This window comes from Meriones unguiculatus, chromosome 17 (genome assembly GCF_030254825.1).
Source record: "Meriones unguiculatus strain TT.TT164.6M chromosome 17, Bangor_MerUng_6.1, whole genome shotgun sequence".
Taxonomy (NCBI): domain Eukaryota; kingdom Metazoa; phylum Chordata; class Mammalia; order Rodentia; family Muridae; genus Meriones; species Meriones unguiculatus.
Window position 1 is genome coordinate 50,691,396 of NC_083364.1, and position 144,179 is coordinate 50,835,574.

General features: G+C 41.8%; 2 protein-coding genes and 1 long non-coding RNA gene across 4 annotated transcripts; all 3 read left to right on the plus strand.

Moving 5' to 3' along the window:
* The first annotated feature begins 46,311 nt into the window (after positions 1-46,311).
* Dppa4 (developmental pluripotency associated 4) lies at positions 46,312-53,200 on the plus strand. The gene is made up of 7 exons (XM_060370111.1): positions 46,312-46,466; positions 47,673-47,793; positions 48,564-48,721; positions 48,837-48,887; positions 49,538-49,826; positions 51,234-51,429; positions 53,167-53,200. Exons 1-7 carry the CDS (start codon positions 46,461-46,463, stop codon positions 53,198-53,200), a joined length of 855 nt encoding a protein of 284 aa, XP_060226094.1. The 5' UTR covers positions 46,312-46,460.
* A 14,501-nt stretch (positions 53,201-67,701) lies between these two features.
* On the plus strand, positions 67,702-79,610 carry Dppa2 (developmental pluripotency associated 2). Its single transcript, XM_060370112.1, has 7 exons — positions 67,702-67,734; positions 68,857-69,031; positions 70,571-70,710; positions 70,801-70,854; positions 72,540-72,801; positions 75,670-75,865; positions 76,558-79,610. The coding sequence occupies exons 1-7, from the start codon at positions 67,702-67,704 to the stop codon at positions 76,640-76,642; spliced, it is 945 nt and encodes a 314-aa protein (XP_060226095.1). The 3' UTR covers positions 76,643-79,610.
* A 2,146-nt stretch (positions 79,611-81,756) lies between these two features.
* Positions 81,757-106,773, plus strand: LOC132648731 (uncharacterized). 2 transcript variants are annotated; one of them, XR_009587113.1, is made up of 3 exons: positions 81,757-81,926; positions 86,305-86,463; positions 106,656-106,773. It is a non-coding gene; the product is annotated as an uncharacterized LOC132648731 (long non-coding RNA). The 2 variants fall into 2 exon arrangements; XR_009587112.1 differs by having other exon boundaries at positions 86,305-86,372; positions 106,656-106,767.
* The last annotated feature ends 37,406 nt before the right edge of the window (positions 106,774-144,179 follow it).

A 144,179-nucleotide genomic window follows, 5' to 3' on the forward strand; every position in this document is an offset into this window, starting at 1 on the left:
CAGAGTGTACTATGCTGACTATAGTTAATAATATTATATTACTAACAACGTTTAATAAGAAAAACTGTTTGCAAAAATCATGTTATATCTTGAATATGTAATTATTTATTTTCTAATATAAAATTGGGATTAGTTGTCTTGAACAATCCATTTAGTATCAGTTTGTTTAGCTTGATAGATATATGGATGGTTTATAATAGAGCTATTTATAAATATGTATATGCAAAGGCTATATACATGTTTAACTATGTAAACATAGTCTTTTATTTATGCACACTTACATACATTTAAATATAGATAATTTTTATATGTTTGTGCTTTATCAGATGGGAAGGTCTAAGTAACAATATCCCCATAGCAACAAGAACACATGGAGACTCAGATCCTGATTTCTAACACCTAGCTGTAATATAAGGAATCAACCCTCCTTGGAAATAAAGCCCTTTCAAAGTCTGGAGTAGAAAACACACAAGATGAGCCTGGAGTATGTTGTAGTATCAAAACATAAGGAAGAGCGAAAGAAAGAGAGAGAGAAGGAAAGAAAGAAACAAAGAAATAAGGAAAGAAAGAAAGGAAAGAAAGAAGGAAGGAAGGAAGGAAGGAAGGAAGGAAGGAAGGAAGGCCCACCTTGAGTTGAGACAGAGAAGTCACGAAAGAGATCCCAAAATCCAAAGCAGAGACAATTCAAGCAAAAAGACGAAATTGCACTGGATTATAACACAACATATAAAACAAATATCTGAAATCACACGAACCTAGTTGAAAAAATTAATAAATATGAGAGGATATTTCCCACTATAAAATAAATCCAGAGTCTTTTGCTTCAACCTAATTTTAAGATCATTTTCACTTTTCTGTAAATGAATCTGGATCCTCTGAAGGAACAAAAAGTGCTTTTAACTCCGCAAGTGTGTGTTACACATACATGCCCACCCATGCAATAAACAAAATGTAACAATTATCAGAAAATAACATTCAACAGACATTGGTATAATAAGTTGTTTAATAAATAAGAAAAACTAAAAAAACGCTAGTGATAGAAAAGCAAAGAGGTATCACAACTAAGTCCTGGACCACAAGTGAAAGAGAGGGAAAGGGTGAGCTGAATAGACGATTCTGATGTCCTGTGAGAGACGTTACTGAACAGTTGTTGAGACCTGAGAGGGGTTTGTAGATTAAAGTATCACACCAATGATAATCCATCTGTTTGAGGATGATATTGAAGTTTTGTGGAAAAGCAACCCCACTTTCTAAGATATTCACAGAAGCATTCCAGGTAATTTGACAAGAGGCCTGTGACATGTAATCCCAAAAGTTTCAAAGAAGAAATATTAACAGAAGAGAAATTACAATACAAAGCAGCTCTAGAGAATCTGAGAGAAACATGTATGCCATTGCATGACTAATGGCCCCCATGAGCCATGTTTGAAGACTTGTCTGCAGTTGGTGGAACTGTTTGGAAAAGATTAGGAGGTGTGGAGTTGGAGGAGCTGTGTCCCTAGAGATGGGCTTTGAGGCTTCAAAACTCTCTGCCACCCCCAGTTGTCTGCCTCCTGCTTGCGGTTCCAACTGGGAGCTCTCAGCTATTCCTGCCCCCATGACTTTGTTCAGCCAAAATAGACTCGAACCCTCTGGAACTGTGTACCCAGTTAAACACTTACTTTTTTATAAATTGCCTTATTCATGGTGTTTTATCACTGCATAATTAGGCCAGCCCCGTACTATCAAACTGCAAAGGAGTCGTGCCAATGCAGGCTCCAGAATCCATCAGTGTCACAAATGTCTGGACAGCTCCAGGCACTCCTGAACATTTCTTTGAGAGTGCTTCTCTAGAAAGAAATTCATCATCATCTAATTTCATGTTGTTTAAAGTCTAAAAGCCAAAACTATCATGAATGGAAAAATATAGTAAAGACATTATCAACAAACTTATTCTCTGTAGTTGACTGTTTGTGTTCTAAAATTCAAGTGTTGATGTTTTGGTGACTATTCGGATTTTTGTCTATTTATGATATGGACCTACTATGTGGTCCAGGCTAGCCTCAATTTTCTAATCATCCTGACTTTGCCTCCTGGGTGCTGGAATTACAAGTGTATGCCATCACTTTTGGCCTCATATGTTAAAATTCTTAGTCTCTCAGCATGATGCTGTTTGGTAATGGGAACTTTGGGCACTAATTTGGCTAGATTAAGTCATAAAGGTAAGTGGGTATGGCCTCATGGTGGTATTTGAGGCCTAGAAGAGGAGGGAGAATAGGAGACAAAGAAGAGGAGTGGGGAGAAAGAGAGAGGACTTTCTGATCTCAGACTTGCATAGTGCAGACCTGAGAAAGACCACATTTCTGTTATTCCAACTGCTCAGACTATGGCATTTTGTTATGACAGTGCATGACAATTAAGACATCCCCTGTCGCTCTTTACCGTTCCGACTCTGACCTGGGATCAAGTATTTCTTTGCCTCTTTTAGAATAATGTCTCTGTCAGCATGGTCAACACATAAGTAAACTAGGTGGAAGAAGATACAAGAGATGATGCCTTAGTTTAATTTCTCTTGTCCTGATAAAAGCAGCTCAGGAGAGAAAGGGTTCCATGTGGCTCACAGGTCCAGATACACTCTAGGACAGCAGAGACGTCATGGCGGCAGGAGCCTGAAGCACCTCGCTGCACTGTCTGCTGTCAGAAGAAAAACAATGACAGCAAACTGCTGCTCAGTTCCTTCCCCCACCCCATTTACATTTCCACATGGTGCCCTGCCTCGGGAATGGTGCCACCCACAATTAACATGGGTCTTCCCACCTCAACTAATGAACTCAAGATAATTCACAACAGGCATACCCAGAGGCCCGTATCTCAGGGGATCCCAGAGTCTGTCAAGTTGACAGTTATCACTAATTTATCACTAAAACGAGATTCTTTTTTTCCTTCCCAATTATAAATATATATATTTGAGACAAGGTTTCTCTGTGTAGCCTTGGCTGTCCTGGACTCACTTTGTAGACCAGACTGGCCTTGAACTCCCAGAAATCTGCCTGCCTCTGCCTCACCAAATGCTGGCATTACAGGTGTGCTCCACTGTGCCCGGCTTAAAATAATAATTATAGCAGCCAAGCAGCCAAGCGTGTAAGGCTTCCCAAGGCTTATCTAACCACATCTTCCCAGCACTGTAGAGCGGCTTCTACTTCCATTTCCACTCCTGCTGCTTGTTAACAACTTAGAAGAGTGAAGTTTCTTTCTCAAAGTCACAGCAGTATTTAAACAGTGAGGCTAAGGAGACCCCTTTAGACAGATTTTTCTCAAATGTACATACCAATCACCGAGAGGCCTTGTTAAAATGCAGATCCAGATCCAGCATGTCTGGGAGAAACTGGGGATTCTGAATTGCTAATAAGCTTTTAGGTGAGGCTGAGCCCTCCTAACTACACCTTGAGAAGCCAGACGCCAGAGGTTCACAGCAGCTCTGGAGAGGAAGCGCTCCTACTTGTCTCGTGAATTATATATAACAAAGATTAAAAGATCTGTTGCCGACCTTGTTGGTAATCAGCAAGTCCTGATCATTATGCCTCTCCTCCGCACGGAAGCTGTGAAGGTAAATCATCAGCAGGAGAGCTGGAAGATTTCCTGGTACGGAAAGTGACCCCATTGCTTAGTACAACATAACCGCCCCAAACTAATGGGAGGTCCTCACGTTGCGAGGACCGCGCAGCATTTTAGTTGCTGCAGGTTCAGCAGGGATGTTTCCCCTTGTCCGTTCTCTTTCCTTTGACCTGGAGCTCTAAATCTAATATCTTGCTGTCTCGACATCTTATCAGGCTGTAGAGGCTCAACTACAGAAGAATAAGACTCACTGCAAATGAAGTTGAAGACACAGGTTATTTATCAACAGGCTGTGGAGGTGTACACGCATTTACTCCCTCCCAGCACTTAGGCAGAGGCAGGAAAATCTCTGTATCTCTGCCTCTGTGTCTCGAGTTTGAGGTTAGCCTGGGCTACACAGCAAGTTCCAGGACAGCCAGGGCTACATTGAGAGAGCTTGTCTCAAAAAAAAAAAATAATAATTCTGTGGATTGGGATGGAGATGTGGTTTAGATAGCAGAATGCCTGCTTGGCATGCACAATGCCCTGGGGTCAATCCCAGCACCACATAAATCAGGCCTGTTATACACCTATAATCTCAAGACTTGGGAATTAAAAGCTGCAGGATCATAAGTAAAGATTGGAGGCTAGCTGGACTACATGGACCTCTGTCTCAGAAAACACAAACAAAAATCTGTGAGGAGAAAAACATGATGTCAAAGCAAGTCATTGATACAGAGATCACACCTCAGGATTTTAGAGCACAAATTAAATACAAGTACAGGTTAGCATGTAACAGCTTCCCGAAGAGACCCATCCAAGAGCTTGAACTCCTGTCAATGATCACAACTTTAAAAAAAAAAAATGTAATTGGCTTGTTTTAAAGGAAACAATTTCATAAGTTTTGACAAATACGTACCTTCATGAAACCAAATTCAGAACTCAAGATAATGTACAATTTCATCCCAAGAAGGATTCTGTATAACCTTGGGAACCTAGTTCACTGCCGTCTCTAGGCAACTGCTCAGTATCTCTCCATCACTGTAGATGAATTTCTTTCCTATTTTCTTCTGTTTTTTTTTTTTTTTTCCTTTTTTCTCTCAACACAATTATTTTGAGGTTTGGTTAATGTTACTGCATGCATCTGTCTCCAGGCCACACCTTTATTACTGAGCAGTACTTCATTATATGAATATGTCGATCTACCTACAGTATTCTTGTTTGTGGGCATGTGGATGGCTTCACATTTCTGGTCATTGAAATCAAATCGGGGCTTGGCAGCTGGTCCTGTGCATAAAGTGTTTGCTTTGTGAGCATAAGGACCTGGGTTCAGAACTCCAGAACCTACATAAAATCCAGTCACGGCAATGCACCTATAACCCTACCCCTCAAGGGTGGGGACAGGTGGATTGTGGGCTGTTCTTTCACCCAACCATCTGAAACACTGAGCTCCGGGTTCAATGAAACCCTGTCTCAAAAAATAAGCTTGCAAGTATAAAGACAGACATCTGGCACCAATCTCTGGCTCCGCATGCTCACACAGACCCATAGCACAAACATACACCCACAAATGAAAATCAGTTGAATATTATTATGATGTTATCATTTCTATCAGTGAAATATCACTTTGAGTTTTTATAAAACTGTGTTTTGGAAGGATATGAGATGTTCACTGGCAGGAGAGGGATATGATAAAAGTGCATGATATATGTATGAAAGTATGAAACAATAAATTGCTTTTTAAACGCTACCTTTGCTAAATTGTGATGGCTCACTCCTTTACTCTCAACACTCAGAAAGCAGAGACAAGAGGACTGTGAGTTGAGGATAGCCTGTGCTACAAGGGACAATCCTGCCTCCTCGACCCCCTAAAAGAAAAGAAAACTGTGGTACTTATGCCTTTCTTGGAGTTTTTCACCACATGCAAGGTAGTAACAGCTGCTTTACCATCCTTTTTCTGCTCCAGAAGAAAGCAGTTTTGTTATCAGCTTTGTTTTTTTTTTCCTCCAGGTCCACTGATAGATTTTTCTCATCATTCATCATTTTATTTTTTATCTCCTTCTTGGATACAGTTAAACTATTTGAAAAAATGATGGCTCCTTTTTGGTATTGGTTTTATTTTTATTCTTATTTATTAATTTATTAGAAATTATGAGAGCCATGATTAGTCTAGGATTAATTTTTCCCCATTGCCAAAACAAAGTCCTTCTTAGTATTGTCCCTAATGTCCCATGAGCCTTGGTCTGGCTGTTAAGATAGTCTTCCTCTGGCCCTTGCATATGTCCCATACATCTCCCTCTGATCCTTTAGGAGACATCTCTCCAGCCTGGCATCACTTGTCTCAAGTCTATGCTGACCAGTGTTTACCTGAACATTCTAGGGAAACCCTGTCCACACCTCAGGAACTCCCTCAGGTGGCTCCCTCCATTCCAGGATCCTGTCACAGAATCATTAGCTTCCACAACCTCCTATCCACTTCTTGATTTTTGTCTCAGCAACATGATACGTTCTCCTCTCCTGGCCACAGACTCCCAGTTCCTCCATGGGGTCAGCTGAATGTTTCAACTCATTTGTTTTCTCTAGTTTTGATTGTACTGTTTTTTGCTGTTGAGGTCTCCAAGACTGGCTTCCTCTGGTTCTGTGTGCTTGCTTCCTTCTCCTTTTCTCTTTGTTTGGGTTGGAGGGGAGTTAAAGAAGAGAATGTATGTACTATACCCTACTCTACTTTAAAAACCACAGACATCCATATTTACATTTTAAATCATGCTGTGTGCTTGTGTGTGTGAAGGTATATGTGTGCACAAGTGTTTTAAGCCAGAAGGCCATCTCAGGGGTTGTTCATCAGGGATTGTCCACCTTTGATTATTTTTCTGAGACAGGGGTCTCTCAGTGGCCTAGAATTCACCAAGCAGTTGTGGCCTGACCAGCAAACCTCAGGAATTCTACCATCTCCACCTTCCTAGTGCTGGGACTACAAGTGTCTACCACTACATCTGGCTTTTTTTTTTTTTAATGTGAGTTTGGGGGCTCAAACTCAGATCTGCACGTCTGCAAGTAGTTTATAACTTGGCTTTCTCCCTAAGCTTTGTGGTTTAGGTTTGTGCACTCAGGGATACAAACACTAATACAAATTCCAATTTTTCTCTTACGTGTAAGTCTTAGCTCTGCAAAGCCCTTCCTCTAAATGTTTAATCATTGATAATTTCTAATTCCAACCCCCTTTGTTTATCCTACTTTAGAAGTGTGTTATGGGCTAGGTGACACTCATAAAAAATTCACATGTTGAAGTTCTAATACTCAGCACCTGACAGTGTGGCTATATCTGAAAATGGAGTCTTTAAGAGTTAAATAGGTTAAAATTATTATTATTATTATTATTATTATTATTATTATTAGCCATTATCCGATGTGACTGCTTTCTTTTCAGGGTAGAGTTTTCCTTTGGGGTGGAGTTTTTATGTAGCCTAGGCCGGTTTCAAGTTCACTATGTAGACAAGAATGACTTCTGTTGCTGACTCTTCTCAAGTGGGGTTACAAGCATATGATTATGATGACTAAAGAAACTCCATTTTATGCTAAACATCCATCTTGGTATCCGTTAGACATTTATCTCTGACTTTAGGCCCTGGAAGGAAAAGTTCTCATAATCCTGACTCAGTGACCCCCAACCAGAAATGTACAACTGTGACCATCTTCTTTGTTATGGTATGACTAATTGTTTTTTGTTTTGTTTTGTTTTATTTTTTGTTTCTGTTTTTGCTTCTGTAACCCACTTATGCAGACATTCACATACTATGTTGAGGTCACCTTCACTACCCAATCTTGGCAGAGCAGAACAACTCTTAGTGGTACAGACCTTTAATCCCCACATTCCAGGAGGCAGTGGCAGGCAGACTCTGAGTTCAAGGCCAACCTGGTTTCAAACTGGTCTACAAAGCAAGTTCAGGACAATGAAGACAATGAAGGCTACACAGAGAAACCCTGTCTCCAAAAAAAAAAAGGAAAAAGAAAAGAAGAAAGAAAGAAAGAAAGAAGGAAGGAAGGAAGGAAGGAAGGAAGGAAGGAAGGAAGGAAGGAAGGGAGAAAGAAAATAGTAATGATCAAGGTACTCTTAAGGGACCAGTGAGATTGCTAAATGGATTAAGGCACTTGATGCCACAATTGACAACCTGAGTTTGAACTCTTGGACCCACATAGTGGAAGGACAGAACTGACTCTTACAAGTTGTCCTCTGACCTCCACAAGTGTGTTGTGGCACATGCACACACACACACACACACACACACACACACACACACACACAAAATAATAAAGAAGTGTAATTCCAAAAGATACTATTACAACTATAAAGTGACAAATAAAGGAGGAGGGGAGCATCTTTCCTAAACCTCAAGATGGCCTAATCTCCGAGGGCATTCAAGATCCTGTTAAAGTGAGCTACAGTGGGATAAGCATCAACAACTTAGGTGCAAGCCTCTGTTTTCATTATAATTTAGTATTGTATTCTTAGCAGAGTCCTTGTGCTTAAATAAATCTATGGATTTGTGAACTGCTACTGCTATAAAAAGAAAAAAAAAAGTCTTTCAGTTGAAAAAGTTTTGTAAGAAAACCAATAGTTTCAGCTCCATGAAAAATGAGTCCTGATTGAAATGCTTGGACGGTTTAAAGCTGGCGGTTTTCAGCTATCCAGATGAGGAGAGGAAAAAAAAATCACCTGTGTTGGGCTTAGGAATTGAAAATCTCCCCCACCCCCTTCATATAAATAAATAGAGGGACATTCTGACTCTTCTTCTTCGTTCATTAAGAATTAAAAAAAAAAAAAGTGCACCAGAACATTAGAAGTCCTCCCCAAAATCCCTTTTATTTCAAAGGAACAAGGGAAGCCAGGCTGACGTATAGCATTCATCTCAGTTGTTGACTAATTGGATTAAGAAACAGCTACAGGGCTAGTAAGCTACTCTTCCCGGTATATCTGTGAAGATGTTTCCAGAGATCGTTAGATCATGAGGGCTCTGACCTGGCCAACGGAGCAATCTCCCAAAGGATTTGTAATATGATGACATCATTAAGAGATGCTGGATAGCTGGAAGAAGTAGGTCTCTGCAGGCAGATGCGAAGGCTATGTTTTTCTCTGGTCTCTTCCTGAGTTCCCCAGTCTGTTTCCTGAACATCAAATAAAGTACTTGTTTTACCATTTATTTCTGCTAGCATGATGTTCTGCCCCCCCCAAAAAAAAAAGAAAGAAAGAAGACAACTGAAAAATGAGACATGAAAGAGAAGAAAGCCAGAACCCCAACCCTTGGGAAGTGAAAGCTAGAGGCTCAGAAGTTCAAGGTTACCCTTAGCTATATAAGAATTTTGAGGCCAACCTGGGCTAAATGACACCCCAAGAATGTTGAATGTTTTTGTGCTTTTTTTTCTTTGAGACTTGCCTCTTTAATTCATTAGCCCAGTAGTGTGTGTGTGTGTGTGTGTGTGTGTGTGTGTGTGTGTGTGTGTGGTTTGGGTTCTCTATAGATTCCATGTATCATTTCCATTGCATAACAGACAAGACTTTTTTTTTTCGTCATTACTTAGGTTGTCTCTTCACTCTTCACTTTCCTTTTCTGTACAAAACCTTTTCCATTTCATTCAATCTTCTTTGTCAATACTTGGGTTATTTTTCTATGCTACTGGAGTTTTGGTTTCTGTTTTCGAAAATTTCTTGCCTATGCTCCTATCTTAGTTACACTTAGGTCACTCTGAAGAACCACTGTGAGGAAGGAAACTTACAGAAGCAGTTTAATGGAATTACAGTTTAAGGAGTGAGACCATGGCTATCCTGGTAGGACAAAGAGCATAGCAGCAGCCAAGCAGACACTGCCAAAGCAGTAGCTGAGAGCTTATGTCTGATCTATGGCCATGAGGCAGAGAGAGACTAGGAATGGTGGGTTTGGGGAGAGGGGCAGCTCCTCCAATGAGACCACACCTCCTAATCCTTCCCAAACAGTTCCATTAACCAGGGACCAAGCATTCAAATATATGAGCCCATGGGGTTCATTCTCATTCAAACTACAGCAAATCCCTTTCCCAAATTATATTTTACAAAATGAAGTTTATTTTTGTACTTTGGGGGGAAAAAAAGTACAAAAAAGTACAAGTTATATGCCTATAACTTGAAATGTTTTGCATGTTTTCCTCTAGCTTGTTTTGAGTTTGAGGCCTTACATTGAAGCATTTGATCCATGAGGTCTTCTTCTGACCTCATGGATACCAGGCACACATGTAGTACATATAAGTGCATGCAGGCAAAGCACTCATACACATAAAATAAGAAAAAGAAAAATAAGTAAAAATAAAAAATTATAAAAAGGAAACAAAATTAGTAAATTTTAAAAAATGGTTAAGACTTTGGTATACTTAAGTTTGAGACTAGAAGTTTTCGCTTAAAAGGTAGAATACTATTATTTGTCCCTCACTTGACAATTAAAGTAAAATTAAAATAATAAAGCAGAAAAGATTTAGTTGAATTGATTAATCTAATAAAAAATTGTGAACTGATGGTGACATGTTCCTTTAATGCCAATAGATGGTATGCTGAGGCAAAAGCATCACTGTGAGTTTGAAGCCAGCTTGAGCTACATAGTAAGTTTCCAGGCAAGCCTGGACTACATATTAAGACCTTGTCAATAGTGTCTCTTACCATTCCAAACAAAGAGAGGCAGCTAAGAGTGCTTAAGTGCCAACACTACACTAAGCCCTTGGAAGGGATTCTTCTTGCTTCATTCACTCAGCACCTTCAGAAGATGAAGATTTTTGAATAAGAAACATCACTCAATGATTCTGTGTTAAGGACTGTGTTGCAACTTTTTGGGAAAGCCCCTGGGGACTTTGACATTACCAATGGATTAATTCTGTGATGGTTTTAATGAGAATGGCCCCCATAAGCTCACATATTTGAATGCTTGATCCCTAGTTGATGGAACTGTTTGGGAAGGATTGAGAGAATATGGCTCTGAGGGTGAGCTTAAGGTTTCAAAATCCTACACTATTCTCAGTTAGCACTTAGCGCTCTCTCACATGCTCGCTCTCTCTCTCTCTCTCTCTCTCTCTCTCTCTCTCTCTCTCTCTCTTCCTGATAGTTGTGTCTCAAGGTATGAATTTCCAGCTACTGCTCCAGCACCATGCCTGCCTGCCTGCTGCCATGCTCTCCTCCATGATGGACATAGACTCTAAGTTCGTGAAACTGTAAGCTCCAAATAAACTCTTTCTTCTACAAGTCGTGTTGGTCACAGTGTCTTCATGGATTTATGAGACTATGGCACTATTTTTACGAAAACAATGGTTTTAATAAATTGATTAAAAAAACAGTAATTTAGGGAAAACAATGAAAATCCTCTGGAGGACATGAGCAATTTATATATACACTAACAAAATAAAACACTCCACACACTAAATAAATGTCTCTCAAACTTTTAAGTCCACCAGTATTGTTTCTGAACCTGTTATGACACTGGATCTCAACATTTGGGCTTATAATCAGTTTTTTGCTGTGTTGTACTGGTTCAGAATGACATTTAAGAACCATTGTGCTTTGCTCATGTGGATAGCACATCTGCTAAAATTGTAATGAAGGCCAAGAGATGGCTTAGTGTTTAAAAGTGGGAAGTGCTGTTGCAGAAAAATGCAAGTTCAGTTCCCAGCACCCAAGTCAGGCAGCTTACTATCACTTCTAACTCCTGCTCCAGGATATCCCATGCCTCCTGCTTCCAAGGACGCCTGCACTCACACCCAACATAGGTCCTGGGGAATCAAGCTTGGATCTTCTTTAAAAGGAGTATGCACACTTAACTGCTGAGCCAAAGATGATGGCACTCTTAACACATGGTAGAAACCAGGAAAAACCAGGTCATTAGTGATGCGCCTCTGAAAAAATGCATCCTAGTCCTGTCCCCCTTCCTGACCCTGTTTGCCAGGAGATGAGCATATCTGCTCTACCTGTCCTTCACCATGCTCCCTAATCACAGGCCCTGAGACAGACAGCCATGTGATTATGATGTAAACTCTGACACCATAAGCCAATGAGTCCTCCCTTCTTTACGTTTTTATTTATGTGTAGTTTGCGGGGGGTGCCTGTAAGTATGTGTGTGTGTGTGTACATACATGTTTGGGGTGCTCTAGGAGGCCAGAAGAAAGTGTCGGAGCTCCTGGGGTTAGATTTACAGGTGGTGGCTGTCTAATATGAGTTCTGGGAGCCAAACTCCAGTCCTCTAGAAGATCAGCAAGCACTCTTAGGCAATGAGCCACCCCTTCAGCCCCATTTCTCCTTTTTGGATGGTTTCTCTCAGGTAATTGCCACCTTGACAAAAAGCGCAACAGTGGCTTTGAAGATCATGAAGTCAATGGCAAGAAGGTTGAGGGCTGAGCCTTGCCTGCGTCACCTTTTCTGTCTGTGCCCTTTACCTTCAGGTACGCAGACAGAGGATTCGTGTACCAAGCATTGTTATTTCTGCCTCCATACCATCTTGGATTTCTGGGCTATTATGCAACAGAGTGGCAGGGATCTTTTCTAACCATATAGAATTTAACCTGTAACACTTTCAAACCGTTTGCGGATTCCAAGATTTATTTTTAATTGTGTGTAGGTATACATGTAGGCCTGCATGTGGGTATGTCCAAGCAGCCTCAGATGTCGGAGGCATCAGATGCCCTGGAAGAAGTTGTAGTTACAGATGGTGGCGAGTCAGCTGAAATGGGTGCTGAAGATCAAACTGTAGTGCTTCGGAAGAGCAGCAAGTGCACTTAGCCATTGCTCCAACCCCCCAAATCCTCTGTATTTGATCAAGAGATCTATGAGAGACATAAGAACCAATTGTGAAGGAGGCAGAGATTTCATTTTATTTGCCGAGTAACACGTTTAACCGTCCCTATAAGGCGGTTTTGCTCTTTGGCTATCAGATAAACTTTACCGATTCTAATAACATCCTCTCCTTGACCCAGTTGGCAACATTTCAATGCTCTCCGTCTTCTTTGTGCGAACCTCTCTGCAACCCTTCCCCACACACCCCACGCTGGGGAATTTAGCATTGAATAAACCTGAAAGAGGATACATGGTTTCTGTCCCTAAGTTTACAGCCTTGGGTCCCAGGGCTTTAAATCCCGTTTTAATGGTAGAGAGATTAAGCAGATTTCCACAGCCCCTCTCACAGTTTCAAGACATCCTGCAAACCCTATTAAGCATGTTTTAACTACAAAACCTTCAGCACAATGAACCCCTAATTCATTTCTAAATGGGATTTTTTTTTCCTTCTTCTTTCCAAAGTCCTTCTCATTCAATGTATTGAGACAGCAGCAGGATATCTCTTCGGCTTCCCACACACTCTATTTATAGCTCCAAATGTTGCCAGGTATCAGGCCCAAAATTAAAGAGGGACCGTTAGAGTCTCTCCAAGCTGCTACTGTTGCTCTGGGTGCCTCTGATATTTTACTTTAGCAAGTTCCTGTAAAACTCGTTTATTTAAATATTCTGGCCATTTCAAAGATATATAAGCTATTGCCTTCTAAGCCTCAAACAAAGCCCCTTTCTGTACTGTGTACATATAAGCTGCTAATGCCTTATGCACTGGGCCTGAGGAAACTGGGAATCAGGCTGAAACCCTTCAGCAAAGCTGTGTGTGCTGGCTGAACTATGGTCGGCCTCGCATTGTGATGACAGAGACAAGCAGCTATGCTTTACACCAGAGAGAGAGATCAACTGCTTAAGGTGGTAATTCCCATGACTTTAAAAGCAGACGTACACATTCATACACTGGATGAACTCATAAGAAAACGGGAATAGTTTTCAGGGCTATGCACTCCACTGCCCTCCCCTAATTAGCTTTATCACAAATGACGCAGCCTTCTGAGCTTCACAACCATGGGGATGGCATAGAAGAGGACAGGTGTCAGAACGTGAGTGATCTCCTCTGTTTCTCAATGGAACCTGCACGTGACCAGGGCACCAGAGGTAGGTGACCAGTTACTACCATTAGCCTGTATTCCTAGCTGGCCCCAAACCTGTATGCTAGCAGAGGATGACTTTGAACTTCTCATCCTTCCTGCTTCTGCCTCTGTGTGTCAGGGTTTCAGCAAGGAGACATCACCCCAGGCGTGGTGCACACTCTGAAAGTACTTCATCAGCCATGCCATATTCCCAGAGACATTTCCCATGCTTTCTAGCCATGCCTGTCGCTTACCTTCCAACTCCAGTTCAATGGCCAAGTCTATCCGCCATAGCTCCACTGAGGAGTGACTGAAGCAGGTGCTGAAGAGATGGCTCAGCAGTTGAGAGCACGGGCTGCTCTTCCGGAAGATTCTGGTTCAAATCACACATGGTGACTCACATCATATGTGGCTCCAGTCCCAAGAGATTTGAGACCCTCTTCGGGGCTCCTCTGGCACCAGGCATGCATGTGGCACACAGGCAAGCATGCCTACAAAACATCCATGTACGTAAGATAATAAATAATTTTTTTCAAAGAATGGCTGATGGTCATCTTTAATTGTAACACTTGGGATGCGGTAGATTACTATGAGTCTAGCCTAGTCTACGTGTCAAGTTTCAAGCCAACCAGGGATACATACAACCTACCTCAAAAAAAGAAAAACAAACAAACAAAAAACAGAGAGAAAGTGGGGGAGGGGAGAAAAAGGAAGGAGAAACCACAGAGACTGAGGGCAGCCGGAAAGGGTTTTTTCCCAATATTGTGACACTGAACATAAGAAAAGATGTTAAACTGGGGGCTGAAGAGATGGCAGGTAAGAGTGAGTGTTGCTTTCCCAGAGGGCACTAGTTCATTTTCCAGTACCCATGTCTGGCACAGCTCACAACCATCTATAACTTCAGTTCCCAGATCAAATGCTCTCTTGTGACCTCTTTGAGTACACACACACACACACACACACACACAATTTAAAATAAAAATAAACCTTTGTGTAAAATTCCAATCCATCTAGTGTGTAATGGTTTGCTGTTTCTGTCTCTCTCTGTCTGTCTCTGTCTCTGTCTCTTTCTTTCTCGGTAGAAAAGATAAACCCAGGGCCTGGCTCATGGGAGAAACACATTCAACCACTGAGCTATGTCTCCAGCCTCTTATGACATTTCAATTGTCGCAGCACTAATTAGCCTGAGCTTTACTCTGTTTTCTTTTCAGTGGTAATGACAGAGGCCATGTGTGCACTTAGGAACAGAGAATATTTACAAATGTTGCTTTGAATTTAAAAATTGACGCAATTTCTGAGGCTTGATTTTCTTGAATAAAGAGTAAAGGAGCGTGGTGGTGCATGCCTTTAATCCCAGCACTGGCGCGGCAGACGCAAATGGGGCGCAAGTGGATCTTTATGACTTGAAGGCCAGCCTGGTCTATACAGGAAGTCCCAGGAGAGCCAGAGCCACAAAGAGAGACTCTCAAAGGAGGAGGAGAAGAAGGAAGAGAAGAGCAAGAAGAGGAAGATGAGGAAGAGAAAGAGGAAGAGGAAGGGGAAGAGGAGGTAAAGGACGAGAAAATCTAGCACTTGAATCTCACAGAGAAATGTTTCTATATTTGGATTTTCTCATCTCCTTTACAACCAAATTCAGCACAAATACAATGGAGATGTGTTGAGACTGACTCCTCAGGAGCTTAGAGAATAGGAGGCCTATTTGCAGATATTTCTTATTGATCTCCCTGCTGCTTTTTAAGATTGATTTGCTTGAAATAAAAGTTTTTGTACTAACACCAGCAAAAATTCCCAAACCTCGGTCAAGAGCTAAAAGAAATAGAAACTACATAGAAAGCATCATAACAAGTAAATATTTATTTTACTCTGTAAGGTGTTCCAAAAATATTTCTAAATTGTGGGAATGAAATTCATGAGTGTGAAAATAAAATAAATAAATAAAATAAAGAGTGATCAAATAAGAAAAGCAAAAGTAGTTTTGAGGCTAACTGTACCAAGTCAGTTAGCTTGTGTTTTGGCAAAAGTTTAGAGCGAGAAAGAGAAAACCTTAGGGAACAAATGAGAAATTCATGTGTGCCCTGACTATAGGCGCTGAGCGTGGAGAAGCTACAGCAAGACAGACTCAGAGCAAAGCATCCTATGTAACGATAAGGGGTACATATTTGGCTTTCTCTGGGTGATCCCAAAATGGAACTACAAAGTTAATGTATCTGCCTGTTGCTAGGTTCTAGCCATTCTGAAGCTTAGATGAGAGATATTGTTTGGTTTCCTGGACTATTACTAGAGACAGCAGTCTGGCTTGTGGCCAGGTCTAACTTTCCTATAAGAGAAAAACATGTTCTATGTGGTCCTCTGTGAAGTACCTAGAGACTGCAAGTTAAATTAACAAAAGTCAGATTAATGGGGTGGGGGTGGAATACTTCCAAGCAAATTTAGTGTCCTACACCTATAATCCCAGAACTTTGAAAATGAGGCAGGAGCTCGGCAGTGGGAGTGTGCACCTTTAATCCTAGCACTCAGGATGCAGAGGCAGGTGGATCTCTATGAGTTCTAGGCCAGCCTAGTCTACAGAGCGAGTTCCAGGACAGCCAGGAATACACACACACACACACACACACACACACACACACACAAAATCCTGTCTCAAAAAAAGCCAAAAGAGAAAGAAAGAAAGAAAGAAAGAAAGAAAGAAAGAGAAAGAGAGAAAGAAAGAAAGAAAGAAAGAAAGAAAGAAAGAAAGAAAGAAAGAAAGAAAGAAAGAAAGAAAAGAGGCAGAGAAACTTCTCAGCAACATAAGGCATTCAATGCCAACCTGGGCTACATGAGATCTTTTCTCTAAAAAAGAAAACAAAAAGGAAAAGAAAGAAAAGAAACATTTTATTTCTACATAAAAAGGAAGTGGCAGGTTCAATAACTGCTTAGAGTTGTGGATGCCTCACAGGTAGGCGGGAGACTGATGGAGAAAGGCTTTTACAGGGCAAACAAATGAGCTTCTTCAGGAAAAATGAATGGGTTTCTGGCCAACTAGGGGGCTATAAGAATGTGTGAGATAATGTCTGTTTATGCAGGTGTATGCAGTCTTTCCTTCTTGGCCAGAAACTCCCCTGAAGAGATTTATAGTAGCCACAGTTCCCAGAAGTTCCTGCTTCTGTCAGATAAGCCAGGCCTTAAGATTTTTCCTCCTGTATCTACTGTATCTTTAATATCTTCCATTTAAAATAATCTTCATATTAACTCCAGAGCTCCAAAGGAGTCTCCACAGTGAAAATCATGGTGACTTCTGGGCTGTTTGTTACAGATAAAGCATTTGGATTCCTGGGCAGAGAGCCTCAGGCTGTTGCTGTTTGCTGCTGTTACTTGGATTTGTGGAGGGGTTTCTTGCTTGTTTGTTTGTATACTGTACATTGAACCAACAGTCTCCTGCCAGCTAGGTAAGACTTCCAACATTAACCTATATCCATAGGCCAGATTATCTCTTGCATTATAATTTCTTTTTTGTTTGTTGGCTGGTTGGTTTTGTTTTGAGATAAGCTTGTGCAGTTCGGGCTGATCTTAAATCACTGATCCTTCTGCCTGTGCCTTCCTATAGCTGAGATTACCGGCACATGCTGGAGACTCACTTTACAATCCCCATTTATAGTTGAAGATACCAGAGAGAGAGAAGAAAATATCAAAACTCCTTGAGTTTAAAAGGGCTTATTGGTCACATCTAGCAATTCTAAGAAATTAGTAGAAATTCTGTTGAAAATATGTAAGCTTCACTGAATATTTGGAAACATTTGTACTTGAAAATATTAAGTTCAGTGTGATAGTGTGTATCTATGGCTGAGCATTCATCAAACAGATGTAGAAGAATAGAGAGAGCTCCACAATGACATTGTGTCTCAAAAAAAAATTTGTTGTTGCTTTGGGAAATAAGCCTAGGGCCTTGCACATGCTGAGTAAACACTTTACCACTAAACTACAATTCTACACCCCAAATTCTGTTTTCATATGTAGCCCAAGCATTGTTCACTTTTATATCCATGTTCTCATTATCCTATAGGGTACCATTTGGAGAAAAAGAAAGGACAGACTTTTTTTTTAATCTTCATTTTCTTAATATGTTCATATTGTTCTGAATATGAGCGCTATTACTTGTAATTTAAAAGAATGTAGAATACTTCCCACACAACTGCCTTTTCCCTTTTGTTTCCATTTTAATTGTACTGCACTTAAGAGTCTATAATGGGGGAAGAAGTGCATCCCTCAGCCAAATCATATGCAGTGGAGATGAGCACCTGAGTGAAACCTGAAAGCACATGGAAACATAAAGCAAGCCTGCTGTGCTCTTGGTTGTTTGGTTTTAACCAAAAGGGCCAAAAGAGGAATCATTGGTGAGATATTGAAAAGGGTGATAGAGAGAATTGAAGGAACAAAGAGCACACACACACACACACACACACACACACACACACAATCAAACACACAAAGGAAAAGATTGAAGCTTACAAACAATCCACAAAGCCCGGCATGGTGGTGCACGGCTTTAATCACAACACTTAGGGAGTCAGAGGCAGGTGGATTGCTCTGAGTTCGAGCCTGGTCTACAAAGTGAGTCCAGGCCAGCCAAGGCTACACAGAAAATCCCTGCCTCAATAAAACAAACAAACAAAAAAAAAATCCAAAGAGGCAAAGTAATAAGGAGGGCTCAAGGGGAGATGTATACTGGAAGAGGGGGCATTTTAGGGCTATTAGGAAACCCACCGGAACCTACAAGGGTACTCCTAGTGAAGGTTCCTAGTAAAGGGGGAAAAGAGCGAAGTGGGACTGGGATATCAACGAAGCCACAAAACCTTCAGCCTACAATCTGTCCTGCCTGTAATATTTGCTGGGGCTAATGGTGGTGTAAAATGTGTGGAAGCAGCCAACTGATGACTGGTCCAACCTGAGGGCCATGCCACAAGAGGTACACCATGCCTGTCACTGCCTCGATGTAGCCCAGAAACACAAAATAGAACCAAACACAACTGGAAAAAAAAAAAAAAAAACACTCAATGAAATGATTCCTAATGATACTCAGTTATACTCACAGATAGATAGGTGCCTAGCCCAACTGTTATTAAAGAAGCATCATCCAGCAACTGCTGGGAACAAATGTAGAGACCCACAGACACTAGGCAGAGCCAGGGGAACCTCAAAGAAGAGGGACAGGAAGGATGGTAGGAGCCAGAAGGGTCAAGGACACCATGAGAACACAAAGCCACAGAACCAAAAGAGCTCATAGGGGCTCACAGAGACTGAAGTGCCAATCAGGAAACCTATTTGAATCTGAGCTAGGTCCTCTGCATGTACATTATGGTTGTGTAGCTTGGTGTTCTTGTGGGATTCCAAACAGTGGGAGTGGAGGGGTGGGGACAGAGTTGACTCTGACTCTCTTGCCTGCTCTTGGGACTCCTTTCTTCCTACTGGGTTGCCTCATTCTGTCTTTATATGACAGTTTGTGCCTAGTCTCATTGTAACTTGTTATGCTATAGTCACTCATATCCTCTTGATATCCCTGGGAAGCCTGCTTTTTTTATTTTATTTTATTTTTTAAGAGAAACAGAAGAAGAGTGAATCTGTAAAAAAAAAAAAAAAAAAAAAGGGAGGAGGACCTGAAAGGAGTGAAGGGAGGGGAAACTTTGGTTGGGATGTAATGTATGGGATAAATTTTTTAAAATAATTTTAATTACCATATAACTCCTTACCCTTAAAACAAACAAACAAACCACAACAATCCTAGAACCCCTGCTCGGATGTAGCCCATGGTAGGTCAGTATCCAAATAGGTTTCCCTAGTAAGCAGAACAGGAACTATTTCTGACATGAACTCAGTGACTGGTTCCTTTACCTCCCCCCCCCCCCGGGAGGAGCAGCCTTGCTAGGTCACAGAGAAGGACATTGCAGCTTGTCCTGAAGATATCTGATAAGCTAGGGTCAGATGGAAGGGGAGAAGAAACTCCCCTAACAGTGGACTTAGAGAGGGGCAGGGAGGAGATGAGGGAGGGAGGGTGGGATTGGGAGGGAATGATAGAGGGGGCTAAGGCTGGGATACAAAGTAAATAACCTGTGAGTAATAAAAAAAAATAATTAAAAAAATGGCAAAACCCTTGCATCTGCACAAGCTAGCATCTTACTCTTTCATTCTTTTTATCAACTCTAAACTGGCCTATTTTTCTATGAATTTAAGATTAACCACCAGGCCTTATCCCCATTTAAAGAGAGACTACTAAGACTTACCGGACAAAATCAGTTGACCACAGCAATTTATCACATGTTGCAAGAGAAATAAAAGGCAGAAATGCTGTGCGATTAATGCTATCTAAGGAAATAAGGACTACACTGAAAATTGTAACAGAGCCCCAGACCTCAGCAGGTCTTCAGACCTTAACACAACTGACTCCATGATGGAAATACCATTGAGGTCATAAAACTCAGCATGCAGACAGTACTGCCTGCTAAAATGAAAACAAAAACCTAATCCATCAAAGTCCATAGTTCTGGAAAGTCTCTAAGTGGACTAACCTTGATTTTTTTGGCTTCTGTAGTTCTGCTTCTGGCCGAGTGTTCTTGTTAATTGAAGTATGCCAAGCCAGAACATGGTTTTTGTGCTTAAAAGCTCACCCTGAGAAAGTCTCAGGGTGACACTGGGATCCCAAACACCCAGTGTACTCTGAACAATTAATAAAGACTTTCCATTGGCTTAAACTCATATCCAGGCAGTCTTCTCTGGTGACTACCCCACAAAAAAGAACCTTTGTTTTGCTTTAAAGGTTTATTTATTTTTATTTTGTGTGTTTTATTTTACGTCTATGTTTTGCCTGTATGTAGATATGTGCACCAGACATGTGCCTGGTGTCCTCTGAGAATAGAAGAGGCTATCACATTCCTTGGAATTGCAGCTACAGAAAGCCATAAGCTATTATGTAGGAGCTGGGAACTGCACCTAGGTTCTCTGCTAGAGCAGTAGGAGCTCTTAACCACTGAGCAATCTCTCAAGCCCCTGTTTTCTGTTTTGTTTTGTTGTGTTTTAACATTGATTTATTTATCTATTTATGTATACAGTATTCTGCCTGCATGTATGCTTGCACACCAGAAGAGGGCAGCAGATATCATTATGGATGGTTATGAACCACCATGTGGTTTCTGGGAATTGAACTCAGGACCTTTGAAAGAACAACCAGTGTTCATAACCTCTAAGCCATCTCTCCAGCCCCCTTTTTGCTGTTTTTAATATGACATACTTCACAACTCAATATGACTAAACAGATCACAAAATTTCAAAGCACTGTAACATGTTTAACACACACTTTCTCTTTTGTTATTGTTGTTAGTATTGCTTTGTGTTGTCATTTTGTTTTCGTTTTTGTTTGGAAAGAGTTTGTTTCATTTTGTTTTGCTTTGTCTATCTGTTTGTGATTTTTGAGAGGGCTTATTTATGTAATCCCAGCTGTACTAGACCAACCTATTAAAACAGATTGGCCCTGACATTACAGTGATCCACCTGCCTCTGACTCCCACTATACCTGGCTAAACATGCACCTTCTGTACCAAGAAAGAAGAAGGAAGTTGAGACTTGGTAAGAAAACGGTAAAATGTGCTTTGGCTAGGAAAAGCTAACTGGCATCTAGCTTCAAGTTCTTAGGAACTGAGCCCACACTGCCAGGCCCTTAGCTTTTACTTAAAAACGCTGAGAGACAGAACATACACACTTGAAAAGGGCAAAAGTTCTGTTCCTTTTTAATGAGAAGTTGTGATGGTCTTGTAAATTACAAACAGTTCAACTTTGCTTGGGGTCCCAGAAGAGCTGGATTTTTTTCTTCCTGTTACCACTGCAACAAAACAAGGCCAAGCGTGGGAGAATGCTCAGTGCAGCTCTGGGAACTGCTGTTTCATCAGACCCGATGACTCTTCCACGAACAGAAGAATACAAATGATGGAATGATGTCAGACTTGGAAAAAACATTTCAATTCTGTGACGCAGGATTTTCTCATCACAAAAAGATTGTAGCATAGCATTTGTAGGCCTTCACAATCCCTCTATCCAAAGTATTTGAGAGCTTAACAGCTCAGTTTTGCCAGAGACATTTAATAGAATAGCCCATTTATTTCTTCTCGCTTTTGTGTTGACTTCCCTGTTTGCATGTCAGAGCAGGATTAAACTCTAAAAGGTATCTTTGGATGTAACCCCTTCATCATGTCTCTCAGTCGCTTCCCTTGCCATGTTTTTCTGTAGTATACTATAGTTTATACCATACCAGGCTAACTTGTTTTTCTTCTTTCAGCCTCTTTGCACTAGGATACAATTTCAATTACAAGGCTATCTGTTCATTGTGACATCACCTTCATTTTTTTCTGCCTGATTAATCATGATAGTGTTTAATAAACACTTGATGAAAAAAAGAAACAAATCAGACCAAATGAAACAATGGAGACAAGCAAAATGAGTGCTGAGGGGACAAAGGAAGACATCCTTATTGTCACAAGTCTCTTACCATGATAAATCCAAGAAATGGTCACGTAGGACTCCTTGCCCTTGAGCTGGAAACCACTTGATAGCATTTAAATCTCTTCCTGCATTGGTCCTGCTCTTTGCTCTGCTTGAACAGCTAACACCACTGCTAACAGCTAATACCATTGCTAAGGCAGTATGGCAAGTTCGCCCTGTAGTGATGCACTGCCCAACAAGTCTGGGAAACCCACATGAACTGGGTCATTTATTTTTATTTTATGTGCATTGGTGTTTAGCCTGCATGTATGTCTGTGTGAGGGTGTCAACTCTTAGAAATTCAGACAGTTGTGAGCTGCCATGAGGGTGCTGGAAATTGAACCCCAGGTTCCTCTGGAAGAGCCGTCAGTACTCTTAACTGCTGAGCCATCTCTCCAACCCCATGGACCCATTTCTTATGGCGCAAAAGCAGCATTCTGGCTAGAAGTGTACTAGGGGAAGAGGGTGATGAGCACATATGAGGCTCTGGATTTTCTAATCACCTCCTCCCCATTGGGGGGAGGGGAGGGGAGGGGGGTGGTGAGTCAGGACAGATTTCCAGCACATTTTCACATGTGAAAGATCAAACTCCAAACAAGTTTTTTTCTGGGGAAAAAGAGAAGGCAGCAGAAGTGCTGTACCCATGGTTTGTGTCAAGGGTGTTTCCAGAATGGAGTAGTTATCACTTTGGCCTAATTAAGGTTTGTGAGATCCATTCTAGAACTCACAACGCCCACTACTAAGAAAAGTGTACATTTTTCTCTACTTTAACAACATAAAGTTTCTTGGTTGTCTTCCGTCTTAACAAAATAAATAAAATAAATAAAAATAAAAAACTTTTATTGTCCTTCCAGCCGTCCTAGTCTCTTGCTTTTCTCTCAAAGTTTACAATCACACTTGGTAAAATTGCCTCAGTCCTGTCTCCCCTGTCTTACACAAATACCGTTGCTTCAACTGGTTTCCATCCAGTCTTCATCAGTGCAGTTTCACTGTTACTCAGCTCTCTGAGAAGGACTAACCCTTCAATTTTTCCTCACACCCTTTTCTTCACACCCCATTTGTGGACAATGTTGTCCACTTCCTGAACCTATGACTGAAGCTCAAATCTCTCTGCACATGGTCATCTACACCTACATCACCCCTACATGAACCAAAATTAAATGTGAACAATAAACAAAAGATCTGAACAGGTTCAGGGCACGATGGTACACACCTGTAATTCCAGCACTCAGAGAAGCAGAGGCAGGTGGATCGCTGTGAGTTTGAGTCCAGCCTGGTCTACAAAGTGAGTCCAGGATAGCCAAGGCTACACAGAGAAACACTGTCTTGAAAAATAAATAAATAAATAAATAAATAAATAAATAAATTATCTTAACAGGCATTTCTCAAATAGAGACATAGAAATGACCAGCAAATGGATAAAAAATGCCCAATATCCTTACTCAAAACCACATGAACTACCACCGCATGTGGGAATCAGAATACCCAATACACATATATCAGGTTTGTTTGTTTATCTGTTTGGTTTTTTCTTTGAGACAGGGTCTCTCACAGTAGCCCTGGCAGGTCTGAAACTTACCAGATTGTCCTCAAACTCACAAAGATCCACCTGCCTCTGCCTCCCAGAGTGCTGGGATTAAAGGCATGCCTGAGAGAGTTCATATTCTTTTTTTTTTTATATTTTTATCATTTATTACTACTTATTCATATTGTGTCCTGGCTGTGTCCCCCTCCCTCATCTTCTCCCAATCCCACCCTCCCTCTCTTTTCTCTCCCTATGCTCTTCTCCTAGTCCCCTGATAGAGGAGGTCTTCCTCCCCTTCTATTTGACCCTAGCCTATCAGGTCTCATCAGGACTGGTTGCATTGTCTTCTTCTGTGGACTGGCAGGGCTGCACCCCACAGGGAAAGGTGATCAGAGAGCCAGACACTCAGTTTATGCTGGAGAAAGTTCCTGCTTCCCTTACTAGGGTACCCACTTGGAGACTGAGTCTATGGGCTACAGCTGAGCAGAGATTTTAGGTCCTCTCCATGCACTATCTTTGGTTGGGGTATTATTCTCTTCAGGGCCCCTAGGGCTCAGTTTTTACAGCTCTGTTGGTCTCCTTTTGGAGCTCCTGTCCCCACCAACTCTTTCTATCTCCCCCTTCTTTCATAAGATTCCCTGCACACTGCCCAAAGTTTGGTATGAGTCTTAGCTGATTAGAAACCTTGGTGGGTAGAGTCTTTCAGAGGCTGTCTATGGTGGTCTCCTGTCCTGTTCCCTGTCATCTCCTGCTTCCAGTGTCTATCGTATTTGTCATTCTGAATGAATGAGGTACAGAGATAAACAGAATTCTCAATAGAGGAACATCGAATAGCAGAGAAACACTTAAAGAAATGTTCAACGTCCTTAGTCATCAGAGAAATGCAAATCAAAATGACCCTGAGGTTTCACCTAACACCCATCAGAATGGCTAAGGTAAAAAACTCAAGTGACAACACATGCTGAAGAGGATGTGGAGAAAGGGGAACCCTCCTCCATTGCTTGTGGGAGTGAAAACTTGTACAACCACTTTGGAAGTCAATCTGGCGCTTTCTCAGAGTTAATATTCTTAATGAAAAACTTCTTACTGTTTATCTTACTACTCAAAGTGCTCCATATATCTCTGTTCACATTTCAACCTGAACACCCTCCTTAATGCAAATTATTCATTCTTGTCACCCTACTTGAACTCATAACACTAGAATTTAGTGCTTCTGTCTAACCAGAAAGTTGTAATTACTGACCAGTCTCTCACCATTCCTTTTTCTTCACTGTTTAAGATCAGTTTGTGTGTGTGTGTGTGTGTGTGTGTGTGTGTGTGTGCAGGAGCATGTTGTTGTGTTTATGGCTAATTGAGAGTCTTTTCAGTCTGTCATAGTGTTGAGTATTGTGCTAGGACCTCACATTTGCTCACTGTTCATTCACTGTCTCACCCAAAGCAAACCTCAGCCCCGAAAACTCCTTTTTGACAGACTGCTAAGTGCCCTGTATAAAGACACTTGTTTGGGGAGAGGGGTTGTTTGGCTTGCTGTGGTTTTAGTTTTTTGTTGTTGTTATTGGTGTTGTTTTGTTTTGTTTTTGTCTTTTTCTTTTTCTATAGTCTGTTTTTTTTTTTTATTTTTGTAGTTTTTATAACCCAGAAAGGCCTCAAACTCACTCAAAATAATCCTCCTGCATGAACCTCCCAAGAGCTGGGATTTCAGATGTAAGCCACCATAACTGACTATTACAAGTGTGTATGCCCCCTGCCTTTATTTTTCTGCAAATGTTTGTAGATTTATTTTTTCTCTATTTTTTAAAAGCTGTTTGTTCAAAGCTAAACTACAAACAAGCACACATCAGCCAAGGCCCTCACAGAGTCAGAATAATCGATATCACTGTCCACATCTTGCCCTGCTGGAGGGGCCCCAAGGGCATAAACACACTTGAAGTTGTCATCCCCATAATAACAATGTTTTCCTGAATACCTCCTAAAAGACCTGCCTGAGGCTGACTTGTCGTCAACTCGCTTCTTTTGTAAGTAAAAGGAGTACATCATAAAATAACAGTAAAAAGTATGGATAATGCAGTAAATGCATAGGTAGTAACTTGGTGACATTATAAAACACTCTTTACCATCTGGAACTGCATGTGCCACACTTTGATACGACCGGAAGCACAGGAGCTCACTCACACTGTCCCCACAAACACGATTAGGGCATAGCACTACGCTGTAGGGTTACTACACTTTGATTACAAGTGAACAATTTATTATTAACTCCATCACAACAACATGGTACCAACACCTTAAATGTGGCTTGTGGTAGATCCAAACATTATCAAAGAAGTCATGTGTGATGTCTCATGCCTATAATCCCAGGACTTAGTGGTGGGAAGATCAGAAGTTCAAAACCACCCTTGACTACATAGCAAAACAAAGGTTAGCCTGAGCTACATGAAATCCTCAAAAAAAAAAAAAAAAAGAAAGAGAGAAAGAAAGAAAGAAAGAAAGAAAGAAAGAAAGAAAGAAAGAAAGAAAGAGAAACAAAAATATGCTTTCTTCCATGGCACCTCCTAAGCTGTGTCAAGATGGAGTTGTATTGTATATCTCTTTTCCAGCCACAGGCTGTGAGAAACTCGTCAAAATGGCCGATGACCACAGAAGTAGCCCTTGATGCTCTGAGTGAGTAAGAGTCCCTTTGTCCCAGCCAGTGGTGGTAATGGAAATGAAGCAAGGTGTCTTGTTTGACCTGTGCCAGAGTACACTGATGTCGAACAAGGTACATTCTTCTTACAGAACAAGGAAAACTGCAGAGAAAAGGCACAAGACAGTTTGGGGATGCATTTTGCCTGCCAAACTGGATGCATGTTCTCCACTTGCAGCAAAAGAAACCAGGAGAGAAGAGTCCTGGACTGACTGAGAGATACTTCTGTGTCTCAGCAGGTGGGGCCTAAGAGAGTGAACAGAATCTGCCAAGTTTCCAGTCTCTCTAAAGATGATGCCCACTGATACTGCTGACTGCACCACATTTCTGCTCTTGCCTCCTTGTCCACTAGAGCTTTAGGGCCATCTGTACATGCCACATGTGTGCATACACTTACACACATATACAAGTAGTTTAAAATAAATAAATAAAACTAATTGTCTTTATTTGAGGGGTTGGGTTTGTGGTTGTTTGGTTTTGTTTTTTTTTGTTTTGTTTTGTTTTGGTTTTTGGCTTTGTTTGTTTGGTTGGTTGGTTTAGTTTGGTTTGGGGTTTTTTTGGTTTTTGGTTTTTTTTGTTTGTTTTTTTTTGGGGTTGTGTGTGTGTGGTGGGTAAAGGGCTCTGTTTTCAGTGCTATATGTTCAGCAGTGGCCTAAAGAAAGAATAATATAATTGTGAAAAGAAGCAATACTTTTCTACATTTCTCTCTTTTTTAAAAAAAACATTTGTTTATTTATTATGTATAGTGTTCTGCCTGAACGCCTACAGGCCAGAAGGGAGCACCAGATCTCATTACAGATGGTTGTGAGCCACCAGATGGTTGCTGGGTATTGAACTTCGGACCTCTGGAAGAGCAGCCAGTGCTCTTGACTTCTGAGCCATCTCTCCAGTCCGTGATAATTTTCATAAGCTGCCTTCTCATGATTCAGTTGCTTCACTTCCCACTGAATGTTCCCTGTCTGTTAAAAGGAAGGTTTGTCTTTGTCTTTATTTTGATTTGTTCTGTTTTTTAAGATTTCACTCATTTTTATGTATATGAGTGCCTGGGTATGTGTTTGTGCATCTCCATACATGCAGTACTCACAGTGGTCTGAAGAGGGCGCCCAATCCCCTAGGACTGCCGCCAAGGTTGGTTATAAGCCTGCAATGTAAGTACTGGTGAACGAAAACAGGTCCTCAGGAACAGCAACCAATGCTCTTAACCACTGAACCGTCTCTCCTACCGGGAAAGATACTGATTTCTAAACAGTGTCTCTTTTTTTTTTTTTCCTTGTAGACCATGACTCATTTCTGGCTGTTACATTTACATTCCCACTCCTTGCAGCAAAACACAAGTATCTGCTGATAGGTAGGTGAACTTTTGCTTAGCTGGTTAGACATCTGGGCTGACTTGAAGGCACCAGATGTTGCCTAGTTGACAATGCAGTGTTTTCTTACCCATCTGTGTGCTGAGCTCGCCATTTAATTCTCCAGCTGTATCGTTCTCTGCCACCTCATATAAAAAACATTATTGAACACCACCCCCCTTCCCGGGGGTGGGGGGGAAGAGGGGTGAAGTGCTAGTTCTTCACTTTTTCCTGTTTGTCCACAAGGATCACTCTAGATGTCATTTGTAAGTGCCGCTCAGGACCTCTTCATTCGGTTCACAACTATTGAAAGCATCTCAGTTACAGCAGTGAGCTCCGCCTTTAAGGAAGGATGAGGCCATTCTGAAGCCGACTGAGCAAATGCGATTGGAGCTTCTAAATCCAGCTGGGTACCACCAAGAGCTTTAGCACAGGCCTTTCTGTCTCTTACAGAATGTTCATGCAAGACAGAAGAGACAAAGAGCATCAGTGAAGGATGATAAACAACTCGTTTGTTTTGGTTTGGTTTGGTTTGGTGACAGGGTCTCACCCAGCCCATGCTTGAAGCTCACTCTGTAACCTAGGCTGGCCTTGAACCCCAGATCCTCCTGCCTCTGCCTCCCGCATGTCAGGATTTACAGGCATGCACCGGTAGCCTATTCTATGAACCACATGTTTTTAACTTTATTTTCCTGGGTTGGAGCATTAGCTCCGTTGGTTAAAAACACTTACTGCTCTTGCAGAGAACCCAGGTCTCAATCCCAGAGCTCATGGCTAGTAGATAACACTTGTCTTTAACTCTAGCTCCTAGGGACCTCTGGCCTCTGAGGCCAGCTACACACAGGTAGTGCACAAAAACTCATGCATGCACACAGACAGGCAGGCAGGCAGACAGACAAATACATGATAGAGTCTAAGCACCCAAACCTATCAAATGTGTTTGATTTCATTAGCAGATATCGTTTAGTTAATTTTTGTGGGTTTAAATGAATTATTAGAGTTCATCCCTTTCAAAAGAATTAGACAGGATCATTAATTATGACTAATTAATATCTCTGTTAGAAATGTTGAAGCTGAGCTGACATGGGCATACTCCTGAAATCCCAACACTTGGAAAGTGGCTAGACATTAAGTTAGAAGGCATCCTGGGATACATGAGCCCCATTTAGATAAGGAAAACAAACAAACAATAAACAGGATGTTCAAACTGAGGAGGAAATAGAACCTTTGATTCGACTGTCTCTGACATGAACTCAATGGTAGGCTCTTTGACCTCCCCACCCCCAAGGGAGGAGCAGCCTTGCTAGGTCACAGAGGAGGACACTGCAGCCAGTCCTGATGAGACCTGATAAGCTAGGATCAGAGGAAAGGGGAGGAGGACTTCCCCTATCAGTGGACTTAGAGAGGGGCAGGGAGGAGAGGAGGGAAGGTGGGATTGGGAGAGAATGAGGGAGGGGGTTACAGCTGAGATACAAAGTAAATATAAACTGTAATTAATATAAAAAAATTAAAAACAATAATTAAAAAAAGAACCCTTGATTATCTGGAAGAATAAGATACCAAAAACACGTTTTCATAATAATAAAGTTATAAACTAATAGACTGGCACTGTGTATCGCTTTCTTCACAGACGACTTCATTTTCTTGTCATATGGACCCTGTGGTAGATGGTACCATTACTTCCATTTAACAGAAGTCTCTCCACTGCTTTGCCTAGTGAGCTAGTGATGCAGCCTCAGGAGTTTGAGGTTGGCCTAGACAACTTAGTGAACCCCTTGGAAACAAAGTTGGACGGGTAATACGGTCACAGTTCACAGCGATTGTTCTTCCGGAGGACCCGAGCTCAGTTCCTAAAGCCCACTTTGGTCTGCTCACAGCCACCTTTAACCCCAGCTACAGGGAATTAAACACTCTCATCTAATCTCATTGCAAAGATATATACATAAACATAAATCTGTTTAAAAAATAATTTTATGTTAACCAATCATTTTACTTACATTGTTCATTCTCCTCGTCCCTGCCTTACAAGGAAAAAAAAAAACAAACAACTTTTTGTTTTGGTGTGTTTATTTATTTACTTGCTTACTTACTTATGTTGGGACCCGTAAGTAGGCATCTTTACGGCCAGCCCCAAGGGACCTGGTGAACCAGATGTCAGGCATCTGTGAAGCCACCCATGGACCACCTGGAACCACCTGCGCATGCTCTGGGTCACCTTAGAAGAGAACCCGAAGCTCCTCCTCTCTCTTTTTCTCTCCTGCCCTGCCCAGAAAAGGTCTTATTGGTTTTTCAAGAGGGAGGTTCTCTGTGTGGCCCTGGCTATTCTAGAGCCCAAACTGTATTTATTTACTTATTTATTGGGCATGTTCTGGGGTTAAAGGTAGTGTCCCACATAAGCCTAGGCAAGAGTCCTACTGAAACATATCCCCAGCCACTTCTGACCCTGGTGCCGTAGGTCTCCTGAATAATTCTGATTACAAACATGTAGCACCAGCACAAGCCTTTTCCTCTTCTTTTTCTTGGGATGCTGCTGCTGTTTTGAAGACAGGCCAGCTTCAAAATTCCTGTGTAGCTGAGGATGACCTTGAACTCCTCCCTTCCTCTTATTTATCTCAGTGTTTGTTGTCAAGGAGATTGTTAGAGTAGATCCTTGCATTCAGGAAAAACAGCTCCTTATCAACAGTTGTTTCCAGGAGTGGTGGCACACACGTATAGCCCCGCAGTTTGGGTAGTGAGTTTGAAAACAACCAACACTAAATGAGGCCTTCCCTCAAAGACAACGCAAGTGAAACCAACCCGGTTATTAAGTGCTGAGACCACACAGGTCGTGGGTGCACCCTCCTCTCAGCATCTGTTTAACTGAAATGTGACATCACTAACCCTCCCTCGTAACCAAAGTTTAACCCCTCTCCAGCAACCATGTTCACTTCCCCAAATCTAGTAAGTTGTTCTCCTGGGTTTTTACATTTTCCATGTCTCATCCTTTTCAGGCCCACCAAAATGCCCCTGATTCTGGGCTTCGTGATCTCCAGCACAAGAGCCCTAAAACGGGCCCTTTTCAGAGTGAAATTCCTAAAGTGTAACTCCCATCATGCACCTCTCTGTAACACAATGTGCTCATCATTAAATTCCCATCAGTGCTAGCCCATAGCAGTCAATGCACGTCCATTGGAATTGACCCTTAGCCTCTGCTAATGAACTGGCCAACACAAGCAGAAGGTCCGTTTCGCAGTAGTAGTGAGAGAGCATGTTTGCACACACTTTGCTGACATTCCGTTCTCCTTTGGATTAGGATAAATAAAATCAAACACTGACCTATTTTTCTTCACCAAATGCTTTAGTTTATAACAGAGCATGACCACATTTCTTCTCTTCATTTCTGCCTTTTCTTGTGAATCTATTACCTATTTATTTTAATTGGCAAATAAAAACTCTGCATTTATGCTGTAAAAAAAATAGTGTAGAATGATGGCACTGCCTGTAATATCAGCTGTTCCATAGACTGAGACAGAAGGGTCACAAATTCAAAGACATGCCTGAACCACAGAGTGAGTTCAAGGCTGGCCTGTGAAGTTAATGAGACATTGTCTCAAAATAAAATTAAAAAGTTAATTGAAGACACAGCTTACAGGTAAAACACCAGCTAGGCTCAATCCTTAGCCCTGTAAAAAACTTACCAATGGACTGAGTGTCCTCAAGATGTATATCCTTGGTATATGTTAAGTCCTGAGTTTACCCTCTAGCAACAAACGCTAAAAACTACCATCTGGGACATTTTGTGGTATGGACACAAACTGATATATTCAAATATTCTCATTCTCTCATCCCTTCTTATAAAACTAACCTCTGCCCTGGACAAAGTCGCAAGCTTTCTGGACATTGTCTCTTACAAAAGACCAAACCTCAAACCTACTCTACTATTTTTGTTTGTTTGTTTGTTTGGTTGTTTGGTTGGTTTGGGTTTTTGGTTTTTTGAGACACAGTTTCTCTGTGTAGCCTTGGCTGTCTGGGACTCACTTTGTAAACCAGGCTGGCCTCTAACTCACAGAGATCTCGCTGCCTCTGCTTCCCAGAGTGCTGGGATTACAGGTGTGTGCCTCTGTGCTGGACTGCTACTGCACTCTTGTTATCTGCAGTCTCTGGACCAAATGTGTCCAGATTCTTGGCATTTATTCAAAGAAATGAAACCCCCAAAACAGAGTAGCAAAGGATTTATGCCGAAACAAAATAAAAGTACAGAGTACCTCCTCTGAAAAAAGGCAGGAAGGCAGGGAGGCAGGGAGACAGCTCTGTGTGTTGGCACACATTTTAATTCCAGCACTCTAGAGGCAGAGGCAGGAGGATCTCTGAGGCCAGCCTGGTCTACAAAGAGAGTTCCAGGACAACCAGGGCTACACAGAAAAGCCTTGTCTTGAAAACAACAAACAAACAAATAGGAAGGCAGCATGCCCTTAGTGAAATTTACTGAAGAGCCCATGGTTACTGCCTGGGGTTTCCTTTTTTGGATCCATCCCAAATTCTGAAATTCCAATACCCCACCAAAGACTCCAACTCTGACTCCTCTTTCTCCTCTCTCTCCTCCTCTTCCTCGTCCTCCTTCTTTATTGTCTAGCTCTGGCTATTCTGGAACTTGCTCTGTAGACCAGGCTGGCCTCAAACTCACAGAGGTCCATTTCACTTTGCCTCCCAAGTGCTGGAACTAAAGGCATGAGCCACCATACCCGTCTGTGCCAAGGATGTTTGTTTGTTTGGCTGGTTGGTTGGTTGGTTGGTTGGTTGGTTGGTTGGGGTTTGGTTTGGTTTGGTTTGGTTTGGTTTGGTTTGAGACAGGCTTTCTCTATGTAACTAGCCCTGATTGTCCTAGAACTTGCTCTGAAGACGAGGCTAGCCTCAAAACTTAGAGATCCACCTGCCTCTGTCTCCCAAGTGCTGGGATTAAAGGCATGCACCACCTCCTCCAGAATACCAAGGACTTTTTAAAGACACCTTTTGGGGCTAGAAAGTGAACTCAACACAATTAAGAGCACTTGCTGCTCTTCCAGCATATCTGAGTTAGGTACCCAGCACCCACACAGGGTAGCTCTTAATTGCCTGTAACTCCAGCTCCAGAGGATCTTAGCCCTCTTCTGACCTCTGGGCAGGCACCCATACACTTGTGCATATACACACATAAATATAAATAAAAAGAATGACTTTCTATAGGCTGGGGAGATGGCTTACTATAGATCCCAAGCTGGGCTGGAGCTAACTTTGTGACACAGAAAAGCCTGAACATTTCCTGTTTTTGTTTGTTTGTTTTGGTTTGGTTTTTTGTTTTTCTTCTAATGTTTTATTTTATTTTTCTTGTATGTTTGCCTGTGTGTATGTACGTGAACCATGTGTGTGTGTTTGTGTGTCTGTGTGGGTGTGTATGTGTGTAGCAGATCCTTTCACCTGGAGTTAGATACTGTGAATCACCATGTGGATGCTGGGAACAGTACCTAGGTCCCTCTGGGAAGAACCAGCATGTGTTTTTAGCCACAGAGCCTTCTACCTCAGACCCCTAAGAAGCAGGGATTACAATCATCTGCCACTGTGCCAGCTTGTACCCATTTTTTTTGGGGGGGGGGTGTTGGAGACAGGGTTTCTCTGTGTAACAGAGCACTGGCTGTCCTAGACTCACTTTGAAGACCTGGCTGGCCTCTAACTCATAGAGATTCACTTGCCTCTGCCTCCAGAGTTCCGGAACAGCCAAGGCTACACACAGAGAAACCCTGACTCAAAAAACAAGCAACAACAACAACACACACACAAAACAGGTAAACACTTCTTTAATTTTTCTCCTTAATTCCATGAACACATACACACATACACACACACACACACACACACAGCTGTACATGCAGCTAAGTGATCAAGAGTTCTCTGTTATTTTCTGATGTCCTAGACTCCATCCTTGGCCCAAAGAGTGGAGAGGAAGAGTGTATAAAGGAGGGAGAGAAGGACTGAGACAGAGAAAGGGTTATGTCAATGGTATGGGTTTTATTGTCAGGGGTAAAGGTTTTCAGAGTCAGGCATGATGGCACGTAGTTGTAATTTCAGCACTTGAAAGGCTGATGCAGGAGAATTGGCTAGTGTACAATCAAGGCTGGCATGAGATACACACTCTCAGCTAGGGCTATATAGCAAAACCTCGCCTCAACATTCTCCATACAATCCCAACAAAGAGTAAACATTTTCTGTAATTAAACAAAACATTGTACAATGAATAAACAGATAATATTGTCACATGTGTATATTTTTCTCTTTCCTTTCTTTTTCTTTTGAAACAGTGTCTCACTCTGTAGCTCAGGATGGCCTTGGATTCAGTGTATAGCCCAGGCTTCCCCTGAACATTTCTCCTGCCTTAGCCTCTGAGGTTTCGGGATTACAACTATAAGCCACTGTAACCTGCTGCATTTTGTTGTTAGTTTTTGTAGTGCTGCAGATTAAAGCCAAAACCTCAGAAATGCTAGACAAGTGCTCTACCAGTGAGATGCAATCTCTATGCTTTTTGTTCTTTGGTTTTATTGTTGTTGGTTTTGTTTTGTTTGTTTGTTTTTTTGTTTACTCTTTATACTATAACTCAGACCATATGTATGGAGAGCCTCATTTGGAGACAATTTTAATTTTTATTAATTTTGTCACAGCTGTGGTCAAATCTATGCCTTAGCATGTTTAAAGCAAATACTTTGCCACTGACCTATTTCCCAATTCTTAGACAACTATTTTATTTGTTTATTTAATTATTTATGTGCTTATTTATTATTCCATGAGACAACAATTTTAAATTATAAAACAAACAAAAAACAAAAACAACTACTACAACAACAAACCCCACAAGATCATGCCAGGCCTGATTAAAAGGCACAGCCTTTTAATCCTAGCACTCAAGAGGCAGACACAGGTGTATCTCTGAGTTCAAGGCCATCCCAGTCTCCAGAGTGAGTTTCAGGGCAGCCAGGGCTACAGAGAGAAACCTTGTCTTGAAAGCACATCAATAAGGGGCTGGAGAGATGGCTCAGAGGTTAAGATAACTGGCTGCCCTTCCAAAGGTCCTGAGTTCAATTCCCAGCAACCACATGGTGGCTCACAACCATCTATAAGAAGATCTGGTGCCCTCTTCTGATATGAAGGCATATATGCAGATATTGTATACATAATAAATAAATAAACTTTTAAAAAAGAAAGTACAACAACAAACAAAAAAACCTACAAGGTCACAATGTTACTAGAGAAAACATGTAAAGAGGGGGAGAAGCTGAAGAAAAGGCTCACCAGTAGGCCGTGAAACCTACCAACTTGAGTTCCACCCCAGAAACCCACATAAAGGTAGAAGCAGGAAGCAAACTCCATAAAGCCATCCTCTGACCTTCACATATATCCTATGGTATAGATATCCACCCCACCCCTCCACACACACACCATAGGAATAATAAATAATTTTTTTTAAAAAGAGGGCCTAACTAGGTATGGTAGCTCATGACTTTAATTGCAGCACTTGGCAGGCAAAGACAAGCAGAAGCCTCTAAGTTTGAGGCCACCTTGGTCCTCAAAGTAAGTTTCAGACCAGCCAGGGCTACATAGTGAGACCCAAAAGAAAGGAAGGAAGGAAGGAAGGAAGGAAGGAAGGAAGGAAGGAAGGAAGGAAGGAAGGAGGGAGGGAGGAAGGGAGAAGGAAGGAAGGAAGGAAGGAAAGAAGGAAGGAAGGAAGGAAGGAAGGAAGGAAGGAAGGAAGGAAGGAAGGAAGGATTTTTCAAGATGTCTGGACTTCTGTGTACAGGACAGCCATCATCTTATAATCCAGAGCTCTAGCAGAAATTATTTCCATGCACACCATTGCACATTCTGCAAAGCCATGCTTCAGAAGCAGAGCCAGGCCAGTTCTCTGATGCTTTCCCAAAATATATGTCTTTGCACTGTGATTAAGTAACTTTAGGAATGCAGAGAACACTCACTGTCCACCGCCATCTCAACGTGTTGCCACCCCAAACTCAGAGAGCAGCTGAGAAACACGTCACTCCATCACTGATGGTTATAATTTTCTCCAAGGATGACAAACACCCCAATCCCATAAAAGCAGGTTGTTCATCAGCACACTGATGTTAGAGGGGTAGAAAATTGTTCAAAGTCAATACACAATGCAGTCGAGAGACGTTTCAACTCAGTATCACACTTAAGGGGAATACACAGAAATAAGGAAACTTCATGGGTCGTAATTTTAAGCACAACACAACATCAGCTACATTTTGCTTCTCTTTCAGGTGCTCAGATGGAAGGCAAGCTTGTGTGAATGCAGTGTGGTTACCTGTTTCTTCTTTGAAGCCACAGTTATTAGTAATCGTTCTCATCTGAGTTTGTTTTACCATTCTCTGCATGGCAATGCTTCTGTCTCAGGAAGAAAGCAATTCATGTCATAAAAGCCACCTTATTTCAGATCTGGGTAAAACTGAAAGCCAGAAGAAACTGAATGAAAGTTAATAACAGTTAAGGGTTGTCTGGGGGAAAAAAAAGAAAGAAGGAAGGGAAGAAAGAAAGAAGTGTAATTAAATTAAAGAATTAACTTAAATTAGAGGTTGCTTTCATTTCTCTATATTTTTAAGTGTTGTTCTCATTTTATTTATATGATGTGGTAGGATGGTTGTGTGTGCAGAGCCCGGAAGAGAAAGCTAGAGTTAAGGCAGTTGTGAACCAACCAGGTTGTGAGCTGCCTGGTGGGGTGCCTGGAACCACACCTGGGTACTCTGGAAGAGCAGCAAATGCTCTTAACTGCTGATCCATCTCCCTGGCCCCCATGTTTTAGAGCACAAGCTTGTTGAAGCTAGTGGGAATCTTCTGCCTCAGCTTCCCAGGAGCTACAGTTACAGGTATGAGGCCTGGTGTCTGACAAACTACCCTACTTTACATAAAACATTCTGTCTTAGTTGCTTTTCTATTGCTGTGAGGAGACCTCATGACCAAGGCAACTTTTAGAAGACAGAGTTTATGGGTGGTCTACGGTTTCAAAGGGTGGATTCATGACCACCATGGTGGGGAGCATGACAGAAGGCAAGCCGGCATGGAGCTGGAGCCACAGCTGAGATTGCATCTTGAGACACAACCATCAGGCAGAGAGAAATAACAGGACATCATGTGGGTTTTTGAAACCCCAAAGCACATGTCCTCCCCACCACTGTGATGTATTCCCTCCAACAAGGACATACCTCCTAATCCTTCCCAAACAGTTTCACCAGCTGGAGACCAAGCATTCAAATATATGAGCCCATGAAGCTGCTTTCATTCAAATCATCCCACATTCTAGGATGGTTACTTCTGTAACATGATTCATGTAGTTTTTTGCTTGTTTGTTTGTTTGCTTGTTTTTCTGTTCTCTTAGCCATTGCCATTTTGAAACCAGTGGGACACAATGGAACTCACATCAGACATGTGTCCTTCAAGAATAGTATTCACAGGGAAGATTGGCAAGAGGCAAGATGGAGTTCTACTCCTTCCTTGGGGGCTGTTGGAGATCAGCCCACGGAGGCGGGGGGGGGGAGGGGGGAAACAGAAGGCAAGACAGGTCTCTGAAGGCCACGAGCACCACAGAGAATGACCATTCTGGGAACCACATCAGGGAGATAGTTCAACTTTAATTAGGTAGAACAAGGGCTATATACCCCCTGGGGAGTGGGTGGAGGGCCCCCAGTATAGATGTACACCATTGGTTAGAACTGGGCATTTCAAGGATGCTTGATTTGCATTAAACAGCATTGTCTTATCATAAGTGCCTGCAGGCCAGAAGAGGGCGCCAGATCTCACTATAGATGGTTATGAGCCACCATGTAGTTGGTGGGAATTTAACTCAGGATCTTTGGGAGAATAGCCAGTGCTCTTAACCTCTGAGCCATCTCTCCAGCCCCCACAATCCTATCATATGAATGGGAACACAGTCCTTATTTATCCTATAGGTGCAGAGAGGGAAGAGCTAGCAAGGAACTGTGTCAAAAGCTGTATATCAGACCTGGTTAGGGGACTCTAAGCCACTCACCAGATGAGGTCAGGCAGAGAGTAGGAGGCCCTGCTGGTGAAAGAGAGGACTGACAGGACTGCAACCCACAGATGGTTCCTTCCAACAGCAAGACTGGATGAAGACCCCAGTCTGTTGACACATCCTGTCATTCTTAAGCACTTAGGTTGAGGCAGGATGAGCTCAAGATCAAGTTTAAGACCAGCTTTAGTCCACAGCAAAACTTTATGACTATGGAAGTCTCTGTGAAGCCACAACTACTACAACAAAATAGGAACAAAACCACAAAATAAAAAGAAAAACAATAACAACAATCCACACATTAAATGACTGTGTCTGTCCCGAGTAACTTTGTTGTGTTAGTATATGTGTGTGTAAGTTGCTTGGGGCATATAAATAATACACACACACACACACACACACACACACATACTGGGAAGGGGGTTGGGAGGGAGAGAACCCACAGGGCTCCCTCGAGAGAGTTGTCTAGTCTCTGTTCTCTGCGAGGGCCATTTGCAGAGCCCTGTAGCATTATTCATTTTAATCAGTTTCCCCTCTCCCACAAGGGACAATTGTTTTCTAATTGGTCCACTTAATTCCTCTATAATGTGTTAACTACAAGGTGATGTTATCTTTTGAAATGTTTGCAGGATCTGGTACATGTGCTAATGATGGCCCTAGGACACACAATTTCTTTTTTCATTTAGCATTTCAGAGGGTCAGGAAGTGAAAACAGAAGTATGGAGTCTCCCAGAGGACAATTAATCAGGAGGTGGAGGACACTAATGGGGAAAGTGAAAAGCAGAGTACAATGGAAGAGGAAACTAGGTAGGAGGTCTGAGCTCCAAAAGCCAGCACCAGAGACAGAGAGAGGCCTGTTAATTGAGATTCCCCTCTTCCCTCTCATTTTAAATTTATCTGTCTGTCTGTCTGTCTGTTTACGTGTGTGTGTGTGTGTGTGTGTGTGTGTGTGTGTGTATACATGCCATGGCATACATGTTGAAGTGAGAAGACTTCATGGGGAGTTAATCTCGTCTTGGTCCCTGAGATCAAACTCAGATTGTAAGGCACCTTTACCTGCAGAGCCATATTTCTGGCTCCTCTTTCTTTCTGGCAGTGCTAGGTATTGAACAAAGACCTGAAACATGCTAAGCAAGTGCTCTATCCCTTAGCTAGCACCTCAGCCATTTTGTTTGTTTTTGAGACAAAAACTTCAGCTTCAGGCTGGAGAGATGGCTCAGAGGTTAAGAGCACTGGCTGCTCTCCCAGAGGTCCCTGTGTAGCAGAGGATCACTTTGAATACCCCTCCAATGCTGGGATGTTACAGGAAATAATGTTACAGGAAATGACTACCATACCTAGCTTCTCAGCCCCTTCTTAATTTTTAAGCTTGTAATACAGTCTCCCTGAGTTGCTCAGGCTGACTGTGAACTTTTGATCCTCCTGCATCAGCCTCTTGAGTAACTTAGAAGGCCTGAGCCACCAGATCTGGCCTCCTTATGCCTCTCCTTTAAAGTCAAACGTATACCTGGGGGTGTAGATCAGTTGGCAGAGGGCTTGCTAGGCACATATGCATCACTGAATCCTTTAATGAAGCTCAACATAGATGCATATGAATCCAGATTTCTGAAAATTAAATATAAGATGCAGACATGCCATAATTATAACTGGGGGCAGATGCCTCACTGGTAGATGGAGCTTAGTTTCAGGTCCTTAACTGTGCTGCATTAGTTGGAGCATACTGTCAGAGCTCTGGCAATTCTGTGTTTATTTAAGAAAGGGAAACCTGGTAGCGCAGAACTTGACTCAAAACAATAAGAACGACAACCAAAACAAATCAGCAAATAACACCTTTTCCAAAGACCTGGGCTTGGAGGCATGTATGTGTGGTTCTAGCACTTGCAAAACTGAAGAGAATTATTTGAGCCCAAGAGTTTGGGAGTTCCAAATTCAAGACTGGCCTCACCAACACAGTAAAATTCTATCTCCAAAAAAGAAAGAAAGAAAGAAAGAAAGAAAGAAAGAAAGAAAGAAAGAAGGAAGGAAGGAAGGAAGGAAGGAAGGAAGGAAGGAAGGAAGGAAATAATAAATAATAATGAAGAATTGGTCAAAGTTGCATTCATGCTTAAAAGATGTATAGGCATGAAAATAAGAAGTCTGGGCCTGGAGAGATGGCTCAGTGGTTAATAGTACTGACTGCCCTTTCAGAGGACGGGGTTAAATTTCCAGCACCCACATGGCAGCTCACTGTCTGTAACTCTAGTTCCAGGGGCTCTAACATACATATAGGCAAAATACCAATGCACATATAATAAAAAATAACTATTTTTTTAAAGGAAAGAAAATAAGGAGTTCAAGGCCAGCTTTAGCTACACAACAAGTTAAAGACTAGCAGCCTTGTCTCAAAACAAGTAAACAGAAACAGAATAAATTGGCTATAGACAAACACATCTGTAATCTCAGCACTAGAGAGAGTAAATTTGAATTGCTACAGGTTGAAGACCAGTCTGGCCTACATATCAAGCTCTAGGTTCATAAGGAGACCAGACACAACAAACAAAACAAAAAAAGCAGCAAAGAACAAAAGAAAACAGAGTAGGAATTCTCCACATCTCTCAAATGTATATGCCCTCTTTAACACTATTAAAATCATCTAAATCTGAGATAGTTCCAATCTATTCCAGTGTGAGATACACTGATATTTTTTGGTGGCCATTTGTTGTTATTGGGTTTGTTTTGTTGTTTGGGTTGGGTTGGATTTTTTTTTTCTTTAATTTTATTTACTATGTACTTTTTTATGTATGAGTGCTCTGTCTGCATGTTCACCTGCATGCCAGAAGAGGGCATAGGATCCCAGTATAGAGGGTTGTGAGCCGCCATGTAGTTACTGGGAATTGAACTCAGGACCTCTGGAAGAGCAGCCAGCGCTCTTGAGTGCTGAGCCATCTATCCAGCCCCTATTTAGTTGTTTTTGAAACAAGGTCTAGACATGTGTCTCAGGCTGGTCTCAGTTTCTAAAACTGCTTGTCTCAGCCTTCCACATGATGGCTTTGTTGGCATGCCTCACTAGGATGCTGTTTTCTCAGGACACAACTACTCCCTTTGAGAAAGATCTATCATTGACCCTGTTACCCCATTTTGCAAGGGAACATGTGATGGTTATTCATTTTTGTCTTTTTATCTGGAAAGAACCAAAATCCAGAAATGAAGGACACACCTGTGATCTGAATTTTGAGACTGGAAAACACAGGTTCTTGATTCAGACCATGAGGTGGGATGAGAGACATATCCTTTTAATCCGAATCTTGAGGCACACCCTTAATCTGGGCCATACTTTCTGCCAGAAGCCTGTATAAGAATATTCACTTTGTAAGCATTTTCACTGGAGCTGACTTCTTCAGGATTCCAGTTTATACAGAAGACCAGCTGAAGCACCTGGCCTGAGCAGGAACTGAGCAATTATTACATTCTTGGACTCTCTATTTACAGATGTCCATTGTTGGATGAGTTGGACTGCAGCCTATAAGCCATTCCAATAAGTTCCTGAACTAATTCAAATGAGGAGTCCTCTTACAGTGTTAGACCACATGCTGAGTCCCAGGCCTCCTAAGGAAAGGATGGACTCTAGTCTGTGCTTCTAACCACAATCCCCACTACCTCTCTGTGCCCAGAATCTCCGCCCATAGCCTCCTCAGCCTCCACTTTGCCTGCCCATCCACAGAGCCATGTCAACTTTTTCTTCTTTGTAGTTAAGAGATCCTTGTGAAATGCCCACCTATCCTAATGTTTGATCTATCCTCACCTACACGCTGAGTTTGTCTTGTCTTTTTTTTACTGTTTCCACAAATGCCACTACACCGCTATTCCCTCCTAATTCCTTGTGTTCTTTTGTTTTATTTTGTTTTTAACTCTTCTGAATCGACTCTGGATTGCTAGAATATATGTATGTGAATGGTCATCAACCACAACATGTGTTGCCTCTCAGGGGCTGCATTCTTGAAGAAAACTGACTCTCCCACTCCCAGGAACAATCAGTTGCCAACTGCTCCTCAACTAAGGGTGGGATTTTGTGACCACCTCCTCTTCCAGCTGAGATTTTTGACCAGCTTGATCTTTAGCAGTTCTCAAGCATCCTGTCACAACCATGGAGTTCATATATACAATTGTCTTGTTGTACCCAGAAAATATTGTTTTATTGTAATCATCCACCCTGGCTGGCTCTTACATTCTTTCTGACCAAGTCTTCCTTCACGATCTTGGAAACTGGGAAGGAGAAGGTGAGAGGGTTTTTCTGGGGCAAGGGCATCATGGCATTTGGGAGCCAAGAAATACTACAAAGTCACACCAAGAGATTTACTGAGGAGAAACCCAGAATGGGTTGCCATTCTGACTAGAAACAAAGACATCAGTGATACAGAGGGAGGAGTGGGCTATTTTTATAGTGTCTTTGGAGGATGCGCAGTGAACTAGTGGAAAAGTACAGCCAGACTGGAAGTATTGATTGACTGTCAACACTGAATCAATGGAGTTAGGGTGAGGGGGGTGCGATGGGATGGGTGTAGAGAGTGTAGGGAGGTGGGTTGTAGTTTTGCGTGTGTGTGTGTGTGTGTGTGTGTGTGTGTGTGTGTGTATTTTCAAGTCTCTGAGCTTGGGTTCAAGTCAGGGATAGGGTGTTTTTCCTTGGCCCTTTAACCCTACAGGAGATGATATAGACATCCTATTTAGGGATGAGTACTCTAGTCATTCTGCACATTGATGAGTTATAGGTCTTTGGGTTAATTGCTGTCTACTGCTAAAAGAAGCTTCGCTAGTATCAGTTGAGAGATTTAGGGAAGTTAAACTTTGCAATCTGTGCTCTTCATATAATGGTAAATCTTTAGTAGACAGTGTAATACTAAATCCATTTAGCAGAATAATAATAATAGTTTCTCCCCTAAGGCCTATGACCTATCTAGCCACCAGTTCTTGACCAAGTATCAGTCAGTGTCTGGCATGAGTTCTATCTTGTAGAACGAACTTAACTTCCATCAGAAGCTGCTCCTTGAGATTTTATACAACTGTTCCATTGATCTTAGTCTGGAGACTGAATTGTCTGCCCATTAAGCCTGGCTCAGACTTCCCTCTTTTCTGAATACCTGGAACTTACATGGTAGAAATAATCCTCTGACTTTCAATGGAGGGCCTTGGCATATATATGCCCTGACCCTCACACACACTAGACAAATAAGTCTCCATATCTCCAAACTCAATAGTGTTTTCTCCAGTTACACTGAGAAGAGAAAAATGATTCAACATGAACTGTCTTTATTATTATGTTGGGTTTATGAGACAGGGTTTCTTTGTGTAGCCTTGGCTGTTCTGGAACTCACTCTGTAGATTGTGCCAATATTGCCGGGCAAATTTCTTTTTTTAAAAAAGATATACCTTTATTATTTTTGTTGATTGATTGATTGAAACAGTCTTAAGTAGGGTTGGCAGTCCAGGAACTCTTGTAAATCAGGCTGCTTTAAGACTCACAGAGATCCACATGCCTCTATGCTGATATTAAAAAGTGTGTGGTGAGCCGGGTATAGTAGTGCACACCTTTAATCCCAGCACGGAGGCAGGCAGATGGCTGTGAGTTCAAGGACAGCTTGGTCTGCAAATCAAGTCCAGGACAGCCAAGGCTACAGAGAAACCCTGTCTTGAAAAACAAACAAACAAAAAAAGTATGTGGCCTATGCCCAGCAAGATGTACTTTCTATATTACCTAGACTAGTATAAGTCTTTTTCTTATCTAGAGACAAAAAGTGCTGCAGCGAACTTTACCTAGGATTGAACCTAGATCCTCCAACCATGCTAGTCAAGCACTCGACCACTGCACAGGACTCCTTGTTTATTTTAGACTTTATTTACTGTGTGTAGTCCAGGCTAGGCTCTCGCTTGAGATCTATTTGCTTCTGCTCTCCAGCACACCAGTTAAAAGGTAAATCACTTGAGTCGACAAATGAAGATCTGAATTCCAAGTCTAAGCACAAAAGTCTTTGACTCCACAAGTCTGGTCTTTTGCAGAGACAGCATCGGAAGGGGAACCTTTCTATGTTTTGGTTTTGAAGCAGGCGGTGGTGCTGAGGGCATCCTCTGACATTATAAGAAGACAGCCTTGAACTTTATAAAGTCAAGCTTGATGTTCACTTCCTGGGCAAGCAAGTTACCAGTACAGCTTTACACAAATCTTCATCATCTGCAAAATGGGAACCCACGGCAACTGAATTTTACTCCCAGAATTCACTACATACTCAGTAGACTTCAAAAACATTTAACAATTTAGACAAATTTAGACAACAATTTAGACAAACATTGTTGTTTGTCTAAGGGAGGGAAAAGATCCAGAGCTGATACAAGCCTTTAGTACACAACTCTAGTCCCAGTGCTCAGGAGGCAGAGGCAGGCGGATCTCTGTGAGCTCAGCCCAGCCTGGTCCAGGACAGCAGGGCTACATAGGGAAAAACTATCTCAAAAACAAACAGAAAACAAAAATCAAAACAATAACAACCCCCTGCCCCCCCCCTTCAAAAGTTGGCAGATAGAAAGCTACAGTTTTAAGCCAGCTTGGTAGCCTGAATTCTAGCCCTGGGGAGGCTGGGACGGGAAGATCAGAAATTCAAGCCCTGGCCAGGCGTGGTTTTTGCATATTTGTTTGTTTGTTTTACAATTATTCACCTTTTAACCTGATTGCAGCCACCCCCCCATTCCTTCTCTGTCTCTCCTTCTCTCCCTCCCACTTTTCTTCCCCTCCCCCTCTTCTAGTCAACTGAAAGGGGGAGTCCTCCCCCCCTTGCCATCTGACCCTAGCCTATCGAGTATGCCTGGATCCTCTTCCTCTTTGGCCAGTTCTCCTTGAGGGTTCCCAAGTAAGGTTTTGTATATCTTAATCCCAGCACTCAGGAGGCAGAGACAGGAAGGTTTCTGTAAACTCCTGGCTTGCAGGGACTTCATCATCAGAGCCTAAGAAAGGAAGGTTGAATGGGGAGGAATTACAAAAAATAAAATAAAAAGTAATTTCATGGGCTGCAGTTGTAGTTCAGTAGGAGATTGATTAATATGCAAAAGCAAGCCGACAGCCTTGAGCCCCAGAACCCTGAAAACAAAACAAGCCCCCTGTGGTTTTATAAGAAGGGGATTCACAAAGGAACAAGAAATGTATTGTTTTCATTCAAGTCCCGAGCTCTAATTCTATTCAGAAAAATTTGCAATGTTCGTAGTTGGTTCAGAATTCTCCAGGAATTTCACTTCCCTTTAGCAAGAAACTCTCTCTCTGTCTCTCTCTCTCAAAAAACAAAAACAAAAACAAAAAAATTTTAAAAACCTTTTAACAGTTGGCATACAAATATGGCCGGATATGGTCACTAGGTAGATCTGGCTGGCCAGAGCTCTCACGCTCTCACGCCTGGCTATATTTACAGTTTTTAATTCCCTAAATATACAGTTGCCAGGAACAGAGCGTGGCGGCTCACACCTCTCAATTGTTGAGGGTGGGATCGGAGGGGAGGGGAAGGTAGGAGGACGTCGAGGCAACAGGAAGTGGGAGGAGTTGTTAAAAGCAGACTGAGGCCAGGATTTGGAAGGTGGAAGAATTTTCTTTTCGGCGGTGTCATCTAACCTGAAGATGGAGGCTGCTGGGAGAAAGGTGAGCGCTGTTTTTGTGGGTCGGCTTTCTGAATCGGTCGGTCTCAGGCCTCCCGTTTCTGAGGAGAAGAGCACGAACATGACAATTTGTTCCACTTTAACTGTTTTTTTGTAGTTTTGGTTGTGAGCCTAGCCATCTCTCCAGCCCTTGTTTTGTTTTTTTAAGGCGGGAGCGGGTGGGCCCACGCCCCGCCGTGGGCTTGCACGAGGCCCAGGTGTACGGCTGCAGATGTGATAAAGGAGGTTGTGGCTTGGAAGGAATGTTTTGCCAGGAAGGAATTTAGAGTACCACCTGGCTGGAGGGAAATGGTTACAGAATAAACTTGGGGCGATAACCTGGGGTTTTGGGGAGTGGCCCACTCGGAAGGAACAAGAGTACCCAGTTACTCTTAGAGGGCCCAAGTCTTAACCCCGAAGTGCCTGCTGCAGGCCTTCTAGGCCCCTTATCTTATCCAAAGGGTCGAGGAATTTCGGGAAGGCAGACAATCCCTGCTGGCCCCTCTTTGCAGGAGCGAGAATCCTGAGCTCTCTCTAAGTCTCCTATCCAAGAATCCACCATTTCCAGCTTTCTCGGGTGTAAAAGTTTTCTGAAGGCCAAAAGTGAATACTTTCTGAAAAGGTTATGCAAATGTGAGTCTTGAATGTCAAAGTGAAGCTAGTTCCGATTGCGAGGTAAAAGTACTGAGATGTAAATAACATCCGAATGCTAATTTGTCACTTATTCCCGATTTGGGGTGGGGGTGGAAAGGACCTAAGTTTGGGAGCGAACCGACCCGTTTTTTTTATTTTGTAATGCGCTCTTGTTTTTGTGTTGGATTTTTTGTTGGATTTTTTTTTTTTTGGTTTCTGTGTTGTCCTTGAATATGCCTGATCGAGAACTCAGGGATCTGCCTGCCTCTGCTTTCCCTGTGCAGGGATTAAAGGCGTGTGCCACCATTCCCAGCTTTTGTGTTTGGCTTTGTTTATTTTTCCTTTCAGAAAGAGAGTTTCTCAGTAGCCCTGGCTGTCTCGGAACTCAATCTGTAGACGAGGCTCGCCTCAGATCAGCTTTGCCTGTGCCTGGGGTGAGCTGGGATAAAGGCAGTGTACCGCCACCACCCGGTTTTAATGAACCTTTAACTTTCGGCCCTCTATGTGGAAAATACAGTAGTGGTTGAGAAGTTATATGAAGAGTAAATGAAGGTAAGGAGTGTGTTATATCTGGTATCTGCTAGAAGAGGTCCAAAACTCTTAACCAGTACTGTTTTAGTTTTTTGTTTGTTTGATTGGTTGGTTTTGTGGTCTCTGTTCCCTTAATTAAACCTGTTTATTACTGAGTGCCAGCAATGGAAGGGAAAGAGACTCTTCTGGAGTTTAAAATCAGGTGGAACGGTTGACATAAGCTTGTAGACAAGTGTAGAAGGCTGCAGTTGACAAGCGGAAATGAGGCAGTATGTGGTAGGTGGATTTGTCTGGGAAGAGATTCTAGCAAAATAACTCTTGAATTGAGACTCGGAGGGGAGTAAGGTGTAAGCACTGTAGCAGAAATGAACTGAGGCTAATGTTTCGATAGGCTGTGACAACTGAAAGTGAATCGTGTTCCTTGAGCCTGGGGCATGCATGGGGGGCTACAAAGAGAAATCGGCCATGGAAGGGATGGAATGTTCTTGGTATATCACTCTAGGTACAAAAATCTTTGGATGGGCCTAGAACCAAGTACTGGGGGGAAACAGTCTTTGGGGCTGAGAGGTGGGGTGGGGTAAGATGTGGGTTCTGTCTTCCAAAAGCCGACTGGTACTTTACTGGTTTTATTACTTTCTTCTATTCCTTTGATCTTTATCTACCTCATCTTGTACTTTTAGTTGTGTTCTGTAGCCTAAACTTGACCTGAGGCTCATAATGGCTTCTAACCCTTGGTGATTCTCGCTAATTTTCCGCTCAGGCACTAAGACCACAGCTACTGCAACTTTTTCCTTTAAGATAGCCTCACAAAGGCAGGTGTGGCTCATGCCTTTAATAGGCGGAGCTCTGAGTTCAAGGCCAGCCTTGTCTACAAAGCTAGTTCCAGGACAGCCAGGGCTACACAGAGAAACCCTGTCTCTAAAATAAAAAATAAAAAAAAAAAAAAAACAACTTAACAGGCCAGCCCAGCCTAGATCCTAGAACTCAGATTACAGTTGTGTGCTACCAGGTGCATTTTTTGTTTTGTTTTGTTCTATTCTGTATTTCTCTCATTTCTCCACAACCAATGTTTCCCTATTTCATAACTCAAATTGCCCCATGAAACTTCACACTGGCAGTCCTGTGCAGGGACTTCTTGGAGACCTTAGGTGTGAGTTGGTTTGGAGCGAGTAGGGGAAGTGCCGGCCTAAGACACCAGATAACTGTGTGACGCACTCCTGTCCACAGCGGAGCAGCACAGAAGAGACGAGGGAAGAAGTGGAGCACCAGATGTTTAATCAGCCAAGCACGTCTTCCGCAAAGGCTCCAGCAATGGGGAAGAAACAAAAAAAGTCAGTGAAAGACAATGGTAAGAGCCTGGAAATGCTTTAGCTCATGTCTTTTCTTCGCCTAAGAAACATTTCTGCCCTTTTGCTAGCTCTGTACTTTCTCTGAGGTCCAGCTGAGCCCTTGCCTCTTTAAAAATATACAAACAAGGGGGCTTCCCAGCTCCTGTCAAAGCTAGTTCTTTCCATCATCAGATTCCTGTGACTTGGCTGGGATAGTCATTTGTCTTGGGGCTCAATAGGGGCAATGTCTGAGGACCTTTTGCACTCATTATCCTAAAACTAAGTGAGGATGAACCTAATCTTGATAAAAGAGGTGGGACTGAGGGGTTGGAGGTGATCCTGCATGTACTCTGATGGTGCTTACTGTCAGCACAGACTTTCTGTCTTGACGGAATCCTACAGAATTGTAATGGAAGCACAGAGGCTGGAGTGCCGCTGTGACTCAGGGTGGGGGGTGGAAAGGCAGTTAATTTTCTTAAGCACCAGGCAACTCAGAGTATTGATAAACTCAGATCTAAGGCATTGGTCAGTTTCCTGGGATAGAGTGGTAACCAACTCCATTCTTTATTGGAGAATCAACAAAGAATCTTGGAGGCACAGGCTGAGGTAAGGACATTGAGATTTGAAAGTCCGGGCTTTGAGGTCTGTCCCCTGGACTCTTTATTGCGTGGTTTAATGCACCACTACGTCAAGGGATCACCCCACACCTAAAGAACCAAAAATGAATATGTGATTCGAATTCTATACAGCTCTGCAAAAAATTTCTGACACTATTCCTCTTGTCCCTCAGGTCATAAACCAGAGGAAAAAACACAGGATACTGAGGCTCGCGCTTGTAGGAAGGTACCAATTCCTCCTTGTCCAGAACATCTGCCCCCAGTGAACCTGATTCATCGAGATGTTTTGCGGGCGTGGTGCCAAGAGAGGAAGCTGAGCTCCAAAGGACAGGTGGGGCCCCAGTGGGGGCCTCTTATTGCTGAGCGGGAGTGTTGGAACCGAACTTTCACTAATAGCTCTCTTTTGTTGTTGTTGTTTTTTGTTTTTTTGTTTTTTTCCGTCTTAGAAATTAGAGGCTTATAAACGACTCCTTGCAGGGGCTTTCCCAAAGCAAATGGTAAATATTTATTTATTGACACTATTTCGTATTAGCCCAGGCTAGTCTGGCAGTCTGTATGTGAAAGCAAAGTAGCTTCAAACTCAAGGTCTACCAGCCTTCCATCGATCAAGATTGTAAGCATGAACTGCCCTGCATGTCTGGCATGTAACTTTGTACTTATAAGAGGTAGTGTCGGAGGGAGAGGTTTGGTTCTAGTAACCGTCTTTACTCATCAGAGAGTAAACTGAGGAATTGTCTTGATCCCTTCCCTCTCTATCTCCAATTTGAAGAGAGAGCATGAAGTAATAAAACTTCTTTTCATTTTTGGTGCTGGAAAAGAGTATAAGGTTTTAATGCATGTTCTACCACTGAGCTGCACCCCTATCCCTAAACCCCCTCCTCTTTTTTTTTTTTTCTTTTTTTTTCTTTTTTCTTTTGAGTCTGTATGTACCCACACTGGCACACTGGTCTCTGGTTCCACCTCCCACCCCACTGTACCCACCTCACTCTAGGAGCATTAGAATGAAATTACAGATGAGAGCTGCTCCCCATAGTTTTTTATATATGGATTAGATCTTCTCACCGTGTCTTCTGCTCCCCCCCCCCCCCACCGAGCTGTCAGCTCTTAATATTTTCCATTATCAATAATGTCCTAGCCTGAATTGAAGAATGTTCCCGACTCGCCAAAAGAGGCCAGGGTGAAGGCATCTGTGAAAAAAATGAAGACAGAGGCGGTGGTAGAGCCGTGTTCTGAGGTGACAGTTCCCCTTGAAGTGATCCCTGTGCCGGAGGAACAGGTACCTGCCCTGACTGACCCTCCGGTTCTCTATGAGGAAGTCAGCACCACCTTTGTGGCCACAGCTGCCTCTGAGGCAGTGTTGGCATCTTGGGGCAGAATTGCAGCCAATGCTAACAGGGTCGAGGCCGTGCCCAACAGCGCCACACCAGACACCCATGGTAAGTCAAAATTTAGAATCCTGTTATTTCTAAGTCTAATCTGGGTAGGCCCTAAGACCTAGTCTTCCTTGGGTTTGTTGAGAGAAGAATCTTTTGCTGTTTCAACACGAGGTTTCTCTGTGTAGCCCTGACTGTCCCTGAAACAAGCTCTATAGACTAGGCTGGCCCCACACTCAGATCCTCCAGCCTCCCCAGTGCTAGGATTAAAGACATGCACCTCTGTACCTGGCTGAGACAAGGATCATGGAGTATAACCCAGGCAAGCGTACCTCCTTTTGCCTTGCATTTCTATCAGCCACCCAAGCAATAATGAGAATGATGGTCCAGGGAATCACTATGAGAATTATTTCAGATTACTCACATACTACAAGCAAAAGGCAATGTGCTTGGTGTCATTTCTTTCATTAAAGAATTTGAAGTGAGGGCCTGAAAATAACTCTCTGGGATGTAGACTGGGATCTCTTGGCATCTGTTAAATTGGTGATATTAGCTATTCCTAGTTTGTTATTATAAAATAGAGGTGACTCATTAGACATGTCATAAACCTGTGATCCCAGGGTCTGAGTAGGAGGCTCAGGAGTTTGAAGTCAACCTGAGCTACAGGAGACTTCCAAAACAGTAATAATAATAGAGAGCTGGGTGTAGTGATGCCCGCCTTTAATCCCATCACTTGGGAGGCAGAGGAAAGGCAGGCGGAACTCTGAGTTAGAGGCCAGCCTGCTCTACAAAGTGAGACCAGAACAGTCAGGGCTACTCAGAGAAACCTTATCTTGAAAGGTGCAAGGCAAAAAATGCAATGAAAAAATCATGCCTATCAAGATACAGTAGGTATTACAGTCTGATTCTAAAGCTGGAAAGATGGCTCAGGGGTTGAGCACACTTTGCTCTTGCAGAGGACTCAAAAGAGACAGAAGAAGGGAGCTCTCTAACTCCTAGACCCCATTTCGTGAAAAGCCTTTAGTTTTCTGGGGGGTCCCTGGTCCCATCTTATTTTTGAAGACAGGGTTTCTTTTTAACTGGCTGTCCTGGAACTAAATTCTGTGGACCAAGCTGGCCTTCAGTTCACAGCCTGCTTTTGCCTCCCTAGTGTTGGGATTAAAGGAGAATGACACCACCTTCTTGAAATTTTCTGGGAGTTTTGTTTGGTGTATGTGTGATGTGCTGGACTCAGGCTAAGCAAATACTGTACCATTGAGCTACCTCTATAGCCCTAAAGCGTGAAGGTCTCTCACATACTTTTGAAGTAGTGAACAAGATGGATTGAGAGAAAGGTTGGGTTCCCAGTCTTCTCTTAGGGCTGGCATTTCAGAGAGGCATTGAGTCTAGGCTGAGACTCTGTGACCCACCCATCTTGTGCCTGAGCAAGTGGCTGCAGTGTGATCATCTAAAATCTCTTTGATTCCACAGGGGAAATGTGGTGTGTGGTTCATGGGAGAAGCTTTTCTTCAGACCCACGTGGCTGGGTTCGCCTGCATTTCCATGCCGGACAAGCCTGGGTACCTGATAAGAAAGGAAAAGTGGTTGCCCTCTTCCTGCTCCCAGCTTGTACCTTCCCACCCCCACACCTGGAGGACAATATGCTGTGCCCCAAGTGTGTTCACAGGTGTGTGCTGTGCCAACATCCTGACTGTGGGCACTTGACTTTTAAGTTTCCTGGAGGAAAGATTAATTTTAACAAGCTAGCTGTGTTTGGGTGTTATTTTGCTAGTGTAATTAAACCCCCACAAGGCTGTTTAAACATGTAGATCAGGCTGAACTCCAAACAGTCTGCCTGCCTCTGCCTCCCACTTGCCATTAAGCCTAGCTAACACCTCTTTGATTTGTAGTGTGTAGTTAGGCTGGGTTTGATCTCTTGTTGGGAGATGGCTCAGTTCATAAAGGTGCTCGTTACCAAGCCTTATGTATGGCCTGAATTTGAGTCACAGGACATATATGGTAGAAGAATTGAACCAGTTCACAAAAGTTGCTCTCTGATGATCATGTGCATCACAGCATCTTCATGTACACACACAGGACATATGTAATTTAATTTTTTTTTCCTTGCCTCCATCTTCTTACAGTTGAGTGGCTTTGAGTAGACGGAAAAGAAAACTAAAATCACCTTTCCTGGGGGGTGAGGGGAAGTGCGATGCCAAGACTGGAAAGAAAGAAAAAAAAAAACTAAAAATATTATTAAAATTACTCTGGCCTGAGCTGGGCAAGGTGACTGCATGCCTGTAATTCCAACACCCAGAGGCAGAGGCAGGCAGATCTCTGTGAGGTCTACAAAGTGAGTCTAGGACAGGCAAGGCTACACAGAGAAGTGTCGTCTCGAAAAACAGGAAGAAAGAAAGAGAGAAAGAAAGAAAAGAAAGAAAGAAGAAAAACATTACTTTGGCAGTTAGAATTAGCTTAAGCAAAATTTGCCTTTGATAACAGATGTTGAATGGAACTGATTCTTTGGTAAGATTTCAGTCAACCGTGAGCTGGGTATGGTAGTGCTTGCCTGTCAATAGGAGAATTTAGTGTATAATAAAAGGTTTTGTGGTTTTGTTTTAAGTGAATAGAACTGAAGGATTTTGTTTTGTTTGCTTTTGTTAAGACAAGGTCACCAATACGGACCAGGCAAAGGAGGGGCCACAGTCTGCCTGGGGTTGTGCCAGGATCAATTAGCTAATCTGCCTTCTTTGACCTTCTCAAGGGCTCTATTCGCAGTCCTTAAGCTCTCTTGTTCTGTGGTGCTTAAACTTGAACCAAAAGCGTTTACCACTGAAAATTTTACTTTGACACTGAGTCTTACTGGGTAGCCCTGCCCTGGCTGGCCTGGAATTCACAGAAATCTGTGTTGCCTCTGGCTGCCAAGTGTTAAGATTAAATGTGTGCCAGTCCTGATCCTAGAGTTTTATGGGTGGTTTTATGGCTCTTATTGGTGGTATCATTGACTTTTTTGTTTTGTTTTGGCTTTTTTTTTTTTTTCTTCTTTTCACTTTGAGGGGTTTTCTGGAACCCAGGCTTGCCTAGAACATACAGCTGAAGCCAGCCTCAAAGTTCTGGTTATTCTGTCTCTACTTTCTGAGCATGGGATTGTGGGTATTCTCCTAGCCCTGGCTTATGCTGTGCTAGGGATCAAACATGCATGCGTTCCCAAATGATCTTGTCTATTTTAAAGGTAGAGGTTGGGGTGACTCTTCTGTATGACATACCTGTAGCCCCTAACACTTGAGATGCTGGGGTGATTAGATGTTCAGGACAAGCCTGATCTACCTGAGACCCAGTTGGGCTTGGAGCAAGGGAGAGAGTGAGAGGTAGGAAAGGAGGACAAGAATGAATGAATGAATGCATGTTTACATTTCTTTTCTAGGAACAAGGTCTTAACTAAGAGTCTCCAGTCATAAATGGAGGATCTCTTAGGTTTGGGCTGGCTACTGGTCACCCACAGAACTGCGGCTGACCCTGAAGCCCACAGCTTTGCCTTTGAAGGTGCCCATCTCACTCAGGAATTATGGAACGTTGTTGGTTAAGTATAAGCATCTTGGAAAAAAGAGTCGGTGAGGCCACCAGAATCCAACAGGCACACCTCTACTGTGCCCTTGAACCCTGGGAGTGGCCTGATCTTGTGTGAAGATAAGAAAGCATCCTACTTGTTTTGCTATAAGGAGGTCTTGGGGCAGGAATATGATAGCTCCTGTGACCATCATAGCAAAGTTCAGCAGTCAGCTGTGAGGACTTATTTAGCCTTGCCTGTAACCTCCTCGTGCCCTCTCCTCTAAGTTGTGTTGTTTTATTAGTGTTTAGGACTTGGGTTTGTTTTTTCTGTTGTTGCAAAATAATACACCAGATTTGGTTTGTGGCTTTTGATTTTGTTGTTTCTTTTCCTGTTTGACTAGTTACACTTTCCCTGAATTCTTTCTGCTGCTCTCAAGAGGCAATGTTTGAAAGGACTTTGGAATAAAGAATGCTTGGAGCAGAGGAGGGCAGGATGGGGCCACCATCCCATGGCGGGAAGAGTACAGTTATTCTGAAAGGTGTTGAATGCACAACAAACTTACCTGTTGCCTGGCAGCCCTGGGGATTAAGTTAGGAAGGAAGGTTTCTGTGAGGTTGATAGGTTTCTCTCCAGGTGTCACCTGTTCGTATTTGATGATGTCATACACTAAACTGCTCCCCCCGCTTGTGCCTCCCTCTCTTGTCCGAAGTGGACGTGGAGCTGGAGGGTCAGTGCTCCATGTGCCTTGGATGAAGCCCATGACAGAAGGATGGCTGCTCTGCTGTTCCTCCTTTTGGGGGTCAAGATAAGGTTTGCACTTCAGTTTTCTATCTGGATGTAGAGTCCAGCCACCCAGACAGGGCACTGCCCACAAGTGTGTGTGGAGGGGGAGGGGGAGGGTCATTCCTGCATGTAGATCACAGTAGGAATCAGGGCATGTGATATCTGTAGACAGCCCAGCCCTCCCTTTTCTCTCTAAAAGGACATGGAAAGTTCCATGAGTGGGTACAGAAGTCAGGGGACCTGCCAAAACATTGCTGGGGAAAAGTGAGTCTTCGTAAAGAAATCCCGTGTCCTTGTTGGCAAGGCGTGAGTGGATGTGCCCAAGCATTCCTAGCCAGGAGTGGTGGGGAATGGTGAACAAGGTATAATTTTAAGTAAATTTAATAAAATTTCCAAGATATGCCAATAAAATATCTGTATTTTGTCAGGTGGAGCTGACACAGAAACCCTGTCTCAAGAAAACCCAAAATCAAAAAAAAGAAAAACAGCAGAAGGAAAGTCATGTGTGTTCAAGGCCTCCCTGGCCTACACAGAGAGTACACACCACCTGGTCAATATGGTGACTGTCTCAATGAAAAATGCTAAAGTAAATTACAGCCTTAGTGTGCATTCAGTTTCCAGCACCACTAGCCACCAAACTGTTACCCCAGGGACACTTTAAGCATATCAAGGCCACATTAGGAATGGTAGAAAATGTGTCGTTGTGGCACAGTGGGACATAACAGTTATTGACTGATAAGTTGTCAGAAAGGATTTAATGTGAATCTGATCATGAAGCAATCAGTCCTGATTATCATACCTGTTGTCAGAATAATTGCTAGGTGAGCCCAATAGCTCCCCCCCATTTTTTTTTTTTTTCTGTTTCTGATATTCTTAAATAAACCTGAATTTTTGATGCCAGGTTAAATTGCCACACTGTTCGAATAGCTTGCTCACAGTCTCCTTTATAAAAATCTCTTCATACTAGTATTATTGAGTCTTAGGTGGGGTGGTAGCTTCTTCGGAAACCTAATCCCTATGTAAACTGCAGAAGGCTGCACAAGAAAAGAGTAGTTTGCCTATGCCTGCAGAAGAGAACGTCACATCCTGTGGAGCTGTGTGGAAAAGCAGCAAGCACTCTAGCCACTGACACATCTCCAGCTCACATACTTAGTTTTTCTTGTTTTGAGGTGGTTTCTCTGCATCCTAGTTAACCTCGTACTTGCTTTTCAGCTCAGGCCATCCTCAAACTCAGCTGCGGCTTTCCTGCCTCCGTTTCCACAGGGCTGGGATTATAGCCATGAGCTGTCTAAAGCCTTTAATGGTAATTTTTTTCCAGGTTACTGGGGAGAAACGATGTGATGTGCGGTGCATGAAGCCTTATGTTGGGTCGACACTAACTAATCTATAGTGGCCCTCACCTGTAATCCCAGGATTAAGGCAAAGGCAGGAGTATCAGAAGTTCAAAGTCCTCTTCAGCCTGGTTATATAGAATGGATACAGTAGAGAAATTATTTTAAAACAATATTTATTGGGCCAGTGATGTGGCTTAGGTAAAGGTACCTGACACCAAAGCCTGAACATCTAAATTTAGTCCCCCAGATCCACATGATAAAAGGAAAAAGCGATATGTGAGTTTTTCAGTGGCTAGTTGTGGTTATGCATGCTTTGAACCCCAGCCTGGTTCTACATAGTGTCAGGACAACAAGGACTGCTTACAGAGAACCTGTCTCAAAAGTTGTGTTTTTGTTTATGACCTCCACAAATACACTACAGCACATGAGAAATACAAACAATATTAGCAGTTGGGTAATGGGATGCACTTCGGTCTAAACTAATAGATAGGGATGGTGAGACGGGGTGTCACTGATAAAATGATCAGATGGAGGGGAAGGAGGTCCTCCCCAATTAGTGGACTTGGAAAGGGGCAGGGAGGAGATGAGAAGGCAGGGTGGAATTGGGAGGGAGTGAGGGAGCGGGATACAGCATTAGTAAAATGTAGTAATAAAAATGCAAAAAAAAAAAAAAATTGGGAAAGCACTCAACTGAATACATGGAAAGCTCCCCCTGGAAATAAAGTTGGGTTGTGACTGGTCTCCTGGAGCTCATTCTGAGGAGAAGCCAGATGACCCCCCAAGCCTTTTCTTCCTTCTGCCTCCCTTCTCTCTGACATCCCCTCCAGCAATCTTGCCCTTCATTCCATACTCAGACAAAAGCCTTCTCTTTTCCTTGCTGTGCCTTCTTCCAGATGTCACCTCTTTCAAACTGTGGCTCATTGGGAAGGGTTGATGGCTGCGGCTGGAGTGGACAAATGCCTGGAACCCAAGTGCAACAACACTTTGCACTTGTTCTTTGTCCAAGCTGTGCACTTCAGCCCGAACTTGCAGTTGGCACCTCCCGCCTTCTTTACACTGCCTCAGGTCATTGTTTGACGTCTTCTGAGTGTAAAGATGAAATGTTTTATAATGAGGTCCCACAAATGAGGGAGAATGACCCTGAGGTCCTGATTGCCCTGCCTGCAGTGCCTGTGTGCTGCTTCACCTGAAGCTCTTTTTCCCCGTGGTGCTATGGACACACTCAACAGCCTTGGATATGCAAGGAAGTATTCTAGTCCTTGAATCTCATAACAGCCTCCTAGAACAGAGATCTAATGCTCAATAGATGTTGGTTCATCTCCCAGGACTGAAAATAACTACAAATGTTTGCAGCCCCTCCCCCCTTAAAAATACTAAAGGGTAAGAATTGTTAGCTATAGCCTGGAGCAGTGGCACATGCCTGTAATCCCAGCACTCTGGGAGCCAGAGGAAGGAAGATCTTTGTGAGTTCGAGGTCAGCCTGGTCTACAAAGTGAGTCTGATAACCAGGGCTATACAGAGAAACCCAGTCTTGAAAGTGCAAAAAAAAAAAAAAAAAGTTCTTCTGGACCATGCACCATGCATAGTCCAATCTCTTTTGGCTGGGCAGGGGTGGTGCACTCCTGTAATCCCAGGACTAGGGAGGCAGAGGCAGGCAGATCTCTGGTTTGAGGCCAGCCTGGTCTATAGACTGAATTCCAGGACAGGCTGCACAGAGAAAGGTTTCAAAAAGCCAAAACAAACTCAGGGAGCTGGAGAGATGTTCTTTCAGAGAACCTGGGTTTAATTCCCAGCACCCACATAGCAGCTCACACCTGTCTGTAACTCCAGCTTTAGGCCATTGAACACCTTCACACAGACAAACATGCAGGCAACACACCAATGAATATACAACAGGAAAAGGTGCTTTGCAACCTGAGTTTGACCCTGGAACCCAAATAGTAGAAGGAAAAAACTGACTCCCAAAAGTTGTCCTCTGGACCTTCACAATTCACTATGGTGCACACACAGGCATAATAAGTGAATGTAATTTTTTAAATTTCAGGCTTGGAATAGTGACACACCTCTAATCCCGGCTCTTAAACTGGTGCAGGATATAGGGCTTGAATCCAGCCTGGGGCACATATGTTGCTAGGGGAAGATCTTTTCTCTAATGTGTGTGTGTATGTATAGATACAAGAATACATTCATTCGAGAATATTTGTCATAGAAGACTTGTGCTTTAATGGCAACTGGAGAAAGAAAAGCAATCGGTTTTGAAAGCAGTGCAGTTTTTCCTTTTCCAGCTGAGTCAAGGATGCTAATTTCTTGGCTTTGAGATTGATGTATGTATGAGTTGGAGTCCTGAGACTGAGGCTTCATAGAGAGAAGATAGAAGATACAGATGTCTGTGGAGCTGTGTGCGAAACAGCCCTTGCAGCTGATGCCACTGACCTGCTTGGTCCATGAAGCTGTGAACCAGAGTCCTTGCAGCTGATGCTGCTGACCTGCTTGGTTTTCAGAGCCTCGAGTTTGGGGCAGTGATGTGATGGGCCAGCTCTTGCTTTCCTTTGATGTTCAGCCTGAACTCATCTCCCATTGCAGCAGGTTACCTGCTTGGTCTCCAGCAGCAAGACCTTATATCTATGACCACTGACTAATCATGGGCCTTGTTACAAAGCAAGACCAGGACAGCCAAGTCTACACAGAGAAACCCTGTCTGAAAAAGGAAAAACAAAACAAAACAAAAATTTAGATTATTCTGCATTTGTGACCATCTTGGGTGATTTAATGACACTCTGACTCACCTTGCCCTTCAAACATTGCTTGCACATTCGTGCATGCATAGGCACACACACATACACACACACTTCTAAGTTCTCTTCCAGGATGAGATCCTGTATAACTAGTTCTGGGTTTGGCAAAAGAGGAAAGAGAATATAGTCCAAAAGACCTGCAGACATTAGCTGGCATGAGCTGCTAACAGGAGTCAGGAGAGCAACTACTCTACGAACATAATTATGAACCAACAAGAATCCATTCCCTCAGGCACAATTTCTCTTGGCTTAGGATACAACATCTGAGCAAGAATCATAGGAGATGAGACAGAGTCAATGCCAAGGTGACTTAGGCAGAGAAAGTGGCAACCAACGATGAAATACTGAGGTTGTAAAGGCAAAGGAGAGATGAAGGAATAATGAGGCTGAAGAAAATAGGCCTGGAGGGATGGAGATGAAGCAGTCACACTATTGGTCCATAATATCGGGATAATGAATGAGCCATGGCATAATGCAACTAGGCTATGGCTCTTACTTACTAGAAGCCAAGAGGCTAAAACTACCCGAAAGACTGAATGGCAGCCATTGGGCCCTAAGAGGAAGGTGCTATGAGGCCGGGGTCCTTGTGGGCAGTCAAGAGGATGTAGCTCAACATCAGCGATCAAACAAGTCAGGGGAAGAGGGATATAGTTCAGTGGTTAGAGTTCCTGCTTAATGTCCCTGGGTCCTTGGGTCTGATCCCTTGCACTGCATAAACTGGGTGTGCTGGCACACACCTGTGATCCCAGCCCCGGAGAGGCAGAAGCAGAAGTTGAAGGTCTTCTGCCTCTGCTACAGAGTAAGTTCAGAAACAATCTAAGCTTCATGAGACCCTTTCTCAAAAAAAATAGAAACAACAAAAACAAGTCTGTTGTGGGGTCCACTTAAATTCAACATAACTCAAATACCAGATCAACGCCGATGACAAAAATTTATTATAATCAAGCTGCTACTGATAGATCAGGGCTGTAGAATAGACTCCGGAACTAAACTGCAACACTGAAGGGGTGTTGTACAGCAGAGTGAAAGGATGAAACTAGAAAGTGAGGGGGATTCAGCTGGGCTGTAGCATTGTCCAATCATATTTTGCTATAAGGGGTTGAACAAGGGAGTTTTCATCAGTCAGGATGGGAGTAACTCCCTAGGCCTGGGAACATGAACTTGTTTGACCCTGCAAGGAAGATGGAGAAGTTGTCCCTGAGATGGCTGGACTCAGACAACTGATCCTTACAATAGAAGCTGTTCAGCTACTGGGAAGTTTCCAGCCCCACTAAGGCCCAGAAACTTGAACTTAGTTTCTCCCTATAATTAAACGCAGTCTGAAAAACGACATGGTGGTACCTAGAATAAGTTTCTTTTGCTTGTTCCCCCCCCCAAAAAAAAAAAAAAAAAAAAAACTGAGGATAGAGCAACAGACAATCTTCAAGGGCAGTCATCCAAATTACAAGACATGATCATGTCAGCCATGGTGGATGAAAAATTCAAGGCTAGCCTGTACTACATAGCAAAATCCCACCTCAAAAAAAAAAAAAAAAAGATGTTATGTGAAAAACCTCACCCCCCAAAAAAGCCTGGCAGCTAGAGATGCAGCTTTGTAGACTACTTTCCCAGCATGTACTGGGCACTGGGCTCTTAAAAGAGAGAGGAGGCTAGAGACCTTAAGATGCAAAGGACACAGTAGAAATACTTGATCTGAAAGAAAAGGGGAGGAATATTAGGAGTAGGAAGATTTAAGCAAGGATGGAGAGGGATCAGTGGAAAGAAGAGGGTGTGGGGGCTGGGAATTAACCACCTAAGGATGTATGAAGAAGACCTGTGGCAAAGGACTAGTTTTCAAGTCTTAAAAAAACATAGCTGAATGTGGCACATGCCTTTAATCCCAGCACCTGGGAGGCAAAGTTACAGGATAGCCAAGATTACACAGAGAAACCCTGATCGGAAAACAAACAAAACAAAAAGATGTGACTCACTGAGTCAGAGAAGCTGGCTTATTTTTCCTGCGAGGAAGATGTTTGGCCAATCACAAGCCTTTGTTTGAAACAAGCACAGCCATTTATCTGAGCCAATCACAGCCTGCCTCTTAGCAACAATCACAGTTATTGTTGAGCCAATCACAACCTTGTGTCTTAACGCCAGTGAGGCTTTCCTCTGCTAGATCATCAAGGTCAGCGCTTTTACACAGGTCGGGGGGTGGGGGGGTGGGGGAAGTGAATTTAGAGTCATCTAGAATGCATCACCGCTTGTGAAAGCAAAATTCTAGTGCCAATTGTTTCCAGCTGGGTGTGGTGGCACATGTCTTTAATCCCAGCACTCAGGAGACAGAGGCGGGATGATCTATGCGCTTTCAGGCCAACCTGATCTACATAGTGAGATCTAGGACAGCCTTAAAGAAACCCTATCACAAATACAAAAACAAACAAACAAAAGTTTCCAACAGCTGTCCTTGGACTGCCAGAAGCCAGAATGGCTGGTGCTGGGCTAAGCACCTGTCTATTTTGTCCAAGGCATCCAGGGCTGCAAGCACAGTCCAGCTGCTAATTAAGGAGTCAAGTAACTCCTCAGAAAACCATCCTTGCTTCTTTCAGGAAAATGAATATCAAGAATGCCTATGAATGCACATTTAAATAACTGAGGGAGGGGGCTGCATCTGGGATACAAAGTGAATAAATTGTAACAAATAAAAAATAAATAAATAAAATTTAAAAAGAACTGACCATTAACACTAAAAATGGTGAATTTAAAGCAGATTTTAACAGTGCTTTTAACACCTGTTGAGTGCCTTAGGTAAAGATAATGACGGTTCCCCTTCTCTACCACTGAGCTGTATCCCTAGTCCAGTCTAAGTGTTGGTTGTTGTTTGAGATAAGCTCTCTTGTAGCATATTTAGCCCAAGCTGATGTGGTACTTGGATTCATTTTGAACTTCATACTTGAACCTCCCAAGTACTGAAATAGTAGGTGCAAAATCAACCTAAGAACCCTTAGCATCCTGATGAAAAGCTCCAAATATGTTAAGAAGATGGCTTATGGCTCATTTCCCTCCCTTCTTCCTTCCTGCCTTCTTCTTCTTCATCTTCTTTATCTCCTTCCTTCTCCTCTTTTAATTTTCCTTTGTTGTTTTTTCTTTTTTACTGGGGATCCAGTTTGGAGCCTTATGCATGTGTCTTAATATGGGCTTTATTGCTGTGAAGAGACACCATGACCAAGGCAACCCTTACAATGTCAAAAGTTTAATTGTGGCTGGCTTTCAGTTTCAGAGGTTTAGTCTATTATCATCATAGCAGGAAGCAGGGCAACGTGCAGGAAGACATGGTGCTGGAAGAGCCAAAGATAGGCAGGAAGAGACTAGATCCTACACTGAGCAGAGCCTGAGCAAAGGAGACCTCAAAGCCCACCTACACCGTGACAAACTTCCTCCAGTAAGGCCACACTTCCTAATAGTGCCACTCTCTATAGCCAAGCATTCAAACACTTGAGTCTATGGAGGCCAAACCTATTCAAACCACCACAGCACCATAGGCATGCACTGTACCACTGTGCACATTGAAAGGATGAAACCAGAAAGTGAAGGAGGCCTCATTGTAATCTTGGCTGGCCTGTACTTGCTCTGAAGATCAGGCTGGCCTGGAACTCCTAGAAATCCATCTGCCTCTACCCCCAAGTACTGGGATTAAAAGACTGTGCCACTGCTATGTTCTGCTATATTTATTTTTAAATATTTATTTTAGTTTTGAGTGTGTGTGTGTGTGCATGAGTTGGGTGCTCAAGGAGGTTAGAGGGATCAGATCCTCAGGAGCAGGAGTCACATATGGTTATTATCCACCGAACAAGGTGCTGGGAATCCAACTGTGGTCCTCTAGAAGAGCAGTATGAACTCAGCCACCAAGGCATTCCTATAGATCTAAGAACTCAAGTTTTAAAAATTGTGTTTTTAGGCTGGCATAGATATGTCTTTAATCCCAGCACTTGGGAGGCACAGGATAGCCAGGGATACAAAGAGAAATGCTGTTATATTTTTTTAAAAAAATCAATTATGTTTATGTTTGTTTTATTTTGTTTGAGACAGGGTCTCAATATGTAGCCCTGGCTGTCTGGCACCTTGCTCTGTAGACTAGGCTGGCATCTCACAGGGATCTGTCTGTCTCTGCCTACCAAGCTCTAGGATCAAAGGCATGTGCCACCACCACCCGGCTCAGTTATGTTTTTTTTTTTTGTTTTGTTTTTTTTTAACAGACTTGAAAATTGGTATTTTCCCCAGGTCTTCTTCATACATCCTTAGGTGATAAATTCATGGTCCCCATACCCTCTTCTTTCTACTAAATCCCCCATCCTTCCTTAAATCTTTCTACTCCTAATATTTTTTTCTTTTACTTTAGGATTAAGTGTTTATTCTGTGTCATCTACACAGTAAAGCCTCTTGCCTCCTCTCTCTTATAAGAACCCAGTACCCAGTGCATGCTGGGAAAGCAGTCTACTAACTAAGCTGCATCTCTAGACTCCAGTCCTTTTCTTTCTCTTTTCTTTTCTCATTTGAGGCATAGTATCATGTAGCTCAGTCTGGCCTTGAATTCCTGATTGTCCAGTCCCTCTCTTCCAAGTTCTAGGGTCACAAACATGAGCCAGCACACCCAGCATTGTTGTTTTGAGACAGCATCTTATACTGGCCTCAAATTTATAGTGATTCTCATCCTTCAGCCTTCTAAGTGCTGAGGTTACAGGCATGAACCACCACACATAGCTCAAAATGAGTTAGTTTTGTTTGTTTTTGTTTTTTGAGACAGGTATGTATGTATGTAGGCCTGGAACTCCCTGTTCAAATTGGGTTGCGGTTCGAAATCACAGAGATCCACCTGCCTCTGCCTCCCAAGTGCTGGGATTATAGGTATACAACACCAAGGCCACTTTTATTATATTATTGTTGCTGTTATCATTTTGTGATACTGGGAACCAAACTCAAGACCTCATGTACACTAGGCAAACATTCTACCAGCTCTACATTCCCAGCCCTGAATCTTACCCTTTTGGGGGAGTGGGAAAGGCTATGAGAGGTGTTTGAGAGAGGTTCTCTTGTCACCCTGTTTGCTTGCAACTATACAGATCATTCTGTCTTTGAACTTGCTTCTTCTTTAACCTCTGCCTTCTAAGTGCTGGAATTAAAGGCCTCAGATACCCTACCTAGTTTAAGAGGGTTTGTGTTATCTGAGCTTCATTCTTGCCTTTAATCCCCACAGTCCAGAGGAAGGGGCAGATAGAACTATTTGAGTTTTAGGCCAGACTGGTCTATATATGAAGTGCCAGGCCAGTCAGTGATACACACTGAGAACTGTACCCCCGCAACAACCAAGAGGCTTCTTTTATTTATTTTTACTTTTGCTAAAGCAGTCTTGAACAAACGTTGTGCATGAGAGTCCTCTAGTTCCACATCTTCCCAATCATTTCTTTCTATTTTTTTTCCCCTGTCCTTTGTTGAGACTCTGATGGCCTTCCTTTCCGGGATTTTCGACATTGTCAGCTTTAGCCTGGTGATATCCACTTTGCTGGGGTGTATGCTCATGAGGACAGCTGTGTCACTACCCTTTTGATTTTTCTATACTCCTTCAGTGTAGAAGACAGTTATTTTTTTTCCCTGTACATCTGGAACACCTTGCCAATCAGCTGCCCTTGGACAACCTGAACTTCACCATCCTTTCAAATGGGCATAGACTGAACATCATCCTTCTGCCTCAGCCCTTAGGAAAGAGAGGAAGACATGGCCTTCCCACCAGATGCAAGGATGGGAGCAGGGACAGCCTCTGTCATGAACTCAGAGGCCTGTTCTTTGATCACTTGCCCCTGGCAATGAGGCCTTGGCAGAGAAAGAGGATCCAGGCAATTCTGATGAGACTTGATAAACTGTGGGCAGATGGCATTGGTGGAGAAGCCCCCTTTCAGTGGAATAGGGGAAAGGAAAAAGGGGGAAGAAGGAGGGAGGGTGGCACTGGGAAGAATTGAGGGAGGGGGCTTTAGTCGGGATATATAATGAAAAAATTTTGGAAAAAAAATGTAAAAATAAAAAAAAATAGAATTAGAAAAAAAATGTTGCTTGGAGTTCTCCATTCGCTCAGAAGTCATAAGGGGACTGAACTTCATTTTAGCAGCCGCCAATGATGCCCACAAAAGGGGAAAAAGTAGCTTTAAAAAAAAATTAATCATGAATCTGATGAAACCAAAATAAACGCAAAAGGGAGAGGGACAAGCTAAATGAAGGACGGGTAAAATTAGCAAAATCCAGTAAAAAAAAAAAAAATCACACAATTCTATTTGTGTTCGTTTTGGTTTTGTTTTTTTAGGACGGAGCTGTGTAACCCTGGTTGTCCTGGAACTGTGTTGGCTTTAAACTCAGAGATTCTTTTGCTTCCGCCTTTTGGGTGCGGGGCATTAAAGGTATGCGCCACCATTGTTCGGCCTTTTTAATTTAATTTTATTTATTTTTAGTTTTTTCGAGACGGATTTCTCTGTAGCTTTGGCTATCCTGGACTCGTTTTGTAGACCAGGCTGGTCTCTAACTCACAGAGATCTGCCTTCTGCCTGCCTCTGCTCACTACTGGGATCGAAGGCATGTACCGCCATGCCTCACTGCTTTTTGTTTTTGTTTTTTTTTTTTGTTTTTTTTTTTGAGACAGGGTTTGTTTGTGTAGCCCTGACTGTTCTGGAACTGGATCTGTAGACCAAGCTGGCCTCATACTCACAGAAATCCACCTGTCTCTTCCTCCTGAGTGTTTGGATTAAAGGCATGCAAAACCACGCCGGGCTTCGTTTAGGATTTTAAAATAAACCCACAATAATAAACTGTAAAGGAAAGTAAACGATAAAGAGAGAATGTAGAGATTAATGAAAGATACAAGATATGTGTCAGAAAGTCACAATACATAGACCTTATTTGGATTCCGATGCAAACAGATTTTTAAAATGTGTTTACTACAAGAAAAAGAAATAGGCTGGGCGGTGGCGCAGTACGTCTGTAATCCCAGCACTCTGGGAGGCGGAGTTGGGTGGATTTCTGTGAGTCTGAGGTCAGCCTGATCTACAAAGTGAGTCTAGGCAACCAAGGAAACAAACAAACAAAATTTTATTTACCAAACGTGTATTGGTATTCTGTCTGCATGTGTTTGCCTGGTGCTGAGAAGGCCATAGTGAGCAATCGCGTGAACAGTTGAACCACAGTCCTCCAGCTGAGTGCTCTTAACCTGTGAGTCTTGTCTGCAGCCCCTCAGCCAGGCTCTATGGTATGTGCTTCAATTGAGAAGGCTTAGCAAGTGGAGGAAAGGCAGTCATGTTGAATCAGGCTACCTAGTAAACTGAGCAGCCTGAGTTACATGAGGCTTATCTTAAAACAAACAAACAAACAAACAACAACAACAAAAAATGGGAAATGAACAAAAACTGACTATAAAAATTGAATAAATGTATACATGTCTGGAAGAAGGGAGCATAAGGCCCAGTATAGATAGACGGTTGTGAGCCACCATGCAGTTGCTGGGAATTAAGCTCAGGACCTCTAGAAGAGCAGACAGTGCTCTTAACCACTGAGCCATCTCTCCAACCCCATAAAAGGATTTTCTCTTTTTTGTTAGTGTTGCTTTGTCTCAGGCAAAGGTCTCAGGCACAGCCATCAGGGTATCTCTGACTGGCCCAGAACTTGCTGGTATAGCACAGATAAGTATCAAATTCAGAGATCTATCGGCCTCTGCCTCCTGGATGCCATCACTAAGGATGTGTGCCATTTATTTATGTTAAATGAGAAGACAAAGGATTTTTAGGTGTTTGTTTTCATTTCCACTGCCTAGTCACATGGAAACAGGCATATTCCCCCTCCCCCCACATTCATAGCTGGTTTTCTGTCCTGTCCTGTGTGCTGCCTGAGGTACTGCCCTAGAAGAGTAGCATTCTAATGTGATAAACCTGGCTAAATTATGTGTTTTGTTTGTTTGAGACAGGGTCTCACTGTATATTCTCCGCTGAACTCTCTTTGTAGACCAGGCTGCCTCTGCTTCCAGAGCAGAGTTTAAAGGTGTGTGCGCTTCCCTGCCCAGCTTTAGTGAAAAGCTAATTTGTCTTTCAAATTCTAATTTACACTTTATTTTATGTATGGATGTTTTTCCTGTGTGCATGTGCGCCACCTAGTACCCTCAGAGGCCAGAAGGTCTCAGAGCCCTTGAAACTGGAGTTACAGACAGTTGGGAGCCCCTGTGGGGATCCTGGGCCCTGACTCTGAATCCTTTGGGAGATCACTGAGCTACATGGTCAGTCCTCTAAGCATGACCTAATTCTTTTTTTTTCTCTTTTTTCCTAAATTAATCTCATTTATTTATTTTTAGCATGGCTTAATTCTTAATAAAAAAAATGAAGAAAATATAAAAGGGTGGGGAGATTAAAAAAAAATCTCTAGCGTTTGTATAGGGCACAGTGGCTCTGTACAGTGATCCCCTGTACTTGGGAGGCTGAGGCGAAAGGATGGCCAAAAGTTTAAGGACAACCTGAGTGACACTGAGGCTTTGTCTCAAAGCCAAGCACCTCAGATCACTAGGTCACCTTTCATAATCACCCAAAGCAGCAGTATGACACCCACTGCTGGAAAGGAGGAGTCCTGGCCTGTCCCTAACATTATTCAGTTTTTATCCCAAGAGAGAGGAACAAGTATTGTCTGCCATTATCGGCCTATCCCCAAAGCCAGTTCTGGCAAACCTTGGATTTGGTCAGTGTTACCAGACTGTAGAGGAATCACCTGAGGGGATCATGGAAATACAGATTCCTGGGACACACCCTCAAGGGGAAGATTCAGGAGATAGGGTCAGCTTCATGATTTAGATTTCCAGACAACTCCTCAATAAATTAAAGATTAATTTTTGAGGCTGTCCTCTTTCATTTTTCCTTCCTTCCTCTTTCTCTCTCTCTCTCTCTCTTTCTTTCTTTCTCTCTCTCTCTCTCTCTCTCTCTTTCTTTCTTTCTTTCTTTCTTTCTTTCTTTCTTTCTTTCTTTCTTTCTTTCTTTCTTTCTTCCTTTCTTTCTTCTTTCTGACAGAGGCTTTCTCTCTATGGCTCAGGCTGAATAGAACTGAATATTTTCCTGACTCAGCCCCTCCAGCACTGAGATTACTACCATGCACCACCCTGAGGGAGGGTCTTGCTCTGTAGTCCAGTCAGACCTAAGTTCATGACCCTCCTGCTCCTATTTCTGCATCCGGAGCACTGGGATTACAGACTTGCGCTAGCTCAAGCCTAAAGTTTTACAAAGGGAGGGGAGTGAGCTTTTGATATACTTAATAACTCAACTATATACTTTAGGCTATCAACGGAGACCAATAGAACTGATAAAATCACTGACAAAAGAGAAGTGGGTGGGGAGAGGAGGAGGGGAAAGAGCCCATTTAGGCAACAGGAAATTGAGGAAGGTTAACAGCAGTGAGCTACAGGCATCCACATCTTTGCTGCCTTTGTCTTCTCCCAAACCTGCTTGAAGATGTCACACTCCAGCCAGGACATTTATTACAAGGTAATTTTATTTTTGTTCTAAGAGAATTGATTTTCTCTTTGAGTTGTTTTTCACTATCTTTCTAGGTCTCACTTCTGTTTCCGGCTTGGGAGAAACTGGGGGGGTGGGGTTCAAATCCTCCATCTTGGAATACTCTTTGCTTGTTACATTTTGTTCACATGCCTGACACTGTATTTCCTGGGTGTAAAGGAATGTGTTTCCAAGATGCAATAGCAACCTGTAGATTGTCTCCGGCAAGGACTGTTGTAGCTAAGATTAAAAAAATCTCCAGGAAAGGTGAGCTAAAATTGAGTGAAATTTTTTTGGTAACTTATACATTTAAAAAATTGCCTTTTTTTTTTCTTTTTCTTTTTCTTTTTTAATTTCCTCATGAGAAGTAACCAGTTCCCAATATCGATAATGCCTGGTAGGTTTTCTGTCTAGGCTGGAGTGATTCTGGGCCAGATAGGGGCCACTGTATCAAGTAGACGATAGAACTGGCCAGGCCGAGTCACCCCTGCTTTCTGTCTGTTTGGCTTTGTTTGTTTTTTTTTATTTTGTTTTTATTTTTGTTGTTGTTGTTGTGTGTGTGTGTGTGTGTTTTGTTTTGTTTTGTTTTAATACAGTTTCTCCAGCTGTCCTGGTTTTGTAGACCAGGCTAGCTTAGGTCTTTCTGCCTCTTCCTGGGATTAGAGGCGTTCAGCCTCACCACCCTGCATGTCGGTTTTTATATGTCGGTTTTATGTCGGTATCAAATTTGAATCTGTCTGGAGAACCTTGGAAAGGTGTTATACAAATGCAAAAGGAAAAAAAAATCAGTAATTCAGGTTTGAAAGTACTGGGGGTGAAGAGCTTTTAGTCAGAGAAGGGGGAGAGAGGGGCCAAGTTTTCACGAGCTTCCTTTGAGAGTTGTCACTCCACTCTGCAGTCTTGTTCATTCTTTTCCTAGACTTGGCTTGTCACTTGCAAAGCAGGACACTTGAGATCACTTACTGTATTAGAGAGAGTCCTTCCTCCAGGGCCTGGTAGTTTCAGGCATCCTGCTTTCCCGATGTTATCTTTTATGTATTTCAACACATAGTAAATACAGTCATTAGGCTTGTCTTGAAAGTACACAAAATCCCTCACTGCCTCTCTTTGTAGAACTATGGTGAGGAAGAATTCAATGAGGAAGAAGTGACTTTAACCCTGGTCCCGGTCACAGAGGAGCCCAACCCAGAAGAGCACGCCCCAGAATATGTTACAGAATCGAATGCTTCTGCAAACATAGGCGTCACACCACCAGGTATCATCAAACTCAAGAATCCTGGGGAAAACTGTATGTGTGGGGTGGATTTCTCAGTAAGCCTCTGAAAAGTAGAAGCTTTGGTTTTTTTGTTTTGTTTTTTGAAAAGGTTTCTCTGTAGCCTTGGCTGTCCTTGAATTCAATTCATCCTCCTGCCTCAGGCTCCCTGAATGCTGGAATTAAAGGTGTGTACCACCACACCTGGCAGGCTTCTTAAATAAACCACATCATCCCTTAAACCTTTTAACCTCTCTGTCATTACCTGTGAGAAGAGATCAAATTTCAGCCTCACTCACTGCCATGTTTAAGATAGGAAATAGGCAGGGCATACAGAATGCTGTCACAGGGCAGCTAGGCAGAAGTTCAAAGACCCTGATCCCGTGTAGTATGATATCTTCCCCAAAATGAAATTAAGGACTGGGACAGAATGTTCATACAGAAAGCATAAGTGTGGTTGCCACCACTACCTTAAAAAGGAAGGTTAACACATACTGACTGTACTTAACGAAAAACTAAATAAACAAACAAAATGCCCCAGAGCTACCTGTTGGCTCTTAAAATTCTCAGTGCTTCTAGGAAAGGTATTACATGGTATCTTTAGAGCAACGCGGGGCTGGGGTGTGCTATGTACAGAAAATGAGACTTAGGTAGAGTAGATTTTGGAGTAGATTTTAACAGTGGTTCTTTTGCAAACAAGCAGGGGTTGTTTGTTTCTTTGTTTTTTTCGAGACAGTTTTTCTGTGTAACCTTGGCTGTCCTGTTATTTTTTTTTTTTTCTTCTTCTTCTTCTTTGGTTTGTTTTGTTTTTCTGAGATAAGGTTTCTGTCTGTATCCTTGGCTCTCCTGGACTCCCATTGTAGGCCAGGCTGGCCTTGAACTCACAGAGATCCTCCTGAGTGCTAGTATTAAAGGAAGGCATGCACCACCACCACCACTGGCTTAGTCTGAGACTTTTTATGTAGCAGAGGATGGCCTTGAACTCCTGATCTTCTTGCTTCTAGGTTCTAAGTGCTGCCATATAGGTACAGTCTCTGTGGTGCTGAGTTTGAAACCCAGCTCCTCTCTTGCAGTAGGCATGCTATCAGCTGAGTACCATCCCTAGTCCTCCCTCCCCTAATCCAGACACAGAATAAGCCAAAAGTATCTGTTCGTACAGCTGTGGAGGCAATAAAACAAATGAACATGCTAATATTCTCACATGGAACACGAAATTTAGCTGATGTGGGGTGCAAACATTTGTCCCCTTTATTCTCGTAATTCAAGGCAAGCTTGGTCTACAGAGGGAGTTCCAGGACAGCCAGAGCTACACATGGTGGCTCATACCTTTAATTCCAACAAGTGTGGATTGCTGTTCTGGGTCTCCTATTTCAAGAGGCATGTGATCTTGGTTAAGTGAATTTCATGTATATATATACACACACACACATATATATGTATGTACACCCTGTTTTTTTCTCTCTGTAACTGGAAGACAACAGGAAGTTCTCTTTGACTGCAAGCTGGTCTGTGTGGAGACTCTTAAAGCAATCACCTGATGTTATAGTTTTTGCTTTGTTCCTATTGTTTTCTCAGTTGTTCCTCTGCCAACTATGGCGCTCCCAGGAAAACACAAAAAGACCCTTCCGCCTGTCACCCTGCCTCCTATTAAGGACGTGTCCCGGAACACTCTTCGAGAGTGGTGCCGCTATCATAACTTGAGCACGGATGGCAAGGTTGGTACCCTCTGAGGGGATTCTGTGCTGCATGCACTATGTATGGAGCGTTTGGTCAAGTTTTAACTTTACTCTTTTTAATTTCCTTAGAAAGTGGAAGTTTACTTGAGACTCCAGAGACATTCATATTCTAAACAAATATGTGTAAGTGATGGGTATGATGGGGTGGAGGTGGGCGCTCCCTGTGGGCTGTCCTACTCACTACAATGTGTATATGTAACCTCCCTCTAAGGCAGGGTTTCTGACACTTGGGGGACCGAATGTGTGGTTTTTGAACTCAGAACACCTCCCCACCCCCACTCTTTTCATTTATTTAATTGTGTGGGGCTTCTTTTTGTTTCTGCTTTGTTTTGAGGCAAGGTCTCACTGTGTAACCCTGGACAGTCTAGAACTCAGGTATCTCTCAGTCTCTGCCTCCTGAGGGCTGCGACTGAAGACGAGCACCACCACACATAGTAGAGTGTATTGAGACAGTTTCTAAGTGTCTTAGGCTGGCCAACAACTCTGTGTATAGCTAAGGAGATGCTAATGATAAATCCTTCTACCTCCGAAGTGCCAGGGTTACAGGAATGAGCCATGGTCCCTGCAGTAAGCTGCTAAAGCAATCCTTTACCATGTGATCCTCCTGCCTTATCCTCCTGGGATTACAGGCCTGCACCACTAGGCCCCACATGATATATTCGTGTGAATGTGGTCCTGCAAGATTATTTAGAAGCACCAAAGCCCCCATCCACGGGATAGTAGTAACAATCCTGTCTCCATTCCCCCTAGGAGGTTCATTCTAGCCATTTGTGGGGACAACCAACTTGTTACACATGGTTGCTGGAATCCTAACTTGAGTGACAGCAGAACTTCCCATCTCACCACGGGTACTACAGCTGAGCATAACACACACCTGGGATCACAGAACGGGGAAGGCTGGAGTGGGAGATCTACAGTTCAAGGTCTTTCTCAGGCCCAGAGTAAGCTCTAGGCCAAGATGAGGTGTCACCTCAGGGCCAAGCCGAGTGAGTGGTGTACTGCAATTCCAGCACTTGGAAGATTGAGGCAGGAGGCTGGGCAACAAATACAAGGTTAGCCTAAGCTACGCAAAAAACCATAGACACAAAAGCAACAAAAACTAAATTACCTTCAACAAATCCCCAAAAATAGCCAGGCGTGGTGGCACAGGCCTGTAATCCCAGCACTCAGGGAAGTAGAGGCTGGTGAATTGCCATGAGTTCGAGGCCGGCCTGATTTACAAAGCAACAGCCAAGAACAGCCAGAACAGCCAAGGCTACACAGAGAAGTCCTATCTTAAAAACAAAACAAACAAACAAAAAAATTCCCAAACAACCCCCTAAGAATGGCTGGGCCTCTGTCTCATTATGCAGTCCAGCCTGGCCTTAAACTTGTATTCGATCTTTATCTAGATCTCCCATTTTTGTGTCAGTGTGTAGAGATCCATGTAGCAGTTTGCACATGGAGGCCAGAAGAAGGCATTTAATGTCCGAAGGCATTTAGTGTGCCTACTCCTTTAAGTTTTCTCAGCTATTCTGAAAGCCATATAGTAGCAACAATCTTGTCTCCATCCCCCTAGGAGGTTCATTCTAGCCATTTGTGGGGACAACCAACTTGTTAAATGTAGTTGCTGGAATCCTAACTTGAGTGATCTTCACCACTGAGCTGTCTCTCCAGGCCACTCTGTCCTTTTTAACTGCCAACATTTTCTCCCTGTTGAGAACACTATCAAGAGGAGTGTTTCAGAGTACTCAGGCCAGTGTGAAATGAGGGTGAAATTGGCATAACAATCCTGAGCACTTTTGAATATTGATGAATGTCATTTGCAGCATATTCCTAGCACATCCCTTGAGGCCAGAATGAAGCCGGTTTCCAGGAAACCCAAGAAAGGCACCAGAGGAACCCAGCCTCAAGAAAACTGCCAGAGTAAGAAGCAAAAGGAGAATGGTATAGTGGAAATTTTAACTTCAGCTCGGGGATCCACGCTTGCAGCTTGGGGAAGAATTTCCATGAAAGCTGCTCAGCCAGAGAGTGTGAATTGCCGTCCTCTTCCTCCTACATCTAAAGAGGCCTTTCTTGCAGAAGACGTTGGTAAGACCAACATGGAGGTGTGATTACTAACTACTCTTTAGAAGCATGGTTAACACCGCCAGTCTGAGTCAGAAAGACTGTAAAAGGTAATCTCAGCACCTTTGCGGTGGAGGTTGGTGAGTCAGTAGCTCAAGGTCATCCTTCGATGTGTGGTGAGGCCAAGGACAAGCTGGGTAATCAAAGACTGCATTCCAAAAGGAAGCAAAACTGGAACACTGTTTCTCAACCTACCTAGTTCTGTGACCACTTAATACAGTTCCTTGTGTTGTAATGACCCCCATCCGTAAAGTTATTTTCATTGCTATTTCATAACTGTAATTTTGCAACTGTATTGAATCATAACATAAAAATTTTTGGAGATGGAGGTTTGCCAAAGGGGTCAAGACTCACAGTTTGAGAGGCACTGATGGAGATTATAAATTTGACTCACCTAAGACTTCTTTTTTTTTCCTCTGTTGATAAACAGCAAAATCTTTTTCTTAAAGATTTATTTATTTATTATGTATGCAGTGTTCTGCCTGCATGTGTGCCTGCATGCCAGAAGAGGACACCAGATGTTATTATAGGTGGCTTTGAGCCTCCATGTGGTTGCTGGGAATTGAACTCAGGACCTTGGGAAGAGCAGCCAGTGCTCTTAACCTCCATCCTGGAACAGCAAAATCTTATTTGGAATAATGACACTGTCTCATTGCAAAGTGTGAGGATTCCAACCTTGAGAAGGAAACATAGTCTAATAATGTAATTCACTTCAGCTGAGTAAAGTATACTTTTCTTTTCCACTGAGAGCGTTGATGGGGATTGGGAATGTCGCTCAGTCAGTGGAGTGTATGAAGCCCTGAATCAACATTTCTATCGTCACATAAAACTTGCCTCTGAGGTGTGCACCTATAATGCTAGCACGTGGGAGGCAGAGGCAGGTCGACCTATGTGATTTTCAGGCCAGTTTTTAAGTGAGTTCCAGGCCAATGACTGCTACAAGCAAGACTGTGTTGACAAGGAAGGGGAGTTGGAGCTAGGCAGATGGTTCAGAGGTTAAGAGCACTGTCTGTCCTTCCAGAGGTCCTGAGAGTTCAATTCCCAGCAACCACATGGTGGCTCCCAGCAATCTGTAATGAGATCTGGTGCCCTCTTGTGTATATAATAAATAAACAAATCTTGAAAAAAAGAAAACAAGGGAGTGAGACGGTTGTTGTGGTGCACACGTTTAATCCCAGTATCCGAGGGCAGAGGGAGGCACCCTAATCTTAACTGTGTGAGTTCCCAAGTCCGGCCTGGTCTACAAAGCAAGTCCAGGACAGCCAGGACTATTACATCAAGAAACCCTGTCTCCGAAAAATAAAAGGGGGAGGAGGGATACAATATATTCTAAACATTAATCCTGTTATAAATGCATGCATGTATGTATACTGGCAAAGATTTTTCTCCCATTTTATGAGCTGTCTTTTCACCCAGTTGTTTCCCTTGTTGTATAAAAATATAAACTCATGGAATTTTATTTGTCAGTCATTGGTATTAACTTCAGAGTTTCTAGAGTTTTACTTAGGAAGTTCTTGCCCATGTCTGCCTTAAAGTCTTTTCATATTCCTCTAATAGTCTCAGGTCTTACGTTAAGGTCTTTGATCCACTTGGAGTTGATTTTTGTACAGAGTAAGGCAGATCCTTTCCATGTGTTTATCCGATCTTACATATGGCTATCTGATTGTTCAGGAATCATTCATTGAAGAGGCCCCTTTTTCCAATGAATTTGAGGCCAGGGTTGTTCCAAACAGCCAGGGCTCAGAAAAACCCTATCTCAAAAAACAAACAAGAAAAACAAGAACAAGCAAACAAAAAATTGGGTGGCCGGAGCTGCATGGGTTCATTATGTCAGGGTTTATTCCATCAATCTATAAGCTAGGGCCACATCACCTTAGTTAATATGGCTCTGCAAATCTTGAAATCAGATGTTTCCACTATTATTCTTTTTGTCATTGTTCAAGATTACATTGGCTCTCCAGATTATTTTGTGCTCTCGTGTGATTTTTGGTTTTTGAAAGTTTCAGAAGTACATTGAACCTTCAGTTTGCTTTTGAGAAGAGAGCCATTTTTGCAATATTGATTCTCTGATTAAGACCATGGTGGGTGTCACATCTTTTAGGATCTTCAGTTTCACTCAGTTTTGGTTTTTCAACACAGGGTACAGGGTTTTTCCGTGTAGCTTTGGCTGTCCTGAAATCGCTTTGTAGACCACGCTGGGTCTTGAACTGACAGATCCATCTGCCTCTGCCTCCCCAAGTGCTGGAATTACAGGTATGCACCACTTCTGACTTATTTATTCTAAAGTATGTACGTATGCATTGAGGTGACTGTATAAAAAACTTCCCCCTGATTTACCAGTTATGACTCTTTAAGGCAGATGCGTACAAAGTAGTATACTACAGACAAGTGGGCTGTGAGTCAGAATATTAGTGTCAGTTCATTAGAGAAAATGGTATTTAATACAAATACTGGCTACCTCTCCTATTATAGGAAAAGCAAAAGCTTAAGGGGGTTGGCTCAGAGGTAGTATGCATAATAAGTGTATTAATATATGTGAACTATTTAGCAAAATCTTAAGCACAAAGCAAGCATTCTGCAAAGTGGCTAAGATTCCTGTGGTTAAAAACTGTCATCTGACCAGTTTTTCATGCATTTCACTCAATTTATTTTTTTCAATACTTATAATTTTTCAGTACACATTACATAAGAGCTTTGACAGTTTGTAAACTATCAGAAAATGCATTTAATTTTAGCAACATACAAGATGGCAAATTCAAGAGTAGCTTACTGAGAGGTGGTGCAGAGTGGTCTTGATCTTGCCGTTTCTGTTTGCTTGTTTCTTCTCCCTAGGATGTAGATGGTGTGTTGTCCACGGCGGATACCGCCCTGCAAACAAGAAAGGCTGGGTTCGCCTGCAACTTCACGCTGGTCAGACCTGGGTTCCAGAAATTCCCCAAAAGATGATTTCTCTCTTCCTGTTACCAGCCTGTGTTTTCCCAGATCCAGGAGTGGATGATGATATGCTCTGTCCTGAATGTGTTCAAAGGTAACACCTTAGCATCTCTCCAGTTACGGGAAACAACAAACAAACAAGCAAGATGTCTAGATGAATTTCTGAATAGCTTAATAGAAACCAGAGAGCAAACAACCTATTTTCTTAATTTGCCATATAATCAGATGAAAATAGAAAATAGAACCCCGCAAGTATGGCTTATTCTTTTAAGTCTCAACAACATGCCTGACAAGTGTGAACATCAGCTTGGCTTTATTTTTAGGAGCCTAGTTCAAAACTAAATGATTATTAGGGGCTGGGAACATAGCTCAGTGGATACAGTGCTTGCCTGGCTTGAATAAGGCCCATGGGGTTTGATCCCCAGCACCATATAGAAGGAGAGATAGGAATATAGAGGCCAGCCTAGGTTATGTGAGACAAAGCCCCAAGGAAAGTGTACATAGCCTTATAAATAAATACTGCTTTTGATTTTAGTTACATTTACTTATTTTGTTGGCTAATGTCACTGATTATGGTTGAGGTGGGGGCACAGGCATGCCAAGGCACAAATGCCATGGTACAAGTAATCAAAACAAAAAATCAGGTCCTCATGTTTCCTGGTAGTACCCTTACCTGTCAAAACATCTGCCAGTCCTGCATTAGACTTTAGAACTCTATTAAGGGAAAACTCTGGATTTAACTCCCAAGCAACTTTTTTACAATTCTTTTTAACATTTGTCTTACAGCAATAAGAAGATCTTGAGAAACTTTACAAGAAAGAAAATCCGAACAAAGAACCAAAATACACTGCCCCTAAATATGGCGCCTTAGACAATATCAAGGATTTATTCTGATCTGAAGGGAATGGAAGAAGCAAAGAGAAACATTCTGTGTTCCCTATAATGACTAAAAATACTGGACATGAGTCTTCAGAAGTTCCTGCTCCTGTCTCTACCAGTACAGTAGAGAATCTGTATCTAAATCAGCATCCATCTAATAACACCCTGCTGAATCCCAATGTCTTTGGCATCTCCTGGTGGCTTTGTGTTAGAATTGTTAAATTGTTAAATGCTTAACTATCTAGGGAATGATTTTGTTTTAACAAGTTGGTTTTGGTATACTTTTTTAATAGTTTTTTTTTTTTTGTGCGGGGTGGGAAAGCATTTTCAAAATAGATGAGCAGAACTCTTTTTCGTTTGTTTGTTTGTTTTAAGTAAGGCTTTATCATGCAATAACTCTAGCTGGCCTAGGATTTCTAGGTAGACCGGGCTATTTACATCTTGTAGACTTCCTAAGTGTTGGGATTACATGCCTAGCCAGTAATGATATATTATTGATTATAGTAGAGAGTTCATTGCTTGTGCTAAACATCCTGTGGGTATTGGCAGTTGTCTAGAATACCATACCTTTGAGATCATATAATATACTACCTTTTTTTTTTTTAATATACTACCTTTTAGACTGGCTTTTATATAGCAATATGCATGTAAGAAATATCCATGTTTTTGATTGATTTCTTTTTAATGCTGAGATTCTGTTGTCTAATATGTGCTCCAAGTATTGATTCCACACTGGTGGATACCTAGTTGTTTTTATATATTCAAGACAAGGTCTCATGCACCACAGGCTTGCCTTGAATATGTTTTTTTTTTAAGGTTTATTTTGTTATTTATACAGTGTCTGCTTGCATGTATGCCTGCATGCCAGAAGAGGACACCAGATCTCATGGTAGATGGCTATGAACCACCATGTGGTTGCTGGGAATTGGACTGAGGACCTTTGGGGGAGCAATCAGTACTCTTAACCTCAGAGCCATCTCTCCAGCCCTTGCCTTGAATATGGTGATTTAAAAAAATGTATTGTTTGACATTTCCCACTCTGATCATCATCCCCACCTTCTGTTACCGCACTCTTAGTCCCACCAATTGCACCTTTGCGGCCCTCATGTAGACATAAATAAAACACAGCTATTCACCAGTGCACAGGCAACTCACCAGTGACTAAACCACAGGTGACTCCACATGCTCAGCAGTCATCAGCTGCCAACAGCTCCCCAGGAAGAGCAAGGCCCCCATCAACCTCTTACTCTCTTTCACTGGGTGTTGATGGGCTTAGCCTTGAGCCCTCATTTCCTAAGTGTTCACAGTTGTGTGCCACCAAATACAGTTCATGCTGTGCTGGGCACTCAGCCTGGGGCTGCCTAGCCAGCCACATACTTTTACAAAGCTACATCTCCAGCTGTAATTTTATGGTAGGGATAGAGTGTCTGTAGAGCCAAGGCTGGTCTTCCAAATCCACAAACATGCCTCAGTGTCTGTTCAGTCTTGCACATAGGTTTTGGACAGTTTGCTGTTTGTGCCTCAGGCTTTTCTCTGAAAACTCACTGTGTAACCTAGAACTGATGCCAAGCTCCTGATCTTGCCTCAGCTCATAATATCAGATGTCAAGGTGTGAGCTACAGTACCCAGATCTAGGGCATGTGACAGTGACTTATTTCTTGCATTATATTGAGCCTTCCATAGCTCTGGGTGGCTTTGAGCTTTTCTTGCAGCTGAGGTTGACCTTTAACTTCTGACCTTTCCACCTACCTGGTGTTGGCATGGGTGTGTGCCACCATGTCCACTTTTATGAAATCATCTAAGGTTTTCTGGATGCTACTCAAGCACTTTGTATATCGCACTAAACCCTCAGCCTGGCATCTGAGTTCCCTTCTGATTTTTGAAGCAAGGTCTCCTTCCAAACCAGGTTGAACTTGGATTTATGATGTAGCTCAGGATGGCCTTGTAGAGACCAGATTCCATATTTTCCTAATACCATGTAATCTCAGTACCCAGGAGGCTGAGACAAGAGGATGGTGAGTTCAAAGTCCATTCCAAGCCATATAGTAACCCATCACGGGTATTCTCAGTAATGCAAGATTCCTGAAAGTCAGGAACAAACAAGGTTACCCATTTCCCAATATGTTGTACACAGTGGTCTTGAACTCAGGATCAGGTGATCCTACGTCAGCCTCTTGACTGGATGGGACTACAGATATGCACCACCACACTCCAATTACACTGAAAACTAGGTATGATAAAAAGAAGAACTTAAGGGAGCAGGTCTCCTCCTTCCACCGCACCAGAAATAGGAACCAAATTTGGAATGTCATTTTTGACCTTAAGTGCCTTTATCCACTGAGGCATCTCACAGGCCCCATTTTTCTTTATACGCATAACGTTTCATTGTGTATATACATCTCATTTCCTTTCTCTGGTCATCTGTCGGACCTCTACGCTGTTTCCGTCTCCTATCTGTTCTGATTACCGTGGCAGTAAACATGGATGTACAAGCGTTTCTGTGGTTTATTGGCATAAAATAGTTCAGATATGTGCTCAAAAGAGGGATGCCTGGATTATCTGGTAGTTCTGGTTTTTAGTTTGAGGAACCTCCATACTGACTTTCACGGTGGGACAAATTTACATCCCCCATTAGCAGTACATAAAGGTTCCTTTTCCCTCGACCCTCACTAGCATTTGTTGTCCTTTTTCTTCTGGCTGGTAGCCATTTCAACTGTGATGAGTCGGAATCTCAGTTTAGTCTAATTTATATTTCCCCAGTGATTAAAGATGGTGAACTCTGTTTCAATAATTTTTTCTTGTTTGTTTGAAACATGATTGTAAGGCCTTTCGCTGTAATTTAACTTTGTATAAGAAATATCACTTGTCTTTTCCGTAATGTATTGCATCAAGATAGTGATTATACTGGTGTATTTTGTGGTACCCAACCAGGTTGTTAATGTCTGTAATTCAAGTTCCATAGAGAATTCTACAAAAGAAGTCTATGGGTGCAATTATTCCTTCACTGATAATTTTGATAATGTATCTAAGAAATTAGAGTTTTCTTACCCTAAACCACATGGTCCTTGGTTCCCTCAGCTATTTCGTGCCTCAACTACTATTTTCTCCAAGTGATTATTCAAAGGGTAATTCTACTTCCAGCTGGGCATGGTAGCTAATGCCTGTAATTTTAGCACTCAGGAGGTGAGGTAGGAGATTTACTGAGTTTGAAGCCAGGTTGGGCCACAGGGAGATTACTTCACACACACACACACACACACACACACACAAACTCAACTACTCCCAAATGATAATTCTATTTCAGGAATCCTCTCGATTGGGTAAATAACTTCTTTTGGTGGGGAATGGGTATGGATGTCTCTAAGAGAGTCTGATAAACTGCTCCTGATCCTCCTCATCACTAGGGAGGCAGAGGCAGGCAGATCTGTGAATTCAAGGCCAGCCTGGTCTACACAATGAGTTCCAGGACAGTCAGGGCTAGAAAGAGAAACCCTGTCTCAAACAAACAGAAAGCAAACAAGACTCACATAAAGCCTTCATTCACTTCTTACAACCCCACTCTCATTCTTCAAGGAATGTGGAGTTGGCAAAGATGTGCTTCCAAGAAAGCTAGATATAAACTCTTGTCACTGAGCTGGGCGGTGATGGCACATGCCTTTAATCCTAGCACTCAGGAGCTAGAGGCAGGCATGTTTCTGAATTCAGGACCAGCCTGATCTACAAAGTAAGTTTCAAGACAGCCAGTGTTGTTAAAAAACAAAACAAAAACAAAAAACAAAATAAGGTCATCTTGGGGCTGAAGAGATGGTTCATCAGTTAAGAGCACAGGACCTGAGTTCAATTCCCAGCACTCACATGGCAAAAATAAATGGATCATTTTTTTAAATAGTCTTGCCGTTGTTAATCTTACTTTTTAATCATTTTTTTTTAACTGAAAATAGACTTTTTTTTCTCACATACGATATCCTGATTATTGGCTTTCCCTCACTTTCCACTTCTCAGTTCCTTCCCACCTAATTTTTTTGTTTTTCTTTTTAAGATTTTAGTGATTTTTATTTCATGTGCATTGGTGTTTCACCTACGTGTATGTTTGTGCGAGGGTGTCAGATCTTGGGCCAGTTGTGAGCTGCCACATAAGTGCTGGCAATTGAACCCCTAGGTCCTCTGGAAGAGCAGTTATTTTGTGCTCTCCCCCCTGCCCCCATTTCTGGTTTCTTGAGACAGGGTTTCTCTATGTAGTCCTGGCTGTCCTGAGCCCTTTGAGAATGTTCATTATATTAAGATGTGTTATATTTATTAGTATCTAATATTTATTAGTATCTTTTAGGTGCTGTGCTGACTTTTTTTTTTTTTATGTTGGACATGACTTTATTTTGCATTCTTTTGAATCCAAAATTCTACAGCCAAACTATCGGTTCAAGCAAGAACGTGCTGACTTTTGTAGTAGATGGCATCTCATCTAAGAATACAAACAAAAGTGTGTCTTTATAAGGAGAAATTTGGCTGCTGTGGTGGCACACCTCTGCAATCCCAATGCTTAGGAGACAGAGGCAGAAGGATCATTGCAAGTTTGAAGCCAGCTTGATCTACATAATGAGTTTCAGGCTAGCCATGGCTAAATAGTGAAACCTTCTTCTTTGTTTTGAAAACAAACAAGAAACAAATAAACAAAAAACATTTTTCCCAGAAGGAAAGAAAGAAAAAGATAAAAGAAAATAAATTATTATAAAAACTAGGTATATACTAGAAGGTGGTGAGGCCAGTTATAGTGGTACATGCCTTTAATTCCAGCTTTTGGGAGGTGGATTGTGTTGCAAGATATTTGATCTCATTGTGAACCCCAAAATCATGAACTGTAAAACCCTGTTTCTTATTTGGTGTGTTTGAGCTCTACCACAAACCTTTAATCCAATAACTTTCTGTTATTGTAAACAGGTGATTTTGGTGTGGTTCGGTCAGCCCTAGCACACTATTTTAATCTGAGAGTTTTCTGAACGCAGGATTTAATAAAGTTAACCCTAGGTCAAGAGGCAGAGCAAGAAATCAGCTGACAGGGATTAAAAGAGTAGGAGGGACTCTGAGTTGAGAGGTATTGGAGACAGTGTGGAGAAGAGGGGGCTTTCGGAGCTGGTTCTTTAGTGCTTTAGCTCTCTAGCTCTCTGGCTAGCAAGCCTTTGGCCTTGGGTTTTTTGGCCCTTACCACCTGGGCTGTCAGCTGAGCTAGTGAGCCTTTTTGGTTTTTTTCCATCTGGACCTGAGCTGAGAAGGAAGGTCAGGTGAGTGCTTTCTCTGCCTCTCTGAGCTAGCAGGTTCTCACTCCAGCATCTGGCTCCTAAGTCTTTATTGGTAAAAACAGAATGGTTGGGATTTTCATTTCTTAAAACAACAGGATTGGGAGACAGGTGGATCTCTGAGTTAGACCAGCCTACCAAGTGAGTTCTAGGACAGCCAGGGCTACACAGAGAAACCCTGTCTCCAAAAATAAAACAAAACAGGCAAAAAAAAAAAAAAAAAAAAAAAAAAGTGGGTTACTGGTTAGATTTGGGAACTGGGACTAACTTACCAGGCATTTCATTATTTAAATACTTGGGGGAAAATCTTTACATAGAACGAGAAAGTAAATATTTTCTGAATGGATGCCTCTCTGCACCTGCTACACAAAGAAAAATGAGTGTAAACCAGTGCTCTGTTAGCTTCGAAATGGACTCTTGGAAGGATTAATCACCATTGATAAATGTTCACTGTCCCCCAAGAGCTGGGTACGATGTGCTATTTTGAGCAAATCCTATCTGTCATTGTCGACCCGTAATAGCAGCCATCTGTTATGCTGTTTGAAATCTGCCCATGAGGTCAGCCTTATGGCCCACGTGGCTCCAAAAGACCACAGGACGGGTATGACTGTGGCTGTTACCAGTCTCTGACCACTGCTGGTAAAGCCTAGCTTCATCACCCTAAAGTAACAGAGAAGCAAAGCAGGTGTTTCTTCTTTCCCAAGCCTGCTTACCAAGCCTACCTGAGAGAAGAAAGCATCGGCTCTCAATGCTATCAGTTACTGAACACTTACACAGTACTGACTTTATAAACACATTATTTGCATCGTTAGCCAAAAAACAAAAACAAAACAAACAAACAAAAACACAGAGGCATGGGACCTCGTCTTTAAAGAGCTCCCTTTACAGTTATTCTTGACAACAGAAATGCCTTTAAGAAGTTTAGTATGAGTGATTGACCAAGCGGTGTTCACTTCGGTATTCAGTAACCAGGGAACATAAAGGTCATACAGTGGGTGAGAAAACTGTGTGCTGAGAAACGATCATGGAAGGATAATCAAGCAACATGGGTGGGTGAGATGGACCACTGGGTAAAGGTACCAAGGCTGGCAACCTGAGCTGGATCCCCAGGACCCACATGGCCGAAGGAGAGAACTCACTCCTTAACTTTTCCCCCACCCCCATACTCACTTGATGCAGTGTGAACTCCCCCAATAAGTAAATATATTAATAATTTCAAAAAGCTAAGTAAGCATTAAGTCATGTGTTAGAGATGAATGAGAATCACGTGTTTGGGGCTTTTTTTGCTAATGTATAGTTAACCTACAGTAGACGTTGTTTTGTCGAGCTCATATTTCATGTATCTCACACTGTACTGCAGTGACAGATTCCACCAACTCCTAGCTGTGAGGATTAGTGCACCTGTAACTCCATGCTCTTGTTTGTTGTTGTTGTTGTTTGGGCTCCAAGGGTCAAACTCAGGTCGCAGGCTTGTGTAACAAGTGCCTTTACCTGCTGAGCAAACTCCCCAGCTCCAGTGTTTCCATCTTAAGATTTTAACTTGGAGGACTGGAGAGATGGCTCAGTGGTTAAGAACGCTGGCTGCTCTACCAGAGGCTCCAGGTTCAATTCTCAGCATCCACATGGCAGCTCATAACTGTCTGTAACTTCTGTTCCAGGGGAGCTGACACTCTCATACAGATATATACAGTCAAAACACCAATGTCCATAAAATTAATCTTAAAAATATTTAAAAAAATTAATTTGAGAGCCAGAGAAATAACTCAGTGATTGTATATACCCTAATTTGGCTTGAATTGGCTCATTTCACCTACAGAATAATGCTTATCACATGCAAAAAACAAAAAGACAAATGGGTGCTTGGTCATTGTTGGGCATGGAATCTTGATAGAGCCGTCTGCCTAAGTTGTTTGGGCTTGGTCCTAGGAATGGGAAGTCCTGGCAGGGACAACCTAGCCTTCCTTAAGAGCTCTGGTTACTTTTGTGAAGGACTCAGGATGGATTTCCATGGCAAGTAGAAACTGTCTACAACTCTAGTTCAGAGGCTCTGAGTCCCCCTACAGGCCCCCTTAGGCACTGCATGAACATAATAGCTATGTAGGGACAAAACACCTATAAACATAAAATACTTTTTTTTTCAAGATAGGGTTTCTCTGTATAGCCTTGGCTGATTTGGACTCATTTTGTAGACCAAGCTGGCCTTGAACTCACAAGAGATCTGTCTGCCTGTGCCTCCCAAGTTCTGGGATTATAGGCACAAGCCACTGCTGCCCGGCACAAATATATACATTTATTTCTTTAAGATCTATCTATCTATCTATCTATCTATCTATCTATCTATCTATCTATCTGTTTATTATTTATACAGTGTTCTGCCTCCATGCCAGAAGAGGACACCAGATCTCACTATAGATAATGAGCCACGAGCCACGATGTGGTTGCTGGGAATTGGATACAGGGCATTTGAAAGAACAGCCGATGTTCTTAACCAATGAGCTATTTCTCCAGCCCAAATAAATACATCTTTAAAATGAATAAATCAATTAATTTGGTTTTTAGTGTGTAAGACAATGGTTTTCATTATGACATATTAACTCATGTATATCATAGTACTTAGTTCGCATTCTCCACCATTACTCTTTCCTGTCCAATTCCCTCATCACCTCGTAATATTTTATTCTTTTCCATTTTGGGGACTTCCTGGTTAACTATGGATTTACCCAATCTCACTCTTCCTCCTCCCATCCCAATGAGTTGAATCCTTGAACCCATTGGCATGCTAGGCAAGCATTCTCTCATTCTTATATTCTATCTATCTCTCTATCACCTACCTATCTCTATCTATCTATCTATCTATCTATCTATCTATCTATCTATCTATCTATCTATCTATCTGTCTGTCTGTCTGTCATCTTTGTGGAGTATGAATGTGCTTACCATTAATCACAGTACTCAAGAGGCACATAGGCAGATTTCTATGAGTTCAGGACCAGCCTAAGCAGTGAGTCAGTCTCAAAAACAACAAAATAAATAAAAAGAACAAAACCCAAAACACAGCAAAGTTACCCAGCCAAGTTGGCCTTGACCATGTGTGCGATCCTTTCAAGTGACTGAGATTACAGTTGTTCTTCTGTAGGGTAGAATAAGATGGCTGGGCGTGGCACTGTGACTTAATCCCAGCACTCTGGAGAGGCAAAGCTCTCTGAGTTAGAGGCTATCCTGGTCTATGCAGTGAATTCCAGGGCTATCATGAGATCCTGTCTCAAAACAACAGAAGAGAGAATAGGGGGAGAGAAAAGGCGGTGAGAAAGAGAGAGAGAGAGAGAGAAAGAGAGAGAGAGAGAGAGAGAGAGAGAGATTAACTGACTAACTTTCGGTGTTCTTACCCAAGTGTGGGCTTGATTTATTCAGACAGTTTTGGTTGCTCCTGTTTTAATCAAATAGAAGTCTAATCTGAGAGAGGAGTAGTCCTAAACAAAGGCATAGGGGGTACGCGTGGCACTGCACACATGGCAACAAAAAGGGAGGAGGAGCTTCTGTCTTAATCTCTTACAGGAGTCTCACAAGGGAGAAAGTGTTTTTCTGGTCTTACTGACTCAGGACCTCACACACTCAGATTTGATTTCTCTGCACCCACACGGCATTTCCACCATATCTGGCAGGTAGACATTGTTTTCAGTGCCTCCCTACTTTCATCACATAGACCTGGACACTACATCCTACACATATTATTCTCAGTCAGGCATATGAATGTGTCATGAAGAAATAGGGAGCACAGTACAGTAGAGGCTGTGCTGTGAGCTGAGCTTGTGGGAGTGAATTACCTTGGAAGTCCGAAGTAGAGGTGAAGTAAGATTGATCACAATATTGTTCATAGAGGTCAGTTAATTTTGAACAGGTTGAGTACACAGTATGTAAGCAGAGTGAGTGTGTAGTTATAAACCATCTCAAAGCGTTCTTTCCTTGGTTACAGGCTGAGTGAAAGCTTGATTTATAAAGGCATACTTTAAACAGCATTTCTCAGAAAAACCACACCCACAGGAACCCACATGGTGGAAGGAAAGAACAGACATGTTCTCTATTCAAAGACAGACAGAAAGACAAATAAATATGTGTGTAAACAAATAAAATAAATAAAAGTAGCACAATAGTAAAAGTACTTGCCTGGTACTCTCAAGGTCCAGTGTCTGTTCCTCAGACTGTCTTTCTGTCTGTCTGAGGAGTTATATCTAAGACATTAAAATAGTACTTTGTTGTTTTAAACATTATTCATTTAATTTTGTTGTATAATTTTTAGCTGGTAAACAACCTGAACATAAAAGTGGCCCCAAATATTTATCTTTTATTATCTTTTCTTTTCTAGCGGGATGCCTTCTGCTTGATGTGAATTACGAAGTATGCGAACTCCATTGAGACAGATGGGTGAAGCAGGTAGTGATGGTGCCGTGCCGGTCTTTAATACTAGCACTCTGGAGGCAGAAGCTGGATCTCTGTGAGTTCGAGGCCAGCCTGGTCAACAAAAGTGAGTCCAGGACAGCCAAGGCTACACAGAGAAACCCTGTCCTGAAAAACCAAACCAACTGTTGGGCTTCAGATTGGAGAAAGCGGCTGAGGTGCCTTTTTAACCAAAACGAACCTGGCCTCCAGGTTTTCCCAGCATCCCTCAGTCTCTACCAGTTATAGGGTATAGTTGCCATAGCCCTCCCTCTACCCTGAGCTTTCCAGGAGGGAGGCTTCCCCTCCCCTAGAGGATCTTCACTATGTAATTCGGACATTTTAGTTCCTTGTCTTTCTCTCTTTTTGCATTTCCTCTTTCTATCTCTACCCACGAACATTCCCCTATCTCTTTCCCCTCTTTTCTGTCTCCCCCAGTGTCACAATTTCCCTGGCTCTGTTCCTTACCAGTGAACCTCCCATAATAAACCTGCTTGTATATACCCTAATTTGGCTTAGTGGAAAATCTACAGTTCTAATCTTATATTAGGGAAGTATTACTTTTTTTTTTTTTTCCTGTTGTGGTTTCTGCAGGATTAGAGGATTAGATTCAAGCAGACCCTTGAATGCTGCAAAATACTGGCATTGAGTCACTGAGGTACAGTCCCATTTTTCCTCTCTTTTCACTTTTACTTCAGAAGGATCTTAGTAAGTTGCCTACATTGACCTTGAACTTACTCACTGTGTAGCCCAAGCAGCTGGTCACATTTCAGCCATAGTCAAGAAGCAGAGAGTGATGAAAGCTTATGCCCAGCTCACTCTCTGCTCTCTATGAAGCTCAGGATCCCAATATAGGGAATGGTGCTTTTAGATTAAGCAAGTTTATATATTTATTTAATATTTATCTTCTTTTGGTGGTGGTGAAGGCAGTGGCTTTTTCTTTTTCTTTTCTTTTCTTTCTTTTTTTTCTCCTTAGACAGTGTCTCACGTAGCTCAGACTAGCTATGGATGATTTTGAACTTCTGATTCCTGTTAGCATATAGGAAGCCTGCTTCTAGGTTGCCTAGCAACCTATGATGTCATTACGTGCTCCACCCAGGTGCCAGGTGTGTGGCAGACTTAGTTCAGCTGTGCACCAGGTGTAAAAGGACCCACTTTGCCACCTTTTCTCTCTCTTGCACACTCTCTGCTTTGGTTTCTCTCTCCTTCCCTGTGTCTGGGGTATGCACCCCCTCACTCCATCTCTCTCTGTCTCTCTGTCTCTCTGCCCTCATGGTTCAGGTCCTAACTCCTTTCTCCTTCACTGCCCTCAAATAAATCTGTTTATATCCAGATCTGTTTAATGTGTGGCATTAAAAAAAAATATATATCCTAACAAATCCCATCTTCACTTCCCCCGTGCTGGTGATGGACCACCCTGACACCATTTTAAGGATGGAAGCCATATATATAAGTACATTTGTATTTGCTGCAAAATTTAAGCTTGACTGTGCTTTAACACATTTCTGGAATTCTCCCATCCTGTGGAGTTTGACTTTGAATTTACCATGATAAGATATTCTGCCAAATCATTTTGAAATGTTCAGCCAAATTCCTACATGACCAAAATTCCTCTGGAAATCCCCCACCCTTGGAAAACCCCTAGTCTTGCAGTTTTCAAGGCTACATAAACCGTATCTTCTTCTATGTTCAATGCTATTTTCTCCAACTCCAATTTAAGGAGATAACCATGTCTGACAGAAAATAAGGCCTGCATAATTTGACTAAAAATTTGGCTAATGATTTTCATTCTCATTCGGCAGGATTAACACTGGGAAGTGCCATCAAGCTATTTATCTACTTATCTTTCTTTCTTTGTATCTATTTATGCATTTATGCATACATTCATTCATAATAAGTGGATTTTTACAAACATCTGACTTTTGTCTTAGTCATTGAATAAATAAATAAGCATACAAGAGTCACCAATAGTGAATAATCCCTATTAATCTTCTCAGCATGAATAGCTCCTTGCTGAGGTATGAAAAGAACCTATGCACTACCTGCTACCTAACACTGATGGGTACATTTAAGTTTAAAGTGACATGAAAAGGCTTATTATTTTTTTCTTTTTCTCTTTAAAATTGTTTTATTATTATAATTTATTACAACTTATTCAATTTGTATCCTGGCTGTGGCCCCCTCCCTCATCTCCTCCCAATCCCACCCTCCTCCCTCATGCCTTTCCCCTAATCCGCTGATAGAGGAGATCTTCCTCCCCTTCTATTTGACCCTAGCCTATCAAGTCTCAACAGGACTGGCTGCATTGTCTTCCTCTGTGGCCTGGCAAGGCTGCACCCCCCAGGGGGAGGTGATCAGAGAGCCTGCCACTGAGTTCACGTCAGAGAAAGTCCCTGCTGTCCTTACTAGGGAATCCACTTGGAGACTAAGTCTATGGGCAACATCTGAGTTGGGGTTTTAGGTCCTCTCCATGCATGGTTCTTGGTTGGGGTATCATTCTCTTCAGGGCCGCCAGGGCTATTTATGATGCAAAGGCTTCAGGATTCCTCATCCAAATCTCAATGGTTGAATCTATAAAAGCTTTAGAGCTGAGGAATGGCACTTTCAGCCTAACCCTGTCAGCATTAGTGTCAGATACACACTTTGTTTGCAACAGTCTGTGGTTCCAGAAACACCTTTGCTGTGTCCTTTCTCTTCTACGGTATCATCACCCAGTACATTTCTTTATTCACTCAGTGAGAATCTATCGAAACTCTCGTTAAATTTATGCATAAAACCGATCCTGAGTGTTCAGATGGATGCTCCCTCTGACATGAGGATAAATTATGCCACATAGTGACTAAAAATAGAACTAACCCAGAAAGCAATTTGACCTCCTTTTTCTCAAAGTAGGCTTTTTTTTTTTTTTTTTTTTTTTGTCAGTTACAACTGAGCCCTGAGCTTTGAAGATGAGTCCAAAACAGACAGGGTAGGGTGGAGAAAAAGAACTCAAGTTTGTGCAATATCTAGGCAGATAACAAGAACTTAGAATTTAGGTCATGCTTGAGAGTCCACAGAAAGTCATTTCTTTTTCTTTTTCTTTTTTTTTCTTTTTGAGACAGGATCCTGGCTGTCCTGGAACTCACTCTGTAGATCAGGGCGATCTCAAACTCACAGAGATTCTCCTGCCTTTGCCTACTGAGTGGTGGGATTAAAGGTGTGCATCACCACATCAGGTGCCCAGAGTTCAGGTCCTGAGTTTCACAAATCAAACCCCATCTCCTATATAACTTTAAGTCCTAAATAAAACCGACTATAGACCAACATTACGCTTTGTTCGAACTTTTCCTCTTTCATGTTTTAAAGTATTACATAGAACTGGGCATAACTGTGCATGCCTGCAATCACAGCACTTGGGAGACTGAGACAGAAGGAAAGACTATGAGCTGGAAGCCAGCCTGTCTACACAGCAAGTGTCAGGCAAGCCTGAGGTGTACACATAGCTTGAAGCTAGCTGGTGTTATGGAGAATGTGCTGGCTAGTCTTACATCAACTTGGCGCAAGCTAAAGTCCTCTGAGGGAAGGGAGCCTCAATTAAGAAAATGCCTCCATAAGATCTGGCTGTAAGGCATTTTCTCAATTAGTGATTTCTGTGGAGGACCCAGTCCATTGTGGGTGGTGCCATTCTTGGTCTGCTGGTCCTGTGTTCTATAAGAGAGCAAGCTGAGCAAGCCATGAAGATCAAGCCAGTAAATAGCACCCCTCCGTGACCTCTGCATCACCTCCTGCCTTTGGGTTTCCTGCTTGTTTGATTGAATCCCTGTCCTGAATTCCTTTGATGATGAACAATGATATTGAAGTGTAAGTCAAATAAACCCTTTCCTCCCAAACTTACTTTTTAGTCTCGGTGCTTCATCATATCAATAGAAGCTCTAAGACAAAGACTATTTTAACAGACAAGGAAGGAAAGAACGTAGGCAAAAAGGAAAAGAACATCGTGAATCAGGTCATAGTAATGCAATACTAAATATTTGATTACATTTATATTTTTATCTTATTAGAAAGATGAAAGAAAAGGAACAGTCTGTGTCATGGAGCAATAAGCATGAAAGGGGCAAAAATTTTTAAAAAGGGACTTATTATAAACTGTGTGTGTGTGTCTGAGTTTATGTCGTGAATGCAGGTGCCCACCAAAGCCAGAGGTATCAGATTTCCCTGGAGCTATAGTTACAGCACTTATGAGCCACCCAGTCAAAATAGTTGGAAATAGTTGTGTCTGTTGAGGAGTCACATGAACAATGCTTTTCATAAGTTGGGAGAAAACATTTTCCTTTAGAAATACATATTAAATGGGGCTGGAGATGTGGTTCAGGAATTAAGAGCAGTGTTTTAGGGTTTTGTTGCTGTGAAGAGACACCATGATCAAGGCAACTCTTGTAAATGAAAACAGTTAATTGGGGCTGGCTTACAGTTCCAGAGATTTGGTCCATTATCATCATGGCGGGAAGCGTGGCAGTGTCAAGACAGACATGGCAATGCAGAAGGAGCTGAGGGTTCTACATCTTGATCTGTATGCTGCACTGGGCATAGCTTGAGCGTAGGAGACATTAATTCCTATCTCCCACAGTGACACACTTCCTAATAATGCCCCACCTCCTAATAATGCCACTTCCTATGGGCCAAGCATTCAAGCCCCTGAGTCTATGCAGGCTATTCCTTTTCAAACCCACCATAAGTAGCATGCCATGCTATTCTTCCTATGGACAATATATTATCTGTTTTATCACAGTGTTCTGTTATGACATCAAATGTTTCCATTTACCATGACAATGTTCCATTGTATCATCACTGTGCTATTCTGTGTCATCACAGAGTTCCATTGTGATATCACAGTGTTCCACTGTGTCACCATAAAGATGTAATATTTATATAACAATTTGACATTGTGATAACACAATGCTCTAATTTTGTCACCACAAAGCCACATTGTGACACCACAAAATCCCATTATGCATCATAATGCTATATTCTACTAGAATAATATAAGACTGCATTATCCATCATGATTCTGAAATTTTAGGTCACAGGATTCTGTTGAGACATCATAACATACTGTATCATGCCACCCTATTAGCATATTGTAACATTACAATGTTCCATTGTGTCATTAAAATGTTCTGTTGTAACAAGGACTATTTCTAACAGGAACTCAATGACTGGCTCTTTGGTCTCCCCACCCCCGAAGGGAGGAGCAGTCCTGTTAGGCCACAGAGGAGGGCTTTGCAGCCAGTCCTGAAGATACCTGATAAAACAGGATCAGATGAATGGGGGGGAGGTTCCCCCCATCAGTGGACTTGGAAAGGGGCACGGTGGAGATGAGGGAGGGAGGGAGGGAGGGACTGGGAGGGAATGAGGGATCGGGACACGGCTGGGATACAGAGTTAATAAAATGTAACTGATAAAAAAATAAAAAATAAAAAATAAAAAAAATGTTCTGTTGTACTACAACAGTGTTATATTTTGTGATATTACAATGCTCCACAACACGATCCTAATGCTGTATTGTGACATCGCAAAGATCCATTGTGACATTAAAACACTCACAATGAGGCACTGTAATGCCAAAAAGACTCATTGTGCTGTCATGATTCTCTACTGTGACATCAGAATGCTTTATTGTCATCACAGTGCTGGAATTTACAACTCTGGTGCCGTGTGCTGTAAAAAAGTGCAGCACTGTGATGTCATAGTTGGCTATTGTATTATCACAATGCCTCCTTGTGCCATCACCATACTCCATTTTTTAATTCCATTGTTCTTTTTGTGTTGTGGTAATGGTGCATTGTGACAGTACAGTGTTTTCATCCCAGTGCTCTCCCATGCCTTAACAGTGTTTTCTCTGTTATGTACTAAATACATGTACTAACACAGTACTGTGACACAGTACTAAATTTGTGATATTATAATGATATATTGTGACATTGAAGACTGGATTGCGATGTCCCAAAGCTCCACTGTGACATCAAGATGTTTTATTATGTCAATACAATGCCGCATTTTGACATCACAGTGACTTATTGTGATGAATAGTCTCCATGTTCCATTACAATGCTACTCTTAAACTCTTAAATCGAGCATCACCATGATTGACCACCATGCTGAATTATGACATCATAATGTCCTTTTGTGCCATTACTGCTCTACACTGTGACATCACATAGCTCCATTTTACCATCCCAGTGCTAAAGAGTGTCATCACTATGTTCCACTGTGACATCACAGTAATCCACTGTGATTAAGTAATACTTCCTAATCCTTCCTAAACTGTCCACCAACGGGGAGCCAGACATTCAAATATATGAGCCTATGGGGACCATTCTCACTTAAACCACCACATTCACAATGGATCTCTGTGATATCACATTGTAGCATTTTGACAGTATGATAGAACATTGCAATGACATAATAGGTTTTGTGATGTCACAGACTAACATTGTAAGGGTACAAGTGAGCATTGTGATGACATAATGGCCCATTGAGGTGTCACAATACAACATTTTAGTGTCTAAATGCAGCACTGTGATGGCATATGTAGAGCATTGTGATGGCACATGGCATATTGTGATGTAACAAGGAATATTGTGAGTCCCAATGGAGCACTGTGATGGCACCGTACCTACAGCAGTGAGATGCTACAAGAGCATTCTGGGATGGTACAATTCAGTATTGTGATGGCACAATGGGGCACTGTCATGCCACAATATAGCATATGGTGGTGTACAGGGGCATGCTGATGTCTCAGTGGAATTATGTGATGGTATAGAGAACTATGGTGACACCATTAAATACCTGTGATGTCATAATGGAGCATAGTGATGAGACACGTTAGCACTGGGGTGGTAAAATACAGCTATGTGATGCCACACTGTAGTACAGTAGTGGCACAAAGAGACATTATGATGTCATACTTCAGCATGGTGGTCAATCATGGTGATGTTTAAGTGTAGCATTGTGATGGAACATGGAGTACTGTGTGTCACAATGAATCACTGTTTTGTCAAAATGTGGCATTGTATCAACACAATAGAACATTGTGATGTTACAGTGGAGCTTTGTTGTTTTTTGTTTGTTTTTGTTTTTTGAGACAGTTTCTGTGTAGTCTTGGCTATCCTGGACTTGCTTTGTAGACCAGGCTGGCCTCAAACTTATAAAAATCTACCTGCCTCTTGAATGGTAGGAAAAAAGGTATATGCCACCACTGCCTGGCCACAGTGGAGCTTTGTGACATCGTAATGCAGCTTTGTGATGTCATGATGGATCGTTGTAATATCACGATGTTGTGCTGTGATGTCACAATGTAGCATTGCAATGACAAAGTATAGCCATGTACAGTGCACCATAGTGATGGCATGTGCAGTGCTGATAATGGGCCAGTGTGATGGTATAGTGAACATTATAATGTCACACATATGTACCATAGTGGTGTTTCCACAGAGAATTTTTTTAAGATGTATTTATTATGTATAATATTGTGTTTGCATGTACACCTGTACACCATAAGAGGGCACCATATCTCATTATAGATGGTTATGAGCCACCATGTGGTTGCTGGGAATTGAACCCAGGACCTCTGGAAGAGCAGCCAGTGCTCTTAACCTCTGAGCCATCTCTCCAGCCCCATCCACAGAGAATTTTAATGACGCAACAGGACATTATATCGTTACAATGTACTAATATGATAATTTGTCACTGGGGGTGGGATTTGAGGTTTCAAAAGCCTATGTTATTTCCAGACTCGCTCTCTCTGTCTCTTGCTTTCTTGGAAGCTCCAAGTTAAGATGTAAGCTCTAAGCCACTATGCCAGCACTATGCCTGCTTGTCTGCAGCCATGTTTCTCATTATGGTGATCATGAACTAACCTTTGAAACTGTAAGGAAGTCTCTATAAATGCCTTATTTTATAAGCTGCCCTGGTCATGGTGTCTCTTCATAGCAATAGAACAGTAACTAAGACAGTAAATAAGATGAGCAAATTTTAACTTTTAATAATAATAAACTCATGAAGATTCATGATGTCCTCGCAGTACTCTATTGTCAATCACAGTAACCTACCGTGGCATCATTTTGCCTAATTGTGCCATCCAAATCCTCCCTTTTTTCATAACAAGACTGTTCTGCTATGCTAGTGGTGCATTGTGTCATCACAAATACCTACTGTGCCATCACAGTGTCATATGGTGATGTCATATTGCTCTAGCTATCATCCTCATATCTCGTTGGGGCATCAAAATGTCCTGTTGTGCAATTCCAGTGCTGTACTGTTAGATCACATGGTGCCATTCTGTTATTTCATGTTGCATTGTGAGACCAGAAAGCTCCATTGTGTCAGAACACTCTATAGTTGTCAACATAACGCTTCTCTGAAACGTCACTACTGGCCAGTGGGGCGGGCATAGTGTGTACAACAATCACCTTTTCTCCCTGCCTTCTAACAAAATTCTCAAAACATCTGTTCATCTAATATCCAGCCCAAATATTTTTTCTCTTTTTTTTGGGGGGGGGGCGGGTAACAGGATTTCTCTGTATAGCCTTGACTGTCCTGGAGCTTGCTTTGTAGAACAGGCTGGCCTCGAACTCACAAAGATCCGCATGCCTCTACTTCCCCGAGTGCTGGGATTACAGTAGTGTACCACCACACCTTGCTCATAGTGGTGTTTCCAGGATGATACCTGGATATTTCTGTCTTTCTTTCTTTCTTTTTTTTTTTTTTTGAAACAGAGTATCACTGTGATACTGGCTGTCCTAAAACTTCCTATGTAACCAGGCTGTTCTTGGAGTCACAGAGATCTGCCAGTCTCTGCTACCCAAGTGCTGGGATGTGCTGCCCAATGTGCTATTTTAATGCTGTATTGTACAATCACAAGTGTCCATCTATCATCACAATGCTGCATGTTTGACCCACAATACTCCATGCCCCATAACTATGTTGCATTATACCAGCATAATCATCCACTGTCAGGTGAACATCATAACACAGGTTTCAGGGTTCTTTCCACCTATCATCTATTCAGTCAATTAGCTAGCCACTTATTTATGTAGTGTGTGTGTGTGTGTGTGTGCGTGTGTGTGTGTGTGTGTGTGTGTGTGCGCGCATCCATACAGGTGCCTACAGAGGCCGGAAGAGCCTGTCATATATCCTGGAACTGGAGTTACATATAGTTATGTGCCACCCAATGTGAGCTCCCTGAAGCAAGTGCTCATAACCACAATGCCGTTTCTAACCCTTGCATGTATCTTTTGTTGGTAAGCTTAGGCATAATAAATTCATAAGCCTAATAAACACTGTTAAAGTCAAGCTTGTGGGACAATGTTTCCTTTTTAATAACAGTCCTCTGGGAGAAATCATTATTTCCTAGAGCAGCTCTAATTTTATGACTTTTATGTTTCTAATTGATTTTTAATGAGAAAAAAAATCATTCAACAGAGGTTATTAAATGAAGACATAGATATTTTTTTTTCCAAGAAAAAAATGTGTCTGATGGTATTATAGAGGTGAATCACAAGACAGTGGTAAGACAGACTTAAGAATTTAATTTCACAGATTCAAATGAAAGCAATCATTTCCAAATTCAGGTCTGAAGGAGCGTATGTCAAGTTCATTGTGTTGAATAAAAAAAAAAAGTGACTTTCGGATGGCTTGTGCTTGTGTACTTATGTCTCTGTGATTTATCTGCTATGATTTGGGGGTATAAGGTACCCTATTGGCACACATGTTCAAACACATGGTCCCTAACTAGTGGTGCTATGTGGGAGGCAGTCAGACTTCTTAGACATGAGACATAGCTAACTGTTTAGGGGTATAGGCGTGGACATTGAAGGATATGGGTGGGTTTGATTTCCAGCCTAGCTTTCTACCTTCCAATTTGCCAAAAATGCAAATAGCTGAGTCATGAGTTCCTGGCCTGATGGTCAGAGCTGTGAGCTAGCATACCTTCTCAGACAAAACCGACTGAACCTGAACCACTTGTTCATTAATTCCAAATAAACCACTTCTGCACTAAGTTGTTTCTTTCTGGTGTTCTATCACAGCTGTAAGAAAAGTAACGAAGGGCTTGAGAGATGGCTCAAGTAGTTAAGAGCACTCATTGCTCTTACGAGTGTCCTGAGTTCAATTCCCAGCACCCACATGGCAGCTCACAGCTATCTGATGTCATCTTCTAGTATGTAGATGTGTAGGCAGATGAAATACTCACATACATGAAATTAATTAAGTAATTAAAAAGAAAAATAACTAATACAGATTACTGACATCTCCTTTATGCCCTATATACAGTTATTATCTTAAACACTGAGATATATCTTTTTTAAAAACAGTATTTCTTTCTTTGATACAGAGTCACATAGCTGCCAGTGCGGCTACATGAAGCTGATCATTCTCACCATCTTCTTATGAAGGACCTTTCACATAATAGAACACATGTCTTGTGATCTTACTTTAGTGTATTCAATGCTATTCTCTCAATATTGAATACATTTAAGAGCTTAATGTCTTTGGTAAATGCATCTTTATTTCTCAAGATTTATCTCTTGTGTCATCTGATCCACTAATCAAGTGAGTGTTGGTCTCTCTCTTTCTCTCTCTCTCTCAGCTTTTCAAGACAGGGTTTCTCTGTATATTTCTGGCTGTCCTGGAACCCATTCTGTAGACCCAGCTGGTCTTGAACTCAATGATCTGCATATCAGCCAATAGCCATCAATGAAGCTGATCATTCTCATCATCTTTACCCTGATCCACCTGCCTCTGCTTCTCAAGTATTGGGATTAAAGGTATGTGCCACCGTGGCCTGAGTCCTCTTTGTCTTTAAAAACTCTCTTTCTCTCTCATCTATCTATCATCACACCATCTATCTATCTATCTATCTATCTATCTATCTATCTATCTATCTATCTATCTATCTATCCATTTATATATCCATCTATTTATCTACCTATTATGGATGTATTACTTGTTTTCCTGTTTCCAAACATAACTCTTGGCAAAGTCCCTTATTTGTGGAAGAAGAATCAAAGATTCTCTAGTATTATAGATTTAATTACATAGTAGTATATACTACTCTATGCTACTACTATATTAGACTGGGTATTTTGTAGATAGTCTACTTGCCTGTATTGCACATTGAACTATAATAACTGTGCAGACAAATCCTGTGTAGCATGGAGGGATCACACTTGTATGAAAGGCTGGCTGGGCTGGTGGTACACATTTAACATTACTATTTACTTTGTTTCAAATCAGAGATTTTGACATATCTGCAGGCATCATTTCAGGAGCCTACTATGTAAGCAATTACTTCTTTCTTCCTTAAGGCTATGTTTAGTTGATTCTTATATGTCAAATGCCCCCTTCTGCACCTGACTGGCCACCGAACTCTATCACTAATGAACTCAAACCACTACCTCTGTTGATTAATGAATGTCAACATGGTAAGGGTCCAGAATTGCCTAGGAGATAAACCTATGGGCATGTCTATAAGGACTTTTCTAGACTAGCTTAACTGAGATGTGAACACTCACCTAAATGTGCACAGTACCAGGATTTGGGGTCCTGAAATTAATGGAAAGGTGTAACAAGCTGAGTACCATCCTTCATCCCTGTTTCATGACCATGGATATATTTGGATGGACTGCCTCAAACTCCTACCTTTATAATGTCACCATAATGATAGAAGGTTCTCTGGAAGTGTGGGCTAAAATAAACTGTTCATTCTTTAGGTTGTTTATGTCACAGCGAGAAAAGTAACAATACATCACTTGTGTCATTTTTTCTTCTTCTTCTTGTTTTTAATCAAAAAAAATTGTCACAGGTTCTTGTTACACAGGCCAGATTGGCCTGAAACTTGTCATTCTTCTACTTCCCAAATGTGGGGATTACAGATGAGCACTCTCAAGGCTTTCTTCCTTCAGTTTTTTTCCGGAAGGAGCATCTCATCATCAGCGTGTCATTTTTCTAAACGTGCATCATATCTGTTGGGAAAAGCTGCCAGAGTATTGAGGCATCTCTGACACCATCAGCGTGCTGTGTCCATCACCTCTGGCTGATGGCGAGATGACTCAGCAGGTAAAAGGACTTGCCTTGCAAGCTTCACAATCCATCCTCAGGTCCTGACGTGAAACAAGGACAAAAAGAAAAATCATGACAAAATAAGGAACTAAATTGGCTAGGAATATGCACCATTACTTACTCTGTGTGCTGTCTGATGGGTCACAAGAAAAAAAATCATATTAATTTTACTGCTCAGTGGAGTAATAAATGCATTCTTCCCTTAGAAAAATCAAAACTACTTTCCAAAGAAACAGTTTATATCAAATCAGCACAATATTGGGTGGAACAAAATGAGGAAAGATGCTCTTAAAGAAGTTATAGCAGAATTTGGAAACTGGACAAGGTCTCTTTTCCAGAAAATTGGGTTGACTCCAAATTTGACCTGTGCTACAGTAAACATTTCTATTTTTAAAAAAATTATTGTTTTATTAATTATAGTTTATTCACATTGTATCTGAGCTGTTGCCTCCTCTGTAACCCCATCTCAATTCCACCCTCCTTCCCTCATCTCCTCCCATGCCTCTCCCCAAGTCTACTGATAGGAGAGGAACTCCTCCCCTTCCCTCTGACCCTAGTCTATCAGGTCTCATCAGGACTGGCTGCATTGTCTTCTTTTGTGGCCTGGTAAGGTTGCTCCCTCCTCAGAAGGAGGTGATCAAAAAGCAGGTCACTGAGTTCATGTCAGAGACAGTCCCTGTTCCCCTTACTAAGAAACCTACTTGGACACTGAGCTGCCATGGGCTACATCTGTGCAGGGGCTCTAGGTTATCTCCATGAATGGTCCTTAGTTGGAGTATCAGTCTCAGAAAGGACCCCTGTGCCCAGATTTTTTTCTCTCCTTGTGGCACTCCTGTCCCCTTCAGATCTATTTTTTTTAAAACAACAAACTATCTACATAATGATTGACAGACATGGTTGTGATCATTACCTTTTTATCTTTTGGGAAGCAGGGCCTCTTGTATCTCAGGCAAACCTAGAACTCACTGTCCATATAAGGATATAATATATTTGGCCTGCCTACTTTTATTTCCTGACTGTTGGGAATACAGCCACTTGATTTTATGGAGTGTTGGTTTTGAACCCAAGTTTTCATGCCTCCTAGGTAAGAACTATGCTACACTCTAGCCTTCTGGCTCTGTTATTTTTTTTCCCCGTGGTCTTTTTTTTCTTTGAATTTGATAAGGGAAATTTAGGATGTCAGTATTTTTAGGCTAACCAAAAGTTGCACTTCTTACACTTCTTAACATTTGCCCACTCTGTTTTAATACCTATCTTGATATATATGTCACCATCACAACAGGTGAGTACAGAATTAAGAAGAAAAACTGACTTGAACCAGTACAGGAAGTAGGATATGGCCAGGAGTGTAGAGAATTCCAGAATAAGGCTGGTAAGAAACAGCTATATTTTGGCTACTTTTCACCTGAATCGTTAGTGATTGTCAATGATATTTTTCAGTTGCAACTTGTATCTTGAACTGGTGCAACCTAGAGGAGGCAAGCCTCATTTATCTTCAACGAATTCATTAATTCATTTCTATTTGTTCCTCAACTTGTGGGTTACGAGCACTTAGGGGTTGAATGATGCTTTCACAGGAGTCACCTAAGTTCATTGGAAAACACAGTTATTTACATTATGATTCATAACAGTAGCAAAATTGCATTTATGAAGTAGCAATGAGAATAATTTTATGGTTGGGGGTCACCACAACGCGAGGAGCTATATTAAAAGATCTCAGCCTTAGGAAGGATGAGAACCACTGCTCTAAATGTATCCAGGGGAGCAAACTGCTCTTTTCACATTCTTTGAATGAAATTTTGGTTAAAAAAAAAAAAAAAAAAAAAAACTAGGTATGGTCACTTGACAACAATCTAGTTCAGAAACCAACATGTCTAATTTCCATGTAACACTCTTGACTTTGAACTTGGTTTAAAATTGAGGGTTTTCTCTTCCTCAGCTCAAGTTCGTGTCTGTCTAGCAGCTTAAAGATAGAGAGCAGGAGGAGGGTTGACTCTCTATGTTTTCCTACCTGGAATCTCTACCTTCTCATCTTTTAGCTATCTGACTTGGACTTAGACCCTCAAAGATCCTGAATTAAGCAAGGAGAGAAATAAAAAGGTGGGGATATTTTTATTCAATTTCAATCAATTAATATTCTCAACTGTAGGCTTATATGTCTCTAGAGTCAGTAGATAAATTTTACTTTTTTTTTTTCCCTGAGAGAGGGTTTTTGTGTAACCTTGGCTGTCCTGGAACTTACTATGTAGGCTGGCTTCAAACTCAGAGACCTGCCTGGGATTACAGGTGTGTGCTACCACACCTAGCTGACACTGAGTTCTTGAAGTGGTAAAATGCCCTCACGCATTATGCCGTGATTAGTTCTCTACTTATTAAATTTTCTCTAAGTGTGAATTTAATTCTAAATGCTTCATTTGGTTTTGGATAAGTATTCTAGGTAAAAATAGTTCATTGGGAATCTTAATCTTTCATATTTTAATTCTGCATGAACATATACTGTTGGATGATCTTAAGTTTAATCATTTGATTAAGGTAATTATTTCTTCATTTTCTTCACTTTCAATGATAATGCACAGCCTTTTATGCAAGTATGCTGTTACCCAGGTATGCCGATGATTCTAGACTCTGTTAAATGAATGCTTTTGTTTCAACTGTTTCACAGTGGTTTACAGATCGAGGGATTCCAATTACATGGCTTTTAAAAATTAGCTTACAAGTTGAGGGATTTCCACAAGGCTTCTTCATGTATCCTTAAGTTTGGATGACCCACTCCTACCTTCTTCGCCCCCAGTCCTCCTCTCCCAAAGTAAGCCTTTAAGCTGAGTATATCCCTGCTGTCTTTTTATGTCACCTGTGTTCTACTGTCTCCTCCAATTATTAAAAAAAATTATTTTTGCATTGTAAGACCATAGCTTCATACTGTTTTTGTTTTTATGTACCCTTCACTTTGGTTAAGCCTTCTGTCAATACCGTGTTTCTCTATCTCCTGCTCCTCTCCATGTTTGAATGTTTCTACCTCTGATAGAAACATTTCTATCTTTCCATCTACCAAAGTACAGTTCTTTTCTTTTCTTTCTTTTTATTTATTATTCTCTCCACCTGTAGTTTACCCTCCCTTTCCTCCCCAGTCTCCTTCCCCCATTTCTTCTTTCCCTTGTATCCACACCCTCCTTCACCTCCCCTCAGAAAAGAGCAGGCCTTCCACAGACATCAATCAAACACCCCATTACAAACTACAAAAAGACTAGGCACATATTCTCTCATCAAAGCTGAACAAGGCAACCCAGTAGGAGGAAGAGGACCCCAAAGGCAGGCAAAAGAGTCAGAGACAGCCCTCACTCCCACTGTTAAGAATCCCTTAAGAAAAATGGAGCCACACAACTATAACATATATGCAGAGGACCTATGTCAGATCCATACATGCTCCCTCATCTCTCTGAGCCCACATGAGTCCTGGTCAGTTGATTCTGCCACACGCTCAACTTTTAAAAGGCTTTCTCAGATTAGCTGTCAAGATAGGCTATCCTAATTCATATCCCAACAATGGACAAAGAGAAAACTACTACAAAATACAAGAATTTACTGGCTTTCTTTCCGTTCTAACTTTTTTTTATTTCTAATATATTTAGGGAATGAGCTTAGGGCTTTGCAAATGCCAGAAATACACCCTACAACTGAGTTACTCCACTAGCGCCACTAGGTTTAACTGAGTTAAACCACTTGCTCCATAATTCTCCAGTCCCACATTTAAATGAGTGTACTGGACTCTAAACATGTATTTCCTAATTGCTTGGTGTGCTTCTACAAGTGAGGGACTAGGGTTTGCCCAACAGCAAATCCTTAGTGCGCAGCACACTGCCTGGCAAAGAGCGGGTTATCAGCAATACCTGTTAAGCCTTGGATTCCTTCAGGTACTGTATTTTATGGGTCGGTACCAATGACATAGCCCAGGTTTTTTTTTTTTAATTTTTTTAATTTTTATGGTTAGCTAAGTCTTAAGCATCATGGGATTTTGGCAATAGGTAAGGAGGGTAAATTTTGTTGCCAAACATAGTGATTCTTGCACAGTCTTTTTCAAATAGAAGGCACAGAATGCTGAAAACGGAACTTCCCTCAGTTCTTTTGTGAAGGCAAAGAAAGGATCAAGAAAACCCCACCATGCCCTTAATGAGAATGGGGAATGAGTTCTTTATTTCCAGAACATTCTGATTTCTTAAATTGTTTTAAAGCATGATTTCTCATGTAGCTCAGTTGGCCTTCAACTTCCTATAAAGTTGAGGCTGGCCTTAGACTCCTGATTCTTCTACAACTAACCCCTAGGCCTGGGATCCTTCCTCCTGTTAAATATGAGATTATTTGGACTAAAAATAAAACGAAGTATTTCTGACTACTTATTATGAACTTAAAAACTATTTATGTATGCATGTTTGTACAAGTGAGTGCCTAAGAAGGCCTGAAAAAGGTGTCAGTTTCCCTGGAGATGGAGTTCCAGGTGGTTGGGAATGCCCTGAGTCAGTGCTAGGAACCAAGTCAGGGATCTTAACAGTTGAACCATCTGTGAACAGAATTCTTCTCAGGACAAGCATAGTTGTTTGTGCCTGTCCTCTGGAAGAACTTTAACGTCTGTAGCTTTCCTGAAAACTTTCCCAGTATGTGATCTCATAGTTGTATTTTCTTAGCTGAGCATAGTGAGGAGAGACAGCAACGGTCTTGGATAAAATCAGTATTGGTTGATAATAAAACGTGATCACTTTTGTGCCTTGGAGATGTAAGCAGTGAGTTTTCCTCACCCTTCTCCTTTACAATGACTGTTATGGGACAGTGGAAAATGTGAGACATGGGCTCAGGTAAACTTGGGCTCAAAATCATGATTCTTTTATTAATCAGCTTTAAATCAACGTGTGTGTGTGTGTGTGTGTGTACACATACACACATATACACACATATACACACATACATGTGTCTTCATCAGGATTCCATGCAGTCATAATGACCTGCACGAAGGTTTTCTCAGTTGCCCATCCCCATCATGTGTGCACTCCCCTAGTTCCCACTCTCTCACTTGCCTCGTCACACTAGGACTTTGTCCTCTCACTGTGTCTCTTGTATTAAAGTTGTGCCTACACTCCCATTAAATGGTGAGAAACTTGTAAACCCATCACTTAATGGAGGAAAATAGCTCCCTATTAAGCAATACAGTCTCAGTCAATGTTTATTGAGCAGATGAGTGTCGTATTTCAAGTGCTTGCACAGTACTTGAAACATGGAAGTCATGGAAATAATTTTCTTCTTGACTTGTGTAAATTTAAAACCCAGAGTTTTATTAAGACGAAGATTTATTTCCTTTTTTTTTTTTATCTTTTAGCTGATAAAATGTAGCGTTAAGACTGTTTTCTGATCCAGTCTACATAATTAGGTCTAATGTAATGTGAACAGTTCATAGAAGGTTAAGACTTATCAAACTTGTTGAGTGAAACGATGAAAAGTGTTCCAGACCTTTAACTACAGCTTATGCTTATACATTTAGAAAGCCAATTAATTGTTTGACCATTTATAGAGGGACTTTCTCAGACCCAAGAGTGGTATGGATAATGACACAGAGGCTTTTTGAATTTAATTTGATTTTATGTGCATTAGTGTGACAGTGTCAGGTACAGACAGTTGTGAGCTGCCCTGTGGGTGCTGGGAATTGAAGAAGACAGTTATGCTAGGCTCCCATGGGGTTTGGTTGTTCAACCAGTGACAGAGTCTTCTCCTCCTCCTCTTCTTTTTCTTCGTAAAGAGTCTCACTCTGTTGTTTTAACTCACCTGGTACTCACTATATAAACTAGGCTAGCCTTGAACTACAGAGATCTGCTTGTCTTTGACCCCTGAGCCCTGAGATTTATATGGAGGCATGTGTCATCATTCCAGGCCAAATGTGGATTCTGACAGGAAGTTGCATCAGTCACCAAAGAGTAAAGGTATTCCAGGAAACAGCGCAAAGATATAAAATTATGGCCTCCTACTTGTGCTTACACAACCTGCATGGCATAGAGGTAGAGTATTTAGAAAAAGGAAAGTGGTTAGAAAAGGTTGATGAAAGATAGATGGAATCTATACTTTGAAGTTGCTTCTACTCATGTTGTATGGCCTTTTTTCCCTTAGGGAGACACAGCAACAGTTTATTTGCTTAAATAAGACATTGCCAACAGACCAAAGAAACAGTTCAACCAAGTTTAGCTTAGTGAAACACTGAGTTTATCAGAGAGTTACATCCAAGAGCATAGGTGACTGAAAACACTTTCTGCTCGAGCACCTTTCATGATGTTCAAGTGGCTCAGCTGTGGAAGAGTTTCCCCTCTCCAGAAATGGCTTTCCCAAGCTTGGGGAGGGGCCTGGTGAATTTTGTCACTTCCATTTCTTTTCTGAATCTTTTAGAACTTCCTTCCAGGAGGTAAGGTTTCAATTTGGATGACATACAGCACATGTGTGTATAAAGACTTCCATTCTCTTCTTTCTAACGTCTCATCTATTCATTCTTTCAAAAAAAATTTATTTGTTGTATCGTAAACACTATTCTTATTCTTGGAGTTAAAATAAATGCCCTGAGAAATATCAGCTCACTGATCTGTTATTACATTACAGAGGAAGAATACAGTAAGGCTCAGAGAATACATGGCTCATCCAAGGTGCTATGGGCTGCTGAGGGGAAGAGCTGTTCTGGAGCTCAGAAGTGTCCTTCCCTCTATCCTTCCTCCCTCCCTTACTTCTTTTCACTTTCTTCCTTTTAGTTTTTGAGATAGTGCCTCACTACATAGCTCAGGCTAGCCTCAAACTTTGCCATTATTCTCCCTCAGCTTCCTAAATTCTGGGAACATGGGTCTGTGCCACCATGCCTAGCCCAAGCTAACATTTTCTCACCTCTAGCCCTTTGGTGACTCACACAGTGGATGAAGAAATACGCTGCTCAAATTTCCTAGTGGGAAGCTGCTATTAGGAATGTGATTGGTGGCAGTCACAATCACATTAAACATATCATTTAATTCAGTTTCTCTCAGAGTTGCTCTCTGACAAAAATACTTCAAAATAAATGCATGTGTATGTGTGTGTGTGTGTGTGTGTGTGTGTGTGTGTGTGTGCGTGCTCGCGCATGTGAAGGTTAAGAAGAAAGAGGCACACATAAGAATATAGGAGATGCTTAATAGCGTTGGCGTCTCTGAGAATCACACAAAGTGAAACAAACTCAAGGGTGAGTACAGACTCCTCAGGAGAGAGTCACTTCAGAAGACTTTCTCGATGCAGGACATGACATCTGATGAGTTCCTCTGTCATAAAATGGTAAGGATTTGCTGATGGCTGCTTTCATTAGAGGCACTAAGACTACTTCTGAAACAGCCAAATATATGCTTGGATGTAATGGGACTCTGGCAACTTGAGTTGTGTTATACTAAGGATGAAAAATTGGAGAGTAACAGAAGTATGAAGATTGGAAGTGTGCTGGCTGGGTAGACACTGTAGCAGTCTTTGGTATATGAAGGCCAATATTTGCAGCATTCACTCTTTTTTTTTTTTTTTAATAAAAAGACTTATTTTGGATGAGAAGAGGCATTCTGAGTATCTACTTGGTATTCTGCAGAAGTAAAACACCATGCCAGAGAGTTAACCAGACCATGAAACTCTCTCTAGGGAAGCGAAGTGGCTAAGAAAGTGCAGCAATAATTTAATGTTTATAAAGACTGGACTGAAATAACTATAGTATATCAAAGGCAAATAACGGTTGAGGAAATTGGTTTATTTTAATTTGGCTCACACTATATTTTACATGTTCTGTGTGTACTGTAATATATGAGCTTGTGTGTGGAGCTTAAATGTATAATTAATATAGCTTTGAAGCTGGCTCTATCCACACGATTAAAATTTATCATGGCATTAGATTTCAAACAGAGATTTCTTAACAAGTTAGAGTCCATGCAGCAAATTAGATCAACCCTTATGAGCTCTGAATAAAGAACCATCATTTATCTTCGTAGTATTTTATCAGAGAGATTTTATTTGCCATGGCAGGTGAAATTCTCCATTCAGTATGTTGGCCAAATATCTTTGTTAATGAAATGATTTCTCCCCAGTACTGTTGGTTTAAAGAATATTCCGTTATATTGAAGATGAACTAAAAATCTTTACTTTATGCTTGCGGTCTAGGCTTACTGTGAACACCGAGCAAATCCACTGTGTGGGCAGTGCATTCCGCAAAGAGGAGAAGGAATTTATCAATCCACGAAGAGAAGGACAGCCTCTTCCTGGCAAGAGGAAAGCCAAGGCAAGAAATTCCCTGCCAGTGTTCTAAAAGTAAAGATCCAGGGCCCGAGTTGGGGAGATGGTTCAGTTGGTAAAGTTCCTGACAACTTCAATTCAGGTCCCTGGAACCTGTGTGTGGTGGTTTGAATAAAAATGGCCCCTATAGGCCCATAGGGAGTGGCACTATTAAGAAGTGTGTCCCTGTTGGAGTAGGTGTGGTCTTGTTGGAAGAAGTACGTCACTAGAAATGGCTTTGAGGTTTCAGAAGCTGAACCCAGGCCTAGTGGCTCACAGTCTCTTCTTGTTGCCTGCAGATCCAGATGCAGAACTCTCTGCTCTTCTTCAGCACCATGTCTGCCGGCACACTGACATGCTTCCTGCCACGATGATAACAGATTAAACCTCTGAACTTGTAATCAGGCCCCAATCCTTTATGATTGTTGCATGGTCATGGCGTCTCGTCACAGAAATAACAATTCCAAGACGCTGTGTAAAATCCAGATACAGAGGGGCACATCTGTTATCCCAGTACCCTTAAGGAGAAGTGGAAGATGGAGATAAAAGAATTTCCCCTTGAGCTTGTAGGCTAGTTTGCCTAGGCTATGTAGTATACCATGGCAAACAAGAGAGATCCTTCACTGTTTCTGACATGAACTCAATGATGGGCTCTTTGACCTTCTGCCCCACCATCACCCCTGAGGGAGGAGCAGCCCTACTAGGCCACATAGGAGGACTTTGCAGCCAGTCTTGAAGATATCTGATAAACCAGTATCAGATGAAAGGGGAGGAGGTCCTCCCCAATCAGTGAACTTGGAAAGGGGCAGGGAAGAAATGAGGGAGGGAGGGTGGGATTGGGAGGGAAAGAGGGAGCAGGATACAGCAGGGATATAAAGTTAACAAACTTTAACTAATATTAAAAAAATAAAAAAATTGGAAAAAAAAGAGAGACCCTTTCCATCCCCCCCCCCAAAAAAAAAACAAGACAGAAGATGAGCACTGATACCTGAGATTGATCTTTGACATCCAGATGTGGACTGTGACATCTTCTTTCTCATTCAAACACATATCACACACACACACACACACACACACACACACACACACACACACACAGTTAAATAAGAAAACCTAGGGCATCATTTTTGATTAATAAATTGTGAATGTGCCACACTTACTAATTATTTTTATTTTTCTGATCTTAAAAGTAATGTACATGTTTAAATAATTAAAATCGCAGAAATGTAGAATGAAAAGCCTTCCAGTACCTCTTTCTCTAGCAGATAACTGCTATTAGCAGTTTGGCATATATTATTCCAGAATTTCATGCAGCAAGCTCCCCTTTTCCCCACTCCTTCTTAGAATTATGGGTCTGATGCCAACAATCTCTGAATTCCTCTTCCGCTGCCTGCTGCATTTTAACAAAATTTTCACCCCTGCCGTTCCAATCACTGTGTTGGAATGACATAGTATGCGAATGTAGCCAAAAATCTCAGTTCTTGGGCCTGAGGACAGATTTTGTGCCGACGCATCTGTGCCTAAGAGCAGATTTTAGATTCATGCTCAAGGAGGGATGGTTTGCCAGCTGGTTCGAAGCTTAGCCCGGCTCAGCCCACATGCCGTGAGGATGCTTCGGGCGGCCTATGTCCGCCAGCTGGTGCAGGAGCATGTGCTGACTGCAGCCCTGAAGGGCAGGCAGGATCTTTATCTCACATCTTCACATTGGGTTCAGTGGATTAAGCAAGTGCTCTTACTTAAATTCTGCCCCTGTCAAAATGATTATCAAGCTTATGCCATCTTGGGTTGTGTGTTTCCAAGCTTCTAATGAATGAGTTCTGTGGTTTAGTATTTGACCACTAATTCAGTAGACACAAGGGAGAGGCTTTAAAACACATCTTAGAAAGTAATCTTTATTCAATCTGATAGGTCATTTGGAGTAAATATCCAACATATATAAACACACAGAAAGGCTGAAATTAGCAGTTTAAGCGCCATACTCTGTTTAGTGGGTTTTAATATATCAGATAGATTTACTAATGGCTAATAAAAAATTCCATGCTTGTTAAAGTAGTAATTCTGAGACGTCGTGGTTTAGGATGCATTAGAAGCTGTTATATAACTTGGTCTCTCACACACACAAATAAAAGTAAGAAGAGCAGGGAGATACAGCTCAGTGATAGATTGTCTAGCATGCATGAGGCTCAAGGTTCATATTAGCAGTGACACAGACAACACAAAAGACAATAGCAGGTTAGGATTAAAAGATCAGTGAACACCCCAAAATACCCTGGGCCAACCAGTTTCTGTACTCCTACTCGATAACTGATAACGACAGTAAATGACGCTGCTAATCTCTTGCTGCCTGGCAGGCATTGTGTTTAAAGTTTTACTTGAAAAAAAAAAGTCAGGGTTTTAATCTTTAAGACTATACAAAGCAGCAAGAGTTATTTTTCTATTTTAATTTCATTTTGTCTTTAACTGATACACATAATCGTACATATTTATAGAGCGTTATGCTTCAGTATATGCACACGCTGAACAGTAATCATGAAAGGACAATTAGCACCCCCGTCAGCTCCCAGTAGTGATTTCTTTGTGGAGAGAGCACTCTAAATCATTCTTTCTAGGGCCTTTGAAATGCGCAGCAGATGACAGCATTTGTAACACTGACTGGATGAGCTGGGTTGATGCCTGGAACCAGTGATGGAAGGAGTGCGCTGTCACCTGAAAGTTGTCCTCTGACCTCCGTTTATGAGCTGTGGCAAACATAGGCCCACTCGTTATATGCATACAAAGAATAAATAAAATAAACGAACAAATCCAAACCAGGGAGTAGTGGGATAGTTCAGAAGTTAAGAGTGTGTTCTGTTCCTATAGAAGAGCTGAGTTTGACTCCCAGCACCCATGTGGGGCAGCTCACAACCTCCTGGAACTCCATCTCCAGGGGAATCTGTTGCAGATACTGCCATTCACGTGCACACTCTCAACCTAAACTCACACAGTAACCATAACTGATAAATCATAAAAGAAATATAAATAAAAGCAAACCCGAACCCTCTCTTCTATTCTGTGAGATTAAAGGTTCAGATCCAGAGCACCATTCTGATCACTGTGGCCATGTCCGGACTATCTAACACTGCGTAGCTGGCTGGTCCCTGGCAGCTCGGTTAGGGCAGTGTGATGAGAGCTGCAGCTCTTTTCATATGGTTTCCTGGCAGTGTATATATTTCCTCAAAGCACGAGGGATGTGCTCCAAGCGTCCCAAGAGGCCTGAGTGAAAGGAATGACCCAACTGTACATGTTCTGGACTGTCACAGCTGTCACAGTGGACGGGGCATCACATCCTGAGAGCCAGCCCAGATTCCAGAGGAGTGGAGCTAACCTCTCCCAGTTCATCTCCCAGTGGACAAATAGCAGAGAAACTTTGACCATTTTACTCTAGGGGGCTGCTTTTCAAATGTCCTAAGTTTGGCATGTTTCTTATTCTAAATAAATACTCTCCTTCACATCTGATTTTGTGCTTCGCTTCTCCAATAAAGAGTCCCCAAATTGCACATGATTGAAATCTCTAAATTCCTGGAATGGCCCTAATATGAAATGTTGATACCATCTCACAATGTGGAGGCAGACTTCATGTCTTAAGTTCAGAGAATTGTTCTTCTGTTTTGTTTTGTTTTTTAATTGACTAGGATTTGTAGGCCAAGAGTACAGTTCAGTAGTAAATGCTTTTACTACAAAAATCTGACCTGGATTTAAATTCCTAGAGGTCATATAAAAATTTGGTGGTAGCGAGACATGATAGGAGATAGGATACACTTAATCTCAGCACTCAAGAGGCAGAGGAGAGCAGATCTTAGAGTTTGAAGCCAGTCTGGTCTACACAGGAAGATCCAGGTCAGCTGACCCTATCTCAATTACCCTTCTCCCACACAAAATGCTGGTGGTGCACATTTTTTTTTTATTTTGTTTTTGTTTTTGTTTCTAGACAAGATTTTACTGTATAGCCCTAGGTATCCTGGAGCTCACTCTGTAGACTAGGCTGGCCTTGAACTCTGCCTTCCTCTGTCTGGGATTAAAGGCAGAGCCACTGCAGCCCAGCCGTCATGCACATTTAAAATATATATATATATATATATTTTATTTTATTTTATTTTATTTTATGAGTTTGGTGTGAGAGTGTCAGATCCTCACAGTTGTGGGCTGCCATATGTACGCTGAGACTTGAACCCAGATCTGATACTCTCAACCACTGAGCCATCTTTCCAGCCCCTGTGCTGCACATTTTTAATCCCAGCACTCCTACAGTGAGATGGGAGGGAAAGACAAAAGATCTTCCTAGAAAGTTGAAGGACAGCTTGCCTTTGGTATGCCAGAAAGCACAGTAGTACGAACAAGGAGAGATTCTGCCTCTGTAAGATGGAAGGTGAGGACTGAAAACTGAAAGTTGTCTTTTGACAAACACATGAATGCTGTGGCTCTCTCACCCTCTCTCACTACCACCGTTCCACACTTTTTTTTCTTTAGTATTTTTTCCTTTATTAATTACACTTTATTCACTTTGTATCTCCCCTGTGGTTCTCCCCCTCCTCCTGTCCCAATCCCTCCCTTCCTCCACCCTCTGCATGCATGCCCCTCCCCAAGTCCACTGATAGGGAGGACTTCTTTTCCTTCCTTCTGATCCTAGTCAATTAGGTCTCACCAGGAGTGGCTGCCTTGTCTTCTTCTGTGACCTGGTAATGCTGCTTCCCCCTTAGGGGGAGGTAATTAAAGAGCAGGCCAATCAGTTCATGTCACAGACAGTCCCTGTTCCTATTACAATGGAACCCACTTGGATACTGAACTGCCATGGGCTACATCTGTGCAGAGGTCTTAGGTTATCTCTATGCATAATCCTTGGTTTTTTTTGAGACAGAGTTTCTTCCACATAGCTCTGGCTGTCCTGGAACTTGTTCTGTAGACTAGGTTGGCCTCTAACTCAGAGATCTGCCTGCCTCTGCCTCCTTAGCTCTGGGATTAAAGGCATGAGCCACCATGTCCATCTCAGAAAGAAAGTTTTCTCATTCTGTAAATGAGAATGTATTATGTTCGGGTGACAACCAAGAAGGTGATTTATACTGTCCAGAAGCACTCTGGATGGGTTTTAACATTGAAGTGTACATGAGAGAACATTAGAAAACTACTCACTAGCAGAATAGCCCCACTTTCCATAGCCTTGGTGAGGCTCATCATGATGTCATAAAAGACATCTTTCCAACGACATCATGAAATTTTCAAATTTTGTTAAAAGCAAATTTTATTGTGGCATTTTAATACATTCCTATAGTATTTTTAAAATTAGAAATATTTGTTTCTTTACTAGTTGCTTGTGAGTATGTATCTGTGAAGGTACCAAGGAGGTCAGAATCAGACATCAGATCCCTGAACCTGGAGTTACAGTGGTTGTGAGCCACGTGATGTGGGTGCTGGGAACTGAACTCTGGTCCTCTGTAAGAGTAGTATGTGGTCCTAACCATTGAACCATCTCTCCAGCCTAATATAATGTATTTTGGTCATAGTCACTTTCCTGGTTTCCCTCTCATGCCCACTGATGCCCTTCTTCTGTCCAACTAATCAATCAGTGCCTTTTCTCCTTCTATCTCATCTGTTGCTTGTTTCTGTTATTCAGCAACTTTCATTAAGATTACTTGGAGAACCATGAGTGGTGGGCTATTTTCAGGAAGACTGGAAACTTAACCCAGCGGGTACCACACTGAAGAAAATGTTTCTCCTCTCACACTGAAGAAAATGTCTCCTTTCCCAAGAATGTGTTAACTACCGATAAATTCTTTGGGAAAGGCAAACTGTCATGAACCTCTCTCCCCTCCAAGACAGAGTGTCATAAACTATTTTATTCCAGCTGAGTGCACTCAAATAGTCCAATATGCTCTTGTCTCTGAAGTGGAAGCCAATGTGAACTGTCTTCTAAGTAGATTTCAGAGGTCGGTCCTGGACTTTTAGGAGTAGGAATGATTAAACATTTTGGCTAAGAAGGATCAAGAGAAGAAAACTGATGATCTCTCTGTGTGAAAAGGTGGCAGAGTAGCAATTTGCAAATCAGCCCACAAGTATTTCCAGGGCTGCTGCCAGTTTTTACTGTTTAATGGAGAAGATAATTGGGGGATATAAATTACCTACAGGCATTTATCTATTTAGATGGCATGATCACTTCTGGCAGGATTTTGAAAAAGCCAGAGCATAGCCTTAGTTGGGAAAGGAAGGGTGGTTGGTGTCCTTTGCTAAGTATGACAAACCTTGAGTTATGACAGGGTAACAAAGACACAGCAGGAAGTGACCATTGTTCTTGAACTGTTCCTCTGAACATCAAATGAAAACCTTACTCTGATGCTGGCAATGAGCAGAGGAGAGTACAAAAGTGTTCTCTAGTTGTTAAACTATTAATAAATTGGCAGGTGACATTATCAAGAGGAATCCAAGGCAAGGAAAATGATAGGATGCCCAGGTGCAGAATAACTCTTTCAGGGATTGCTAGTTGAAAGTCCACAGCCAGGAGAGAGCCAAGAAGGCCTTCAGAGGTCCATGCTCTGCCTCACTGCATCTGTAAATGTCAAAATCAAGGCCAGGAACTGCTCTGTCCAAAGGGGAGAATGTAACCAGTGGTACTCACCCATCATTCCATCACTGTCTGTTGCATTGCAACCTCGAGCATGGCTCATATCTCAGCGTCTTTTGGTCCTAACATGGATCATTTCAGACAAACCCCAGGGCTGTATAAATGTGATGGTTCTGAGACACTGACCAATAGAAACACAGTGTGTTTCTAGGACTGACTGTATACTTTCGTGGGTGTTTGACCAAGCTAGCATTCCAGTGTTTATTACAAACTAGTTCTCAGTATCAAGATGAGTGGAGAAGCATCTTCAAAGATCCTGTAAGTGGGATACTAAAGGTGCTACTCAGAAGAGGTCAAAGCAGTTTATGACTTGGAAAAGGGAAAAAACTGGGGACCCAGGTTGTGCTATCTCTTTCCCTTAGTAATTTAGTGCACACGGTACAGTTTCATCATCTTGTTTAAAGCTGAAGAGATGAGGAAAAACATCTAGTAGTTCTTGTCAAAGGGACTTGAACATTTTTTTGTGCAAGAACGAATCAAACTATTCCTGCATGAAGAGCTGTGCAGAGCATTTCCCAACGATCCCTATCTTCTTGGTGCCTTTAGCCATATCGCCAAAACTGAAGCCCAAGCCCAAAGAATGCAGTATAGGTTTATACACCAAGCTACTGGGGAGTTCTAAGGCAGAGGATGGGAAGGTCAAGGCCTTCTTAGTCTACAGAGTGAGTTCAGGCTAGCTTGGGAAACTTAGTGAAACCTTGTCTCAAAATAAAGATAAATGAATTAATTAATCAATTAATTAATTAATTAATTAATTAATGCCAGAGCTGTGGCTCAGTGGTAGAGCACATGCTTAGTATATATGTGACCCTGAGTTCAGTCCCCAGTGCCACCACCAAAGTCCTTTAGAATAAAATTAGAATTGAGATAAGGTGCCAGAGAATATTAAATCTCAAAGGAAGACTTGAACTCATTATATCTTGCAGATTCATGCCCAGGCTGGCCATATACCTAGTGAGTACCACTCAAAGCAAGAAGCATATGAATTTAATGTACACGGATTTTTTTCTTTTTTACTTTGAACCCTAGTTTCTGTAACTTAATTCAGTTACCCATTCTCTCCTTGCTACCATATCGGGGACTGGATACTATAAACATGAATGTTTAACGACTAGGAAGTGGGGCTGGAGAGACAGCTTCATGGTTTAGAGCATTTGCTATTCTTGCAGAGGACCTGGGTTCAGTTCCCCAAAACCCACACTGGGATTGGACTGGCCACAACTACAGATCCAGGGTGATCTGACCTCATCTGGCCTTCAAGAGTACCAGGCACACACATGGTACACATACATACATGCAGGGACTCAAACATACACAGAAAATAAAAATCTTTAAAAAGACATGAAAAGTCCAGAAGGACCCTTTTTCAATTTTTCTTCTTAAAAAGAGGATGCTGCCAGTTTTGATGAGACCTGATAGGCTAGGGTCAGATAGAAAGAGTGGAGGACCTCCCCTATCAGTGGACTAGGGGAGGGGCATAGGGGAAGAAGAGGGAGGGAGGGTGGGGACTGGGAGAAGACAAGGGAGGGGGCCACGGCTGGGACACAAAGTGATTAAGAAATAATAAATAAATAAAAATTTTAAAAATGGAATAAGCATCTTCCTCGCCTTTAGAATGAATCATCTAGAAAAGCTTACTTAGAAAGAGGAAAGAGGCTGGAGGAACAGCTCAGAGATTAAGAGAGTTCTTGCAGAGGGCTAGGGTTCAGTTCCCAGTATTCACAACTATCTGTAAGTCTAGATCCAGGGGATCTGACATCCGCTCTGGCCTCCATAAGCACTGTACACATGTGGTGCCCACCTGTACATGTAGCCAAAACACACATAAAATTAAATTAAAAAATAGAAGAAAGAAAGAAAGAAAGAAAGAAAGAAAGAAAGAAAGAAAGAAAGAAAGAAAGAAAGAAAAGAAGATCATCTTCTTTGGCAGCAAAAGAAGGAATAAAGAAAAAGAAAGAACAAAAAGAGAGGGCAGGAAGAAACTGAGGTAAATAATAGATATTTTTGAGTTTTCCTACATAACTTTTTACAATCTGACCATATACCTGACCGTATTCTGGTTTCCAAAGTTGGTTGCACAAAAATAAATTAGTATTTCTGAAGCCAGATGAAATGGCTTTTGATTGCATATACTCCTGCCTGTCTTTGAGAGAGCCAGCAATCAGAAGTTGCAAGGGAAAGCAAGCTCAGGTGTGAGAAAAGAAGGCTGAAGTAAGCATAGCCTATTAACTAAAGCCTGTCAGTAAAGCGGAACTAAAGCTAGAAATAAATCTTTCCAGTTCTAACTTCCATTATTAAAGCCACTAACTTACACTCTTCTGTTCTAGTGAGTGCTGATTGATTCGGGGAAAATACACATATGTAATATGTTTATTATATATAACACATGTATGTTAGATATAAAACACACATGATATATGGAAAGGCTCTGCTGGCCCACAGTGCATGGCTATGCTGCATTTCTGGTCTTGTTGGTCAGGTGGAAATAAAGAAGCCCAACCAGGTCATTTTTTCCACTCCCCAGGAACAAGACTGTGTCTATCCAACTGCAGTGACTTGGATAATGAAAAGTTCATAAAAAAAGTGACATAACTGACTGCAGAACTGAAGGACAGAGAGAATTAGGCTCGACCAGGTGAAGGCTAAGTCTAAACAATCAATTAATTATATGATTTTTTGAGGTAAGATATCGCTATGCAGCCCAGGCTAGTTATGAACTCAGGGTGATTCTTCAAACTCAGCTTCCCAAGTGATGGGAGTGCAGGCACATGCCACCACAGCATGCTCAAGGAAGAGTTCTAGGAGAGAAAGAGAGAGACAGAGATAGAGACAGAGGGAAGCTAAGAGAGTACACTCCATCTGTCCAGGCTCATGACCACAGCCAGTCACCCCTGGAAAGCACTGCATGGCTTCCCTCAGGAAACCTCAGAGCAGCTTGTTAGCTGTCTTCAAATCACTTCTGTTTTGTTCTTTTCTCATGAATAGATTTTAAACGAAGGTATAGATGTCTTTTCAAAATTTGAATTTTATTGATTATTACTGGATGTGTATCAAGTGTCTGTACCTGTGTGGCATGGTAATCACATATAGGCTGCATTCTCTCCTTCTGCTGTGTGGGATACAGGGACCAAACTTGGGTCATCAGGCTTGCAGCAGGCATGTTTACCTACTGAGCCACCTCACCCACCTGAGGAGAGACAGTCTTTAAACGTCTGGGTGTTTCTTCAACACAGAGGAAGTTCTGGCTCAAGTTGTCTGAGCTACCTTCTGTGACCTCAGCATGCTTGGGTCCCCATGAGCTTTGTAACCTGATTACATTAGGTCATTAGAAAAGTTGTGTGCCTCCTCCAGTCTCTGGGCTTCCCCCTGATTCATTTGACTCCTCTCCCTTTTTTACCCTTTGGCCTTATCTCCTGTTCTCTCCTCCTTTCCCTTTCTCTCTTCCAGCTACATTGGCCCCTACTCACTTCTCAAACACTGGAGGGACTTCCCCACTGTGCTCTTTGGTGCTTCCATTTCCTTTGCATGAGTTTCTCTTGAGCATGGGTTTCATGTGTTTGGGCGATGCCTTTGAGGGCTGTTTGGTGAGGCCAATCCAGGACACCTCATGGGGAGTTCAATCTTTCTCTACTATGCACCCACAAGCTCAGTCTTGAGTTGGTCTTTCCCCTTGGTACTTCACACTTTCTGGCCCCAAATACATATTTTCCCTCTTGGCTAAACTCTGCAACAATGGGATGTTTTCTCTGTTTTTGTTTTCTGCATCTTTTCCCAGAATATGGATAAGTGGCAGACACTCATAGAGATTTATTAAGTCCACGAGAAACAAATGGAGCTGGATCCTGGAATTTAAAGGATTCACTAATGTCAGTTCAGTAAATTCCTCAGCACTAACCCCTTATAACTGAACGGGATCAGAAAACCCTTGCACAGAAGTTTGTTTGTTTGTTTCTTTTGAAATTCCAAGCTAAAAACAAAACAAACGAACGACAAACAAAAACTAATTAAAGGGACAGGCACTGATTGATCATGTTAGGGCCTAACTTTGGAGACATCTGCCAGACAGAAGGAAAAGATCTATCCCTAAATTTGGCACAAGCAATAATAGTAGTAATAATAATAATAATCTACAAGAATCTGACGGAGGCCTATACGAAACAGAGGGACAGACAGAAGAGCTCATGTTTAAACAACATGGGGCTGATATAGACATGCAGCATGGGCCTAGTGGCTAATGATGGACACAGAGGTTGTCTCTGACTCAGAAAGAGATGGTTCTGCTGTCCTGAGAATGCAGAATTAAGTAGTGATCTAAGCTGTTGTGTGACTATACCTGGCAGCATGTCACCTTTGCATGAGTTTACATGTGTGGCTTTGATGCCAGATGACTTCATTGCATTCACCTTCACCAGCCTGCCCCTGTGTGTCAGTCTCTAGGCCTGTGTTTCTACCTTCATGTGACCTGTCTGTCCATCTACATATCTGTCTTTGCCTGCCTGTGTGTGGCCCATTTGTGCTGGTGTGTACCTGGGTGCCTGCTGGAATTTGCCAGCTCAGTTGCCCTCAGCTACTGTAAATTATTTGCTCATGGGTCTAAACAATGTCTTTAAGCTTCCAAGTTTCCTTGACCTTTATCCTTTCCTGATGTTGGAGCTTGGGTCCAACATCATTAGATTCCTATTTCTTTTTCTTTCTTTCTTTCTTTCTTTCTTTCTTTCTTTCTTTCTTTCTTTCTTTCTTCTTTTCTTTTTTTGGGTTTTTGAGATAGAGTTTCTTTGTGGACAGCCAGGACTACACAAAGAAACTCTATCTCAAAAACCCAAAAAAAGAAATAGTCCTGGCTGTCCTGTAGACCGGACTGGCCTTGAACTCACTGCCTCTGCCACCCGAGTTAAAGGTGAGCACTACCACTGAATGTCTGGTATGGAACTGGAGTTACAGTTGTGAGCTGCCTGTGGATGCTGGAAATTAAACCCGGGTGCTCTGGAAGAACAGCCAGTTTTCTTAATTACCTTGCCCATCTCTCCAGCACCCCAAAATAATTAGATTCCTATTTCTTATCTTTCCTAATTAACAGAATGATGAACATGATAATAGTTTATTAATCTCCCCAACATCTATTTGTGTAACAAATGTTTGGCCCAGTTATACATGCCTGAAAGTCATGTTCTTTCTACAAACTTTAGTCTCTAGACAACCTGAATTACACAGACTCTGTTTTCAGAAACAAAAGGGGGAAGTTATACAATTTAAATGAATAGAGTGGACCAGCTCCGAGTATGTGGAGCAGTTCTTCAGATGTCTTGTGGAGGAGGGCTTGGATTCCAGCATGTGGAGATAAATCAATAGCTTATGCTCTTTGAGATGCCGCTTCAGAATTGCACTGTTTTGTGAGTGGGTGAGGTGAATTTAAAAAGGAAAGTGAGGCTTCTGAGTTTGCCTTCTGAATTTACTTCTGTAACAGGAGACTTCTGCAGGTTAACTAACTACCCTAGGGTCGCAAGATAACTAACAGCACAGCTGTAATAAAATCTGCCTTCTAACCCATCTCTCTTAAAGACCCTGCTTAAGCCAATGCTGTTACCTTTCACTCCATCTTCTGTATCCATTAGGAGGCCAAGCACATTCAGTTTAACTTAAAATAATCTTCTGAACAATTCATGAAGGCTCTGTCTTCGAACCATGCCCCATGGTTCACCTGCATCCCAGCCACAGTTTTCTAAGTGACTTCCTGTTTTCTCTCTTTTAAAAAGGGTTTTTTTTAAAATTAATTTTACTTACGTGTATGTGTATGTGTGTATATGTCTGTGTGAATGTATGCCATGTGTGTGGATGCGTGTGAGTCCAGAAGAGCACCAGGAGCTGAAGTTACAGGTGTGAGCAATTATGTTGGGAACCCTGCCCAGGTCCACTGGAAGAACAAGCATTCTCCAGCCATGTCTTTTCTCTCTCCCCTACTATCTCTAAGACCTATTTTTAAAATTTTAAACTGTGTGTGTGTGTGTTTACACATGAGTACAGGAGTTCTTAGAAGCCAGAGGCATCATCTTCTCCTGGAATTGGAGTTACTGGTAGCTGTGAGCCATTTACTAAGATGCTAGGAACTGAACTGGCATCCTATGGAAGAGCAGTAAGTGTTCTTTTCTTTTCCCCATTTATTTATTTATTTATTTATTTATTTGTTCATTTTACATCCCAATCGCAACCCTACTCCCTCCTCTCCTCTCACCCCCACCTCCCACCCACTCTCCCCATACCTGCCTTCCTCCCCTCCTCTCCCCGCTGCTAACCCACCCTGGCACATCACGTAGCATCAGGACCAAGTGCTTCCTCTTTCACGGAGGCAAGGCAGGACAGCCCAGCTAGGGAAATGGGATCCAGAAGGATCTTTTCCAGACAGAAGGAAAAGATCTATTCCTAAATTTGGCACAAGCAATAATAATAGTACAAAAAAGTCCAACAGAGTCCCTGGTCTGTTTGGGGACCCACTTGAGGACCAAGCAGCCCATCAACTTCATATGTGTAGGAGGCCTAGGACAAGTCCATGCATGTTCTTCAGTTGGTCATTAAGTTTCTATGAGTCTCCGTGGGCCCAGATTAGTTTACTATGTAGGTCTTCTTATGGTGTCTTTGACCCCTCCAATTCCCTCAGTCTTTCCTCTAACCCTCTGAGTTCCATCTATTTGGCTGTGGGTCTCTGCATCTGTTTCCATTATTTGCTGGATGAAGCCTCTCAGATGACAGTTATGCTAGATTACTGTTTGCAAGGATAGCAGAGTACCATAAATAGTGTCAAGGGCTGGGTTTCTCCCGTGGGCCAGTAATTGGTTGGCCATTCCCTCCAACTCTGTTCCATCTTTTATCCCTGCACATATTGTAAGCAGGACAAATTTTGGGTTGGGTTGAGAGCTTTGTGGGTGGGTTGGTGTGTACCTCCTTCTCCTGGAAGTTCTGCCTGGCTACAGAATGTGGCCATTTCAGTCTCAGTATCCCCTGCTGCTAGGAGTCTCAGCATGGTCACCCCCATATCTTAGCAGGCCCCATCCCAGGTCTCCAGCTTGTCCCAGAGATGCCCCAATACCAATTTCCCTTCTCTCTCCCAGCTTTCTCCCCACATCTGATTCTTCCTGGCTTCCCCTCACTATCCTCTTTCCCACCCAGTTCCTACTCTTTGTCCACTTCCAATGTCTATACTATTTCCTTTTCTGACTGGTATTTAAGCATCCTCCCTTGAGCCCTATTTGTTACTTAGCTTTTTTGGGTCTGTGGGTTTTAGCTTGCTTATCCTGTACTATATGGCTAATGTCCACTTATGAATGAGCACATACCATGTGTGTCCTTCTGGGTCTAGGTTACCTCACTCAGGATGATAATTTCAAGTTCCATCCATTTGCCTGCAAATTTCATGGTGTCCTTTTTTGTTTGTTTTTATATTTATTTGTTTTTTTGTTTATCATGTGTGCAATGTTTTGTCTGCATGTACACATGCAAGCCAGAAGACAGCACCAGATCTCATTATAGATGATTGTGAACCACCATACGGTTGCTGGGAATTGAACTCAGGATCTCTGGGAGAGGAGCCAGTGCTCTTAACAGCTGAGCCATTTCTCCAGCCCCTAATGTTCTTATTTTTAATAGCTGAGTAGTATACCATTGTGTAGATGTACCACAGTTTCTTTATCTTTATTCTTCAGTTGAAAGAAATCTGGGTTGTTTCCAGTTTCTGGCTATTACAAATAAAGCGGCAACGAACATGATTGAGCAAATGTTCTCTGAAGTATATTTTGGGTATATGCTCACGAGTGGTATAGCTAGGTCATGAGGTAGAACTATTCCCAGTTTTCTGAGAAACTGCCGGATTGATTTCCAAAGTGGTTGTACAAGTTGCAGCAAGTGTTCTTCATGTCTGAGCCATCTCTATTCTTTTTGTTGTTGTTTTTTAACAATTCACCTCTCCATATGACTTTTTAAAAATTGTGTTCTTTTTGGTAAAGACATTCAAGTCTCTAAGTAATCAATCATGAGTCTGTTTACATAAGTATCTATATTTATTTATTCTTACTATACCCTTTACCGATTCCAGCGTAGCAACCATGGCATTTTCATCATTCTTCAGCCACAACAAGCCTTCCAAATCTCTATGTCATTAGGATTTGGTCTGAGTACACGACACAGGAAAAAGGTATTGGAATCTTACGTAAGGTGCAAATTTAAAATTTTCTTACATTAAAGATAGCTAAGGTGTAGGAAGTTCAAGATGATATGGTAACCCTATAGTCATCAATGCCCAGAGGCTCCAACTTTTTGTCTTACTACTCTTAATACATGGCTCACATTCTTGCTTTTGTTTTCAGTGTTGGGCCTTACACATACTAGACAAGCCCTCTACCACTGAGTGATAATCCCAGCTCGTTGTTTATGTTACCAGCTTATATTAATTATATATTACTAGATAACAATGGGTTTCATTATAACATAGTCATACATGCATGTAATGAATTCTGATCATTTTCATAGTCCTTTTCCATTTATCCCAACTTCTACTCCTACTAATCCTCTTCCTCTTTTCCCAATGAACTTCATTAGAATTATTATTTACATAATAATGTGACTGTTAGTTCAGTCACATGGATGTGACTGTTAGTTCAGGAGTGAGGTAATCTTACCATGGCTACACCACTGAAGAAAATGTCTCTCCTTCTAGCAACGAGCCTATAGATTCTAGCCTATAGATTCCATCTAGCCTATAGATTCTCAGTCTCTTCTGCTATAGGAAAACACAGAGGATGCAGACAGCGTTCAGAAGGGGCAGCAGTTTCTCATTTTATTTTTCCTTTTCTCTTCCCCTTTGCCTTCATTTAAGAATAGCTTTAGCTACAATTTTAACTCTCAGGATCAAGACTCCCTGCTGCAGAGAAAGAACTAGGGTTTATAACCTCCATTTGGATAGGCCAGAATTTTAGTTACAAAAGGAAAGAAGACACGTGGAATAAGCAGAGAGAACATCCCTCCACAGCTGACTGTGGACTCAGAGGCATGGAATGTGGCTGGAGAAACTCAGATGCAGAAACAGGATGAAAGATATTAAGTTCAGTCTGAAGTCCTGACCGAAAGATTCTCTGGGCAGCATTCACTGCACTGTAAGTCACAGAGAGTTTGAAATTCTGTGGCTTCCTGGCCCTAGAACACTGTCCCCTCCAGAAACGGCACTCTGTGTGCTGTGATGTTTGGCTTTGTTTCTCATTAACTCCTGAAGGTCTCCCTCAGTTTCTCCCCGGGCACTGCATATTTCACCATGTGAGGACTGGGCTTCCTCTCAGCACCTTCCTCTCCAGGCAGTGGACCAATTTCCTTTTCTCCAGATGGCCCTCATAGGCTAGCCAAAGAGGGGACTGGGCCGGCCATCTGTTTCCTGTTACCTCTTCATGTTGCCTAGCCACTCAGCAAGGCTGACCTAGCCCAGGGCACCAGCTGTCAGTCTTTGCTGCCCTCGGTTGGCCTCACACTTTGTCATAGTAGGCCCGATAGGACAGGGGCCATGCTCCGAATAGTTTGACACTCATGAGGAAAGATGGTTTGTTTCTGAGCATTCCAGCCAGCTTGCCTCACAGCAAATGTACAAGATGCTTCCACGTACTTAATGTCCATTAGCAGGGGATGACTTTGGGGAAGAAAAAGGTAAGGACTGGGTGGGCAGGCAGAGATGACTGTAACTCTGAATTAGCATATCAGTAAACAATTTGATCATAATTTACAATTTGCCCTTCTGGTTTTGTTTTGCTTTCTGTTCTCTCTAATTATACATGTAATTATTTACAGTGACAAAATAACTATACATTCTTGGCAGAAAATTTGTCACATATAGCAAGAAATTTAAGATCACCTACTATTTTGCATACCATAAAGATAGTGCTATTTATTTTGCATAAATAAATGGATTGATTAGGCACTCTATACTGTTTACTCTGCGGGCTTTATTTCTTCATATCACAATATCAAACACTAAGCATTAATAAATAATTATTAATACAAAAGTGCTTTCGATGAGTCAGTGATATGATGGTACGCAGTGATAGCATAATTCATGTGACCATTCTCATATTTTTTTTTCCAAATTGTTTTCTACTTTTTTTCTACAGTTTTTACACAGCCATTCATTCTATAAAGAATGGCTGTGTAAAAACTGCATTTAAAGTATGTCCACTGCATTGGCATAAGATGATGATATCAATTCTAAGGACAAGTTACTACACTGTTAAATTGCCTCAAGAAGAGTTCGAGTGGTATAAACTTTACATTGCCCTCAACAGGAGACTGCCTGCCCCTTTCCTCCCTTCCTTCCTCCCTTCCTTCTTTCTTTCCTTCCTTCCCTGCTTCCTTCCTTCTGATGCATTTTTTTTCCACCGCAAGAGCCATCATTGAAGAATAGATGTGACAGGGGGAAGCTAAGCCTGATACAAAGAGCCAGACATTGATTTCTGCCAGGTTCCCATAGTGACCTGGAGTGTAATCTGAGCCTGACTCAGCAGGAGGAATGGATGATGATGATGATGATGATGATGACTCATCCTGTGCCGGAAAGGGATCCACAGAGCTTTTGCACTCCAGGAGGCGCTCCCCTTTGAACACTCTCCATTTCCATTAGCCAGCTCTGCGGGGATCATGGCTGGCTCTGGGTCTTTAATGGCTCCTTTCAGAGGCCAGGTGGTCCCACCCACAGAGAACAGCACAAGTGCTCTGCAGAGTGAAGGCATTGTTAGCCCAAGTTGGCCATGGTGGCTGGCTCTCAGAATGGAGATTCATCAGGAGTGCTGGAGTCCTGTTGTGTATCCAGGCTGCTTCATGAGTGAGGGTCACAGACCAGCCTTTTGTGAACTTGAAGTATGGTTGAGAACGCCCTGAGGTGGTGCTGTACAATCCCGACATGCCTTCTTTAGCTCTATGATTTCTGGGCTTTTTAAGTCTCCAATTGATCAGCATAGCTTTTCCACCTCCTGCCTGGCATGATCTTACCCTGTCTCCAGCTGTGTGACACACCAATTCTTGCCAGTCTGGCTCTAGTCTTGTTCCTTCAAGTCACATGCCCTGGGAATCTTGGCTGCATTTCTCTCTCTCTCTCTCTCTCTCTCTCTCTCTCTCTCTTTTAATATCTTCAAAAATTATACATTTTAGGTCCATAAAAATTACCACTGATGCCAAACATTTTGTCACTTGACAAACACACTCGTGTATTCTCTCCCTAACTTGTTTAGACAAGCAAGTCCGGCGTCTTCAGCAAGATCACAGTTTTCATAAAAGAGAAGTTAGAGTCTTTCATTTCTGCTTCTATTCCATACCTTTCCTTGAGCTCTGGCCCCTTGTGGCAAGCATCTACTTCATTTTCTGGGCACCACATGACACAAGTCGGTCCTATCTAGATCAGAATCTGTTCCAGAATACACTGTCAAACAACACTCTGTGACCTTCCATCTTCTTATACAAATCTGAGGTGCAAATGTTGGTTGGCTCAAATTTGTCTGCTTCTGTCCATTTGTCCAGCAGTCTTATTTGTGTCCTCTTGTCCAACATAGGTTTCATCCAACCTTCTTTAATTGATACCACAACTAAAGAGGTCTTTGTAAAACCCTCATTAAACTATGCCATGCTTTGTACCCATGTCTTAACTGTGTTGGTAGCTTTTCTTATTCCCATAAAGATGTAATCTGTGGACAGACAGAGGGAGAGAAGGAAGGGGGGAGAGAAACTGCTTTTTAATTTAAGTGTCCCGTTCAGTGGCATTAAATACATTTGTGTTGTGTAGTCATCTCCACTAGTTACAATTTTTTTTCATTGCCTCCAGACAAAGCTCTGTGACCATTTTAATTTTCTTTTCCTCCCCAGTTCCTGTAATCTCTAATCTAATTATACTTCCTGTCTATGAATTGTCTCTTGTAGCTATTTTGTGTCAATAGTCTAATAAGATATTTAAATTTTTATTCTGGTATCTTTAGTTACTATGTTTCCAAGGTTCATTTTTGTTGTTATATATGTCACCCGATCATTTTTTTATTACTGAGTAATATTTAATTGGATAAATATGCCACATTTGTTGATCCAGTCATTTGCAGATGGACATTTGATTGTTTTCTCCTTTCAACTTGCATAAATAATGCTGTATTAATGTCTGGCATACAAGTATCTGAGCCTCCTTTTTTTCAGTTCTTAATATTTAATTAAGAATAGTTATAGTTTTATTTCTTTTAATTTTTAAAATTTTATTTATTTTTTATTAATTATAGTTTATTCACTTTGTATCCCAACTATAGCCCCCTCTCTCATCCTCTCCCAGTCCCACCTTGCCTCCCTTTCTCCATCCATACCCCTCCCCCAGACCACTGATAGGGGAGGTCCTCCTCCCATTCCATCTGATCCTAGTCTATCAGGTCTCATCAGGACTGGCTGCATTGTTTTCCTCTGTGGCCTGGTAAGGCTGCACCCCCACTGAGGGGGAGGAGGTCAAAGAGCATGTCACTGAGTTCATATCAGAGACAGTCCCTGTTCCCACTACTAGGAAACCCACTTGGACACTGAGCTGCCATGGGCTACATCTGTGGAGGGGTTCTAGGTTATTTTCATAAATAGTCCTTGGTTGGAGTATCAGTCTTAGAAAAGATCTCTGTGCCGCAATTTTTGTTTTTTTTCTCCTTGTAGAGAGTCTGTCCCCTCCAGGTCTTTCTATCTCCCTCTTCTTTCACAAGATTTCCTGCACACTGACCAAAGTATGGCTATGAGTCTCAGCATCTACTTTGATACCCTACAGAGTAGAGTCTTTCAGAGTCCCTCTGTGGTAGGCTCCTGTCCTGTTTTCTGTTTTCTCCCTCTTTCAATGTCCACCCCATTTGCCCTTCTGAATGAGGATTGATCCTCTTACCCAGGGTCTTCCTTCTTGCTTAGCTTCTTTAGGTGTATACTTTTTAGTATGATTATCCTATATTATATGTCTAATATCCACTTATAAGCGAATATATACCATGTGTGTCTTTCTGCTTCTGGGATACCTCACTCAGGATGATCTTGTCTAGTTTCTACCATTTGCCAGCAAATTTCATGATTTCCTTGTTTTTAATGGCTGAGTAGTATTCCATTGTGTAAATGTACTACAACTTCTCTATCTATTCCTCAACTGAGGGACATCTGAGTTGTTTTCAGATTCTGGCTATTATAAATAAAGCTGCTATGAACATGATTGAGCAAATGTCCTTATTGTATACTTGAACATCTTTTGGATATATGCCTAGGAATGGTATAGCCGGATCTTGAGGAAGCGCTATTCCTAATTGTCTGAGAAAACACCAGATATATTTCCAAAGTGGTTGTACAAGTTTACATTCCCACCAGCAGTGGAGGAGAGTTCCTCTTTCTCCACATCCTCTCCAGCATGCGATGTCACTTGAATTTTCGATCTTAGCCATTTTGATGGGTGTAAGGTGAAATCTCAGGGTCGTTTTGATTTGCATTTCCCTGATAGCTAAGCATTTCTTTAAGTTGCATTTCCCTGTTGAGCATTTCTTTAAGTTTTTCTCTGCCATTCAATATTCCTCTATTGAGAATTCTCTGTTTAGCTCTGTACACCATTTTTTAATTGGAATTCCTGATTTGTTGCTGTTTAACTTCTTGAGTTCTTTATATATTCTGGATATTAGCCCTCTGTCAGATATAGGGTTGGTAAAGATTCTTTCCCAATCTGTAGGTTGTCATTTTGTTCTGCTAACAGTGTCCTTTGCTTTACAGAATCTTTTCAGTTTCATGAGCTCACCTTTATTGATTGTTGATCTTAGAGCCTGTGCTGTTGGTGTTGTGTTCAGGAAGTTGTTTCCTGTCCCAATAGGTTCAAGGCTCTTCCCCAACTGAGCCTCCATTTTTAATTTTCTTATTTTTGTTTTGTTTAACATTTTAAAAGCAAACATATTAACTTAGCTTATAAGACTTTGCATTCTCCAGACAGTGCCCCTCTACTTCCCAGCATGCTCTTCTCCCTCTACTCTCTCTCTTCTTCAGTGTCATTATATGCAAGGTTCCTTCCTATGTCGGGGCCTTGGCACAAGCTATTTTATATGGCTGTTACCTTCTTCCTTTATGCTTGTAACCAGTTCTTATCTCCATATCTTTATTCAAGTGTTATTTCTCAAGAAAGGGTTCTTTTCCCCCTCAACTCCTTCGATTCCTTTTCTCTTCTTCCCTTCTTCATTTTATATATAACCTGAATTGATCAGCGTAGAAACAGTGTTTACCCTAAACCAACATTAGTTATTATAACTATTTTATCACAGTTGCAACCCAAACTTAGAGACAAAAATGTCAGCTGTACCTCATTGCTTCAGAATCAATAAGGGTGTTCTTTGAAGTCACAGTAACACCTAGACATGGTACAGACGTATGGGCTGAAATTTGGTTGGAAAGCCAATTAAACTTCCAGGTTATCCTGTAGAATTACCAAAAAGATACACTTGATTTCCCACCAAGATACAGTGTTCTGCAATCACCAGCACTAAGCAAAAGACATTCAAATAACCAGAGTTGAGATTTAGGAATCCAGACGTCCTTTAGTTGGTCTTCTGTTACTCTTTCTTCACTATCAGGGACTTGCAGAGGCATGGGGCAAGTCCCACCACCAGCAGCCATAGTCTTGGTGAGAGACGAGGTGTCCATCTCCACGAACAGCACACAACAAGGGTGATTGACTTGACCTTTTGGCCTTCTGATGTATTTTCTGCCTCTCCCAGCATGTCTACACAAACCCTCCAGGATCACAGCACTTCTCATAACATCAGTCCTTCCCACAAGTCTTCGTTTGGTTGATCTGGCTTTCAGTTTCTACGAAAATAACCCAGGAGGATCTATGAGCCAGCAGTGCTCTGCAAATGAGAAATTGCTGCTGTTTGGACCTTCCTGGTGTCCAGCCCAGCCTTCCCATCAGCCATATCAAGTCCTGCTGAAGCTGACACAGACAAGCTAAAAAAAAAAAAAAAGCCAGTCATATGGAGAGGCAAGCCCACCTCTTTCTCTATCATCACTCTATAAAATCTCACCTGCCTAAGGAAGAGTCTTCTGACCTCAAAAAAGTTCCCATTCCCATCATGATGTCTCAGGAAGCTACATATTTCACTTTGTCCCCTCAACTGTTTACTTTTCTATGCATCTCTTCAGATTTTTTCAAAGTCCATTTCAAGGCTTTTTAACATCTGATTGAATTCCTCCTATCTAGCCCTGGTTACTCTTGCTAGATGTTCAACAAATATTTGTTGGAAGCAATATGATTTGTTGTTGTTGTTGTTTTGTTTGTTGTTTGTTTTTTCTGAATCCCCAGCATCTCTCATAAATGCTTTTGGCACATGGTATATGTTCAATGATTTTTTTCCCACTTAAGCTTACAGTAATTCATGCTCCATTTTATGATGTAGGAAGAGTACATTAAGCTAGAATAATAAAACCGTAAAGATTCTAGAATGCGAGAGGCATTCATTAACAGCCTGAGTATATTTTCCTTGGTGATGATTGTATAATCATACCTTCTAAGAAGCATCCTTTGCCAGGTACCAGAAGGTGCACTGATTAAACCTAACTATTCCTCAATATGTTAAACACCGACTTACCTAATGACATAACAATTCCACTGCTCGGTACAAACCCAAAAGGGATGAAAGCATATGTCCACACAAATGATCACGCTCCAATGTTCATAAGAATCAATTTGGGTTGTAGGCCTAGCTTTTAACAGCTGAGCTATCTCTCCAGCAGGTTTGAGAATCTAAACTTGCAGCAACACAAATGTGTTTTTAGCCAGTAAACGGATACATAAAATGTGGTGTACTCACGTGATGGAACGTTATATAAGAAATGGTTTAATGATATACAGCCCATCAACCACAAAGGACCATGTATTGTACAGTTCCATTCTCTCAAAAGGCTCTAAAGAACTAAACACATTTAGAGGTAGACTAGTCGTTCCTAGGGTTAGGGAGCCAAGAGGAATGGGAAGTGAAGAAAATGGATATAGGGTTTCTTCAGAAGTGATGAGAGTGTTCTAAATGTCACAATAGTAATGATCACACAACTTCAAAAATATACAAAAAAATTTGTTTTTTAAAAATAGCATCCATTACATGAAATATATACTAATAAAGTTTTTTTTTCTATTTAGAATTAACAGATAGTGTGTTTCCAACCAACTGTCTGGGTTTAATTCGTGGCCTCTTCACTCCCTAATGATGCAGTCATGATCATGTTGCTCTGTTTTCCAGAGATAAAAATGGTAGCTACATGATGCAAGGTCCTATGAGAAAGATTAAGTGAATTAGGTTGGGCACTGTGGCATACACCCGCAATCCCAGCACTTAGGAGGCTGAGGCAGGAGAATCACAAGTTCAAAGACAGCCTGGGTTACAAGATCCTGTTTAATAATCAAACAAACAAAAGGTAACTAACATACAGCAAATAAATGGGCTGGAATGTTGCTAAGTCTTTTAGCACTTACCTGCAGAGTATGAGACCCTAGAGAAAAGCCCTAGTGCCACAAATAAGTAAACAAATAAGAGAATGAGTATGCATGTAAAGCTTACGTGGGGGTCTGGACCTTAGCAAATGTTCGAGAATTGTGAGCTTTCTCTAAGATTGCTTACTCACTGTCCTGGACAGACCCATCTTCAGGTGCCCAGGTCTTCCTATGAAAGCATCACATTCTGCTGATTGTGCCTCGGGGCAAGACTCACACCTCCCTGATTGCTGTCCTATCATTTATCTTGCTAGTGGTTGGTCTCCGGTTCCCTCTCCCTTAACAGAAATTCCTTTTCCTCTTGATTTTAATCTGTGAAATAGATTCCCCCCCTGCAACTTCTACCGTTATTTATTAAGTTACAGATCTCTGCAGGAAATTTCTTTTTGCTCAGGATTGCTTTATCACCTTTACACCCGAGTACTTGACAACCTCGGTGATGGATATCCAGAGATAATACCAAGGGCTGAATTGTGTTTGTGGAGGAAAAGACAAACACATAATCAGAACACTGCTGTCTAACGGTAAATACACTCAAGTTAGAATATGTCCTAGTCTTGACTGTCTTCCTGGCCACAAACGATATATGGGATAAAGACTGAGTACACTTGGGTGAAGACCTGACATAGTAGTTGCTCCTCATCCACTGGACATATGTTCCAAGACTACATGAGCACCTGCACTTGTGAGAACCATGCAACCTTATAAAACTATTTTTCCTACACATACATACCCATAGTAAAGCGTAATTTATTTTTATGTTTTGTTTTATTTTTATTTATTTATTTTTTGAGGCAGGGTCTAACTGTGTATCTCTGGCTGTCCTGGAACAAGCTCTGTAGACCAGCCTGCCCTTGAACTCACAGAGATCCACCTGCCTCTGCCTCCTGAGTACTGGGATTGAAGGTGTGCACCACTATGCCTGGTAATAATGCTTAAATTATGAACTAGGTAAAGTAAAATTAGAAGTCCAAACAAATAAAATAATTACAATAATGTTTTATAAAGAAAGTTAAGAGAAAATTACCTCTCTGTGTCTATCAGTCTATCCATCCATCCATCCATCCATCCAGGGTGTAGCTCAGTATAGCACTTACTTAGCATATCCAAAACCCTGAGTTCAGTGCCCAGCATTGCAAAGAAAAGTTCTTGTGTGCAGTAAACACAGTATTCTATCAGCAACACGGAGCTGGTGTGCTGAGAAGGTTGACTAAGCACTTTTCATGCACTGTGGCTTTAAGTCTTCTTAGCAGCTTATTCTGTATTGGCATATAATAATTGTATGTGCTTAGAGGCTGCAGTGAGATAATTAATGCACATACATAATGTATAATGGTCAGATCAAGTTAATTACTGTTTCCGTTGCTTTAAATTGTTGTTATTTCTTTGTGTTGGAAAACCTTTAATTTCTCTCATCTGGTTTATAAGGTGATGTTAGGTTACTATGAGATATAGACACTATACTGCGATACAGTACATTAGAACTTAATTCTTGCAGGTATACTGGCACATGCCTGTAATCCCTACACTTGTGAAGCTGAGATAGGGGGATTACAAGTTCAAAGGCAGTCTGGACTACATAATGAATTTGGAGTCAGGTTGGGATATGTCGTAGTACCTTGGATCAAAATAAAACATGAAAACAGTCTTCTTCCTCTTACATAACTGTCTTCTGGTACCTGTTATCCAACTTCATTTATTATTCTGTTTCCTAATCCTTAGTGACCACTCTCCAATTTTATGTAATCAAATTGATTTTAGTTTCTGCACATGAAGAATTACACACACACTTTGACTTTCTGTGTCTGGTTTGTTTTACAGAACATAGTGTCATCCAGTTCTACCATTTGCTACAGATGATAATTACTTATTTTTAATAAAATAATTAAAAATAATTACTTATTTTTAATAAATAAGTAATGCTGCATTGAACACATATACCACATTTTTAAAAGTCTGTTTATCCACCGATTGACATCTTGGATGATTCTGTACCATGGCCATCATGAATAAAGCTTTGATAAACATCAGTCTCTCTCTTTCCTTCCCTCCTTTTTTCTCCTTCCTCCCTGAACTCTTTATGTAGTCCAGGCTAACAGCAAATTCACGATCCTCCTGCCTCAGCCTCCCAGGTACTGGGATAATAGGTACATACTACCACCTTAGCATGCAGGTGGTATGATGACTTTTGTTTTCTTTTGACTATGTAACTACTAGTAGTTAAGCCATATTATACTTTTATTTTTAATTTCTTGAGAAGCTTTATACTATTTTCAGTATTAGCTCTCCTAGTCCATTTTTCCACCAATGGTGTATAACTGTTTTTTGTTTGTTTGTTTTCAGGGTTGGGCATGTAGCTCAGTTGGTACAGCACTACTTAGCAAACATAAAGCTACGGGTTTACTCCTAGCACCGCATAAACCAAGTGTGCTATCACTCCCCTCTAACACCAGCACTTAGACTGTAGGGGCAGAAGGATCAAAAATTCTACCAGTAGGCTGGTAAATACGGTTAAGAATATATAGTTACCTTGTTAGTGACTCTATTTTTAAAAATATTTTCATTTATTATTATTGATCATGTGTGTATGACTGCATGATGTGTGAGTGTTGGGACATGCTTAGGCCAGAACATACCTGTGAAAGTAAGGGGACAATTTCTGGAGTTGGTTCTCTCCTATGCTGTGGGTTAGTGTGCTGAATTAACTAGAAATTACCTCAACAGGCTCATATATTTGGATGCTTGGTCATTAGGAAGTGGCACTAATTAAGAAGGATTAGGAGGTGTGACATTATCGGAGCAGGTATGGCCTTGTTAGAGAAAGTGTGTTTCTGGAAAAAGTGTGTTTCTGGAGGTGGGCTTTTGGATTTAAGAAGCCCAAACCAAGCTCCGTCAATCTCTCTCTCTCTTCTTGCTCTCTTCTGATCTGGATGTAGAACTCTCAACTACCTCTCCACCACCATGTCAGATTGCTGCCATGTTGCCTATCATGTTGAAAACAGACCAATCCTCTGAAACTGTAAGCAAGCCCCAATTAAATGTTTCCTCTTGTAAGAGTTGCTGTGGTCATGCTCTTTCTTCATCGTAATGGAACACTGTCTAAGACAGTTGGATTCTGGGAACTGAACTCAAGTTGTCAGGGTTGCATGACAAGCACTTTTCACTCACTGAGCCATCACTTCAACTTTGATCTTCTTTTTTTTGATCAGAAAGAAGAAACGAAGGTCATTGATCAAGAGTGAGAACAGAGGAAGGGTGCCATATACTTGTCCTAGGGGAAGGTGTTGGCTTAATGCTGTCTATAAGGAAGAAATTAGGAAAGTTTGGTGGAACTTTTTTTTAGGCAGTATTAAAGGTTCATGGGAAAGATTTCAGGCCACAAATTAAAGCAAGATCTTCCAGCAGTGATCTCTCTCTCTCTCTCTCTCTCTCTCTCTCTCTCTCTCTCTCTCTCTGTGTGTGTGTGTGCGTGTGTGTGTGTGTGTGTGTGTGTGTGTGTGTGACAGAGAGAGCAGCTCTAGCACAGTTACAGGCATGAATCAGGCCAAGTATTAGGTTAATCGATATCTAGGATTTGTTTTTCCAATAAGTCAGTGAGAAAACGTGGTGAGAGCAGTTGTAGATGTGCATAAGAAACCTACAATGAAAGATCATCACCCTTATGCTCCAAAAAGAGAGCAGAAAAGACCTGAGTGATGTGAGGGACAGATATGGGTGGTGAGGAATCTGGATTTCAGACCCTTTGACCAAGGTCAAAGAACTTGTGAACTTGGAGTTGAGGACTTGAGCTGGGAAAACTAGAAGAGCCCAGGTTTGCACTGCATTATGATGACTCTGATTCATCCCTGTGTGTTCCCTCCTCTTCCTTCTGCCTGTTGAAACCCAGCACAACAAAGTGGCCTTGTCAAAACCCTGGGCTTATTAGAGTCCCCTCATGTAAGCTCAACTGATGATAGCCAAAATAATAACGTCCTTCTACACACTTCCTTTTTCTTACAGGAGTACCAGTTGAATGAGTATTAGCACTGCTTGGGGTCAGGAAAGGGAAATTTTTCTGTTTATGACTTAGTTTGGTAGTGTTTGGTAGTGTTCCAAGGGCCAATATTTAATTGACAAATTGCCATGCTGAATTCACAGATGGCACATATGAGAGCTCTATGTATAGAATAAGAATTAATAGATCCCTGTTTCGGAAAACACAGGTAATATGTATATACATGTTCTCTGCTAACCAAAACTGTCAACTGAGAAATGGCAGGGAGTTAGAAGCAGCCTCTAAAATATCCTTGAGTAACCATAGCCAAAAAAAGCATCTTACCCCAAAGGCCAAGGGCTGATCTTCTGCTGTTTAACACTTGCTGACAACTAACATGCTTTACAGGTAATAGTATTTGCTCAGTTAATTGAATGCATAAGTAAATGATACCAACTAGCCATCTCTCCATTATGTTTACGTTTAGTAAGATCTTTCCCAATGTGCCCCAGATAAAGTCTGGGTGATCATGGTGGAGATAGTTCTGTGTGTGTGCGCCATGATTGCTCGCCCGACACTGCTTCCCCAGACTAATTATTTCATACCCCTTACCTTTGAAAATAGCAGTCCTACTCCAAAAATTACTTGTGGTCCATTCATTAATCATTGCTGAGAGCTCACACCCATTTTCCTGTTTGTCTATTTGGAACTTTCTCCCCTTACCCCCATAATAATTCTCGCATCACTGACTCCTTTTGTTTGCTTTGCTCTCAGTTTTTGTACTTTCTCAGGCTTCTTCTGGAACTTGGCACCTGTTCAGTGAAGAGTGAACCTTTTTCAGCCCTTGGCTAGCAGGCACTGTCCTCTGCCACAGGTCTACTTTACCCACCAGGGCTCCAAATACCTTGGTAATTGCCTGTGGATCCACTGCATCCACTAAGACCCAGCTCTGCAGCATTCTCAGCGCTGCATAAAGCACTAGGAGGATATGGAAGGTAGCTGGGGACACAAGGCTCTGCCTTCCCTAAATCTTGGGAATACAAACTTTGGCTACTGAGAGTCAGGCATGCTTCTGTCTTTCCCTCCCTGTGCCCCATAGCCACCCTTCACAGGTAACTCTGAGCCAAAAAAGGGCCTGCACAACTCACTAACGAGATCAAGAAATTGACTGCATAGTACTCCGGATGCCCCAGTTTTGTTTTTTCTTCCCGCCCTTCTCATTGCTGAGTCATCTTTATATGGTCCAGATTCTGGTCTCTGTAGACACGTCCATCCTCTGCTGTTTCATAGCAACCCAGTCTCTCAGCAAGCTGCTCTGTGCTAGCTTTTGGACTGGTAAAACCTTGTGGTCTGCTAGATTCCAAAAGGATTTTTATCTTTTAGTCACAGTTCTGACACAGAGATGGGCAAGGAATGGCTCTTTATGGGGTTAGAACTAGCCCAAGATAAGGTGTAATTAGGCTCTGGACTTGCAACATTCCAACTTCCCCACAGTACTGCAGTTCTTATCAGTCAATCAGTCTTTGCAGACACAGCTTCCTTCCAGGAATTCTTATTCACAAGGACCATGCAGCCACAGATTTGGATGAAAGCAGGAAGGATATCACGTGACAGACCAAACGGTGAAGCCCATCCTAAAACTGCTGAGACCAACACAGCCAACCAAGACAAGCCAACTGTCCTTCCTTTCATTATAATGGCATCTTCATATCATTAGCCTTACAAAACTTCTTGCTCCCATCACGAATCTGTCACAATCGGAAAACCACATATAAATTAGAAAAGAAGGCACAGCCTTTTCCACAGAAACTTCCAACCCATTCCTGGAATTCCCTGCCTCTTCACACCTTAAAAGTGATTCTCCCCTCCATTAAAGTATGTCTGTGAAGCAAGCTCTTTAATACCACAGTGATCTTTCTCCCTCTCCTTCCCTCCCTTTCCCCATCTCTTCACTTTATAGTGTGAGTGTGCACGCTATAATAAACTCTCCATTTCTTATTGTGTCTCTGGATTTTGTCTTCCATGATGATAAGAACCAGGAAAGGTTGAGTAGAATCCCAACTCTGCTTTCCCCCTTTCTTTAGAACCCTTTCCTGCCTGTGCCCACTTCATAGGTGATACCGTCTCGAAGGTGATTGTGAGCACAGTTCTTGCTAGTTCCTACCTGCCATCTATCATGACATTTCTTCTATTTCCATTTCTAGTATGCTGTCCACATTTCAGGGGCACAGAACACTTGCAGAGCCTCAGCCCCTGAAGTAATTGCATGCTCAGGTGGCACTGAGCACCAATATCCACGTAGGGTCCCGTGTTCCTCCCCAGGATTTCCATGGATGCACTGTTCAGGATCCAGTGTGTCAGATCCATGCACCCATAGATACCAGACACAGAGAAAGTACTCTTTACTTCCCCCAATGCCGGCATCTCACTCTGAACCACAGATCACAGAATACTGAGATCTCTGAAGTGAAGCAGAATCTTCCACCCACTCTGTAATCACAGCTCTGTGTGTCAGATCTGGATGGGGGTGGGGAGTCATCACTGTGGCAAAAGAAAGAGATGAGGGGACATGGACCAAATCTCTCTATCCAAGCAAAGCATTCTCCCTAAACTGGTATTTGGCCAATGACCTAGAGAAGAGGTTGCTGTGGCATTTTTATATCTGATAAATCTACTAAGTTTAAAATATTTAAAGTGTGATGGGGTTGGAGGGAGTGCACAGTCCTTTAGTAGAGGATGTGAGTTCAGTTCCCAGTACCCATGTCAGACGGCCCATAACCACCTGCACATTCAGTTTCAAGGAGCCCGATGCCCTCTTCAGGACTCTGCAGGTACTCCTGTGCACATAAATACATTCTCTCTCTCTCTCTCTCTTTTTTTTTCTTTTCCATAATTTTATTTTTCTCATTAGTTACATTTTGTAATTCTGTATCCCAGCTGTATCCATCATTCCCTCCCCAATCCCACCCTCCCTCCCTCATCTCCTCCCTGCCCCTTTCCAAGTCTACTAGTAGGGGAGGACCTCCTCCCCTTTCATATGACTCCCTTTTGTCAGGTATTTTCAGGACTGGCTGCAAAGTCCTCCTCTGTGGCCTAACAGTACTGTTCCTCCCTTGGGAGGTGGGGAGGTCAAAGAGCCAGTCATTGAGTTCCTGTTAGTAATAGTCCTTGTTCCCCTTACTATGGGAAACCAATTGATTACTGAGCTATCACGGGTAACATCTGAGCAGAGGTTCTAGGTTTTATCCTCTCATGGACTTTGGTTGAGTGTCCATCTCAGAAAAGACCCTATGCCCAGATACGTTTGGTCCTTGTGGAGCTCCTATCCTTTCCACATCAAACTCCCCTTCTTTCATATGATTCCCTGCACTCTGCCGAAGGTTTGGTTGTGAGTCTTAATATCTATTTTGGAGCACTGCTAGGTAGAGTCTTTCAGATGCTTTCTGTGGTAGACTCCTGTCATACGTTCAATGCACATCCCATTTGTCTTTCTAAATGAGGATAGATCATCATACCCCGTGTCTGCTTTCTTGATTATCTTCTTTAGGTATATAGATTTCATTATGTTTATCCTATCTTTTAGGTCTATATAAGCGAGTATATTCCATGTTTGTCTTTCTCCTTCTGGGATACTTCACTCAGAATGATCTTTTCTAGATCCCACCATTTGCCTGCAAATTTCATGATTTCCTCCTTTCTGATTGCTGAGTAGTATTCCATTGTGTAAAAATACCACAGTTTTTGTATCCATTCCTCCGTTGATGGACATCTGGGTTGTTTCCAGGTTCTGGCTATTACAAATAAAGCTGCTACAAACATGGTTGAGCAAATGTCCTTATTGTGTACTTGAGCAAATTTTGGGTATATGCCTAGCAGTGGTATAGCTGGGTCTTGAGGAAGCGCTATTCCTAATTGTCTTAGAAAGTGCCAGATTGACTTCCAAAGTGGTTGTACCAGTTTACATTCCCACCAGCAATGGAGGAGGGTTCCCCTTTCTCCACAACCTCTCCAACATGTGTTGTCATTTGTGTTTTTCATCTTGGCCATTCTGATGGGTGTAAGGTGAAATCTTAGGGTCGTTTTGATTTGCATTTCCCTAATGGCTAATGACGTTGAGCATTTCTTTGTTTCTCTGCCATTCTATATTCCTCTACAGAGAATTCTCTGTTTAGCTCCGTTCCCCATTTTTTAATTGGATTACTTGTTTTGCTGCTTTTCAGCTTCTTTAGTTCTTTATACATACTGGATATTAGCCCTCTGTCAGATAGAGGGTTGGTGAAGATTCTTTCCCAATCTGTAGGCAGTTGTTTTGATGACGGTGTCCTTTGCTTTACAGAAGCTTTTCAGTTTCATGAGGTCCCATTTGTTGATTGTTGCTCTTAAAGCCTGTGCTGTTGGAGTTCTGTTCAGGAAGTTGTCTCCTGTGCCAATGAGTTCTAGGCTGTTCCCTACTTTTTCTTCTAACAGATTTAGCGTGTCTGGTTTTATGTTGAGGTCTTTGATTCATTTGGACTTTAGTTTTGTGCAGGGTGATAAATGTGGATCTATTTTCATTTTTCTGCATGTAGACATCCAATTAGACCAGCACCATCTGTTGAAGATGCTATCTTTTTTCCATTGAATGGTTTTGGCTGCTTTGTCAAAAATTGAGTATTCATAGGTACATGGGTTTATTTCTGGGTCTTCAATTCAGTTCCATTGATCCTCCTTTCTGTTTCTATGCCAATGCCATGCAGTTTTTATTACTATTGCTCTGTAGTACAGCTTGAGATCGGGAATGGAGATACCTCCAGATGATCTGTTGTTGTATAGGGTTGTTTTGGAGATTCTAGGTTTTTTGTTTCTCCATATGAAGCTGAGAATCTTTTTTTCAAGGTCTGAAAAGAATTGAGTTGGTATTTTGATGGGAATTGCATTGAATCTGTAGATTGCTTTTGGCAGTATGGCCATTTTCACAATGTTAATCCTACCAATCCATGAGCAAGGCAGATCTTTCCATCTTCTGTCTCTCTCTCTCTCTTACACACACATAAAAACAACAGACACAAATGAATAAAAGACATTAATAAAGTTGTTTTAAAGACAACTATACAATATGCCACAGAGACCTATATGACACACAGTGTTAAAATACTTGTAATCCCTTTACACAGAGCTTGTAAGGTAGAGTTGGTAGAGTGCTTGCTTAGCACACACAAAGCCCTCACTTCTGTCCCAAGCACTGCCTCAAACAGGCATGGTGGTGCTTGCCTGCCATTACAAAACCAGAAAAGTGGAGGCGGGATGGTCAGAAGCTCAAGATCTTCCTCAACTAAATAGTGAATTCTTGGTTAGCCTGGGCTCCATGAGACCTTGCCTCAAAAGCACCACACAACAAAAGCAAACAAACAAACAAAAGCTCACTTCTCCAATATGGAAGTTTGTGTACCTCTGTCTTTGAAGAAAAACAAAATGTATTTAATGGAAGTACAATGGCAATATAAATATAAACTATGTGATTTTAGATGGCAAGTCAGTTTTCTTCTTCATGTAACTGTGTGAAACTTTTGTAGTTTTTTATGGCAATGACCACTCAAACCACAGAAAAGTCAGTGCCTTCCCATAATAACACATCATGATCACAGAAGATTACTATCTTCTATGTGCTCCAACCATGTAGTCGGATGCTGCTCCTAGTGCCTAGCTCTGTGCTTGAGGGATATGCCATTTCCCCACATCTTGTCTTGTTATTCTCACCAGGTGAGCATGAACTGCTTCTGTCATCACCGGAGGGGCCTCTTGCTCCAGGGAAAGTGGTATACAGTGTTGTGTGTGCGGTCTCTTGGGAGTGTCGGGTCTCTAGACCTGGCCTGTTCTGAAAGATGAATGGATGCCCAAGTGAACACACCTCAGACTCAAATGGAGGCCCACCACATGTGAAAATAGTACAATTTCTGTTTAATTTTTATCTCCGCTTGGCTTAGAATAAACACACACATGCACACATAGACACACTCACTCACTTCCTCTTTGGTATAAATAGCTTTTCTTCCTGTCCTGATGTAAATGTGAAATGTAATAAAAAAAATTGGAAATGAGAGGATGATTATTTTCAGTGCATATTTTCTTTTCCTTTGAAATATAAATTGTTGTGCCCTTTTCAGCTGGCTGTTTTCTAGCTCATCGCTGGTAGATAAAGGTTACATATGCCAGGAAGTGTTCGAAGGTGCCAGAAAAACAGTATAAGTGTTCAGGTAGCATTGGTCATCTGCTCCTTTGAGCTGATCACCCCACACCTGTTTTCCAAGCATCAATTGAAAGTAGCAATGAGGTAATGGCTGGGGTTTTTTTGTTTTTGTTTGTTTGTTTTTGTTTCATTTTATATTTAAAATACTTTTTATTATTGGAAAACTTTTAAATTAGAATACAAAGTATTAGGTTTCATTCTGGCACTTTCACACATTACTTGCTTTAGCTCATTCCTCATTCCACCTTCCATCATGATCCTCCACCCTCTGTCCAGACCCTTTGTACTGTTCCTTTCTGTTTTCATATCACCTGTGATTTAATTTCTTCTTTCTCTTCCTCAGAAACACCTTTCCCTCGCTTGTGTTTTTTTTCTAGACACTCACCCGCACACACACACTCTCTCTCTCACACACACACATACACACATGCTCAAAAATATTGGAGTCTAGGATCCACATGAGCATTGCCTTAAGTCTGGGAGTAATGTTTTCATTATCATCATCTTCTTCTCTTCAGCCTCCTCCTACTTCTCCTTCTTCTCTCCTCCTTTTTTTTCGTCCTCTTTCAACTGAGGAGAAAGAAGCAACTCCAACATTCATTCCATTAACTGTTCTTATTTTACTGATGTTAGATTAGAATGAGAATTGTGGTACAATACCACAAACATACTCAAATTTATCTATGTTTATTTTCCTGAAGTTTTTGTAAGAGCAATAGGTGTTTTGTTTTGTTTTGGAGACAGGGTCTTTCTCTATGTAGCGCTGGCTATCCTGGAACTTGCTTTGTAGACCAGGCTGACCTTGAACTCACAGAGATCTGCCTGTCTCTTTCTTCCCAAGTGCTGGTATTGCAGGCGTGCACCATTGTAAGAACAATGGAAAGAGAATTTCCATTGAAGTTAATCTAGCCTACCAACTTAAAAAATATTGAGAATTTCATGCAATGTATTTTAAGTATATACAACTCTTATATCCACCCCACCTAACTACCTTCCAACTTGATGTCCTCTCTCATTTTGTTTTATTAGTCCATTGTCTCCATCTTCTACTGTCTACAAACTCCTGGGTTTGAGTTCATCTGCTGGAGGATGGTCAACCTACCAGGAGAATCACACCCTTAAAGAAAAATGATTCTCTCTCCCTCAGATTTTATCACCTACCTATAGTGCCTTAAGTTAAGGGTGGGGCTCTTCCCACCCTTCCACTTCATGCTAGAAAGCTGACTGGCTTCATCTTGTGCAGATCTCCTGTAGGGAGCTGTGGCTGTTATAAATTTATGAGTAAAGTGATGCTTTAATGTCTGGGAGACACTGTTTTGCTCCAAGCTGCCAAAATCTCTGAATCTTGCAATCTTTAGCTCTTGAGCTTTAGGAAGGTGTTATATAGATGCATATTTTGTGGCTGAGCACTTCACTGACATTTATTCTCTACACTTTGACCAGTTGTTCATTTTCTGCATTAACTACCCTCCATTGTACAAGGAAACTTCTGCAATGAGATCTAAAAGCTGCACTAATCTATGGGTAGGGAGACACAGATTTAGAAGGCAATGAACTTAGCCAATGAACAGAGTAACAATAATGTGTTCACTCATGGGAGCCTGTGGGTTCCACAACCATTTTTATTTGGCTAGGTTTACAGTATCAGACAAGCACTTTTTCCTGTGTTGTAGGCTGTAAATCCCACCAGAAAGTGCTTGGTTATCCCACTAACATTCTTGCATTTTTGGGGTGTATCTTGCTACTCTGGTCATTTTTGCATTTACAGGGTTCACATCGTGGTAGGACTATTGATGACTTTTTTTCTCCCCTAGGAGCCTGCACAGTACCTTCTCATATCATGAAAGCTAGCCAAGGGCGGAAACTTCCTACCCAGTAGCAACTTGATTTCTCCATGTCATGTGACCAATACGTATGATGTCTTTAGCAATAGGGTAGTGTCGAGAAGTTCTGGTGTGAGCTCATCAACTCTTGCTGCCTCTGTGTGGTTTTTCATAAGCTAATTCCTTCCCACAAGTCTCTGTTTCTTTCCTTCTATGGGATAGTGTGAAGGGCTGGAGAGATGGCTCAGCTGATAAAAATGCTTACCGTTCTTGAAGTGGATGCAGGTTTAGTTCCTAGCACGCAGGTTCAGTGGCTTAAAACTGCCTGTAACTTTAATTTGGGACGTTTGACACCCTCTTCTGGCTTCTTTGATCATCTGTGCATGGGTGGTGCACATACAGGAAAGCACCATTTTGTTATTATTCATCCTTTTCGTAGATTTTTAAAGGAAGATTGAGATAATTTCTACAGAGCATTTCCCTACTTTTGGTGGAAAATATATTTCAGGCCAAATATATATTGGTACTTGCTTGCAATTCCAGCTTCAGAAAGCAGAGGCAGGCAAATCTCTATAAATTCAATGCCAACCTGATCTACATAGTGAGTTCCAGGACATCCAGGGCTATAGAGAGAGACCCTGTTCCAAAAAAAAAAAATAGAAATAAAAGTTTCAATATTTTACTTATGTTATATTTATTTTTATGTATATAGGTGTTTTGTCTGAATGTATATGTACCATGTATGTGCTTGGTACCCAAGGAGGCCAGAGCAATGAATCAGATCGTTTGAGACTAGATTTACAGAGGGGTTTGAGCCACCACTGGGAATTGATTCTGGGTCTTCTCGAAGAGCATCAGGTACTATTAACCACTACTTATCTCTTTAGTCCTGATACAGTATTTTTTAATTTAAATTTTTTATTATTAGTTACATTTATTAACTATGTATCCCAGCTGTATCCCTCTCTCTCATTCCCTCCCAATCCCACCCTCTCTCCCTCATCTCCTCCCTGCCCCTTTCTAAGTCCACTGATTGGGGAGGACCTCCTCCCCTTTCATCTGACCCTTTTTTATCAAGTCTGATACAGTATTTTAATTACAAATTTTCTGAAAGAATATGAGCATTTATCTGAGATGTTCTGGGCCTGCCACCAACAGAACACTGGGTAAATGAACCCTCTGAATGGCAAATGGTCAAAAACAACCCCAAGCCTTATATTAGTGGCCTTTTGGTTTTTCAACTATTAATCACTCATAATGATGGGTTTCATTAGGATATTTTCATATACATACCTAATATATTTCATCCATATTCACACCTCTCCCTCACTTGCCTCACTGATTTCTCTCTCCACTCACAATTGTTCCTCCTTTTGCATCCATGTCTTGTTTACTTTGTGTATGTGACCCAGCGAGTTTCATTAGGGTTGTTTACAGGAACATGGACACACACTTTACCAATGTCTACATCACTTAAGAAAATGTCTTCCCCCAGCCCCCCAGCATCTCTTAACTCTCTATATATCTTCAGGGAGAGTGGGGGGGGGCTCATGCAAATATGTATAGCTAAGGATGTGCTCACACATATCATGTTCCACTGTGAGGCAAGGAATGCTTGCCGTGCTTTCGGCAACGTCATGTACTAGGTAAATCATGTGACTTGGATTTTCTCCCAGAGCCAAAAGAATTCAATGAAGTAGTTGGAGTTCCCCAAGAAGACACTGATTGCTGAACTCGGAGCCATGTGACTTTCCAATTGAGCCCACTAGTTTTTTTTTGTTTTTTTTTGTTTTGTTTTTTTAAAGCTTTATTTATTTTATGTCTGAGTGCTCTACCTGCATGTACACCTGAATGCCAGAAGAGGGCAGCAGATCCCACTAGAGATGGTTGTGAGCCACCGTGTGGTTGCTAGAAATTGAACTCAGGACCTCTGGAAGAGAAGACAGTGCTCTTAACCGCGGAGCCATCTCTTCAGCCCCGAGCCCACTAGTTTTTTCGTCACAGAACATTTTGGTTGATGAATTAAATCCTAGGTCAAATCTCTAGAGAGCTTCCCTAACGTAAACATGGGGTTGGGATGAAGGCGCGATGAGGGCTCTCTTGTGTCCATGTCAGCTCCTCCCATCAATGTTTGAACCCTATTTACTGTCATCATAGAGAACAAGAGCGGAAGTACTGTTTGAGATGACTGGTTATCCAAAGAGATGG

Excerpts from the sequence above, each read along its gene's own strand:
- Dppa4 (XM_060370111.1), top strand. Across the intron at positions 49,827-51,233 it reads CGCCACACCAGACACCCATG|GGGAAATGTGGTGTGTGGTT; the intron begins GTAAGTCAAAAT and ends TTGATTCCACAG. Across the intron at positions 51,430-53,166 it reads TGCCCCAAGTGTGTTCACAG|GAACAAGGTCTTAACTAAGA; the intron begins GTGTGTGCTGTG and ends TTTCTTTTCTAG.
- Dppa2 (XM_060370112.1), top strand. The coding sequence starts at position 67,702 with ATGTCACACTCCAGCCAGGACATTTATTACAAG. Across the intron at positions 70,711-70,800 it reads ACTTGAGCACGGATGGCAAG|AAAGTGGAAGTTTACTTGAG; the intron begins GTTGGTACCCTC and ends TAATTTCCTTAG. Across the intron at positions 75,866-76,557 it reads TGTCCTGAATGTGTTCAAAG|CAATAAGAAGATCTTGAGAA; the intron begins GTAACACCTTAG and ends TTTGTCTTACAG.